Source organism: Esox lucius, chromosome 1, assembly GCF_011004845.1.
Source record: "Esox lucius isolate fEsoLuc1 chromosome 1, fEsoLuc1.pri, whole genome shotgun sequence".
Taxonomy (NCBI): domain Eukaryota; kingdom Metazoa; phylum Chordata; class Actinopteri; order Esociformes; family Esocidae; genus Esox; species Esox lucius.
The window spans coordinates 22,396,741-22,540,919 of NC_047569.1; the positions used below are offsets into that span (position 1 = coordinate 22,396,741).

At 42.9% G+C, this 144,179-nt stretch overlaps 6 protein-coding genes across 8 annotated transcripts; 4 read left to right on the forward strand and 2 right to left on the reverse strand.

Moving 5' to 3' along the window:
- Nucleotides 1–18,814: 18,814 nt before the first annotated feature.
- Nucleotides 18,815–70,679, reverse strand: rpa1 (replication protein A1). The gene is made up of 17 exons (XM_010891754.5): nt 70,427–70,679; nt 70,206–70,256; nt 69,820–69,898; nt 67,569–67,677; nt 64,172–64,260; nt 63,945–64,016; nt 62,363–62,492; nt 61,460–61,562; nt 61,289–61,357; nt 60,855–61,047; nt 59,650–59,786; nt 56,770–56,918; nt 42,598–42,727; nt 32,743–32,919; nt 29,305–29,412; nt 28,924–29,010; nt 18,815–19,738 (listed from the first exon to the last, which is right to left on the reverse strand). The coding sequence occupies exons 1-17, from the start codon at nt 70,457–70,459 to the stop codon at nt 19,631–19,633; spliced, it is 1,824 nt and encodes a 607-aa protein (XP_010890056.3). The 5' UTR covers nt 70,460–70,679; the 3' UTR covers nt 18,815–19,630.
- Nucleotides 70,680–75,170: 4,491 nt separating this feature from the next.
- Nucleotides 75,171–88,275, forward strand: wdr81 (WD repeat domain 81). The gene is made up of 11 exons (XM_034291183.1): nt 75,171–75,563; nt 75,763–79,325; nt 79,411–79,518; nt 79,679–79,881; nt 80,020–80,201; nt 82,378–82,543; nt 82,697–82,862; nt 82,971–83,822; nt 85,374–85,519; nt 85,843–86,025; nt 87,363–88,275. The coding sequence occupies exons 1-11, from the start codon at nt 75,211–75,213 to the stop codon at nt 87,687–87,689; spliced, it is 6,249 nt and encodes a 2,082-aa protein (XP_034147074.1). The 5' UTR covers nt 75,171–75,210; the 3' UTR covers nt 87,690–88,275.
- A 2,331-nt stretch (nt 88,276–90,606) lies between these two features.
- Nucleotides 90,607–96,380, forward strand: serpinf2b (serpin peptidase inhibitor, clade F (alpha-2 antiplasmin, pigment epithelium derived factor), member 2b). The gene is made up of 9 exons (XM_010892003.4): nt 90,607–90,719; nt 91,395–91,466; nt 91,563–91,628; nt 91,721–92,027; nt 93,808–93,951; nt 94,153–94,341; nt 94,435–94,577; nt 95,375–95,579; nt 95,757–96,380. The coding sequence occupies exons 2-9, from the start codon at nt 91,410–91,412 to the stop codon at nt 96,092–96,094; spliced, it is 1,449 nt and encodes a 482-aa protein (XP_010890305.1). The 5' UTR covers nt 90,607–90,719; nt 91,395–91,409; the 3' UTR covers nt 96,095–96,380.
- Nucleotides 96,381–107,925: 11,545 nt separating this feature from the next.
- slc13a5b (solute carrier family 13 member 5b) lies at nt 107,926–116,740 on the forward strand. 2 transcript variants are annotated; one of them, XM_013138614.4, is made up of 12 exons: nt 107,926–108,140; nt 110,827–110,955; nt 111,178–111,314; nt 111,931–112,148; nt 112,312–112,486; nt 112,602–112,724; nt 112,815–113,027; nt 113,270–113,376; nt 113,499–113,620; nt 113,828–113,989; nt 115,152–115,289; nt 115,697–116,740. In XM_013138614.4, the coding sequence occupies exons 1-12, from the start codon at nt 108,039–108,041 to the stop codon at nt 115,820–115,822; spliced, it is 1,752 nt and encodes a 583-aa protein (XP_012994068.3). In that variant the 5' UTR covers nt 107,926–108,038; the 3' UTR covers nt 115,823–116,740. The 2 variants fall into 2 exon arrangements, with proteins under 2 accessions (XP_012994068.3, XP_028978578.2); XM_029122745.2 differs by having other exon boundaries at nt 108,032–108,140; nt 110,811–110,955.
- A 4,917-nt stretch (nt 116,741–121,657) lies between these two features.
- slc47a3 (solute carrier family 47 member 3) lies at nt 121,658–127,067 on the forward strand. Of its 2 annotated transcripts, XM_010892387.3 has the most exons (17): nt 121,658–121,911; nt 122,218–122,319; nt 122,543–122,611; nt 122,777–122,925; nt 123,144–123,186; nt 123,415–123,459; nt 124,120–124,217; nt 124,357–124,454; nt 124,611–124,724; nt 124,908–124,975; nt 125,127–125,235; nt 125,435–125,510; nt 125,796–125,865; nt 125,976–126,108; nt 126,434–126,528; nt 126,624–126,666; nt 126,818–127,067. In XM_010892387.3, the coding sequence occupies exons 1-17, from the start codon at nt 121,741–121,743 to the stop codon at nt 127,060–127,062; spliced, it is 1,728 nt and encodes a 575-aa protein (XP_010890689.1). In that variant the 5' UTR covers nt 121,658–121,740; the 3' UTR covers nt 127,063–127,067. The 2 variants fall into 2 exon arrangements, with proteins under 2 accessions (XP_010890689.1, XP_034147767.1); XM_034291876.1 differs by lacking the exons at nt 124,908–124,975; nt 125,127–125,235.
- On the reverse strand, nt 126,552–141,299 carry slc47a4 (solute carrier family 47 member 4). The gene is made up of 17 exons (XM_010892257.2): nt 141,066–141,299; nt 140,625–140,726; nt 140,422–140,490; nt 140,073–140,221; nt 136,461–136,503; nt 136,238–136,282; nt 135,343–135,440; nt 135,115–135,212; nt 134,883–134,996; nt 134,669–134,736; nt 134,196–134,304; nt 130,419–130,494; nt 130,265–130,334; nt 128,406–128,538; nt 128,065–128,159; nt 127,868–127,951; nt 126,552–127,780 (listed from the first exon to the last, which is right to left on the reverse strand). Exons 1-17 carry the CDS (start codon nt 141,231–141,233, stop codon nt 127,481–127,483), a joined length of 1,821 nt encoding a protein of 606 aa, XP_010890559.1. The 5' UTR covers nt 141,234–141,299; the 3' UTR covers nt 126,552–127,480.
- Between the last annotated feature and the right edge of the window lie 2,880 nt (nt 141,300–144,179).

Sequence of the window (144,179 nt, forward strand, 5' to 3'; positions counted from 1 at the left end):
GTAGTTTACTGTGGTGTGCCGGCCGGCTATCGGCTAAGCTAGTTAGCGACGTGTTCCTTTTTAGTGTAGTATTAGGCAGGACAATAGAACGCATAAAAATTGACCCTAGCCTCAAAAACGGCAAAAGAACGATGGCTGAGCTGGAACGCTAGCGCGTCCCCATAGCAAGTGAATTGAAACGAACCTTCGTTCAGCCTCTTCTAACCTGACAAAAGCGGAAGTTCCTCACTACGCTGGTGCACAGAGCCTATATGCCGCAAAATATTTCGTTCTATCCCTGAGCAAGGCAATTCATGGTAATTGCTCAAGAGGTTTGCAGTAGACCTACCTAGTTAAAATGGAGAAAAAACATATTAAGCATACTTCTGGAATTTATGGCTCAAATGTGGATAAAGGTTTCAATAAAATAAAAGAGAGTCTCACTCCCTGCAGTGGTCTTTTCATCAGGCATTACAAGTCTGATATGCCACCTGATTATCTTATTCAGAGCAACATATAGTTTCTGCTTGCATTTTAAGTTAGTTGGACAACCAAGCAACTCAGTAGTACTTGTGTGAGTATGGCCTACTTTGTTAAGTAGAAATTAGAAAAGTCAGTGGAAGAAGAGAAAAGTAAATTGCCAGTGTTTGTTTGTGAAGGGAATTTTTAAGGGAAAAGGGAGTGGTGATGGCAGAGTTATTTTACATCCCTTATTTAAAGGTTTCAGGAGTTTTCAACAACAAAAAAAAATTATGGATGGAGAATCTGCTGTGCTAGCTTCAATGAAAAACTGGTTCCACCATTTGGGTGTCAGGAATGAGAAGAGCTTTGACTGGACTGAGCTGGTATTGCCGTCCCATGGGGTGTGTTGGCCAAAACTCTGGAGGTCGCAGAACAAGGAGCAAGAGCTTTGTCAAGTCAGACATTTATGAGTTTCGTAGTTCCAACCAGTATGTGAACATGGCACAAATAACCACTTCATAAACTTTTAACTTCCTCATGGCACTGCGCATTTTGTGGAAGTGTGTCAGTCTGCCTTGAGTTTGTTCTTTAATACCAGACTAGAAAGAGTTTGAGAGGAGAGGAAAGAGAGGAGGATGAAGTCCATAGAGGAAACAAAGATGACTTTAAGGTGCTTGTGACAATTATTCAGACCTGAACATAAGTCATGATTACTTCACTCCGTCATTCCCTTGTATGCCCTTAGCCTGAACCCAGAGTTGACTAAGGTGTACACATATGACTACAGAGGGCTGCAAGCTGCCTCCAAGGACCAGAATACAACAGTCCTGTGCTGAACTACTTGTTGGTCCAGACACTGTCCCTCTGTGGCACAGCAGATGTCATCACTCTTTCTAGATGTGAGTCTTCCAACCCGCCTTTGTAAAATATTCATAACATACATGATGAAGAGGGGAGAAAATATGTAATCCTTCCGCTTGCACTGCCTTTCTGACCTCTTTCTCTCCATATCTTCCTCTCTGTCTTTCTTCCTCCTATCTTTCTCTTTTTCACTCCCTTGTCACCCCCCTCAACTCTCTTCCTTCCTCTCTCCCATCATCTGCCCTCTCTAGCCCTAACCAAGTCAATTAAATTCAGGCTTGTCAGATCAAACAGACTTACTCTCCCTTTCACACACTCAAAATAAGGGGAAGGGCTGCTCTGGCTTTCATTTACACACTCATAACAACCCCCTCCAGAGTGAAGGGGAAGGGCTGCTCTGGCTTTCATTTACCCACTCATAACAACCCCCTCCAGAGTGAAGGGGAAGGGCTGCTCTGGCTTTCATTTACACATTCATAACAACCCCCTCCAGAGTGAAGGGGAAGGGCTGCTCTGGCTTTCATTTACACATTCATAACAACCCCCTCCAGAGTGAAGGGCAAGGGCTGCTCTGGCTTTCATTTACACATTCATAACAACCCCCTCCAGAGTGAAGGAGAAGGGCTGCTCTGGCTTTCATTTACACATTCATAACAACCCCCTCCAGAGTGAAGGGGAAGGGCTGCTCTGGCTTTCATTTACCCACTCAGAACAACCCCCTCCAGAGTGAAAGGGAAGGGCTGCTCTGGCTTTCATTTACCCACTCATAACAACCCCCTCCAGAGTGAAGGGGAAGGGCTGCTCTGGCTTTCATTTACCCACTCAGAACAACCCCCTCCAGAGTGAAGGGGAAGGGCTGCTCTGGCTTTCATTTGTGGCGAGGAGTGGATCAGGAGAAGAATGATGACATTTGCGGACAGACCAAGCTGCCCAAAGATTTCATGGCCACACACACACACACACACACATGCATGTACACACACACATTGCTGCCCAGGACTCAATTAGGAGTGCACTCTGTGAAAGTGTTTGATCCACCTTGAGAAGCATACACTACCCTGCATACTCAAGCATGTACACATGAAATCATCAGCACACACTAGTGTCACCATTGCGGATATTTGTATTGCTTGGTTTATAATAGAAATATTGTAATGGGAGTTGAGTTTCTATTAGAATGATACTATGTGTTTCTCAGATTTTACTGTATCAACAGTTTTAAAAGCCATGGAAAATGTTATAAAACTACAGGAATTTGATAGCAATATAAATAATGCCAACCATATACAGATTGCAACTTCAGGTTACTAAAAGGCTTTGGTTTTGGAAAAAGGAAAATGCCCACTTTAACCATCTACTTAACTTCAACTGAATTGTCAAGGAGAGGCTACGTGGAATGCATTAAATTAACTGCATTTTCAAACCAATAGGAATGGATGGGACCTTAGCATTCAATCAATCCTGCTTTTCAGCCAAGGGCCAAAGCCAGTCTGGAGGACAGGAAGGCAACCAGATTTTACAAAGCTGTCCAAAGACATTTCAGCACAATGTAATTACACCAGATAAAGTTTGAACCAAGCAATTAGAAAATGTAAGATTGACTGGACTGATTAGTGTCATGATATCCCAATGTGCAGCTGTGTCAGTTGGCTACTTCTAGGGCTCTGTGGTCTGTTGTCGCCTGGCCGAGGGATTATAGATTGTCCATCCAGCTCTAAGATGAAACCCAGACATTTTCTCCCAGTTAATCAAGTTGAGTCAATTCAATGATGTTAAGACTGAAACAAAGAGAAGACTGGGCGCTGTGGCTTGGGGCACAGGGTGTTACGTAACTTTTTTCATTTAACACATTATATGAGTAAACACATTTTGAGTTATTTGTTTACTCAATTACGATTTGGTGGAAAGTGTAATAACAAAATAACACTCTGTGACACAAATACTTTCCCGAAAAAATAAAAGGCATATCATAAACAGGTCAGATATTTCCTTCACTGCAGTGCCCTGGATGACTCACAACCAAACAGTGAAGCCTATCATGGCAAGCAGGCAAATGCCCTGTAACCTTGTCAAGGCTAACTCTCAGCCTCATTTCAGCTTTGGTCTCACCGCACAGTTGAAAAGTTGTGGGTGTAAATAACAATTCCTTTTGGGGGCAGGTGAAATGTTTGAAGTGCTACAGGGATTCGCATTAGTTTGTGCCAAGAGAGGAGGGGCAACAGCATCACCGTCTTTCCCTTAAACCCTCCCATGAGATGAAACTAGATTTTGCAAGAAGCCTCTACATTACAAATTTAAATGGAGTTAAACCATGAGGGGCAAAACAAAGAGCTAGATTTACGACTAAAACTCCAAAATATATTACTTTTGCAAAACAACTGTCAGCATGAAGACCTGAATTGTTTCACTTTAGCTGAGCCTTTTACACTACTGAATATCTTATTTTTTCTTCACACTGTCAGTATGTCGTGACCAGTACTCACTTTGCCCCAGTGATGCATTTGTACTGTGAGGCCGAGACTAGGGACCTTCAGGGCACAGGACATCAAGGATAGAGCCACATAGTCTTTAAATAGTTATATGAGCCATTTCTGGATTAAAGAGCATTTGAGTAGCATTTGAAAAGTTGTCAAAGACCTACTTTTCCCATATATGTAAACCATTGCCAGGAAACATCTCTCTAAGAGTCTTTCACATAAAACTCCACAAACTGAATGCATAGATGCATCTGATGGCTACAAACCAAGGTAATAGAGCTTGGCTGCATGTGTGTGTGTGTGTGCTTGCGCGTGCGAGCGTGCGTGCGTGTGTGTGTGTGTGTGTGTGTGCGTGCATGTGTGCGTGCGCGCGTGTACACTCATCTCTATTCTTTCCCTCGCCCTCCTACATGGGACATGAGGTCCTTGCCATGATGACACATGAGGAGGACATTTAAAGGCCTAATCACCCTGTGGCTGTCAGGGATCAGGTCAAATGTCTCTCCCTTCCTCTCCTGTTCTCCTTTTCCCCTCTTTTCTCTCCATTTCACTCCCTCTCCCTCCACACACCTGCCCGGCCGGTTTAGCTCTTAGTCGGTGCGTGTCAGGCCCACACACATTCCACATGACAGAAGGTGGACACTTACACCGCGCCCCGGTCAACGCACTCATACGCTACCTTGGTCCCGGGGGTGAGAGCTTCTGTCCTGCCACTCGCCTCAACCCACATGAGGCTTTGACTGTCTGTCTGCCCCTCCAGCAGGGGAAAGGCTCCAAGGGTCAGCAGGGACATGGTGGTGCCTTGACACAGCAGGCCAGGCCTAATCAGAGAGTGACTGAGCCTCGCCTTGTACTGACAGAGCATGGCTTGCAGGAAAATGGAGGTCCACACACAAAGACTGCCTGTGATAAGACTATTGAGCCATCACATCCTTATTCATTCATGGCCGTATAAGACTGTATAGAATGGCAAGATGAGCAGGGTCAAGGGGCTTGTTCACTCATCTCTGTGTATCCATGTGTCTGTCATTATGGATTCTGAGGATAGATAAACCTCTTAACCTTCCAGGCTTTTCAAAGATGAGAGCATGAACACCGTACAAGATTTACAATGACTCCAGCTCTCTTTCTCCTGTCCTCCACATCTTATTTCATGCTCTAGGTTTCTCTAGCATTCTCCACAAGTTCCACTCCATTTTACTGCTTTCTTTTTGGTTTTGTTTCCAAAAGGTGGAAGTGTTGTTAAACTGCAGTCGCATCTGGAAAACATAAAGGGGGGATCCATGGCAGTTCGAATATGTAGAAAACGTCTTCTTTTATCCCATTTCCATTTTCTGTTAAGTTTAGAGCTCTTGATTTTAATACGGTATTTCAGTTTGTTCTAGGAGGTGTGGCCAAGCAGGGCCAAGCAACACATCTTAAAGAGAGGAGATTCACATCAGATAGCCTCCTCCGCAATTTAACACTTGGCATCAGAGCAGAATAACAATCATGTCTCATTACACAGGTAACTAGCCCATTATTAATCCACTAAACAATTATTTTAATAACTATGGAAACATGTCCTAATGACATTTCTAATGGTACACATTTGGACACATTTGGAGAACAGTTGAGAGACAGTCAGTTTGTACTGTATCTTGGATGTCTGCTCCTGGGAAGCTGAGAAGTGCTCTGGGGCATTGGCCACTTCGGTCATTAGTCTATGTCTTCATTGCTCTGTTGAAAGTAAATAGGCTGAGGAGTACCGGCCCACAGCGTGTACATGATTAAACCATTATGTTAATTATTTGTTAAGACCTTTAAGACCATTCTTGGTACAGTCACAAAGAAATTCTGTTAAGTTCTTAAAGTAATGTGAAACCTAAAATGTGGGAACAATGTACTAAATGTTCTGCAGTTTCTAAATGGCTATTCCAATATGGATGACATTACCTTCAAATAAAACTGAGTGCACTCTGACCCGATCATTATTGTATCACATCGAAGCGCTGGAATACAGAGTAAGATAATAATGAAAATGCCTCACTGTCCAATTACTTTTTGAGTTCACTGTCAATATAATTCAATATATCTATAAAACCAGATTAGTGCTCACAGAGAAATTTAAACAGGAAAGTGGACTACATCAGGGGGGAAAAAATGGGAGCTGAATGAAGCAAGTGGGCCTTCAACAGCAGTTCTGCATGACTGGGCTTGGACTCCTCAGCCTATTTACTTTCAACAGAGCAACGGAGACATAGACTAATGACCGAAGTGGCCAATGCCCCAGAGCACTTCTCAGCTTCCCAGGAGCAGACATTCAGATACAGTACAAACCGACTATCTCTCAACTTTTCTCCAAATGTGTCCAGAAAACCACACAAACACACATGACTACAAACATACTCACACTCACATAACACGAGACAGGCAGGCGCACGTGGACACAGATGCACACACAGCGAAAGTAGCAACGCTAGTTAAAAGCAAATTAGCCAATCAATAGTAACGATAAACAAGCCGAGGTGCTTTGACAGGCCTTTTCTAGTCCAGTCAGTTGAAAGGCCCCGGCTAATGAGAGAGCACTTACAGCATGACGCACAAAGACACACACACACACACACACACACAGACAGGCCTATTCTAATGAATGGCCGCTGCCAATAAACACAGCCAGGGCTAAAGAAGCACATTGATCAGTTGGTTCTGGGCTGGTCACACAGTGTGGGGCCCATCAACACGGGGATTTGACTTCTCCCCTTCAACAACACACAGTAATCAAAGGGCCACGGCGGAGGGGTGAGGAGGCGGGGAAAGGGGATGGATGACGCTGGTGCTGGAGCTCCATTCTCAGAGGATATCATCCAGTCGACAATGTGGAAGGCATCCAATTGGGAAAGCAATTACAGCATTGTAGCAACATGTGAATATACTGTGGTGCTTTTTGTGGTGGGGAGCTGTTCTAAATTAAAACAAACAGGTTGTATAGACAGGATGCCAATTCGCTGGCAGTCTAGTGGTTTTTTATGGTGACGCTGTGTTTGAAATGGCTTTTTATCTTGTTCTTATCTCATCCCTGTCTGCTTTTACGCGGCCCTCATCTTTCAACCTTTCACACCTTTGCTCTATTCGAATAAAACCGCGTCGGCCCACCCACCTTCTCCCCTCCCCTCAGTTCACAGCTAACAACCCATACTTCATACCGCGAACCCAAAGCCAATCACTCCATTTCTACTTAGACCACAGCATCTATTGAAAATGCTTCAAAACACATAATCAATTACACATTGATCAATACTGAAGTGGCAGAGAGAACCACGTGAATTGTCATTCGGACAGGCTGTGCGGCTTTCTAGCTGACAGGTAAATACACTGCTCTGGAACATTAATGGAACACATAATCATCACAGTATAACACCAAGTCAATTAAACTTCAGGGATATCAATCTGTCCATTTAGGAAGCATAAGCAATTGTTAATCAGTGTCACCCTTTTTTGGAGCAAATTAAAGTGCCAACAGGTGCACTGGAGAGGCAACAGCAAGACAACCCTGAAAAAGGGAATCGTTTTGCAGGTGGTGGCCACAGACAATTGCTCTCTCCTTATCCTTCCTGACTGATTCTGCACTAGTTTTTCATTTTGTGTCCTTATCACTACTGGTAGTATGAGGTGGTACCTGCAGCCCATTCAGGCTGCACATGTAGTCCAGCTCCATCCAACATCCATAGGTGCTGTCGCAGGAAGGTTTGTTGTGTCTCCCAGTACAGTCTCAAGAGCATGGAGGAGATACCAGGAGAAGGGGCTGTTACACAAGGAGAGCTGGACAGAGCCATAGAAGGGCATCAACCCAGCAACAGGACCGGTATCTGCTCCTTTGTGCGAGGAGGAACAGGAGGAGCACTGCCAGAGCTCTACAAAATGACCTCCAGCGGGCTACTGGTGTGCATGTTTCTGACCAAACTGTCAGAAACAGACTCCATGATGATGGCATGAGGGCTCGATGTCCTCTAGTGGGACCTGTGCTCACAGACCAGCACCATGCGGCTCGATTGGCATTCACCAGAGAACACCAGAATTGGTAGGTCAGCCACTGGCTCCCCATTCTCTTCACAGATGAGAGCCGGGTTCACACTGAATCTGCATACGCCGTGGTGAACGTTATGCTGCCTGCAACATCATCCAGGATGACCAGTTCGGTGGTTGGTCAGTGATGGTCTGGGGAGGCATATCCTTGGAGGGTCATACAGACCTCCACGTGCTAGCCAACGGTAGCCTGACTGCTGTTAGATACCGGGATGAAATCCTCAGACCCATCGTCAGACCTTATGCTAGTACAGTGGGCCCTGGGTTCCTCCTGGTGCAGGACAAGACCCGGCCTCATGTGGCCAGAGTTTGTAGGCAGTTCCTGGATGATGAAGGTACTGATGCCGTTGACTAGTCCTCACATTCCACAAACCTGAATCTAATTCAGAACCTCTGGGATGTTATATATTGGTGCATTCGACGCCGCAAATTAGCGCCACAGACTGTCCAGGAGCTCACTGATACCCTGATCCAGTTCTGTGAGGAGATCCCCCAGGACACCATCCGCTGTCTCATCAGGAGCATGCCCAGACATTGTTGGGAGTGCATACAGGCACATGAAATTTACACAAGTTGGAACAGCCGGTGATTTCAATTACTTAGATTTTCTGTGTGAGTTTGAATCCAGCCCTCAATCGGTTGGTGATTTTGGTTTCCATTGACCATTGTTACGTCATTTTGTTCTCAACGAATTACATAATGTACAGTAAAGAATTTGATCTTTAATATATTTTGTTCATTGAGACCCGAAGTGTCCCCTTAAATGTTTTGGGCAGTGTATCTATAACCATCAAACTAAGAAGCAAATGCTGTCCACAATGTTACATTCCATTCTTCTCTCTCTCTGGCACACACACACACACAACCATTGGTTTATCTTGAGCTATGAGTTTATTTAGGTGAATTACGTATTTCAAATAATTTCTATTCCAAATACTGATACAAACTTACTTTCCAGCACTGAAGCTGCTCCACTGCACATAAACCTAGGAGCTTTCTAAAGGTTCCTTTCTTATAACATCCACTACATTTATTTTGGATTACTGCATGTTTCCATTTGCTGTCATTTAAAAACAATTCCATGGTGATTACTTTCTTTATGTGTGAAGAGAATGTTACTCAGACTCCTGAATGGTGCAACGGTAAACTCCAGCTGAGTCATTTCGGACAGGAGTTCAAATTCTGGTCATGGCGTGCCTGGGGGCCTCACATGTGGCGGTGCAAATTGGCTCAGCACAGTGTGGGGCTGCTGGGTTTAGTGTCAGACAAGGATTTCTTTGCCACATCGTCCTCTAGCAACTGCCTGTTGTGGGTTTGGGCATCTGTAAGCTTAAAAGTGTCGGTTGGCGTTCTCCAGGTCCTTGTTTTTAAGTTTCTAGTCTTCTGTGTACGTGTGTGTGTGTGTGTGTGTGTGTGTGTATGTGTGTGTGTGCATGTGTGCGGTTTATTGGGAACGGTTGGGGATAGGGTTAGCAGAAAACTGAGCAGTGGTCTACTCTCTGAGTGCTAACTTCAATTATTGCTACTGTCTATCTGTTCAATAAAATGTAAATGCAAAAAAAAAAAAGAAGGTATCAGATGCCCACCTTCCGACCAATCAGAGGAGGGAGTGTGAAGAAATCTGAAGGCCTGCCTACTAGGCCAATCAGATGAGGGAGTGTAATGAAGCCAGAAGCCCAGCCTACTAGACCTATCAGATGGAATTTAGTGAAGGCCAGCTGCTTTGCTGTCAAAGCAAAAACCAAGGCATGAAGCACAAGGACATAGATAGAGTTGTGTCGAGGCATTGATCTATGGAAGGTTATCTAAAAAGTTTATTGCTATAGCCTTTAAAATGAAAACAAACAGGTTATATAGAATATGAAAGTTCCCAGGAGAACAGTGGGCTCCATCAATGGGAAATGGAAGAAGTGTGGAACCTGCAATATTCTTCCTAGAGCTGGCCATCTGGCCAATTATAGTAACCAGGCAAGAAAGGGGTAGATGACCAAGAACACACCCTCCCTTCTCCTTACCACACCCTCCCTTCTCCCCACCACACCCTCCCTTCTCCTTACCACACCCTCCCTTCTCCCCACCACACCCTCCCTTCTCCCCACCACACCCTCCCTTCTCCTTACCACACCCTCCCTTCTCCCCACCACACCCTCCCTTCTCCCCACCACACCCTCCCTTCTCCCCACCACACCCTCCCTTCTCCTTACCACACCCTCCCTTCTCCCCACCACACCCTCCCTTCTCCCCACCACACCCTCCCTTCTCCCCACCACACCCTCCCTTCTCCTTACCACACCCTCCCTTCTCCTTACCACACCCTCCCTTCTCCCCACCACACCCTCCCTTCTCCCCACCACACCCTCCCTTCTCCTTACCACACCCTCCCTTCTCCCCACCACACCCTCCCTTCTCCCCACCACACCCTCCCTTCTCCCCACCACACCCTCCCTTCTCCTTACCACACCCTCCCTTCTCCCCACCACACCCTCCCTTCTCCCCACCACACCCTCCCTTCTCCTTACCACACCCTCCCTTCTCCCCACCACACCCTCCCTTCTCCTCACCACACCCTCCCTTCTCCTCACCAAACCATCCCTTCTCCTCACCACACCCTGACATTCTCTATAAAGATGTAACTCTGGCATCACGTGAAATGATATACTGGAAAAGATCATCACATGACATCTCTGTGTAAAGATGCAATTTTGGCATCACATGACATCCTCTCAATGTAATTATAGCGATTTGGAGTTAAGCTACCTAATTTTTGCTTAGGTCTTTCTGAGTGTTTGTCACAAAAGCTTCCATCCCTTTACTTCTCTTTCTTCCTCGTTATTTGCCCAGAGTTTGTTGATTTTACCCGGCAAACACTCTATAAGACAGACTGGATGGTAAGTAATGATCCAGAATAATGGCTGCAGGGTCAATACCTTCAGCCTCGGAAGAGTAATGGCCGACTTAAATGGGTTTTCTTTGCTGAACCAGTACTTGTTGGTGTCTGTAGTTTCTCTTCCCTCCTCTCTTTGAGTAGCGATAAAATAACAGTCATTTAGAACAGTGGGGATGAATAATTATTTAATGACTGCATACAAGCCTTTGGCATCTCAGTAATAAATTGAAGAAGCTATATCAGCGTGTGGAAGTAGCGTTTCAAAATGGGAGAACATTAGTACATGGAGTAGAATCTTCTAGCTTCTGTAAATACTATGAGGAGGATATGTTTCATTGAACTCTGCCCTTCAGTCTTTACTATCCTGCCAGCTTTCTGGCCTTCCCTTTCAAATACACAGTAAATGACTGCTTGTGTAAAGCTGTAGCTACGCAGGCAGAGGCTCTGTCAGCCAGCCAGACAGTACTTCTCTGAACACCCAGACTGCCATTTTCTTCATCTTTTTCCAGAAAAGGTTTCACTGACAGTGAGTCAATAAGCCAATTGCTCTTTAGCTGGATAAGGAGCCAGCTTAGAGTTTGTGTTGTGTGGTGTGGGTGGGTGTGAAGCAGCAGAAATGACTCCGTCACAGCAATGAATCACCCAAAGGAGCACCAAGAGGCCCAAATCACTAAAGACAGGGCAAGACCTGTGGCTCCCAGAACACACAAGATGGGTCTTAAATAGCACTGCTTTCCATACATAGAACACTAGTTAGGACCCTATAAGCCCTAGTCATTTGGGATGTAGCTAGAGACAGTGCAAGACCCCTTGATTTCCCCAGTTCCCAAATACCGCCCTATTTTGTTCCTCCGTTCCTTTCCCTTTCACTACACGGTCAACAGGTCAGTAGTTTTGAAAGCACACCTGATTAATCTTTGCTACTATGTGAGCATCAGGTCAGCTCCCATAGTAACGTGTAGAGTAGAGAGACGTTGGGACGGAATGAAGACGTCCAATCGGTGCAGACGGAAACCCAAGCCAAGCCAATACATGTTGAGCAAACGTACTATTCTCTCTCCCAAGCCCCATGGCAGCCTTCCCCTCCCAGGCTCCCAGGACCAGCAGCACAACCTTTATCACTAGAATGACATTGCCGGAAAAACATTCAAAGTAAATTACAGGGTGAGGGAGACCGTAAGTGAAGGTGGAGGGGAGGGTGTTGTGAGACAGAGAGACAGAGAGTCAGGTTGGAGGGGAGGGTGTTGTGAGACAGATAGACAGAGAGTCAGGTTGGAGGGGAGGGTGTTGTGAGACAGAGAGACAGAGAGTCAGGTTGGAGGGGAGGGTGTTGTGAGACAGAGAGACAGAGAGTCAGGTTGGAGGGGAGGGTGTTGTGAGACTGATGGCTTGTTTACATTACCTTTGAGCATTGATACGCTAGATAATGTTGTTGCGTAAACGTGTAGATATCGACAGCTCGAGTCGCCACCTTCTGAGGTAGCGTGCGCCACATTTAGATCGAAAATAACTTGAAACGAAGGACGCGGCTGCACTTTCCTAAAGGGCTACGCCTTCCTAAATGTTTGTGTCCAGCAAAGCGGCGTGCACTGCACGGAAATACCACTGAGTCGCAGCTCACGTTGAAAGATTTTAACGTTCAGTCCTGAAGACGCACAACCAATCTGCTTCCAATGTGTGTTCCAATCGTTCCATGAATAAAACGATGGAGAAACTGATTTGGTTTGTAGCCGAGTTCCAAAAAACACATCACTACACTGAAGGCCCACTGGGATCTTGAAAAGGCACGTCCATGGGGAAATTAGCACTCAGATGGTACTGGGTAAATAAATGTATAGCACCGATCGACTTTCAGGTTATCAATTTGCAGTTCATTTATACCTAGCCAACTAAAGTAGCTTGCTGTAAACATCTTTTGATGTTGTAACTGCAGTAGTATTTGCGCTCTACCGTGTGTTGGACACAGCCCATACCAACAGTCATGTGAATGCCTTATCACATGCTCTCTGCCCAGGAGGACAACCCAGCAGCCTCAACAAACTATTAAAGGCCTCCCACATGGACGCGGTAAGAGGGGAGAGAGTCGAAATAAGGAGTAGAGGGGAAGGGTGGGAGGGAGGAGTTGGAGGGGAGAGAGAGAGGGGACAGGGGGGTTAAAGGAGGAGAGGGTGGCCAGCCACAGAGCCAGCTGGAGAGCACGCCCCCGTTATACAACCAAACAGCCTGTCCTAACCTCACCAGAGGGACCTGCTAAAAAGGCCTTTTTTTAGACTGAGTGAGAGCAAGGGGAGTTGAGAACAGAATGGTGCAAACTCTGAAGCAGTCAGGGAGGGGGTGGGGTAGTGGTGCTGGTGCTGGTGTGAGTGAAAAATCGCAAATATAAGTCATCTGTGCTGGTGCAGTCTTCCATATGATTTAACGTAAACGGCCTTAGAACAGTAGGTGATAATAGATGCACAGCAGGTGGGACCACTCGTTGTACTTGATCCTCCCTGTTACGTCAGGGAAGAAAAAGGAGTTTCAGAGGAAACAGGGAGACAACCAGTGAGTATATGTCTAAGACTTCTCTACATGTCAATGAGCTCTGACACACCAAAGCAATATTCATAGCATGCCTCTTTCTACTGTCTAATCATTTGTAATCTTGACACTTCAATGAACTCTGAGATGATATCACCGCTCAGTATACATTGATTAACAACCCTTATGCAAAGCTATGGGTCATCCAATTAAAAGAAGCCCAGACAAGGTCAGCTCCACCTGTACATACGAAAATACACCACAGTGGCTTTCAAAGGACCCTGTGTGAGATACTTTGTCAGATTCATGAAACTTCAGTTATTCTGAAATGAGAAACCTCATCTGGTGAAGCGTTTTCAATGACGTGCCAGACCTTTGATGTTCTACCCTTTGTTTTGGATTTTTTTCTTTACATGAATGATGCATTGTGCATCTCAAAACGTGCATGCACTCACACACGCACCAGCACGATCAGGAACGCACACACACCTTCTGGTGTTTTTATCTATATACCGGGATGATCATCTAGTCTTTTAAAAAAATATATATACCAATATATGGATATTAAGTATGGTCATTTTTTTTTCATGTTTTACCATGTAGCAATTTACAAATGAGTTACCAAAATTTGTACGGGTATAATTGTCAATTTCACGTCTTAAACCCAAATCAAAGAGTGGGAGGAGCTTGTGAACTCTTTTTAATTGTCATATGAATGATTTTGATGCAGCTCAACACTGGAACAAATAGTTTTAGGCCGCTGCAGCAGTTTCAATGGAAAATTGAGCCCTCACACTCACACGCTCCACCACTTACCTTTATTGAAAACAAATAGTCAACGTTTTGATCCTGCAGGGATTTTCTCAGGTCTTTTCTTGATGCTGCAGTTGGCAAATTATATTGTGCTACTGTAGTCACCCTCATGACTCATGGCAATCAGGCAGCTGAAAAGTGCAGTCAGCTACATAGAAATAAATGGCTTAAGGTCCCCATGTGGTCTTTTTCATTTGGATTTTTAAATCATTACTTTGTCTAATAAATCACTGTGTGTGTTCATTTAATTTTCAATAGAACTCCTAAATACATATGTTTCTTATAATGTATATCCCTGAGCCTCATTTGGCCATTGTAAATGCAGTCTTATTCTGTGGGTGTCTTAGAATTGGATTCTTTACTACACATACACTGAAGTTCCATTTTCTTTATAACAGCTCCTTCACTAAAAGGGCATTATGGTAATTTTAACCATTTTAGATTGTTATTTTGACCTTTTAGAGTGGAAATATAATACCCAAAAAAGGAAAATCATTTTTGATTACATAAACCAGACAGAAAGGGAAGGTGGGGTGTTTTGCTTAAATTCTGTGGTAATACGTACTACCTCAAACATTTAGTACATTTTCTTTTACATTTAGGGTCTGTCTGTATGGTTATCACTGAGAAACTGCTATTTATTCTGCTACAGCAGTACAGGCAGCTGTGTGCGAAAACAAGCTAGCCATACAATGGTGTTTCAGGGGATGTCGATGAATATCTTTGTGAATGTAATATGTACCAGGTGTTAGTAGAGGAGTTAATACACAGATGTAAGGAAGAAACACTGGGATTTAATCTAAAGGAAGTATCTGTTTGTCAACAGAAAAACAAGACCAGTAAAAAACAAGAGTTACAAGAAGCATAGAAAATAACAGCAGCTCTCATCGTCAGTGGCAGAGTTTTTTTTTCTGTCATTCAAAAACACATGTCCTTATAATCAGTGCAGGAGAAAAGCAAACAAAAGCCCCTATCTATAACCAAATCCAATTAAAGTGGAAACAGGATAGGAGCCTGAGACACATTTGTATCTCCAGACTCAATCTGCACCACTTTTGAGAAGTAACAACAATTTATTTGATCACAACAATTATTGTTACTATCGGCTTTCCACCTGCCAGACGTTTGATTGTCTGAGCAATTTTCTGCACTCACTTAAGGGAGAAAGGCAGGCAGAATCTCTGCTGAGCCTATTTTCCCTCTGTGAACGCAGGTCCGCTGGGCAGCTGCTGAAGCGTGGTGTTGGAGTCACGTTAGCGGAGTGTGTGGACAACAGGTGACAGCACTGGACCTGGATGATTCACTGCAGACACACACACTCAGCGACCGCCCAGGGATACCTCATTTAAATATGTTAGCCCGCAACTCAAAAGAACAATTGAAAAAAGGAATTCAGACTTTTTGTGTCTGTGTACATGTATGGGCAGTGATGGCACCCGTGACTGGTGTAGGCCTGAGAACGTGGCCCAGGCTCCCGAATATCAGTACCGTGAGTTTGCACTGATTACTGGGGCGGTTCAGGCGTGACAGGGCCTGGTACTTAAACAGCTTGTCAACAAAGGCCTGCACCATGTAGCGGTCAAATGAACAGCCCACTTCCAGAACGAGTTACTCCCTGTAGCTTCCCACCACATCAGGGTTATTTGAGACACGTGAGAACTTAACTTGAAGCCAACTTCCTGGTACACAGTAATGCTTGTGGATGTGCACTGGAAGTGATAGTTCTCTCAGCTCAGTGGCTGTCAGATGGAGTTCCTCAGGTCTACAGTTGTACTTGCCCTTGTAAGAACCAAAACCAGCCCAGGAAGTTGTTCACAGTGTTTGGGGCCAATGGGATCTATCTCCTTGTCCAATATTGCTCCCTAATAGCATTGCCACTGTTAATAATAATAGGTATTAACGCATTTTTCACAAATATGTATAAACCAGAAGTACATTAAATGAAAATCTCCAGTGTAAATCCACCACACATTCAGGACACCCACATCCCCCTCTACTCGACTCAAGAAAATAACACCATGTGGAGTGTGTGTTTAAGCTACCTTCTCACAATATAAAACAGTTTTTGTGGTAAATTATGTTATTTGCCAAGTTATGTCACTTGGTCAACAGGTGTTGAAACTTCCATCTTCATGAACCCAGGCAGAGAGGAAATGTCCATTATGTCAAGCCTGGTTGAATACTCATTGCCAAGCGCTTTAATGTCCTCCACCAGCACTCGACAGTAACATTAAGCTCGAAGTCATGACGAGAGTACACTGCGTTTATTGGTGTAAATGTTAAGGGCTTGTCAGTTTCTCGACTTAAACCAGTGGTAGCCTCCACTGTGTCACCCAGAGTACACTGCACATTTTCTTTAACTTCTCATCCAGACATTTCAAAAAATCATCTGTGCGAAAAAGCACGTCTCACACACACACACACACACACACACACACACACACACACACACACACACACACACACACACACACACACACACACACACACACACACACAGTGACGGGGCACCAGCCGGGACCATGAATCTTGAGATACACCGACTCTCCATCCATTCCAATTATAGCAGCACCCCAGCGGGCCTACTGCCCATCTGTCTCCATGGTGTCAGGGCCAGGCAGGGCCTTAACGCTCCGCTCCCTCAGCTCAGCATGCAGCACCAAGTCACTAGAGCTCATCAGCACAGGCTGAAGAAGAAAGGGGCTCTGGTCAAAAGTAGACAACTAGGAAATAGGGTCATATTTGGGACGCAAATTAAAACTTTACAGAGCGCATTTTGAGTCATAGAAATGGCAGCCGATAGTTGACCCAGGCTCACACACAGCTGTGGAAAAAAAAGTTAGATTAGACCATTATTAGGTTACGCAGTTTCCTTATTTCAGGGACACAATTATGTGGGACACATTTTAGGAGGAGACCAATAGATGATCTGATTATTTATATTGGGGTCATATAGTGCAGTGAGGAGTAGACTGTCAGTCACAGAGCAGATTGTATTACTCTAATGGCTCCTTCTATTAATATATATAATTGAGTTAACCATTTCTTACCCAGCATTTATGAAGTTCTTGTCTCAGTCAGTCAGACAATACTTTTTCCCCCTCACACAGAAACATGCTAACATAAATGCGGACGCATACACATTCAACTCTGCATGTGTAAAACTGTCAACACATGGAGTCCCTAAGAGCCGGTTACTTCTTCGCTCATCCAAGATGTAAATGATCAACACCTTCCTAAGGAACCAGACTGACAGAAGCACGACACGATTCACTTGGGTTCTGCTCCAGCTACCAGGTAATGAACAGCGATCCAACATGCAGAAACGGTAGCTTCATGCATCAGGTTACCGGATACTTTATTTTTTACACTGCAAAATCAGCTAATCAAAATCACTCCAGTATACTTGTGGTCTACTGCTAGGAAACACACAGGGCATATTTCTAATTCATCTTAGAAAACCAAACAGCCGTGCTCCACGGAGCTGCCCACCCGTAATACTGAGTTTAGTCAGGTTCAGACTACTGCAAACCCTACGCACTGTTTCCACAGCAGTCTTACCCTGGCCAAAGGAGCCAGAAGAAATGTTGGGGCTACATAAATCTACTGTACTATTCCTACTTTAAAATCAGAGGTCATCAACTGTACTATTCCTACTTTAAAATCAGAGGTAGTCTACTGTACAATTCATACTTTAAAATCAAAGGTCATCTACTGTACTAATACTTCCCCTGAGGGGAAATGTCTTCTAGTCCCATATCCCTGGTAATTCCCTGCCTGTACTCACCCTGGTTGTCTAAAACCAGCAACAATAAGCTCCCGTTAGGCGAACGACAGGCTGCAGTGAGGACATCTCAGGTTAAGCTTGAATGAAGGGATGTTTTTTTAAGTTTTGAATTAGCCTGTGCAAGATGTAAGGTCTATTAACAGAGTTAGATTCGACATCAAGCATCTGACAAAATGGTCCTTGGTTAGCTGGAGTCTCCGCCCATCCATCTCAGTGACTTTGCGTTACCAAATTGTCAGAGCTCAGCAACGATCACCTGCTCATCCCTAATAGAGTTTGTGTCCACGGATACACACCTGACAGACAGGTCGGCCGACAAGTGGACAAGAACAGGCCTCGGAATTCAGAGACGGTCTCCCCTTTGACACAAGTCATCTTCAGCCAAAAGACACCAGACAGCCCATCCAACAAGACAAATACAGAAGACCAACAAAGAAACACTTACAGGGTGTCAAAAAAAAAAAAGAGAAAAGGAATCGATATCCTGAGGGACTGCTAAAAAAGACCCCTTTTTAACAGTGAGGAGACCGCTTTAATCCATCCAAGCTACACACAATGGTCCGAAGATGCAGCGTTCAGCGGAAACGCGATGGTTATCAGAAGAAAAATGGTGAAGCAGAGCTTTACTGATGTTCTGCTTTAATATAACATGGAAGTCACGACTGCAGGAGGGAATCTGTGGCACATCTGAGCCCCACCTCTGGAGATACTATGCCTAACAAATAAAACCTCATGTTCTATTATGGGCACTACTTTTGGCCAACCCCTGGTGAAGGGAATGCACTGTGAAGGCAATACCATTTGGGACACATCTAGAGAGCACGGGAAGCCAGTTACTGAATAAATCCTTTATATTCCACATAAAACCCAGGCTACAGACAGACCATAGACCCACGGACTTGTCTTTAATGGGCTGAGACCTGGGTACCCCCAATCCCGAACAGCATATTGAACAGAACAAAGTGAAAAACACAGAAAAATCTTTATTTTATGCAGTATTACAATGACATGCATTGTGTCCAAAACACTCCCAACTTAGAGGTACTGAAATAATGACATAACCATATATCTACAAAAATACAGCACAGTGCATATCCCACAAGCCTACTGTGTGAGGCTGAAATAGTGAGGTGGGGGGGCAGGGGGGTGGGGTGGGTAGCTGGTCTTATCAGGGATGTGCAGATCCAGGCCAGGCATAGCGATGGTGGGAGCGACAGAATTAAAGAAAGCGCTAGCTACAGCACTGACAGCCTCCGCTGAAGACAGCCAATACAGCAACACATGCATGCAGTAACAGCTGGCTGGCTTAAGACAGCCACACATCGGTGGTTTCGGTGGTTAACACTGTCCCACCCAGTCTCCATCCCTCCTGACCTCTTAAAAATCCCTCTGTCGCTTCATTTTATCATCCACCCAAAGATGTCACTCACTGAATACTAAAAGGACTAAACTGCCCCAACAGCACTAAGGCTCAGAAATGACTGGTTGGTCCAAGAAGACAAAAACAAAACTACAGAGAGCATTAAAGGAAAAAAAATCTTAGGCGCAAACGTAAATGGACAAAGCTAAATACAAACATTGAGCAAAGCACAGAACAGCAAAACCCGTGGGCTGTTGTGAATTAGACAGTGCCCTATGGGCTCCGGTCAAAAGTAACATCCTATACAGGGGATAATTTCAGACAACTGTCAGTCTGGGTGTTGGGAAAGGCTGCATCAGCAGATGGGATGAGGGAGAGAGGGGAGCTTGATTGTAGCTGAGGGGGCAAAGGGAGCGTTCTTATTGGGCGGCCGCCATCTTCCTGATGTTTATGATGAGTCTCTTGCTGTACTCCTTATGGTCCACAGGTTTCACATCCATCACCGTTGCCTTGATGCGAGACTCATCCTTTAGGAACGGGAACAAAAGGAATACATGTTACAAGATGTCACACTGTTTCCTTTGACAACCTGTCTACAGCCCACCCGACTGCCCTCGAAACCCAGACCCCTATTTTACTGTTCATTATAAAACCACATCCCTCATTTCATTGTGAATGCAATGTGCGCAGTGAATTAATGTAACCAATTAATTTAATATCTAAAGAGAATTACAGCCACAGTACAAGATAAAAGGTCTCCGGAGATTCAAGATGCTTGCAAGAGCAAAGATGGAGGCAGAAGGTAGGAAAACGCAAAAGAGCTTCCCTGAACCCCACTCTGGTTTATATCCCAAAGCTAAAGGCATGGGGGTTGGTTTACTGACCAAAGGATAGTGAACTAGCCCTGGAGAATAGACCCTTTTATCAATTAGGGACACATTCCAATCTGTACTGGGGCCACCTCATAAAATAGAGTGGCGTTATCACCTCGAGAAGCAAGCTCGTTAGGCAATGACAAGCAAACCTTCTGGTCCCTGCATTCACAGCTTACAGAAACATCTCTAAACCAATAACATTCCAATGATGGCCGACCAGGACAGAAATGAAGTACATAATGAAGAATCAATGATTATGTAAGTGTTTTCGGTTCCTTCAGCTGTAGCCTTGTACTGGGCAGGGAGGTGCGATTTTGGCTGTCAGTGGCACAGTGAAGCAGCCGTAGAACAGTGGAAAGTGATCTGCTCAGTTTACAGGTGGAATATAGCGTGAGGTAACAGCTTTTAACATTATATGAAATGCCATTTGTAATCATGCCGTGAAACAAGCGGGTATAATAGCTTTTCCCCTGCCCCCTGACAAAGGTAAATGCTACAGGCAGCAGCTGTTATTGTTACAAACATTTGTTTCTTTGTTAAACATTTTGAGTGTAATTCATTTGCCAAAAAAAGATTTAAAAAATGACAGCATTTTTTTCCTTCAAATTTTCTATAGATACCGCAATATCGTTACAAAGAATTATTTCGGCCACGATAATCGAGTAGTGAAAATCTAATATTGTGAAGGAGCTATTTCCTGTACACTAAAACTCCACCAGTTAGCAACTGAGTTCCATCCACGGTCTACAGCGCTGGTGATCAGACTTGGGGGTCATCTGATCAGAATATCAGCCAAAGACAGTCCATATATGGGCCACATGTTCAGCCAAAGACAGCAGACAGTCTGGTAACAGAGAGCATAGCCAACATTTATGTTAAAGTCAACAGTTTGATAACCTGTACTAAAGATCAAGTTAAACTTGTGTTGACAGATGGATCACAAGGTCACTTCCCTGACATGGCGTGGTCATGGGCTTTAGGGATGCAGGCACAGGGGGCCATTCACACTGTCGCCATTCAACCAGAGGTAACATGGAAACCAGCAGGTCTTCTGTTGACCCCCCCCTCCTCCCTGTACATAGCAGACAAAATGCTAAATCTCTGGAATCAACTGGCCAATATATTCACCATAACAGTCCCTGTGGTGCAGAGAGACATGGGAAGGTGTATTGGGCTGTATGAGGACCAGGGGAGTAAATGGGACTAGTTACGCCCCGCACCCGGCCAGACAGGCAGCCCCGCACCCGGCCAGACAGGCAGCCCCGCACCCGGCCAGACAGGCAGCCCCGCACCCGGCCAGACAGGCAGCCCCGCACCCGGCCAGACAGGCAGCCCCGCACCCGGCCAGACAGGCAGCCCCGCACCCGGCCAGACAGGCAGCCCCGCACCCGGCCAGACAGGCAGCCCCGCACCCGGCCAGACAGGCAGCCCCGCACCCGGCCAGACAGGCAGCCCCGCACCTGGCCAGACAGCCATGAAAAAAGGGAGCACAGCCCACAGGCTGAGCTGCCTGGCCTAGTAGTGCCTGGCCATGCATGGCTAACTGTGCTGTTAGAGTAAAGTAGCTACAGCAGTCAGCCCCACAGCACTGTGATTTGCATCTAGTTAACACTTAAGATATGTACTGCTGCTTGGGGCTTGGCAGGGTCTGAGGAACGGCTAACAAACTGATGACTGACTGTGGTGTTACCCGCACCCTGTGGTGTTACCCGCCCTGTACTCCTCACTATCAGGTTGAGTTTAAAAGTTAATGCTGCAGTCTGGATGCTCCCATCAACCTTCCTTAAACAGCACCTGGTACAACACTGGGGTTAGGGTTAAGGCTACATATATAGAAACCTTATGGTTCAGTGTACTACTTAAATGGGGGATTAACATCAAGGGACAGAGTGTCAGGGACCGAGTGTATTGGGCATGTAACAGGACCGTGCCAGGGACAGACTGAGTTGGGCATGTAACAGGACTGTGCCAGGGACAGACTGCGTTGGGCATGTAACAGGACCGTGCCAGGGACAGAAACAGGGAGTTTGCAGTGGGTGAGCTGGTGAACACAGGTTGATACCACAATACTAGAGATGATTAACATAAAACATTTAATTTTGTTGCCCGCAGTCGCTCTACTTTTGTCCCCCCAACTCATCCTCCGCCGCCCCCCTACTCCGAACACACACGGCTCTCAGCGTTGCACATGGCTCACACACACACACAAACCACACACACGCGAGTCAACTGCACTGCAGTCCCACAAGCAAGTGTGACAGAGTTCGTCAAGCGATTAGTGTTGGTCACATCTTGCCAGAAAGGCAGGATTTATATGGGCAAAGCATGGAGAATCAGCCTGCCGTTTGCTATGCAAATCCACATCACTTCTCTGCAGCTACTGCATTGGCTTGGGTCGGGCATGAGATGGGATGGAAGGCAGACTTCCAGTTGAGAGCTTGACATGCTTTTATGTCTGATGTGGCCTGATTTCCAGCGTTGCCCAGAGTCCCAAACAACCACGTGAGACAGATTAAACCAGTTACAGGGACTACACTACAGCGGCTATGTGGAGAATAACAGCACTTTGTGACGTTCCATCTGGGTAACTTACAATCACTTACAGGTAAACTGGAAATCACTTAAGAGGATCCTGAATTCTGAATGTTCCCACACCCCCCGACTCCTCACAACGATCATGTGTTTTAAGAGGCGAGTTTATTATTGCGGTGGCCAAAGGGGCCTGGTTGTGGAAGGTGCTGTGTTCTGGCACGGTGGCACCACCTGCAGGTGGCCGGAGGAAGCAGCAGCTCAACAGTGCACACCTGCTGCCACACAAGGATGCTAGAGGAATCTCTCCAAAAAAGGTGGAGAGATCACCCCAACCTATGGCCTTATATTACTTGATGTAGGTATGAGTGAACACTAAGTTCACACTCCAAGTGGGTGTGGAGATTTTTTTCATATGGCATTGACAGAATATTTGTATGTAACCTTGTATAAACGCCCTGGCGAAACCGATGCTCTCGCCCTCCAGTGTCTTCACATTGAAGGAGCCCTTGACCAGCATAGACACCCCTAAGACGATACAATTACATACCCCTCCACTTTAACGAAAATTGACCGTTCCTACAGACTGTGACATGATAGTGCTCGGCTTTATGAGGCAGAAGGGTTGTTCAAAGTGACACGCAGAACGGCATCTCTAGACACCCAATTCGTCAGTACTTGCATTTGGCATGAAGACTGTCACACTGGGTTCCACTTTCAATAGAAGGAACAGCATGAATGTACCGCAGTCCAATCTGCAACTGAGTGACGCCACATGAGCATGTACCAATTTCCCTGAGGAATGTTTCTGAAAGCTCTAGAATCCATGCTCTAAAGCAGTGTTTCCCAAACCCTGTTCCTCAGGACCCAAAGGCTACACATTTTTAGATTTTGCCCAATCACTCAAACACCGGATTCATATTAAAGACTTGATGGTGGGTAGATCAAGTCAATCAGGTGTGTGAGTGGTACGGGTGACCATTTGAATCAGGTGTGTGAGTGGTACGGGTGACCATTTGAATCAGGTGTGTGAGTGGTACGGGTGACCATTTGAATCAGGTGTGTGAGTGGTACGGGTGACCATTTGAATCAGGTGTGTGAGTGGTACGGGTGACCATTTGAATCAGGTGTGTGAGTGGTACGGGTGACCATTTGAATCAGGTGTGTGAGTGGTACGGGTGACCATTTGAATCAGGTATGTGAGTGGTACGGGTGACCATTTGAATCAGGTGTGTGAGTGGTACGGGTGACCATTTGAATCAGGTGTGTGAGTGGTACGGGTGACCATTTGAATCAGGTGTGTGAGTGGTACGGGTGACCATTTGAATCAGGTGTGTGAGTGGTACGGGTGACCATTTGAATCAGGTGTGTGAGTGGTACGGGTGACCATTTGAATCAGGTGTGTGAGTGGTACGGGTGACCATTTGAATCAGGTGTGTGAGTGGTACGGGTGACCATTTGAATCAGGTGTGTGAGTGGTACGGGTGACCATTTGAATCAGGTGTGTGAGTGGTACGGGTGACCATTTGAATCAGGTGTGTGAGTGGTACGGGTGACCATTTGAATCAGGTGTGTGAGTGGTACGGGTGACCATTTGAATCAGGTGTGTGAGTGGTACGGGTGACCATTTGAATCAGGTGTGTGAGTGGTACGGGTGACCATTTGAATCAGGTGTGTGAGTGGTACGGGTGACCATTTGAATCAGGTGTGTGAGTGGTACGGGTGACCATTTGAATCAGGTGTGTGAGTGGTACGGGTGACCATTTGAATCAGGTGTGTGAGTGGTACGGGTGACCATTTGAATCAGGTGTGTGAGTGGTACGGGTGACCATTTGAATCAGGTGTGTGAGTGGTACGGGTGACCATTTGAATCAGGTGTGTGAGTGGTACGGGTGACCATTTGAATCAGGTGTGTGAGTGGTACGGGTGACCATTTGAATCAGGTGTGTGAGTGGTACGGGTGAACATTTGAATCAGGTGTGTGAGTGGTATGGGTGAACATTTGAATCAGGTGTGTGAGTGCTGGGGCAAAAACAAAAACATGCACCCTGAAGAGCAGGACTGGGAAACACTGCAAAAAGAATTCAGGATGTTCTGGAGGCAAAGGGATATGAGTGGGCTATGGATGGGTGTACCTGACACAGGCCACTAGGTATATATTGTCAGAAAACATTGTTAAGCTGCATATCTCTTCAGCATAATTGATTGTCTCTGCTAGTCTGTCTGTTTAGCGCAAGCAGGTACATAGCTAACAAGGTCACCTGTGTATTCACATCTAATTATACAGGATAATCTCCAATGAATGATGCAAACTTCTGCTAGAGTCACCTAAAAATGCAGGTCATAATCTCCAGAAAAGAATGTTAAGCCAAACATTATTATAGACCCACGCTCATGTCGATTCCATGGCACTCATGCTACAGCCCTGTCAGGAACCGTAAACCATGGCAACCATGTCAAAACAATAAGACGGGTTATTACCATGCCAACATGACTCAATTACACAGTAATTGATTCTGCTGAAAGCATAGCAGAGCAACAGAAAAACACTAAACTGAAAATGAGTTTGCAGAAGAACGTGTTTCAACAGGAATTTGGGTTGAGGCATGACCCGGATACCCTTGAAACAGAAGGGTACTTTAAGCTGCAGAGCTGACTGGTTCTTCATCCTCACAAGGACGCATAAACAGACGCACTCGGGCGGACAGACACGGTTGGACAGACTGACAAGGACAAATGCAGACACACGGACACAAAGTGGTCACTTCCTGACAGCCACATCATCTGGGCGCCTGGATGCATCTCAACACAAGGCAGCCTTAAGGAAGTGACCAGCCAAACCTCTCAGATAAGGTGACCACTGACTTTAACGAGCAGGCCCATTTTTCTACCACCGCCTTAAGATGTGGGATTATGTAAACCATGTAACCTTATTTTGTACAAATCAACCTATGCTCTTCAGTAGTATTATATCTGACTATCATATTACTACACACACGCGCATAAACAAAGAGGTATTGTAAGTAGTAATCTTGTCAGCATACTGTTGAGTCACACAAGAAGCTTAAGAAATGTAAACTGCACTAACAGTCATGTATATGCGGACAATCCACATACACTCAAAAAGCACAAGGGTCTTGGATTTGTGGAAATGTACAGTGTTTAAGATTTTGGTATCTCAATCTAACCTAAACTTCATCTGAAACTTACCTAAGAACACAAATGATGCAGATATTGCACACGGTGGTTACAATGTATTTAGAACAGATGGGTTGGGAAAAGCTGGAGGCGTGGACATTTTTACAGAAAAATCCCCTTTGAGTCTCTTGTGTCTATCTGCATTCATAAGGAATTTGAATTACTAGCCTGAAGTATTCAATTTGGGAACATTTGTACAGTTGTTGGGAGTATTTCCACCACCATCTGCCAAGAAAGGTATACAAAATCACCCAATGGACTAGATGGCCACATTCATATCAAATGAAGTAATAATGCAGGTACACTTATTTTAAGAGTCAAGGGGTTTAAACATGTTCAAAAGGAAAAATAACCAATTTGCATAGTTAAGACTGGCTAGGGGTCTACTGCTGTAGTAGGTGGTGACACACATTCTTGTCTTACTCTATAGTTGTTTAGTACCATACTGTGGAGGACCAATACACTAAGTACTTCCCAATAGCCTAGTTCAACTGACCTGCTGACAATGCACACCTCGCTGCTGGCTGATTGTTGACAGACCAACTAAGATTAAGGAGGAGGGCAATTACTGCAGCAAAGGAGCAGGATTGTGCCCCAAAACAAAGACCATCATTAAATAAAAGGCAGTTCTGCTGAGTTGTTCTGCAGAGGTTTTCACAGAAGGCAGGCAAGGAAGACTGTTATTAAATCAAAGGCAGTTCTGCTGAGTTGTTCTGCAGAGGTTTTCACAGAAGGCAGGCAAGAAAGACCGTCATTAAATCAAAGGCAGTTCTGCTGCGTTGTTCTGCAGACGTTTTCACAGAAGGCAGGCAAGGAAGACAGTCATTAAATCAAAGGCAGTTCTGCTGAATTGTCCTGCAGAGGTTTTCACAGAAGGCAGGCAAGGAAGACCGTCATTAAATCAAAGGCAGTTCTGCTGAATTGTTCTGCAGAGGTTTTCACAGAAGGCAGGCAAGGAAGACAGCACGCCAGTCCTGCACTTCAGTCTCATGGCTTATTAAGAAAATGTTATTTTATAAAAAAGGTTCTCTCATTTTGCACTTCGGCTGCTCTGTCAACTGTGTTTTTTCCTATCACTGTTTGCTCCTGTCTTTGTAGTTATTACAGAGTTCCCAATTCGGCAACTACACCCCTTCTAATCTAGTACCCCCTGCTCACACAACCATCTGTAATACCAGGTCTCCAGCAGCGTTTGGAACTGTCAGGCTGCTGTCAACAAGACCAAGTTCATCTCTTTTTCTCTCATATTTTGTAAATCCAATATAACAATCTTCCCATTTATATATAGTGCCTTCGGAAAGAATGAATCCCCCTTCACTTTCTCCAAATGTCGTAGTGGTCTAGACTGCTACATTCCCAATGTATGACTTGTTTCAACCTATACGCAACAGCCCAGAACGACAAGGCAAAAACAAGCGTTTAGACATTTGCACCAAATTACAGAAAATAATATACTGAAAAGTATTCAACCACTTTTTTCATCAAGCCAGAGACCAATAGCTTGTGATCTTTAATAAGTAGTAACATTTCAGTTTCTCTGGATATGGCAGCAGTAACATTTGGTTCAAGCTGCAGAAATAATGCGGAGCAACGTGAGTTTCTCATCAGGGGTCCCTTTATTAAGTTCTCAAAGAGGAACAGAGAGTTTAGGGATAGACAGACCACTGAAACATCAGTCCAGTATATAGGAGTACAATAGAACATAGTCCAAAAATGTTCTAGTCACTGACACTGACTTCTTAAACATTGTGAGGCCACACTAAAAGCCGTAACAGCAACCAGCTGTTAGCTATTTACCTTGTGTGCTGCCAGTCGTGGGACCACCTACCTGACCCAACTAGTGAATGTGATAAAACAAAATCACCAGCATTAAACATTATAAATATAAAATTGCTCCTAGGTTTCTAGACCATTTAACTGCAAAATCAGCTGGCTAGTAGCAAAGAAAGTACAGCCCTGATTCAATCCATTATTGCTCACTGGTTCCCGCCAATTTGTGATCATTTACGAGTTTACCAGTTTCGCCCCATTAAAGACAAAATTCTTAATGTACAGAAGTGTGTATTTTGAACCTTTTTTCATACAACTGAATTCAGCTATACATAAAATGCTATACAAAACAGTATGGACTAATCCTGCTTATAAACAATCTAAACAGCCACACTATCTATCAGTTACCAACAGTAAAATTTGATTATGTAGAGCCAGTTGCACACTCCCCAAATTCTAGCAGATCAAATCAAGCAAACAAAAATATTCTGGTCGGAAATGTCTCTCATTCATTGGGCAGATATTTGGCGCTAAAATGGAAACACAATAGAAGGACAATAACTCCATGCGCGAAGCCCCGGATTCAGGTATTATGGGAATCCTCAGTGTCTGATTGTGACAAATGACAAATTTCATCAAGGTCATCATGTCATACAAAGCTAGATCTGACACAGGGGCAATCGTGGCACTTATCCACTGGTCACTGAAATCCCTTCTTAGTTAACCGCTAAAAAGTTTGAACACCTCAGAGTTGTTGACCAGTTAGCGTGCCTTTGTACTGTAGGTAGCAGGCAAAATGTAGACGTGTAGAGTGCCCAACTTACACAATAATACATAATCAATTCAAACCACAACAGACTCCACTTGCTTGATTACTTCCAATATACATGGGTCAGACCGGAACAGGACCGCAGCAAGGATAAGTTGGATGGGGCCCAATATCACATTGTTTAAGTGGACCGGAGTGTGATTTGTGCGTTCTCACATCCCGTAAAGAAGCGGACTAAGGAGTCAAAACAATCCAGGTTACGATTCAACTGGACCAAACAAGCTAGGTTTGAAAGCAACCTAATCTAGCTGTCTTTATACAACCGATATTATTGACAAATCAGAAACAATTAAAAAATTATACTAACATAAATGTATCCTTGGTTTCATAATGTAAGAAATCCCATTCAATTCTGTAAAGAGCTATTTCTCATCTGGAGCTTAATTTGAGCACAACATTTTTTGTATGTCTGAAAAACTAGGCATTAATGAATGGATGGCATCAGTGTAGCCTATTCTCCCTCCCGAAATGAAGCACAGGAACACACCCCATTTCAGAAGACTTTACTTACATTATAAGTCTCTAGCTTCACTCGGCTTCGGAACACATATGTGTGGAAGTTAGCCTGCTGAAAGATCTCTTCGAAGGCAGCTTCATTCTGCATAAAAATTTACAAAATATGCAATCAATTTAAAACATTTAATAAGCATTAAATCACTGTTTTAATCAAGACGGTGGGTTCTAAATCAAGGCATGAATCCCATCTACTTACAAAAGAAAATTGTTACATAAGAAGTGCTAAATAAATCCCACTGATTATTTCAACAGAAAACCTTGAGTTACAGAGGCGGTGTCAGGCCAACTGAGACTACACTGCACAGCCACCTTCTCCAATCATGGCAGAAGTAGCAGGCAGTGCCTGGGGTTTGAAGAACCATGAGCAGAGGCTTACCGAGTCCTTAAGTTGACCCAGGTAGGCAGCATTCTGTCCCAGTATGGCTTCGGCACTTTCCTGGAAGCAGGTCACCCACTGGTTGTCCCCATAGTCTGCTATGTTGGCCTGCAAGGCAAGACAAGGCACAAATAAGTGTTGTTATGATCCACATGGCAGGCACGGAGACAAAAACAATCAAATATTTTACCATTACAAATGAGAACATGAGATTAAGAGAAATCCAGGACATTTGGTACATCTAATTAGGGCGGTTCTAGATGAAAAACTGGATCTGCCCATCGGGGGCTTTCACATGATCATGTGACCGGATTGCACGTTGAAATTCAATCAGCAACAGCACACCTGATTTCTACTTAATATGGAGTGGATTAGCTGAACCAGGTGTGCTGGTGGAGACATTTACCAGATGCAAACACCAGAGCCAGTATGTGTAATGCAAGCTAAACAGAGGAAACATACTCACTGTTTATGCTATCAATCAGTAAAAAATAGCAATATGCTGACTGGCAGAGTTACAAAACAAAAGCTGCTTATTTCAGATGTCTGGATGCAAGAGCTTGCTTCCTGACTAAATTATTGTTATTTTAACGCTGCTATTTTTATTTAAAAGCCTGAATGAAAAGGCCTCAGTTGTTGATTGTTTCCTTGGATTGCTGTAGATGAGTGACAGCACGGAGGAGTGAACGCTATAGCAGTTAACACAACATAATTCAGCTTGAAACCCAACAGAACCCAACAATACAATTTATAACTGCTGGCCAATATTTTATGCTTGTAGCAAAGCCAAAATGATAACATGACTGTAAGGAAAGAAAGAAAGAAAAACTACAGTGGCTGTCAAACGTATTGACCCCCTTGGACATTTTCCACATTTTAGTACAATAACATGAAACCAAATTAGGGGTTTATTGCCACTAACCAAAACACACAAAATTTCCATAAAGTCAAAGTAAAAAAAATGAAATCAACAAACTGCTGTAAATGAATTACAAATACAAAACAAACTGATTTATCACAAATATTAACACCCTTCAAAAATTTGGTAGAGGCAACTTTGGCAGCATTTTAGCCATGCGTCTATTTGGAAAGGTCTTTAACAGCTTTGCACAACTGGACAATACAACTTTTGACTTTCTTCTTTGCAAAATGGCTGAAAATCGGTCACATAGGATGAGGACTTGGAAGGAGTGTACAGCAATTTTAAACCCTCCACATCATCTCAATTGACGAGGTCCTGGCTCTGACCGGGCCCTTCCAGGACATTTACCTTTTTGTTTTTAAGCCACTCCAGTGATGGGTTGGCTATACGTTTGGGGTAACTGTCCTGCTGCAAGGTCAATCTTCTCCCAAGTCCCAGGTCTTTTTCAGACCAAAAGGTTTTAATCCAGGACTTGGAGGTACTTTGCTGCATACCTTCCAAAACTTTCCAGTTCCTAACACAGAGTAGCATCCCCTTAGCATGGTGCTGCCGCCACAGTGCTTCAGGGTATGGATGGTGTTTTCAGGATGATGTTTGGTGTTAAGACTTCTGCTAAACATAGCAAGCAGCATTGAGTATAAAAATATCTATTTTGGTGTCAACAGACCAGATCTTCTTTTTACACTTTGCATATTCCATATGCCTTCAGGCAAACTGTAGCCAAGATGTCCCATTCAGGCCTCTTGTGTAGCAACCCAGGACGTAGGCAGTCTCTCAGCTTAGCCATGGAAGACCATAATTGGCATAGACCTCTTGACAGCCTCTCTGACTAGCGTCCTCCGCACCCAGACAGTTTGAGGTCGGCCGGTTCTTGACAGATTCACAGTTCTGCTACATACTCTATTTCTTGATATTGGACTTTCCTGTGCTCCGGGGTTTATTCAATGATTTGGAAACTTTCTTACATCCTTTTCCTGACCGGTGCTTTTGAAGTATCTTGTCCCAGATTTGCTTTGAAAATTCCTTGGTCTTCATGATGTAGTTCTGTTAGGAATTATACTATCCAAGTGGGATGCCTAAAAGCCAGAGGGGTAGTTAACCTGAAATCAAACACCTTAACTGCACACAAGCGGACACTACTCATCTAATTGACTTCTAAAAACAGTTGCATCACAGATCAGACAGGTTTGTCATAGAAAAGCGGGCAAATAATTAGGCAAACAATTCTTCTCAATTTTATATAGGTAATTACTTCAGATTTTCTTTCTCACTTTGACAGTATGGACTTGTGTTGATCAGTCATGTGGTAACAATAATATTTAGAAAATTCCACACGTATTTAATACTTCTGAGAAACACTTTATGGAAAAATTCAGTTCTTTTAAACTAAACAGCAGAACAGAAAGGAAAATGCTCAGGTATGTCACCATGAGGCCTTTAGGTGATCTTAAAACAGCTATAAACAAGGCATAAGATCAGAAATACATAAAGAAATCCTGTATGCAACAAGCAACTGAAGGAACTGAGCAACAAAACAACAAACATTTAACCAGGCCTAAAGCATTATATTTGGGACAAATCCAACTAAACATGGTTGAGTAACTGCCTTCTGATTTTCAGGCATGGCGGTGGATGCATAATGGTATAAGTACACATCACATTAGCAAAGACGTTTTGGTCAATTGAAAAGAAATGGGATATAGATAAGAACAAATAAGAGTTAATCATTACTGCATTTGCTTGTGGAACTAGAATTATCAGATTTTTTCTTTTCTACTGGATAATGCGAGTTCATGCTGAATTATGTTTGCAACTCCTGGAAGCTGTGGCATATACTACTGCTATGAATGCTGGACCTTATACATGGGGAAGGATGCTTCTGGACACTACTGGTAAATTCAAATTTGCTCCTTCCAGATTATTTTGAGAAGCTGTTGTACTTTTATGACAGTTGTGTCACAGCCAACAATTGAGTCTGCAGCTACGGTGAAATTCCCCTTAAAAGAATAATTGGCAAATTTTGCACAGTCCGGTTGCGTAAAGCTCAGAGGATTCACAGGTATAACCGCTGTCAAAAAGGATGTCTAACGTATTGACACAAAGGGGTAAAAACTTCTCTAAATCAAGGTGCATCTATGTTGTTCTGTATATGTTTGATTTAGGAATATAACTTCCACATTAGAGAATTTTTCAGGAGCACATTTTCTTTTAAATAATACAATTCCATTTCAATTGAGTTTGTACCACAACTGGAATGATCCAAGGGGGGTGATGACATACGGAAAACAGCCAGCAGGAACAGCTGCCTGGTCATGTGAGGATAAGACTGATTGAATAGGGACCTGGGGGCTGGGTCAGTAGAGGGCAGATGCTGTGTGTGTGTGTTAGAAACTGAAAGTAAGTTCAAACAAGCATACCAGGGTGCAGTGCGAGTCTTCTTAGTAACTGTGTGCGTGCACTGCATTCAGCCATCCGGACAGACGGCAGATTTAGACAGAAAGAGCTGAGCAACTCACAGAGAGAATAAGTCGGTACTTGAAGTTGGGGAACTCTTTGTCACATTTCTCACAGCGGAACATCCCGTTCTGCTGGTCCACCACCTTCTTGTTGCAGTCCTGGCTGGGGCAAGCCTGGTACAGGCAGTTCTCCTTACGGATGAACACTATGGTGGCAATGCAGCTGAAGTAGTCCGCCTGGAAGGACAAACAAGACAACATTAAAAAAATAATCCCTGTTCTGTGAAAGGCGATATCATATGCCTTAAATGCAGACCGAGTCGTCTAGACACAAAAACAAAAAACATACAACTTTCCTGAAAATACTCCTTAGCAGTTTTGAAATGCACACGCTAAATATGTGTTGCAGAACACCATATACTCAATACATGCAGATGAAGTAGTCTGAAACGGAAATAAAAGAACTAAATCTGTTCAATAAAGAATAAGACAGACATTCAGATATTCTGTGCTGTAGGAGCAGCAGTTTTAAAGATCATGACCATGCTGTCTGCATCATAGTGGAACACCAACACTCCCCCCCCCCCTTCCCTCTGTGTGCCAGTCCCCCTTCTTTCTCTCCTCTACCCCTGCATGTAGCAATGGGGTCAGAGGCCAAGCTGGGTCACACCCACAAGCTCCCATTGGTGGAGGGAGAAGAGCAGACTCCTCCCCACCACTCTGTCCCAGATAGCACCCAAACTACTTCTGACCAGAAAACATGAGACACCAAATTGCATCTCATTATGGAAAGGCCCCGAGGAAAGGTTGAGGCTGTCGCTACAAATAATTCACAGGACAAAAACGGATGGGCTCTTAAAAAAAAGCATAACACTTCAATACACAACTAATACCTACAGTAAAACTCTGGTTTTCATAAACTAGATGTCCTGCATGAATTAATAGAAAGGAACATTGCCTGGTGCACGGAAAGGAAAGCAGGGGACAGGAAATAGACAACATATCTGCTTAATATGCACTTGCGAATACTGCATGCACAAAATGCGTCCTTCCTCTATGTTTCACAGTCTAGATGAAGGCCCAGGGCAAAATCACAACATCCAGTTTTCTAAGAAAATGAATAGGAAAAACCAAAAGGGAACATTTCCCTGCACATTGTATAATGGATTGTTCTCCACTTACTCCATACTGCTAAGTGCTGACCACTTGGTTAGTATGCTTAATGAATTCAACCCCAATTAACTTCCACAGAAGGACAATTAATATTCTGTGTCACATCAGACAAATAAAAAAGCTTTTGGGAAGCAGCCAATTAAAAGAAAATCTCCCTTTTAACACATGGGCCTATCCCTTAAAAACAAGAGCTGATTTACCCAACCTCATCTTTCACAAAGAGCACCAATTAATCAAGTTAATGCCTCCGCAATTAAAGCAACGCTTCCTCTGATACCCACCAGGGGAGACAGCTGAGGCCTCGTCTCCCCGCCTCCCGTCCCCTTCACAGGCCGTGTCAAGCCATAGTGAGGAGGCGCGCTGTGGACGGGGTTGGTTGTTCGCTGTCCAGAGGGCAAGCCGCTGCTCTGGAAATTTCAGATTGTGACACTGACTTTGTGACAGGTACAATTAATTGCGTCTGACTTGCGAGAGGCCTGGAGAGGCCTGACCTCACGACCTTCATGTCTGGAAGTCTCCGCAGAGCAGAAGCAGCGCCAGGAGGACAGGCTGAGCTAGAGTCAGCTCCTCTGTCAGCCTCAACCCCCCCATCACACACACAGACACTGCGGGCAGAACTTGTCCCGGGTCGCACCGACTTCTTCCTCTACAACCACAGCTTCATAATCTAACTCAAACGTCAGCCATCACACCTGCTTCGCGTAAGGAAAGGCGTCGACTAAAGACGAAATGCTTACTAACGCAGACAAGTTAAAACTCCCTGAACAGAGACCTAACGGGTTTCAAGACCACATGTAGGCGGGGATACATTTTTACAGTCCTGACTGTCTTTCTCCACCAGAACACTGATGTAAATAAACTCTGAAAACTCATCAATATCAGCCCCCATTCAGTCAGTTTATATCCCTGCTTTGAACCACCATCTATCCACATGCCTTCCATGGTACATGAATACTGTATGCACCTATTGAAACCTGGGTTTCATTGTTTACATAACATTCAATTCCTTTATATCTTCAAAAAGTATATCCTCAAACTTGTATCACTCGTTGGTATTTTTTTGCTCTGCTAGTAGGGGAAATTGTTTGAAAGTTGCTAGCATGGGAGAGTAGAGGAATACGTGATATTTAGTCTTTTTATCTATTATTTAGAGATCCACTTGGGTTAGGGAGTATTTGTAAAATGTCTCTACATTTCCCCTTCAGAAGGAATTGTTTTACCATCCTGAAAGTCTGAAAAACCCAAACATTGTTCTGAAATAGAAACACAAAAAGAATGTATCTGCTTTAACATAAACTAGAGACATAAGCATTTTGCTTCAGCATGACACTGGCCTTTAATCAATCCAAAAGTGACCACTCTGAACTGACCATGGTCAACACAGCAGTAGAGCTGGCAGGACCAGATGAATTGTTGTCTGCTCTGCCCCCTATCACTGTAGAGGGCACGGCTCACTGGCAAGTGGACACCCTGTTCCTCTTCACAAATATCAGAAGAAATTCTCCAAAACACTCATCCCGCGAATGAAGGCTGTGTAGTAACTACAGACAGCGGACATCTTGAATACGATTCACAGCGTACCATTTCAGTTACTAGTTATATTATGTTGGTATTATTTTATCAAACTGGAACGCATCGCTCAAATATTCCAGCCTTGTTTAGCCACTATTGTCTTAAAAGCTAAACCTAAACATCTGGCAAATTGATTTTCAACATGCTTCACCCTGGTTCACCTTTGGTGTGCACGTTTGATCATCAGCTGATAGGAGCTACTGGGCTTGTCTGTGGACAAGCCATAAACATTACCTCAGCGCAGCATTCCTAACTGCTACATTGAAAACTTAAAAACAGAGTTAGAACATCATTTGGATCTATTTGTAATTTGTTTAGCAGGATACATTACCAAAGACCACACGTTCCTCTTTTCCAAGAATAGCAATGAAAGGGTTAGATTCACTATTAAAGGAAAATGAAAGTAAGAAAAATCTTATTTTCCTGCCCTTCAATTTTAATTCTGATGTGATTGAATTACTTGAAATGGACTGCTGTTATGTATTTGTAATATTAGTAGATCCTAAAAACAATAAACCTTAGAAAAATACAACTGAGAAAACTAAAATCTGGGAAAATGTAAAATCCAAAAAAGGCACAAATTGACTGCAAAAGACTTGAGAATAATTAAATGCGAAACTACCAGGATCCCATAATCCTCCAGAACCACCGGATTCCAGAACTGCAACCTACCTGGAGTGTCCAGAAGTATAAGGAGTCAGAGACACGGCCGAGGCCAAGAAGGCAGAAACACGATCACCACGGAATAAGATTCACAAGTTGAAGTGTCAAGATTGGTCAAGAAATACCTGAAGACAGATTATTCAAAGGTTTTATGGACAGATTAAATTAGAGTGACTCTTGATGGGCCAGACAGAAGGGCCCATGGCTGAATCACTAATGGACACAGGGCACCACTTCGAGTCAGGCGCCAGGAAGGTGGAGGAGGGGTACTGGTAAGGGCTACTATCATTAAGGATGGATGGAAAACTTCATACCTACAGCCAGTTTCCGGAAGATACTTTCTTCAAGCAGTGGTACAGCAAGAAGTGCTCAGTATTCAAGAAGGCCACGTATAAAGGCCAGAATAATGACCTGCCCCCTTTGTCACCTGACTTAAATACTATGGAGAACATTTGGGCCCTTCTCAAATGTGAGGTTTACAGTCAGGGAAGACAATACACCTCTATGAACAGCATTTGGGAGGCTGTGGTTGCTGCTTCAGTGAAAGTTGATTGTGAACAGATCAAGAAACTGACAGACTGCATGGATGGAAGGCTCATTGCACGTATTGAAAAGAAAGGAGGCTGTATTGGTCACGGAATCATTTTGAAAGGACAGAAATGTTATTTAATGGAAAAATGTCTCAACACTTTAAGTAGCTCTCACATCTGGAAATGTTGAGACCCAGCGAAAGATAGTTACGTATAGTACGTTTTCAGCTGTGTTACTGTCCATTACTGTTGCAGTTAAATGTCAGCAATTGAGATCATTAATCCTCAACAATTTACATGTGCCTGCATCTTTCTGCTTAGGAGCCCATGTGCTTTGTATAGAAAATATCTACAGACGTGACACATGCTGTGTGAAGGGCCAATATTTTGATTAAGGCATTCAGCAACTGTACAAATATTAGCGTGTACAAAACAGATGCAAATGACCAAGATGTGTTGTTACCAAGGTTCTATGAAAGAGATGCCCTGCTGGGCTTTTCACACACAACAATGCCAATGGTTCAACAAAAAATGTGCGATAAAGAAAAAACATTGTGTAATTGAAGTCCTGTGGGCGACAAACAGGGGTTGCTGATGAGAGGCTGAAGGAGAGTGGCAAGAACTGTGCAAGCTGACAGACAGACAACAATAACAGCCCAGTAGAACAATGCTGCACAGAAAGGCAACACAGAACACACCTCATATGCCCTTGTCATGGATGCCTACTGCACATGTATCAGCCTTCCTTCCTTCCTTCCTCACTCAGCATCGGCCGGCCTTCCTTCCTTCCTTCCTTCCTCACTCAGCATCGGCCGGCCTTCCTTCCTTCCTTCCTCAGCATCGGCCGGCCTTCCTTCCTTCCTTCCTCACTCAGCATCGGCCTTCCTTCCTTCCTCACTCAGCATCGGCCTTCCTTCCTTCCTTCCTTCCTCACTCAGCATCGGCCGGCCTTCCTTCCTTCCTTCCTTCCTCACTCAGCATCGGCCGGCCTTCCTTCCTTCCTTCCTTCCTCACTCAGCATCGGCCGGCCTTCCTTCCTTCCTTCCTCACTCAGCATCGGCCGGCCTTCCTTCCTTCCTTCCTCACTCAGCATCGGCCGGCCTTCCTTCCTTCCTTCCTCACTCAGCATCGGCCTTCCTTCCTTCCTCACTCAGCATCGGCCTTCCTTCCTTACTCAGCATTGGCCTTCCTTCCTTTCCCTCTGTGTATCAGTTACTACATATTGTGACACCATATATGGTTTCCAATACCAGTAAGGTTGAAACATTTAATGTTTAAAACATAACTTTTGGTCAGCAAATATTGTAAAGGTCATGTTGTGGGTGTTATAATAACACAAAATTCACTTAAAAGTGAAATATGTAAGATATTTTAATATATATAAACGGCCATAATGAAGTTGCAAGGATCAGAGAAAAAAATGCTTTGAAGATTACACGAAAACCTCAGACTCCAGGATGTCCTCTCTGGAATTACACTGCCTGGGTACGATTTGCTGGGCAAATTAGACTTGCACCCTCGCATAAAAGGTGTGACCACTTGCCTCTCCAAGGACCTCAGCATGACACAGCCACAACAACAAATGACAGGGAGCGGACAGGAAAAAGCATGGCCATGCTGTCAGGACGAACTGTGTTAGCATTCAACAATAGAGAGACGGCAACCTGCTTGGAAATCAGCTTTCAAAAAAATTACAGAAAAATATATTACAATAATTGGACGGTGTTATTGCAGAAACAATGGAACCAGGTCATCAGGCAACCCCACCTTAGAGGGATCAGCTAATGAATTCTACAGAAACAGACGGCTCAGACAGAGACGGCCTTAAAGGCTCTAACAATCGTGGAACAATTGCTAATAATGGCACAGATTTACAGTTCCATGCGTTGTACCTTCAATCACTGTCAGCTAGCCATTTACATTTGAATCCCTTAGCACAGTAGGTGCATATACTTTCAAATGACTGAGTGAGAAGCCCTCAAAACACTTTGACCAGTGAAGTAGCAAGGCCAGTGCTAGCAAACCTTGCTAGGACAAACCCAATTAACTTCAACGGTTAAGTATCTCCAAACCTTTGACTGGAATGGAACATATACAGTCGATCTGGCCACATCACAATGACAACAAAAGATACAAAACAACACCTTTGGCTGATTTCAACGTTCAATCTGCAAAAAGAACATTTAAAAAAAGTTTAGCAATATATGTAAATGCAACCCACAAGTGTCACTGTCAGATGAAGAGGTCATCTCTAATGTGGAGTAGATTACATTTTTAAAATTTATTTCGGAATCGTATAGTCAAGTTGGCATTTTTGCCTTCTATTCTCAGGTGCGCATGTCTAGGGCCTTTATTGCAGTGTTAAATAACCACCACAGATCAGCCATGCAGAACTAAAAATGAAATAAGTCTTCTGAAGTCTCCCAAACAGGACATGAATCGAATATTATCCAAACGCTATGCAACAAAACTATTGCTGGTTAAAAGCAGAATTTCAGTGGAAACCATGGCTGTAACGAAGATATTGACTTTCTCCAGACTCAATTAATAGTAGATCAAATATGGTTTCTCTTTATTAAAATGGTCTGTATTGTAGAATGAGGGTGTAATATAAGGATCTCCATAATATGCTTTAAATATAGTAATAGTGAAATTATCATGTTTCCCAAGATTTAAACAACAGAAATTATTTAGAGTTCACCCAAAAGTTCATCCTAAAAAATATATATATTGGGCCAAGAAAATCAGACCCTCACACTCCTCCACAAGCCCCACTAAGAGACATGATCTTCTCTTCAAGCCCATCAAAGAAAAACGGCAGACAGGGCAAGCAAATTCCCTAGACCATTTCCTAGTTGATGAAATTCAACAGAGTTCTACACAGGCAAGAGATTTAACTGAGAAAACAAGCACAGGATAGTGTAGGGAATCTAAATAGCAATGACATGTCTTTCAATTATCAAAATATGAACATTAACGTCAGTGCAAGGTAACATTTGTTTTATTAAGGACATCCTGTGAACATTCAATTGCCATATGCAGATAGAATATCCACCAAAGGCCCATTCTACTGAAGGTCCATTATAAAACTAAATTTACTTAGCTGGATTGGGGAAGTGTTGGTTTGAATGCAAACTGCTGCTGTGCCACATGGAAAATAAATCCTCTACACAGCCCCGACAAGCCCATAAAACAAAGAGTCTATGCAACTAACAACAACATCCACATCCCAGACTTCCTAAAGGACCAGGAGATGGCATCTCTATTATAGAACTCAGCAATGTCATACTTCCCCTTGGAGTTACTGAAGTGGATATGTGAAGCATGCTAACCAGAGGTAATGTTTACAGGCAGAGCAAATCACATGTATTTTGTAGATGCTAGCAATTTAGATGCACAACTCCCAAGACGGCGGGTCCATGCAATTCTGAGTAGGCCCTTCACCAGGCAGCCCTCAAGTCTCTGCTATGTCAGCGCTAAGTCTGTGCAAGTTGGACCTGACTGTACGTCACACAGACCTGTCAGTCCAGCATGCTTGTATGGTGTGCTGCACGAGATAAAGCACCTCCCAGTCTAACTCATGGTCAAAAAAATTACAAACAGTTCACATCTCAGACAAACTGGCTTAGGTCAAATTTTACTCCCTTGAAAATATTTCATTTGAAACCAGCTTCCTTTAGGGTGTGCCAAGTTCAAATTGAATCAAAATCATTGTTTGAATTTCATTCAATTCAGTCCAAATAGACCCCAACCTTGTCAGCCTCCCTCTCCCTCCACTGCCATCTCAACCCAAGTAGTCTTATGTTGCCATCAGTCACATAAACCTTATTAAAAAGCTCTCAGCTCTCCTCCCTGGTCCGATACTGAGGTTAATAACCAAGACCAATAACCAAATAACGTAGTTTTCCATTACACATTTCATAGAACGTATCAGCTTACATAACCATAGGGGATTGATACACCTTGCCAGCATTCCGCCACTGTCTTAAGATGTAAGCTGAAACTAGAGTACACACATTACTTTGTGAGTCCAATCATTTCATTAACAAGCTGAATGAACTGAGCCCTTCTTATCTTCTCATTACGGGCGATAAATGTGCCTTCACCTAGAGCATGAATCCTCCCTGGATAGGAAGAGGACAACCACCCTGTCCGTGATTAATGGAAGGGAGGACATCAGAAAGTAGGGCGCGCCCCAAACGGCACCCTTTTCTAAACGTCTGACCCGGTCCCATTAGAACCGGGCCAATAGCAGTGGCCTGTGTAGAGAACTACGTCGCATTCGGGAAACATGCAGGGACTCTGCTTTAAAACAAGCTTGGGGACCCAGCCACACAGTCATGCAATATGAGGGGCTCCGACAACAAAGATTCATCATGACTGTCAGCCAAGAGGACCTCAGGACGAAGTGATAAGGTGACACGCTTCTGTAACTGCCTGAGCCGGAGATCCTGCCTGCTGGATGTTATTCTGCCTGCTGGATGTTGGAGCTACAACACACAGGGGTCAATGGAGGATTGCTTACATTGAAATAGAGTTTCAGTTGGTACTTGAATAGTATGGCTCTGAATTATGCCAACCCATAAGGCACGTAGTATCATATTACATAAAGCCCATGAGAATTGGGACAGACACGTTTTGGGATTTGGACTCTGTACTCCAGCACATAGGATTTGAAATTAAACAAAGACTAAATGGGCAGTACAGACTGTCAGAAGTACTTTGAGTGTATTTATATCCATAAACTGTATAGGAATTACAGCCCTTTGACATAGTACATTTTAGGGGAATACATTTTTACCAGGCCCATCTGTTTTTAGGCCCGGTGCGTGTCATTCAATCATTAGTTCATGTACTAGAGAGCTAACAAAAGGTCTAGAGATGATTCTAGGCGTTGTTTGAAGTCTGTTGTTTTAGACTGTTGTCTCAGCATGAGGAGCAGTGTCAATGCCAGTAAAACAGGCCATCATGAGGATCAACAACGTCAATCAGAGACATAGCCAAAACATTAGAGGTATCAAAATGAACAGTTTGATACATTGTTCAGAAGCAAGAATGAAGAGAATGACAGGCTGGCTTGAGTATTTCAGAAAGTGCTAATCTAGTGGGATTTTCTCACCCAACCATCTCTAGGGTTTACACAGAATGGTCCATAATAGAGCAAATATCCAGTGAGCAACAGGTCTCTGGGCAAAAATGCCTTGTTGATGGCAGACGTCAGAAGAGAATGGCCAAACTGGTTTGAGCTGATAGAAAGGCAACATTCTTTTTTAAAAACACTTGTTCTAACCAAGGTATGCAGAAGAGCATCTCTGAACGCACAAAACGTCAAACTTTGAAGCAGATGGACGACAGCAGCAGCAGACCACACCAGGCGCTACTTATGTCAGCTAAGAACAGGAAACTGAGGCTACAATTTGCACGGGCCTACCAAAATTGGAAAATAGAAAACAAGAAATATGTTGCCTGGTCTGATGAGTCTAAATTTCTGCTGCGACATGCAGATGGTAGGGTCCGAATTTGGTTCAAACAGCATGAAAGCATGGCTCCATCCTGCTTTGTATACACAGTATAGGCAGGTGGTGGTGTAATGGTGTGGGGGATATTATCTTGGCACACTTTGGGTCCCTAGGTACCAACCGAGCATTGTTCAAAACACCACAGCCTACCCCGAGTATCGTTTCTGACCACGTCCATCCTCTTTATGACCACAGTGTACCCATCATGTAATGGCAACTTCCAGCAGAATAACATGCCGTGCCACAAAGCTCACACCATCTTGAACATGACAATGAGTTCACTGTACTCAAATGGCCTCCACAGTCACAGGATCCTTTGAGATTCGCATCATGATGTGCAGCCGACCTGAAGGCTGAAGTGGGTCCCACCGGGTTCTAACATGCGTACCTAATGAAGTGACCAGTGAGTGTATATCCTTTTGTCCATAAAAGTAAATGACTGCGCGTGCAGGACAAACCTTGTCTCCGTGTCCGAGGTGCTCGGTCTTGATGTCACCCAAGGTCTTCCAGTTGGTGTTCCCTCCTCCACCACCTGTTCTGGCCTCCGTCAGGGACTGGCCCTCCATAGAGTGGCCATCCTTGTCGTACCTGGAAACACAGACACACTTAAGTCATCACATCACCGTGGCCCACTGGCTTGTCTCTGTGGACAACTGAAGGAATAAAACCCATTCTACCCAACACAATCATCCCTGTTTGACAAAGCGTACTAGTAGATGCGTCTCAAATGGCACCGTATACTCTACAGCGCACTACGTTTAAACAGAGCCCGGTGGGCTGTAACCAAGGGCAGTGTGGATGTGAAGGGAGCGGAGCATCATTTTGGACACATCGATAGTCTCTGCTGAGTGGCAGAAATAAATCAGCAGTGTTGGGACAGTTGAGCTGGCCTGGGTCATGGATGAGATGGGCGAATTAGAAAGCCATTTTCACTTAGCGTTACCTCCAGGTGATTCACACAGGAAGCGGGGGGGGGGGGGGTAGGAAGGCGATCGAGGGGGCCGAGAGGAGAAGCAGCAGATGAGGAAACAAAGGGATCGTGGAAACTCAAGTAAAGAGGGAAAAACGAAAAAACACTCAGGTAGGAATGGTGCAAGAGATCAATAGAGCCTTGCAATTTATTGGTTAGGAGGCACTGTGTTTCTTGCTGGGGAGGGAAGGAACTAAGGCATGTAATTACAGAGAATGTGCCCTGCTCTTAGATGCACAACTAATTGAAAATATCCCCACTAACGGTCTGTGACCGCAAGGCCTGGGCAGCAGTATTGCCCCCTCCCACCCCTCTACTGAAAAATGTGCTATTCATTCTTATTGTACCTATTCCTTCAACTCCAGCCAATCTAGCAGCCCTGCTTTGTCTTAACTGGTTGCAGTAGGAAGGCTGCAAATGAACCGCAGGCGGATGATGCACTGAAAACACAGACCTGTAATTAAGCCGCGGACCATGACAAACATGACAGAGTAGGCTACCAAAGTCAGATACCTACGCATTTCTGAATCCAAAATTCTGTCCAGGCCCCCCTCTCCACTGTTTAAAACAAATACTACATGAATACAATCTAACTCAACCCACACTATTTTATATAGCCTAACTCCAACATCCATGTCACAATACCCATTTGTATTTGATGAACAAGTCCTTTTATGAGGCTGCTAGTGTTTTGCCAAGAGAGATCGACTGAGATAGAATTAAAGGAATTGAATTAAACTTTGATGCCATTTTCAGATCCAACAAGGCTGACTACTGGTAGGTAAGCACACCACTGATTTCTCAAGACATTCTTTTTGACAGAGCTACAAATGATTAACAAAATGCTAAACAAGATAGCCAGCAGAAGTTGTGAAGTCTACAGTGGAGGCAGACAGGGAGGAACGTTATGTAGGAAACATCTACAACAAGCAGGATTCAATACACTAGTGGGCTTCATAGAGGAAATAAAAGGAGGACAAACTGGAGCTGCCAGGAGATGTGCAACAGTGGACAGACAGGCAGGCGGGCAGACACAGAATGGCAGCCACTGTCACGTCACAATGAGCCATATGTCCAGAGACAGGACAGCAGTGTGACATGATAGGACAGAACATGACAGGAGGGCAACATGACAGAGAAGGTGACAGAGGGAAAGAGGAAGAGCAGTTAAGCATGATTGGAAACCTACTGTAAGCAGGGTTCCTGCACAGCTCTAATGTCCCCCTCCCTCCCGGTCTCCAGATTCTGTTCCTGCAGGGCTCCAATGTCCCCCTCCCTCCCGGTCTCCAGATTCTGTTCCTGCAGGGCTCCAATGTCCCCCTCCCTCCCGGTCTCCAGATTCTGTTCCTGCAGGGCTCCAATGTCCCCATCCTTCCCGGCCTCCAGATTCTGTTCCTGCAGGGCTCTAATGTCCCCCTCCCTCCCTGTCTCCAGATTCTCTTCCTGCAGGGCTCTAATGTCCCCCTCCCTCCCGGTCTCCAGATTCTCTTCCTGCAGGGCTCCAATGTCCCCCTCCCTCCCGGTCTCCAGATTCTCTTCCTGCAGGGCTCCAATGTCCCCCTCCCTCCCGGTCTCCAGATTCTGTTCCTGCAGGGCTCTAATGTCCCCCTCCCTCCCGGTCTCCAGAGTCTCTTCCTGCAGGGCTCCAATGTCCCCCTCCCTCCCGGTCTCCAGATTCTCTTCCTGCAGGGCTCCAATGTCCCCCTCCCTCCCGGTCTCCAGATTCTGTTCCTGCAGGGCTCTAATGTCCCCCTCCCTCCCGGTCTCCAGATTCTCTTCCTGCAGGGCTCCAATGTCCCCCTCCCTCCCGGTCTCCAGATTCTGTTCCTGCAGGGCTCTAATGTCCCTCTCCCTCCCGGTCTCCAGATTCTCTTCCTGCAGGGCTCTAATGTCCCCCTCCCTCCCGGTCTCCAGATTCTCTTCCTGCAGGACCTCAACAGCTTCAGAGCAATTAAAACTAGAAAATAGGAAGTCTACTTTCTCGCGTCTACGTGTGCATATCTTTCGCAAATGTGCTATATAACTCAGAAACATACTCAGCCCGCCCTGCCAAGTAAGGACATTTCTTCCATATTACGCGAGTCATCTCTTGAGAATTTACTTTCGGTTGCATATGAATTTAGTAAATTCAAGCTAGCTCGTGTGCATGCATCAGCTAGCATGCTAGCACTAGCCATTTAAAGTATAATATATAGATGTGTAAATCCAATCAGGACAATAGGCTGTGGTCGAGCTGTTAAATTAATAAATGAAGACAATTTTGTTAACATTACCCCTGCCAAAAGCTAATTAATCATGAAGTTAAACATGCATTACAAATAGTGGAACACTCGCTTACCCACAGCGCTCAACTTTGGATAAAATAAGTGCAGGAACAGACAAATCGCACATTGGACTATGTTAATGAAAATGCATCTGTTAATACTGCATGCCCTAAAAAAGGAACCGGAACACAGTTTGACCAAAAGTAGAAGGCCCAAGTCAACCACTGCTTCACCATGAGAAACACTTTTCACCAGGAATTCCAACAAGTTCCTAGCACCCCCCCCCCCCCCCATCTCCAGGTTCTGTTCCTGCATGGCTCTAATGCCGCCCCCCCACCCCCATCTCTAGGTTCGGTTCCTACACGGCTCTTATGGTTGGGACTGGCAGACAACATGCAGTAAATACCATTATTGGTTCATAATGCCTACTTAAGCTTTTAATCACAACAGTTGTGTAGTTGACTGATACATGAGGTCATTTTCAATGGAAACAGCAGCTGTAAATGCAAATATTGTATTGTAGTTCTACATCCCAAAGTGGTTGAACCACAATCATTTTCATTTCACAAAGAGATTAAGCAGGCGCCAGACAGGAGCTAAGCCGGGACAAACTACTGGCAACAACAGAAACAGGGATGAGAGAGCCCAAGTAGCATTGCCACTTAGCGTAGTTACTTGTTTAATAAAAACAAATGAAAAACTGTTGTGCTGAAGCACTGAGACAACAGAAGAAAAAAACACAGTAAACAGCACACCTCCAGATTCCAAATGTGAACAGAGCAGAACACTTCTACTTGTGGCTAGTAGCCAAAAAGCCCTCGTTCTGTCTGGGGAATAACAGAGATCTGACTGACTGAGGAAAGCAGTAAACCACTGAACAAAAACAGAACAGTGAGTGACCAAGTATGACTAAGTGGGCAACAGCAAAAAGGACAGAGAAGGACAACGACAAAAAGAGGGAAAGACATGGAGAGAGACTGACAGGTTGGGAAGCCAGTGAAGACGTGCTGGTGAGGCTGTCTGGGATGCCCTCTATTGGACTTGAGTTGCTACTGTATGTACCAAGCGATCAATACAGAACTCTCCACTACAGTATTGCTTATGAAACAAATTAGCATGGCATTAGAGACAAAAACAAGATTTTATTTGATGTGGGTTTTATGTAAATCCTTTAAAATCCTAATCAGTGCAAACAGGCATCCTCTAGGTATGTTACTTGATAATGGTGGTGAGCAGGGTGACTAACTAAGCATTCATTAAAGGGACACTTTAAAATCCAGGAAATAAATGCAGCCATGTTTCATTTGGCGAAATATACATGGCGTACCAATTGTGCTACAAGTCAACTAGATAGAGACATTGGGTGTCTTTCAGTGAGGTTCCTCAGATCAGATTTAGTGGAAAGTCGAAAGCATGAATTCGCTTGCTTGACCAGTCAGCCTGGATGAAATAATTCAGAAGTTATACTAAGAAAACATGAATTAATTCTCAAATTAAAATTGCTATGAAAATAGTTAAGACTGTTAAACATAGTCATGTTGTTTGTTTGTAGGAATGGTACGAGCAGGGATAAACATGAGCCGTTTACCTGTGAGATATAGTGCATTGGTTTCTTGCTGGCAAACGAAATGCTAATGTGTACTTTACTGCGTTTGCTTGTAATTTGTAAGCCAGGCACAGAACACCACATGGGCATGGTCAATGTAGTTGCTGTTTCAAAAGTATATAAAAACAAGAAAAGGCCTTTTTTCGGCCGGCCTACGATTAGAAGGGATGAATGTTGTTGCCCTCGCTGGATTGGAAACCTGAGATTCCTATGTGACAGGCTGTGTCTTTAACCACGACGCCACTAAGACATACATATGCAGCATCGATACAGCGCCTCAACATTAGTTCATTTTGTCACGCATTAACATCGGGCCAAGTTTGAAAATCTATCTAGACACCATTGAGCATTGTGTTGAACCGACTAACACTTTTTATTATGTTTATGTCCACCACAAAGAGAATCTATGAACAGTATGGCCTTTGCCAATGGCTGTTTTAACAGCTCATTAGCCAATAACAGGCCAACAATTCTCTACTTACTACTTGGAATAGTCACAAGATGCCTGAAGATGAACTTTACACTGCCAAAGCTATAACTGTAAACAGTTTTATTTTAGGCTTGCTATAATGCAGCTACTGAAGGATGTAGCCAGAAAAGCTTTTATCCATCTTGAATAAATCCTAATGCGTAATTTGTTTAGTCTATGTAGAGGCACAAACACCGGTCTCCTGCATGACAGTCTGCAAATCTAACCACTACACTATTTAACAAGGGCTAATCAGTCAGTAAGAGACATTAGCTCTTCTTGGCTGGCTCCGCTTACGTGGTCTAGCTAAAAGTGGATTACTTGTCTGCAAAATTTAGCTTGGGAGGTTATATGTATGTTTTCCTTGAACTCTTGAAACTATTGTAATATATGAATAGACCAATACAGAGAAAGTACATTGTACCGCAAAATTCAAATTTGCTGGTTCAAGAGGGTGTTGAGAAAATCTTGAGTTTTTATGACACAAATGTATCATTGCTAAAATTAGTAATTAGAACATTAATTAGTTGTGCTATGGTGAAATGCCCCTTTCAGTAGAGCAGTTTAATGATAAGGTAAATCAATTATAGTGTGGGATCTTTTAAATGGCTAAATAATGAGGGCACTAAATAAGCATGCACCAAAGTTACAGAAGGCCCCCCAAAAAACAGTACCAGTAAGTAAGGAACACTTTAATTAATCTTTCAAAAATATTATTTAAGCATTTAAATTATGCAACACAGAGAGGCAAATACTTTTAAATTACAGCAACACCAAGGGAATCATATTTGATGCTCCCCATAAAGACAAATCCATGTTTCTTTCATGCACAGTAGTTCATATTCCCAATTCTCCCCAAAAAGAACACAGATTTCATGGCAATCTGTAGAAGTCTATTTCAAAGACAAGAAGGGAATCATAATATATATATATATATATATATAATATATATATATATATATAAATATAATGGAGCTCAGCACAGAATCCAGGCTCAAGATAATTGCTGCATAGTGCGGCATTCTCATTTGAGGAAATTAAACACTCTCTCTCCATAAGATTAATTAGTCTGACATTAAAAAGGGAGAGGGACACTTTTCCAGCACACACAGACCGGCTGTAGGCAGAGACACTGACAGGATCGGTCAACAACCTACCGACTGTAACACAAACCCCAGGAGTCTGCAGCAAAGACTGTCAGAAGAACACACCTACACTGGGCAAAACGACGGTTTTCAAGAGCTTTGCTCTAACAAGGCTCAGAGTTTGCCTCCGTTCTTCAGTTCTAAAAATAAGATGAAACATTCAAAAAAGTCTAATTGATTTGCTTCTTCTTTATGTTTGGAAAGTAAGTCTAGGGTTGCAGACGACAGCAGCATAATTAAGGAGGGCTGTTTGTGGACAGACAAGTTTAATCCCAAAAGGACAGCTATTCCCTATAGCAATCGACACTCCACATATGGGTTCTAGTGAAAAGTAGTGCACTACATTAGGAATAGTGAGCCACTTGGGAAGCACGGCTGCCTGCCGGGAATAGTCACTGATAATTAACATCCTCCTCTCCCAGAGCACTGAAACCATTGAACATGCTCTGATGTACTAGGCCCAACTCATTCAGCGGTAAACTAGTTTCACTTGGTAAAAGTACAAAATAGGACAAATCTGTTTATTTTATTCTACCTATAAACTGTAAACCATTATGTACCTCGGTGTTCTCCATAGGGCCAGGTCGCATGCAGAACAAAAGGGTTGTATGGGATGTGGTCCACCAGTGTCCGAGGGGCGTATGGCTGAGGTAAGGACTCCTTCCAACTCTCTGACCTGTTGGCCTTGCCTAATTGATAGATGCCTGCAAACATGGCAGGAGCCCACAAGCCCCTTAAGGACCTGCTGATTGGACGGGGGTGGGGGGGGTCTGCCCCGGAAAACAACACTTAGAGGCTCGTTATCTCTAGCTATCCATGTGAGAAGTTACGTGAGGGCCTGCGCCCCAAACACTACACCTATGTGCGGCCCTACTCCAGAGGCTCCTGGTCAAAATGAGGGCAGCGTGTAGGGGACAGGGTTCCATTTGAGACCAATACGAGAAGGAAAGGAAGCTCACACAGCTCAGATGGCAGGAAGTTGACCACCCGCGTTGTTGAACTGAGCAGGCGGAAACATGGAGGATTCACACTAAGCCTCAAAAACACAATTATCCAATGCAGGGCGTTTCTGCGAGCTGGAGTACATCATAACTCACAGCTAGAGCAGCAGAGAACGGCTGCACAGTAGGCAAGTTGAAAACAAAGTTGGTTTATGAGATTAGATTATCTTAACATTAACTAGCTAGAGGATACCCCGGTCTATGGCAGAGAGCAATCAGAAAAAACTGCCTGTTGTACCGCTGCAAAAGGGGGGGTATTTAGACCAAACCAAACAGTAGACTAGTACCTTGGGAGGATACAGAGGGACAAGGCTGAAACAGAGAAGGGCGATGAACAAGGCCGAGCGAGGTAAGGTTGGCCACAGTTACAATGCATTTCTTTAAGTTAGCCAAGCTAGGGGGCCAGGTTCTAAGAATACATTAAAGAGTCACATACTGTTTAAAGATAACTGGGTCATGGGAGGATGGTCAGTTGGGTACTAGGTATTCATGAGTTAGTGTGTAACTGAAATGAAACTTGTTTTGGTGACAGTATGTATGGTATATGCAGGGCTGTCGCAACGATTGAATAACTGCCTGATCGCACTTATTTTTATATTTTTTGCCCAATATTTTTATCCCACAATGCTGTTTCCAATCTGAATAAGTGTTTTTTACACAAATGTTAGAAAGGTCTCAACAAATACCAGACAAATAATGACCGTTTTCCTTCAGTCAGGATGTCTAGTGCCTGGAAGCAGAAGAGCTATTGACAGTGCTGCAGAAAGTTCGAGGCGCAGATCGTTTACTGAAACATTTGTTTCTTAATTTCAGTATGTTTAAACCAAGTTTAGAACAGTGTAGCACCAACACACATGCGTTCTGGAATTGTGCAACATTATTATTTAATAGATTTGTCACATCAACGCTGACCGACCAAAAAAAAAGAAAAAAAAAAACACTTGTCATTTCCATGCACATTTCTTAATGAGAAAATGCACATTAAAATGCATGGATAGAAATCTGTCCCACTACATATTAACATTAGAAAAAGAACAATCCTTGTATATTTTTAACTGAATTAACAGAGCATTGAAACACGTTTTGCAATGCGAGGAATTTGCAGCAGAGGTGAGAGGTGAAACGCCACGATGCGCATGAACATTTTATCATTGCTTTGCGGTTGCATTTTGTGAAGAGCAGTTAACAACACTGATTTAGTGCTAGTTCCAAAGCCGAACACAACTGCCCCGCCCTGGGAATTTTTCGTTTTTAAGCTAAATGAAAGAGGGGCGCCCAATAATTTAGAGGAGGCAAATTGTCGGATAAGCACCAAAAAGCTGGCGCTCAAAAAAACCACAAATATGAAGAAACATCTCCGGATCCATCATGTGGACTTTTAGGCCTACATTATTATTTGGCTTATGCCAAAATAATCGCATACAATTTACAATACAAACAAGTAAATTGTTATTCGCAATTATTTGTGCAACAATTAATTGCCAACTAAAAAGTCATAACCGTGGCAGCCCTAATGGTGTGTACACAGCCCTAGAATGCAAGGAAAAACTGTGGTGTGGTACAGCGCGTACGAAGCTATTCCACAAACGTCAATATCATTTGACCACCACCCAACTGGTCCAAATCCTGTCAAGTTTAGCCCATTAAGTTCAGTTGTGGGACTGAGTTTTACAACAGTAGAAACATTTCCAAGAAACATTTCAAAGATCCAGTGACCCAACAACAACATTTCAAAAGGGTAGTGGTTAGGGATTAATAGAGCTGTGTTGAGAAATCACCACAGCCCAGACAACCGGCGAAGTGGCAGAGATGAGCATATTTTGTTGACATGCCACCCCTCTCGCTCTCCCGCTGTGTAGTCACATTCCACGGCCTCATTACGCTGATCAGGGTCTTCAGATCTGTTCTAAATAACGACAACTCCTCGTCAAGGTAAGGGGGTTGAGCATGTGTCACATGGAGATGTTATTGCAGTTACTCTGTCCCTTTCATTCCTCAGCCTCCTCTCATCTTATTTCCCTGTGGAGAGTGGGGTCCTTATTGCTATTGGAAAGTTAATAAATAAAGCACCTTCAGGGCCAATCGATTGGATCTCCACTTTCTAAACACACATTTTGCCTTCATGTCTGTGATATTATAGTCATGAAATGGAATCAAAGTAAGCTTAACAATGCATAGGAGTAGTAAGTGAAACCTACTGAGGCTGAAAACAGAGAGAGGCCAGAGTGAGTAGCTCATCTGAGTTAGGAGCAGGACACATGTCATGTGACACCAATCATGTTTTAGGATACAGAGGACACCTCTCAGATGGGTGTGAGGACCTGGCCGCACGCACTAACATCAACAGAAAGTCACATCCTGAATACTCATGTTAACAGTCGCTGTCCCCGGATTTCCGGGTAATGTTTTTGTTTACAAATTATATTATCTAACATGGAACAAGAAGAGCGTGAGTAGAGAAGGGGGGAGTGGGGGAGCGACAGATTAAGGTGCCACAGAGCTTAGATTAATTTATGAATGGCTGTCCCTTTAGTTACACCCTGCCGGCTCACTGAGGGGCTAGTGTTGACTTTAGAAACGATATTAACAAGGCCTTAAAAAATAAACTTTAGAATTTTGGCAGAGTGTGCACAATGAGCAATTATTTACCTTCAAATTTGTATTAGCTTTTTAGACATCCTGAATAATTATTTTAATTTTGACAACATTTGGCATGTCCACGCTTAGCCATAATACATTTGACGATACCGGCATAGCCCGTTTATCAGTGATTGCAATGTATACAGCGCATTTTATACAGTGCAAGTGAAGCCATGCAATAATACTGAACAATGTGGACCGCAAACACGTTCAAGTAAGCTAACAAGCATTAAAAAAAAAAAGACCGGAATTATCTGTATGAAGATCTTGTTAAGACGGGAACTGGAGTCTACTGGGTTTCTGTTCTCCACCATCATTAAAAGCATCCTCCTGGTGTCCCACACCTAATAACTCCCTGGTTAGGAGGTTGCAAGGAAAAAATAGAGTGGAACTGGCTTGGAGGTCCGGAGTAGTACAACCCCCCCCCTCACCCAACATTCATACACCTATACTTACCACCTTAATAATACCAACTGCAGAGAGATTTTGGCATCGGCAGGTAGAATGTTAACGTGACCAAAACACTGCCAGGTGGTCACACAGGGGTCCATACAGTACAAGGTTTCCACTTCACTTTGGGACATAAAAATACTCTGAGCTCACATTTGAGTTCTGAGGCAAGTTGTGATTTATAGCATAAGTCAACCGTCAAGGAGTTCAACATATTTGCAACGTTTAGATTAGCAGCTCTGCTATATCAACTATGAACAGCAATGAACAATGTGCTTCCCGCACACGGAGCGGAGCCCACCAGAGCAGAGCCCACCAGAGCAGAGCCCACCAGAGCAGAGCCCACCAGAGCAGAGCCCACCAGAGCAGAGCCCACCAGAGCAGAGCCCACCAGAGCAGAGCCCACCAGAGCAGAGCCCACCAGAGCAGAGCCCCTGAAGTAACTGTGTCTTGTAGTTATTGATAGAATGTTATATTTACAAACCGCTATTTGTTAAATAACAGTCTAAACTGCATCCAAATAAGGTTTCTAGCTAATTAGCCCAAGAGCTCCCCTCAGATATGTTCAATGAACACTGTTCATAATATCGCATTGTGAGGTCACAGGCAGTTGCAACCCTTAATGAATACACAACAACCATGTTTAGACAAGGTGCCAGTCAGGGGACAAGCCTTGACCGATCAACCTATTTACTCACCACAAACTCAACAAATAATGATTTTGCTATTTGGCAATAGGTTTAGATTGGGCAACACACAGAAAAAAAAAAAAAAAAAAAAATGATTGTTTGGCCAAAATATCTGGATACTGGAGAATTACAACACAATACTTTGACCCGTAAAATTACAACAATAAAACAATATATTACTACCCCGCCATTGACAAGACAGCTTTGATAACAACTAAAAAATAAAACTGCTGCCTAGCTTTCTAACCAGCTATGAGATTGGGGAAAGCAACATATATATTTTGGGATTTTTGGATTAGGTACACAGCAAATAACACTATTTAAGGAGTTGGCAATAGAAGGTATGCGTCATAGTACCTGCTTTCCTATTCCTTCGCTAAAGCAGCCAATAGGGTGGTCCTCAAGGAGTAACCCTTCCTCTGTAATGGTGTCTGCATTTAAACCTGTACACTGGGATGTGATAGCAACATCCTATTCGCCTGAATAATGACTCGCACATACAAACTAAATCTGGGCAAAGAAATCTGTGCATAAACCACGTGTGCAATCTTTTCTACGCAAATTGCAGGATCTATCAAGGATGAAACATTTCCTTAAGAATGTTCATAAATGTATGCAAAGCCATGACCAGGGATATGCACAGTGCCAAGTGGGTGGAATAAAGGAAATGCTTCTCAAATGGAGACTAGTTAATGTGGAAAATAGATTTTTCCAGTGAGTCAATTAAAAACGTCAGTTCATTTGTAATAGGCTTAATAATGCAAGGTACAGCCAGTTGGTGAATTATACACGTTTAAAACCATTGTTGAATTATAATCAGGCTGAGATAATGGGAACTGGAAGATTTGCCATCCGCTGTATTTAAGAGAGAGCATCTTCAGAGACAGAAGGGACTCTTTTTGCAGAAAGCACAGGGGCTCAGCATTTTTTTGGTGTAAAAATATAAACAAGGACAATAAATGCCTCAGGTATATGGAACATGAATTTTCAATAGACCCTTAGAAATCTGTCATCTCACCCAGGACAAAACAGCTGATAAATATCTTCAAAAGAGATTCATACACTATCTATCAATAAGTTTGAATAAAGTGAAATTGATTTATTTTACCTACAGGTTCAGAAATAAAGGCACATAAAGGCCATATGTACGATTCTTACTGTACTACTAGCATAAATACAAGCATAAATGACCAGAAGATATCTGCAGATAATGATTTAAGTTAACATTTCATATTTTACGCTACAATTATGTTCAGAGTGCCCGAGATCTGCGTTATATGCAAGAAAGGCATTATAGTAGTTGGACTACTTTTTAACTGTAATGAGTAGCCTAGCAGGTTAGTTCTTTAATTTAAGCATTCCCTTACTAGTTAATTTTTCTAATAAATAGCACCTTACTCAATTTCCCTCAGTGTAACAAACGTAGCGTTTATTCTCTCCAGGAGCAGGTGGCAAGAAAAAAATGCAAAGATGGCAGCACCAGCACTTCCTGTTAAAGTTCATGTTACACCTACCAAAGCCACTCACCTAGCTCCCATTCATTTCAAATTGATATTGAGCATCGACTAGCAATACGTGCAGCGTAAGGCTGAGCCACGCAATTCAGGCAAGGGAAGCAGTTTACCATTTTGACTACGTCATTATTCTTACATATTAGCAAACACTGAGGTTGCAGTTATGTTTTGCTGGTCGGACAATCAAAGTTCGATCCCAAATCATCCTCTGTTGGACATACCAAAGTTGATCAAAAATGAACATCTAAATACAATTTCTAAACAATTATTATGAATAATTTCAAAACAGATTTAGTAATTATTCACCTCTGAGTAAAGCCATTAAACATTATTGGATTATGCACATTATTGCAAAGAGATTTCAAATTGCAGTGTTTTCTTTTTTGAGAAGGTATGTTTCAGTATACAAGGCCACATCAGTTTTTTTGCTCTTCATTGTTCACTGCAATTGATCTATCTAGTATTCAAGTCTGTATATATAGACTGTTGAATAAGCCTGGCCTGAAAATGTGGAGGCACGTGCAATACAAAATAACTTGAGAGATTAACTTAAGAGATTCTTGATTAAAGTACTAAATGCAAATATTGTTTCTCATTAGGGTATACAATTACTTGGGATAATAGTATTGGTCACACTTACTGTATGATGATTAATAATGTTACATGCTGGTGAATGACACTGACTACACAATACCTGACTACGTAATTATAAAAAATCCCATTAAATGTGTGGCTTGTGGGCATAAGTGACCAACACATGAATATCTTAAAGTAACTTACCACCCTACTTTATACAGAAAGTAAGGTAACTAGTTACTTTTAAAGGTTACGTTCCCCATCACTGCTGACAAAGATAATTTTAGAGATATGTGATGTCTCTCCTTAATAATTGCTGGTGTATGGTACATGTGTTAATTGCATTAATATAGGGCTCCACTGTATGAATAACCGGAAAACAAAGTGTTATAACCACTGAAGCACAACGACACTCCCCCAACGTATTAAAGTTCCAGTGTGTTTCCAGGGGCGGTTGACACTAACATGTCATGTGATGCTCAGATGTTCCCATTTATCTTTTTAGAATAGAAGGTGAAATACACAACTTAGATACAAGCCCCGTTAAGGTAAGTTGCAGACAAAAATGCCATTAAGACACATTTATTGCGTCATATGCAGACATTATAAATCATACGGTTCTTCACATTCGCAATGGAACAATGTGGGGACCGTTCAACAAAGACTACAGATGACATGGGTCAAAAGGTAAAAACACCGTCTTCAACCAGTCACTGACAAAAATGCTAAACAGATATTGTTGCTTCTAATTGCATAATGTTGCGTGAGCCATGAAAGAGACTTGCCATTTATACAAAGGATCTGTTCATGAGATATTCATATTTAAAAGAAATGCATGTTTCACCTGTCAACATGATCAAAACAAATGCTTCAATCACCCCAATGAAACAAATGAGACTATACCAAAAGCTCCCCTGTCATCTCTGGCTTCTTTCAATGGCAGATTAAAAGACGTTTTTTTTAACAGATTAAGAATGATTTGCATTCATATGTAATACTTAACTAAAGCACCCCCCTACATCTCCACTAATGGAGGTAGGCTAATCTTGATGATGAAAGCCAGAGCATGCATGCAGAGTTTGGGGATCTGATATTAAACATTCAAATTCCTTTAAATCCTTAGAATTCCCTCATTGGCAAAGCCAAGAATGTGAGAGAATCGCACTGTGTCAGTTCTTCCAGACAAATGTTCTCTCATAGCAGCTCCAGTCATACCCAAACCTTGCTCTTCTTGTATAACACAGCCACACAGAAGCCTTTAGCATCTGAAGTGATTTGGAATCATCCTAGAGAGACAGACACTTACCAGCCCCGCAGCTTGTAAGCCTCCGGGATGTCGGGGTTGACCATGAGGGTGCTGCTGAACGAGGCAGACAGAGATCTGCCTCCATAGTCAGACAGCTTGGCCCCTTTGATGGCGAGAATGGGCTGCCCAGAGCCATCAAAGTTCTCAGCCTGCAAACACATCAGAGGATGAGAGAGGATTAAGTCACTGGAAAGAGGATACAGGACAGGAACAATATACACATTATGTACAAAACGGTCAGCACTGCGGAAGAAGATAAAGTATGTGTGTATTTACATGTGTGTATTTACATAACACTATTGTTGTTTGTAAACTATACATACTGAGTACCTCAACAGCTCCCCTGGATGTGGGGGGGGGGGGGGGGGGGTTCTACAGTGCAAACAAAGGGAAAACACTACAATAGCTTGTCAGGATGAAGGAAATGATAGCAAACGAAGCATAGTCCCAGTGTGCCATGTGTAAAATCAACTGCAGGAACTGGGTTTCTTCATCACACTGTGACAGGATATTTACTCAGTGACTTCAACCACATCAGGTGCCATTTCACAGAGACACAGACAGACAGACAGTGAGGGAGCGAGCGACCGACAGACAGACAGCGAACGAGCGAGCGACAGACAGACAGCGAACAAGCGAGCGACAGACAGACAGCGAGCGAGCGACAGACAGACAGCGAGCGAGCGACAGACAGCGAGCGAGCGACAGACAGCGAGCGAGCGACAGACAGCGAGCGAGCGAGCGAGCGACAGACAGACAGCGAGCGAGCGACAGACAGACAGCGAGCGAGCGACAGACAGACAGCGAGCGACAGACAGACAGCGAGCGACAGACAGACAGCGAACGAGCGACAGACAGACAGCGAACGAGCGACAGACAGACAGCGAACGAGCGACAGACAGACAGCGAACGAGCGACAGACAGACAGCGAACGAGCGAGCGACAGACAGACAGCGAACGAGCGAGCGACAGACAGACAGCGAACGAGCGAGCGACAGACAGACAGCGAACGAGCGAGCGACAGACAGACAGCGAACGAGCGAGCGACAGACAGACAGCGAACGAGCGAGCGACAGACAGACAGCGAACGAGCGAGCGACAGAGACAGCGAACGAGCGAGCGACAGACAGACAGCGAACGAGCGAGCGACAGACAGACAGCGAACGAGCGAGCGACAGAGACAGCGAACGAGCGAGCGACAGACAGACAGCGAACGAGCGAGCGACAGACAGACAGCGAACGAGCGAGCGACAGACAGACAGCGAACGAGCGAGCGACAGACAGACAGCGAACGAGCGAGCGACAGACAGACAGCGAACGAGCGAGCGACAGACAGACAGCGAACGAGCGAGCGACAGACAGACAGCGAACGAGCGAGCGACAGACAGACAGCGAACGAGCGAGAGACAGACAGACAGCGAACGAGCGAGCGACAGACAGACAGCGAACGAGCGAGCGACAGACAGACAGCGAACGAGCGAGCGACAGACAGACAGCGAACGAGCGAGCGACAGACAGACAGCGAACGAGCGAGCGACAGACAGACAGCGAACGAGCGAGCGACAGACAGACAGCGAACGAGCGAGCGACAGACAGACAGACAGCGAACGAGCGAGCGAGCGACAGACAGACAGCGAACGAGCGAGCGACAGACAGCGAACGAGCGAGCGACAGACAGACAGCGAACGAGCGAGCGAGCGACAGACAGCGAACGAGCGAGCGAGCGACAGACAGCGAACAAGCGAGAGACAGACAGAAAGAGACACACACAGACAGAGAAAGACACACACACACACACACAGATAGAAAGAGAAAGACACACACACACACACACACAAAGACAGAAAGAGAAAGAAAGAGACACACAGACAGAAAGAGAAAGAGACCAAAACACACAGGAAAGATTGAGTGAACGAGCAAATTGCTAAAATCACCTCTCCATTTTCAAAATGCTGACTAAACATCTCCAAACACAAAATGGCACAAGGCTCACAACACCTCAATTAGAACTGCCTGGAGCCTTGGTTTATAGGACTCGCAGGTTAAAAAGACAACACATAATATTGAGCATGAGACGAAGACCATCCTGCCTTTGTCCAGCTATAGCCCCCTTGTGTCCAGACTGGGCAGTAAAAACGGAAAAACAAAGTGTTATTTGCAGGAATTCAATAAAGATCAAAACTGTAACAGCTTGTTACATTCTGTGTTCCCACTATAAAAGCATTCATATAAACCTTAATATAATCGATGTTCGCAATGTATGGGCGTAATTGCATGTCAACACCCAAACAATTCTACAGTGCAGCTCCTTACGACATGACTTCAGTGTTACAGGGACATTACCAATACATAAGGGCTGTGGCTTATAATGACATGCAGTCTTTAGCACAGTGGGAAGGAATGATGTAGACAGCGTGGTATTCCTAGCAGGAAACCTGGAAATTGCCCGTGTGTGTAACAGCTAGTAGGAGTAGTAGGATTGGGACTAAAAGTGTCAAGCATTTATTCATTGCATTTATTTCTACAGCAGCATATTCACATCGATATGCAATTAAGTCATACCATACACACGTTATTTCCGGAGGCTTAAACTTCATTTCCACAGAACAGGCAATCATTTCATGTTCTGTAATTAAAAGACCCACACCGACGGTGCCCTTGGGTCCAGACCCACACCGACGGTGCCCTTGGGTCCAGACCCACACCGACGGTGCCCTTGGGTCCAGACCCACACCGACGGTGCCCTTGGGTCCAGACCCACACCGACGGTGCCCTTGGGTCCAGACCCACACCGACGGTGCCCTTGGGTCCAGACCCACACCGACGGTGCCCTTGGGTCCAGACCCACATACAGCTGTATGGCTGAAGCCCAGTCCTCACCTCCTCTCCCCACAGGGTAACCTCCACCAGTTTTCCAGACTGGTCAATCAAGCTGAGTGTCCTCTTGGACACCTCACGGTTGTTCTTGGTGGTCAGACGCGTCACCTCGGCCACGCTCTTACACACTCCAATCACATCTGAAGAGCGCGCAGACACACACACAGACACACACACATACACACACACACACACATAAATTAGCACAGTAGACAATGAACAGCATTTTGGAGGACAGTATATAACAACTATCCCTTGAAAAAGACCAAAATCCTACAGAATTACCTATGGAATTCATAGGTCACCCATTATAAATCGTACATTTCCCACATATAAATATTAATGTGTTTTATTCTACTGGGTCAATGGAGGTCCCAACAGTCAGGGGAAATCAGACCCTCCTTATTTGGTTCGTATTGAGACAGAGCCTCTTGGGCACATGTAAAAGAACTGTTTATCCTGATGCATGTAGAAAAGGGAAATGAATAAAAGCTTAAAAGCATAGCTGCCAATATAATTTTTTCACAGTAAATTCTATCTGTCCCTAAATGGGACACAGTATTGAGGTATGTAAGCCCTACCTCTAGGGCCCCTACCTCTAGGGCCCCTACCTCTAGGGCCCCTACCTCTAGGGCCCCTACCTCTAGGGCCCACACCTCTAGGGCCCACACCTCTAGGGCCCCTACCTCTAGGGCCCCTACCTCTAGGGCCCACACCTCTAGGGCCCACACCTCTAGGGCCCCTACCTCTAGGGCCCACACCCAAATCCTCTTTCCTCTACCCCCAGCTCCTCACCCAAATCCTCTTTCCCCACCCCCCTGCTCCTCACCCAAATCCTCTTTCCCCTCCCCTCTGCTCCTCACCCAAATCCTCTTTCCCCTCCCCTCTGCTCCTCACCCAAATCCTCTTTCCCCTCCCCTCTGCTCCTCACCCAAATCCTCTTTCCCCTCCCCTCTGCTCCTCACCCAAATCCTCTTTCCCCTCCCCCCTGCTCCTCACCCAAATCCTCTTTCCCCACCCCCCTGCTCCTCACCCAAATCCTCTTTCCCCTCCCCCCTGCTCGTCACCCAAATCCTCTTTCCCCACCCCTCTGCTCCTCACCCAAATCCTCTTTCCCCACCCCTCTGCTCCTCACCCAAATCCTCTTTCCCCACCCCTCTGCTCCTCACCCAAATCCTCTTTCCCCTCCCCCCTGCTCCTCTCCTCACCCACTATGGCGTCCTTGTCTCGGGCCTCCAGGTCACCAATAGAGACAAAGTTGCACTGAACCATGGGTACATCCTGGGTGTCCTCACAGGGGATGATCGTGGACTCTCCGTTCAGGGTCATCTCGTAGTCATTCTTTAGGGACGAGTACTGCTTATTGGCGATTTTCAGGGATCCTTTGGAGATGTAGAATACCTGGACATGGATTAAAGACTCTGCTCAAATCTGAACACCACTGTGATGTTCACCCGAATACTGATGCAGGAACTAAATATGCCTGGCAATGGATCTGGAGTGAATCATGTTGCTGCTGGAGTGTTACACACTTGGGCATGACTCATTTGTAATCTCACCAACGTTGACATCAAGGTAACAACACCAAAGGGAAGTGACACTTGTTCAGTGTTGACCATCAACATTAGACAGTTCATCTAACCTTGCCAGTTTCAATGAGGCTGTAGAACTTGTCCACCTCCTGGGTAAAGGCAGTCACTCTGATCTCCCCCTGCATGGACACACAACACACTCAGCTACAGACTACCAACAGACAACCAAAAAGTGCAGCACGAGACAAGCAGGTGGAATTCAAATGGAAAGGGTTGCTCACACTCTCATCCACAATCTCCATAGAGAAGAGCTTCCCTTCACCGCGAGAGTTGCTCCAGGTACGGATGCCACTCTTATTAGTGACACGGGCGCGGATGGTCCACCTGACAGGCAAACATCTATGATTAGGTTGTTGTTGGGGTGGAGGGGCACTAGGCCTTGGAAAGACTTTGAACCAACCATCCATGGGTAGTTCCGGCCCACGATCCATACCACACACACATATTACGATTTCCCAGGGTCACTCAAGGTCCACTTGGTCTTCCACAACACAGTGACTCAGGGGAAATCAGATCCTCATTACTCCGTTATTTAACTAAAGAAATTGGTCTGACAGAATTATCATGACAAGAGGAAATATTTAGGCTAGAGGCCATGTTTTTTTTATAGATGGTTCCTCTGCTAGGAGGCTGACAAGGGACTGCAAGGGCTATTCCAGAAAGACAATGAGCCTAGGCATAGAGACGCACAAAACAAATGTTAATTCACTACAAAATCCAACATAAGGATCTGCTAAGATTACATATGGAGGAATGGCATAATATCCCTCCCAATGTATTCTCCAGCTGAAGTCAATTCAAACAGTGTTTATTCCAGCATGCTAAAACGCGGAAAGTGAAAGTGAAAACAGTATAATTTTAAAACTAAACTTTGAGTATAATACCTTTGATGCATTAAACACTATCTTCAACTGAAAAACTGAATGTTTTTTTATTAAAAACATAACATAGCCATGACTGACTTTACACAGTCATTACTGTTAATCTCCTTCAGTGGCGACAATCCTTTCATCCCAAAATAGATCTTTGATAGATAAACTAAAAAGACTGTGCAATCTATCAAGAGTGCCAATACAGTTGGACAGTACAAGAAATATCCCTAAATAAGGGAGGAGAAGACTGACTTGGACTGGTAGGGGTTGAGGCTGGCAATGGGCACAACTTTAGAGCTGCCTCCAGGAGTGCTGGGCATGGCAGACGAAGGTGTGGCCTTCTTCATCCCAAACTCTCGGCCGGGACCTTTGTTCATGGAGCCTGATGACAGGGAACGAAGAGAGCAGATAGGAGTTATTTAGGCATACAGACCTGTTATAGAGTGGCAAAAGACTTACCTTATTAATCAGAGCTGATGTACAAAAATCCAATTACTTTGAATCGCAAATCCATGATCACTGTAATTATCTCACTCACATAAGTGTACTGGCATCGTGGAAAGACGTGATAGGAGGGGAATAATAACTGGGCTTGATTTGAAATTAGGAGAGGAGTGCGTAGACCGTAGTAGACAAAAGCCCCCAGAAAAAAACCAAGTCCATGAGATGGTGTTTCATGGGAGAGAGATGATGATGATGATGATTCACCTATCACAGGCTCGAAGGAGTGTGAAACGACAACCCCAAGCTCCCCACGGGAGACTGGTGACTGCTGGCAGCCTGACTGTTGACTTCTGTTCTGACAGAGGCACCAGCAGCACATTTGATGTGTGCACCTCACACTGCGGATCACAATTTAAAATGTCCACTTAAGTCCTTGCACTTTGCCAACCAGTGCATTTGCAGTAATTAAGCCCCCAGATCCAGCACAGCCGCACAACTCGACAACAATAACTCTGCTGGTGATGAGGAGCATGGCGCTCGCCACCACTTCAAATCCCTCACACCAGATTAGTGGGATGAATACCAAGGACACGGACCAAAAGATATAAGCTCCTGAAGCTGCGGATGGGGATAAGAGTTCATCTGTCACGGTTCATGAAACTCCCTACGATATTGTAGGTCAGCAGGAAGAAATCTTTCCTTAAGCCCACCGAAATGTGGATTAAATAACTATGTAGACACTGGCGCTACGTAATGATTAGACATGATTATTTCAGTCATCGGAGATAAGATAAAGATGATTAACATGAATTAGGAACTACATTTAATTGCCTGCAACCTATTTTCTACTTACTGACAATTTGTCAAAAAATAAGCCAATTTAAAGTAGAAATACTGGACTATTTTAATGTTTTACAATAAATGTCAGTATCAAATAATTTTTGATAACTCCCCATCACATACTCATCTTGCATCAAGGCATGATTACTGTTTCGGTACTAATAATAACCAAGCGATTATCTAATGAATAGAGTTGAAACAATATCCTATAATCAGTGTAACATTACAGAAACCCAAGCGGCAAACGTATATTAGCAAAGCGTTATGTCAAAAACAGCGAGGGTTTAATATTTTCAACAGATCTGAGGATTTTAACCAGTCAGATTTGCATAAATACTACCATCTACTGGAAACAAAAAGGAAATCAAGATATACAAATACTGAAGTGTTTTGTAACGTCAAAAACATCTGTACATACCATAAATTTTGTAATGCATATGTTTATTAGCATTTTTGTTTTTCAAACACATTTATCAAAATCTGCAAAACATATTTAAAATGATTTTACACTTGCTGTTGAAGGTGACTTAGCAATTAAAAAGAGGTTTACCATCATTTCCATTCTGGGGAAGCAGTGGACGGACTGTGGGACCGGGGCCTATCGGTGGTACTTTAATCTGACCTACAGGGGAGATAAGGGAAAGGTCAAAACCCATGTAACACACCCAACATGGTTGGTTATATCCACGTCTGGATTGAAAAACCTTTACAACGCCATCCTTACTAAGCATTATGATATAGTGAGGGCTGCAAATGCTGTGTCTGCTTAAGCCTCACCCTCCACATAAGGCGTGGGGTCTCCGATCTTCCCAGCTACCGAATCAGCAGACGTCACCACCTCCATGTCCAATATGACCACCACACGCCTGAATGGAACAGCAATAAACACCACCATCATATGAAAAGTATAGATCAACCACTAAAAGGTAGGGCTGAAATTCAAGAACATCCAGGTGACATAAGTGCAAGTGTGCTCTGCCCGTTGGTTCGTTTAAAGTGGAATAAACAACATTTTACCAACATGAGACATTTTTCAAGCAATTAACACAGCCCATACAACACTGCAGTGTGTAGTGTTCAAATATCGAGCAAATAAATCACCTGAGCAATGGAATAGTTCTCAGGACATTTGGGGAAAGTGTCAGATTTTAAGCAAATTACTGCATTTTCAATTATCTGCATACTAGTAGTGGGCTTAATCCAACGTCACAACAAAGCTTTATTAATGTTTCCCAACAGACCACAATTAGCTGCAAACTTAACACAACTCCTAGAAAAGCTATATTGCACAGTCATTATATTGCCATCGTGGTCAAGCCAGCAGGTTAGATTAACTGTACCTAGTACTGACAAAATGAGGCACAATCTGTTTTAATTGTTTGTTATTTTAGGTTGTTTATTAAGCTTGCCGGGTGTATAACGCATCGCCAATTAAGAGCATTAGTTAACACCAGGGGTTTTCAAAGTGTAAGGCATGAAAGCAATTGGTCGGCAGTAAAGCCCAAATCAAGCTGTTCTCTAACAATGAATACATATCATACCAATGGTTAACATACATTTCAATGTTGTTAGTCACCACAGTGGAATGATGACTTGGCAACGGGCTTGTAACAGTAGCTGTTGACTACTAGATATTACGGGTCTGTCTAGTTTTGTTATTAGCATGGTGACTATAAAAAAAAAGGTAAGAACAGCCTAGTACGTTATTATGTATAGCTTCAATATAGGAACTGTAGCAGTCGTACAGGCAAAGATTCATCAGGAAGCAGGCATACAGGAATGGGTAAAAGGTTGATTCATCAGCTGATAATAAATGCAGCCAACAATGCTTAAATATTTACAAAGTTACTGTACAAATCTTACTCTCTGTATATTAAAAATTTGCTTCAGAAGAAAATGTCTCCAATAGGGCAAAATTGGAGAACGAAATTGAAGAAAAAGATTGTGTAGAAAATGCAGAGAGGAAGTGCGTAGCAGAATCCTGGCTAGAGCCTATTCACCACAGGTTATTGTGTTCTTTTCACTGGCTTGCTACAAAAACTGATAATTTCAATCAAGGATCAATAGCTTATTTTGAAATGCAGTTAATTACATGTTATCACAAAGCATGCGTTAAGTCCGGGAAAACCGCAGCTGAAAGAACCGTGGTAATTATCAAACAACAGATTGTTGTTATGGCTTTTAATGTGGTTGTCAATGAACAGCAGGTGATGCCCCTCGCAATGTTTAAAACGCTGGGACGAGTCATTCCAATTTCTCTCCTATTGAACAATCTGACTCCAGTATTTTCATTGTCATATACAGTGGATATAAAAAGTCTACACACCCCTGTTAAAATGGCAGGTTCTTGTGATGTAAAAGAATGAGACAAAGATAAATGTCAGAACGTTTCCACCTTTTATATGACCTAGAACGTGAACAATTCAATTGAAAAAAATGGATGCATAAGTGCATAAACGAATACTTTGTTGAAGCACCTTTTGATTTTATTACAGCACTCAGTCTTTTTAGGTAGGAGTCTATTAGCATGGCACATCTTGACATGGCAATATTTGCCCACTCTTCTTCACAAAAGCACTCCAAATCTGTCAGATTGTGAGGACATCTCCTCTGCACAGCCCTCTTCAGATCACCCCACAGATGTTCAATTGGATTCAGGTGCGGTCTCTGGCTGGGCTATTCCAAAACATTAATCTTCTTCTGGTGAAGCCATGCTTTTGTGGATTTGGATGTGTGCTTTGCGTCGTTGTCGTGCTGAAAGGTGAACTTCCTCTTCAGCTTTCTAAAGGACGCCTGAAGGTTTTGTGCCAAAATTGCCAGGTATTTGGTACTGTTCATAATTCCCTCCACCATAATTCCCTTTTGAGGGATGTCCAGTTCTTGGTAATGTCTCAGTTGTGCCATATTTTCTCCACCTGATGACTGTCTTCACTGTGTTCCATGGTATATCTAATGCTTTAGAAATTATTTTGTATCCTTCTCCTGACTGATATCTTTCAACAATGAGATCTCTCTGATGCTTTGGAAGCTCTCTGCAGACCATGGCTTTTGCTCTGAGATGCAACTAAGAAAATGTCAGGATAATCCTAGTAGAACAGCTGAACTTTATTTGTGATTAATCAGAGTCACTTTAAATGATGGCAGGTGTGTAATTAATGATATTTAACATGAGTGGTTAATTCTGAACACAGCCACATCCCCAGTTATAAGAAGGTGTGCACACTTGTGCAACCAGGTTATTGTAAAGTTTTTATTTTTCCCCCTCGAAGATATCAGTTTGTTTTTCAATTGAATTTTTCACATTATAGGTCACATTACAGGTGGAAAAAGTTCTGACATTATTTATCTTGGTCTCATTCTTTTACATCACAAAAACCTGGCATTTTAACAGGGGCGTGTAGACTTTTTAAATCCACTGTAGAAGACTTAATGTGTTTCGGGTAATTTGTCGACCAATACATATAAAATATTATAAGGTTATTCAGTCTTGGAAAATGACTACATTGAGGGGGGTTGTCTTGTTCTCTGAAGTTAGGCCCCCTGTCACAGACTTTGAAAACCCCTGGTCTAGACAGTTATTCTGCAAACTATGTTTCTTCTCATCGTCACAAAAACATCTGATAGCGAACTCAAGTTAAGTCGTTGGCACTGTCGCACATGAAAACAAACCAACGCAGGGTTTTGTTTGTTGTGTTAGTACCATGAAGGCTCATTGTTAATGTCGTCTTTGACGCTCTTCTAAACATTTACAACCGAATGTACAACAAATGTGGACACAATTGTTTTTGCAATTTTGACAGAAAATAGAACATGTACATTGCACAGTAACAACTATAGCTAATATGTTATATATCGAACATGTCTTAGTTGTTACAGAGCTGTTCATTGCCGCTTTTCGCAGTACCAGAGCTATAAGTGTGTCATAACAAAGGGGTTAAATACATCAAGCACTACAACCACTTTTCCATTGTTTATTTGTAGTAAATAAATAAATCCAGCTTTGATATTATGCAATACTTAGCATAGATCAGTGACAATCTGTTGTATTTTGTTTGACCCATGTGGTCATTTCATATGCGCTGTCAGTTCCACTTCAGAATGCTTCGGCATGTAAAACAAAAATTCCCGAACGAAACAAATGCAACACCATTTAGCAGAAAGGGAAACATCATACCGTCCATCCTTGAGAACATTAGTCACATGCCTCTTCAGCTGACAGACACAATTTGGCGCCAATCGGTTGTCCTCAGCCATAGGGTTGAGCTGGGTAGACAGCATGAATGCTACAAGAATAGAGAGGAGACATGTTAGACGAGTCCAACAGGAACATCGGCAGGGCACGGTTTACGGCAATATAATTAACTTTTCCCCCAAACTCAAAATCACACCCCAGACAGGATCAAACAGGCGGCCCTAGTTCGCAGTAAAAAAGGAAGAGAGCTACAGCCCTGTTTCATTTGGGATGAGGATAGATTTAGATTTGTATTTATTCAAGACCATGTATGTTTCACAACACTTCTTAAACCCCTGCAAATTAAAAAGGAAGAAATTGATTCTTAATGGGTTTTCACCTCTTTGATGAATTCCAGCTCCCTATTGCTTTCAGAGAATCCTGACTACCTCCTGCTGGTCGCCCCGAGGCAAACAAAAACATGTGGCGCACTCCAGTGCCCTTGGTACTCTGGCCAGCTATTTAACCTAATCTTTTTTTGGGTGAAGCGAGAAACGGTTTCCTTCATCCTGTTGCCTTTGACGTCAACCTACTGGGATGTAGTGAATGTGCATTGTTGGCAGATATGGTAGCAAATAGCCTAAAAAGGAAGGCATCTGACAAGGAACCAAAGTTGTTAGATGAAATCTCAGAGATGACATGGTAAAAGCCCTAGTATTTGAGTAGGACAGTTAACCCTAATACCATCTTTAAGTCCCTCTGGACGGATACATGAATCTGATAAATTACTAGACTAAAATGTTAAAATGTAATCTTATGTCTATCAACTGCTTCCACTAAACACAGCCGTTTTGGCTAACTTAGACAGCACATTAGTCAACAGGTTGAAAGCGTTCCCTTAATGCAAACTGTACACTGGCACAGTCTGCAATGGTCGGTCACAAGTGGCAATAGTGGCACTGTCAAACCAGAAAAGACATGCATACCATGTCACGCATGTGCCGACTTGAGCTCCATGTCAACAAAACCACCTGCGTTCATCCATGTCATTTCATGGATAACTGAGGACGGACAGTCATTCTACTTAGACAGTCACATTCTAAAAAAAATGAGGTAATTGCCGGAAAAGTTTAAAAATGTCAGATAAGAAATCTTCAACAGTATTAATCACTTCAACAGTATTAACAAGAAAAACAAAAAAAAACATAAAAGATATTTTTCTATTGTTTATTCATTCTAAATGATGAGCACAATCTTAAAGTGTAGAAGAAATATATACACCTGTAGACTTTTTTCCATTATGCGTTTATCCACTTTGGATGAAATAACCACATAGCTGTTCTTTGTAACTGCTAAATAGACTATTACAAAGACTGAAGATTTGTAGCCCAGTCTTCTTTATAGCACTTCAATTGTCACATTCACTTTCTTGCAGGCACTGCCTACTTCAAGTTCCACAAAACATTTTGATAGGATAGAGAACTTTGCATTCCATAACCCTCCATTTCTTAATTTCAAGATATTCTGTTGCAGTTTTGCTTGTATGTTCTGGATTATTGTCCTATGCAAGATCCAAGTTCAGCTTTTGACCTTATTTTCCACAATACGTAGAATATGGAATTCATGGTTGACTCAAAGATGGCATGATCATGAAACATGGTATCTGGCAACCATATCATTGTTAAAGGCTTAACAAAAGCATGGTATTTTGTTTTAGGTGAAAACAGCATCAAACTTAAAAATAATATTTTTTTCACTGCCCAACCGTTGACTCACTAACTGCTATTGGTGAGATAAATGACGACATTGACTTAAGGACAATTAAGTGTCTGGTAGAATACAGAATACATGGTTGACTAAATTATAGCATGGTCAGTAAAACATGGCATCCTGTATTGACAGTAAGCAATGCCACCTTTAATCTGTCCTGAGCATATTGTTCCAAGAATTTTGGTCTTCACCCAGGTGTTGTCTGGCAAACGTCAGTCCTATCTTTCACATCTATTACTGATATATCTGCTGGAAATAAACATTTGAAAAACAAACCCAATTGTGATAGTAAACTGTATTATTACTGAGTTTTCCCATTGAAAGAAAACACTAACATACACTGATGCCATGACCCATTACATCTTCAATATGCTGCCAACACAACTTGGAAGAAAAGCTGTCATGTGTTACTGCCTCTTGCCAAAGCACCAAGTGTATTTTCAGAGGTGGCGAAATTGTACTGTGTATTAGAAGTTTTACTCACAGGACATCGAGTACTGTCCATCACTCATCATCAGACGATATCGGGCGGGTCCATTACCTCCATCAATTTTACGGATGTTCTGAAATAATATGAAAACACTGAAATAAAATGCATGTCTTCAAATGTTAGTCGACCAAATCTGCATTACTACTTCGGAGAATATTTTCCAAATCTAATGTGATGTCTATGAAACATAGATACGAATACCTATGTATATACACTATTCTAGTAGTAAGCTAACTTATACATCAAAAGAATATATTCAACGACTAGCCCTGCTTGCAAGTAAGGCAGACAACGAGTTACAGTACTAGTGTAGTGCAGTCAAGTTAGATAGATAGCTACTGTGGTTAGCTAATTACTTCGACACATCTATTCATACTCACAACTAATTGAAGAATGGGGTTGTGTACATCATTAGAGCCTTTGGTTAGAGCCTGTTGAAAGACCACATAGCACCAGTTTGAGACAGATTAAAAAATATCTGAACACCGTGGCTAGATACCTAGCAGCTAGCTCAAAAAAGCCTCCAGCACTACTACAACAACACCAACGCCACCACCACCACAGTTAGAGCTAGTCCTACGCCCAGGACATCTTGTATTACCTCTATCGCTCCCTCTGTCAGTGTTTTAGTCATGTTGAAGACGAACGTAGGGGGATAATTAAGTCGTTTTTTGCGAAGTTGGATGTGCCAATATTACTTTCACAGTCACAGCGTTTCGTCCAGGTTGTTGGGTCTGTGGCGCCAAATACGTCCGGGAACGCGCGAAATGTTCATAATGTTCTCAACGTCATCGCGTAACATTATGCTCCGCTTCCGGGTACTCTCAAAGCGTTCTGCTCTAGAATTAACCACCAAACCCGTTAACATGGTCATGTTGCGTCACACTATTAGTCAGCCAATTATCAGTAAAAGTCAGGGTAATATTTCGAGCAACGGTGGTTTTCTATCTTCCCAAAAGTATCTCTGTCAAAAACCAGCTGTTACGATTAAACCATTTTGGCAACCAAAAAATAACAAAAAATTTGTGGATTCTTTTGATCAAAAGTTTGTGATGCACACAAGCTTCAGATTAACTAAATGTGAACTGAGCGTTTAGAGCTGGCTCACCGAAAAAACTCAAATGTAACGAGGTTCTTGGAATACCTATCACCATCGCACACAACTGTAACGTCACAAAATTGCGATGGTTTCGTGAGTGGAACATGATTGGTCAGTAAACTATGCCGATTAAACCAATTAACACCTTCTGCAAATGTGGACGGAATTGCCTGGAAGTGACATTATCCACCAGTTTCACTTTGGAACATTTGCGAGTATCCTTCCGTGTGTTCATTGTTTGGTGTTTCATGTAAATAAATAATACTTCAATCAACAAATAAGGTTCCAAAAATTAGCTAATGATTTTACACTAAACGTGGACGTCTCAAATGGTTCCAAAGTCTCAAATGTTAATTGACTTTCTAATTCAACAAATTGTATATGTTACATGGGTGTGGAACTCCAACACACTTCAAAAAGTATCACATGAGCGCGTTCGGAAATAGAGAAGGGGTCACGTGAGTCTGGATTAAACAACATGGCTCCTGTCAGAGAATCAAACAGAAACATGTCGTTTCAATGCTTCTTTACTGGCTAGCCAATTCACTCAAGTTGGTTCTGAAAGATTAAAACCATTGGGCACCTGTTCAAATTTAAAATCGTAATTGATTTTGGACGCAGAATGGAGCTCGACGTTCTGTAAACTACTGACTGTTACTGGTATGTAAGGAGCACATACAAGCTATTTTGACTAGCTTGTAGCAGCTAACATTGTTAATGTCTCATTGCGCGTTGTCTTTTTTATGTAGACAACTAGCGAGTGCATCGTTGAATATCTTTCATTGCATTATATGTTTTATGACGTTTCCTCCGACACTCAGATTTATAGAAGATCCACATTTCGGCTAGTTAATTTAATCAATTACAGTATAGTACCAAGCTTAAATACGCTATAACACTTTCTGGGTAATTATATCTATCATCCCAGTTAATCTTCATACTTGAGAGGCCATGTTAACATTCCTTCATGTTGCACTGAGCTTTCATTTGTTGTCGTCTGGTTAATAAGGTGTCTGTATCTATTTCCTTGAAAAGCCCCTGGAGTGGCGGTAACGTTCGGCGAGTCATGTGAGCCAAGTTTAGGCTATATAGACAGTACTGTACAGTTGGAAAAAGACAGTCATGTGTATTTCATAACCGCTCCTAAATGCTTGCTAGCTATTATCACTCATTTCAGATAGAAGTACCACGCCTGTACAAGATCAGTTGATCAAGTTGGTTATGTGCAAAATGGCCGAGTTTTTTTTATAGGCATATTAATTATTTATATATAAAATGTCAGCAATCTATGGTTACGTTTAGGTTCATGTACAGTGACTGGTGTACTGTAAACGTCCTTCCAGGTATTCTGGACATTTCCGCTATGGATCTGATTGTATGCTAACGGTGACGTTATAGTGTGTCACAGTGAAATTCTTCCCAGGTCAATAGAGGTAATCCTCAACAGTAAAGAGGTTTATATAACTCCACTAACACAATGGAAATATCATGGCAACTGTTTGTGTTCTCCTCATTGACTCCCAGCGAAATTTGCCAACATTTAGGCTATTATTTCATACTTGGTCGAGTATAATGTTTGTATGAATGTCAATCCAAATATTTGTTAAAGTCATTGTCAACAATCCACTGCATTACAGCTAAAACAACTTACTATACCCACCAATTTCTTTATACTTGCTTTGCTACCAGCTGATTTGAATGTCTTGTAGCCATTAGCAGTACTCTTCTCAGTTTGAAAATTATTATTTCAACAAGTTATATGGCAAAAACTTTGAAATATCTCAAATTGGACTTCAGTAATTCTATTGTGGGCATGTTTTCATAATTAAATAAAAATGTAATGAATATTAACTTTTTTAGATCAGAGGTTTTGACTGTGAGCCAATTACAACATGTGTTTTCTCCCATGGGCAGTATGGTATTCCGCATTCTATTGTGTTGCAATGACCTCTCTACCTCACCTATAACTGCATTTCTTTTCACATAATTCTGTTCAGAGGTGCAAATGTTTCCTGTAGGTGACGCCCAGCTGTTGTATTGTTCGTTGTTTTGTATAGATTGCTGCTGTCATCTTGAGCAGGTCTCCCTTGAATAATATATTATAAAGGGCTTCTTTATGGTTCTGTAAAGTGTTAATATTATACAAAAAAGGAAGGAAAATAAATCTGACATAGTTTTGAAATATCACTATAGCATAATGTTTGTAATCCAAACATCTGGGTGAGCTGTTGGCGATATAATTTGAAATGGCAAGCTGCATTGTTCTTGTTTTGAACAACCAGTCCTTTGTGTTTGACTTAACAGAAAAGCAAGCAATGTTAATGCGAATCCAACCCCGAGGATGAGGACCTTTAACATGGCAGGGTGTGATATGTACTGAAAGCATATGCTGAGAAAAGAAGTTTGCAAATTATTTTACTTAGTTACAGTTTATTTGTTGAAATCAGTCAATGCTCACTAACAGGGCCTAACAAATCTGCACACAATTTGAGAGGGATATGCTTTTTGTGTGTATTGAAAGTTGTTGGCATCTTTTATTCCAGGTCATGTAACATGGGACCAGCACTTGACATCCTATGTTAATTCTGTATATAAAATGGACATTTGCCTACATGTGCCTGTGATATATTTACATTTTAATTAAGGGGAATTTGATTTGAAATTCTGCATCCCTACATTATCATAGTTTTCCTCCCACAATGGCTGGGCCAAATGTTCAAAACCTTCATTCATACGTTTCTGTTGAAGGCAACCATCAAAACACTATCTTAAAGAGCTTGAACAACCTTTTGCACAGAATCGTGGATACTTTTTAAGCTACCTCCAGAGATTTTCCTGCATATAAAACTCAAAGGCGGCCACCTTCCCAAAATCGAGCGCCGCATCGGTGTGTCCGCATGTATAAAACATAAGTTTGCGCTCATTCGCTAAATTGCCTACCAGCGATATACTTCAGCGAATGTGACCCTAGGAGGAAACTTTTGTCATATTGGCAGTGTTGCCAGGTGAATAGGTTTCCCCAACAATTGGTCTATTTTTTATGGGCTTGGGTGGGTAGATTTACAAATAGGCTTGTATAGAAGATGTAGTGTTTGCGCCGATTTCACAGTTCACCGTCAATCATGTGGCAACATTGCATACGGGACCTTACACGTCCTGATGTCTCGGAGATGAGTAACGTCGGAAAATCAAGTGAAACCTATTTGACACCCAAGCATGTCAAAATATTGTAATAAAACTTAACGCCTAGACTACATTCAGTCCCCATAACATTTGTTAACGTCTCAGATAACGTATAGTAGATTATTTTTCAGTAGAGTTCGCTAGACATACAAAGATGACTGGTGAAAAGACGATTAGATTAGGCTATTGTCCCTATCAACATTTTATATGCATTTTACAGTGTAAAAATATACATTTAAACTATTTAAGTCACTAACAATATACATATTTGAACGTGTAGACGCTGTATGAGCGCGTGTAGCATAGCCAAGTAGCCTACAGTTGAAGGAAGTCGAGAGAGGAGGATAAATGTGGCGTCAAGGCAAGGATGGGGGAAAAACAACGCAACAGGCTGTAATATATAGGCCTACAGCTCTGATTACTTTTTTAATGCAAGTCAAATTAACATGAATATAGTATAACAGCGAAATTGGACAACAATAATAGTGACTGTGATTAATTATAAATCTTGATGAGTGATTTTATATTTTTATGTGGTTCCTAGATCTTCTAATAAACATAGTTTGATGCTCAATGGCAAAATGTTTTCGGGTGGCTCAACACACGAGGGTCAAATCCTACATTATAAGAATAAAAATGTAACCAATTATCAAATATGTAACATGTCAATATGTAAAGAATTTATTTATTGCTTGTTTTTTGGTTGCTATTGTATTAGGGTGAACAATGTAGTGTGCATTTGCTGCTCAAGTGGATGTGGACAACAGGACAAATGTAACATTATAATGTGGGGGAGTTCTTCATAGCCTCTTTTGTAGCTATGAAGAGCTTTCTGCGCTGATTTCTATTATATATTTAAATGTATTTGTAATAAATAAATAAAAGCAAATTACAGGTCACCTATTATACTCCAGTAGCATTTTGTAATTTTGTTGTTTAAATTATTCATCAAAAAAGTGTTTGTCTTCACAGGCAATATTGTTTGAGCCAACCCCACATTCCATGGAACGTTGAGTGAGGGGCTTCCTCTGTGTAAGGAGGGGCCCAGGAGAAGACCGCGTGTCCCTCCTGTCTGTCAGTCGGCCCTGGGTGAGTGAGTGACCATGGAGTGGTTAGTGTCTGCTGTAGAGAAGGACCTCGGGGTGGACCGGCGTCAGATGGGTCCAGGGCCCCGGCCTCAAGAGCTGGTAGCCCTGGTGCCCACCCGCTGGGTGATGGGTCTGAGGGAGAGGAGGGTCACTCTCTGCGCCCGTTTGGAGAGCACTAGCGAGACTGAGATTCGCACCTACCTCCAGCGCTCCCTGGTGAAGCTGCCTCCTGGCTGGACCCGAGTCTGCATCCAAGGCCTGAGGAAGGGCAAACTCAGCTACAGGCTGGCCAGGGAGCCTGGCTGCCAACTAGACCCACACGATTCTTTCATGAAGACCATGCAAGGGGTTTCACAGTGTAATTTCAGGTAATGTTCTAGTCTCTTTCGCGTTTTGTCACCTCTGATTTGGTAACTAAATTATCCAGTATTTTAAGCAAATAGTAGTTAAAATGTAAAACCTCTCATGGATAAGTGTTGTTCTGAAAATGTCATGATTTTGTGAATCTGTGTAATAAAACATGGCTGTGATATGGTGTCGTACTTATCTGTTGTGGTCCTTCCACAGGAACCTGTGGCGCGAGGCTCATCGCAGCCATGTGCAGCCCTATGCAGGGGCTACAGAGCTGATGCATGTGGCTGCCATAGATGCTGTGCGCCAAGCACTGCAGAAGCTCTTCTGCTCCACTCTCGTCTCCATCCCCGTGTCGCCATCAATCTCCCCAGCAAGAGACAAAGAAAAAGACAACCCATTCTCCCCAAGCGGCTCCTTCTCTCATCACCCCACAGACCATCTGTGTCCCAACATCCTCCCTGCTGAATGCCTGCTGGAGTCAGCAGAGATCCTCTACGTGGTTCTCCCGTACACCCAGTACTCACTCCATGACATCGTTACCTACAGCCCAGCCAAGCTGGCCAACAGCCATGCCAAAGTGCTGTTCATCATCTATCAGTTACTGATTGCTTTGAAGGCCTGTCAGGCATCAGGGTTGTCCTGTGGAGAGCTGTCCCTGCAGGACATTGCGGTGGATGAGCAGCTCTGCAGCCGCCTCAAGGTCAGCCTGGCCCACTACGAAGAGCTAGGGGAGGACAGAGAGGCTGCGGAGCAAGTGCCCAGAAGCGTGGCATTGAGGGACAATGGCCCGGGTGTGAACAGTGACTGTGAAGAGAGCCTCTGCAAGAGTTGTTTCCATGAGCTCAAGACTCTGGCCCTGGACTGGGTCCATGGGAGAGTCAGCAACTTCCGCTATCTGATGGAGCTCAACAGGTTGGCTGGTCGGCGAGAGGGAGACCCTAACTATCACCCGGTCCTGCCCTGGGTGGTAGACTTCACTGTGCCGTACGGGAGGTTCCGGGACCTCCGGCGATCCAAGTTCAGACTGAATAAAGGAGACAAGCAGCTGGACTTCACCTATGAGATGACCAAAGAGGCCCTGGCGGCAGCAGTGGCTAATGGCAGTGGAGCGGGCAGTGTCTTTGGGGACTTGGGTCTGGGCGGGTCTGTTGGCGCCGGTGCGTCAGGGCAGTCTGAACACCTGCACGTGCCCCATCACATCTCCGATGTGTTGTCAGACATCACCTACTACGTCTACAGGGCCCGGCAGACCCCTAGATCAGTGCTGTGCAGCCACGTCAGGTCCCAGTGGGAACCCAATGAGTACCCGGCCAGTATGGAGCGCATCCAGAGCTGGACGCCCGATGAGTGCATCCCAGAGTTCTACACGGACCCCTCCATATTCCGCTCCATTCACCCCGACATGCCGGACCTAGAAGTTCCCCCATGGTGCAAAACCTATGAGGATTTTATCGAGGTCCACAGGCGCCTCCTGGAGAGCCGAGAGGTGTCTCAACAGCTGCACTACTGGATCGACCTGACATTCGGATACAAACTGTCCGGTAAAGAAGCCGTCAAGGCCAAGAATGTGTGCCTGCACCTGGTCGACAACCATAGTCACCTGACCAGCTACGGGGTTGTCCAGCTGTTCGACCAGCCACACCCGCCCCGCCTGGCCCCTTACCAGTACCCTCCGCCTGAACCCCCCCTCCTGGTTCCTGCCACACCCGCTGGGCCCTCTCTACACATTCCACCTCTAGACCCAATGGCGAACGCTGTGGACGGAATGGTTCCGGAGGCCACTGGGTGTGAGTCCAGTGGCTGGACCACTGTGGACCGAGATGAGGAGCTAGAACAAGGCATGGAGGCTCTGGACTCACTCAGTGGAGGGACCTCCGCTACCACCGCCACTGCGTCTGTCCCTCTGCCCCTTATTGGCACACCGGGGTCCGGGGGGAAGACTGGGCCAGAACAGCCAGCCATGGTGGTGTCCCAGTCCCCCGGCTCTTTCCCCGGTGAGGGGGCAGCGGGTAATGTCGCCAGCACCCTGGGCTCTGGCGTACGCAGTGCAATGTTACAGAGAGGAGGCACCATGAGCAAGAAGCATGGGGAGGGGAGTTTGAGTGCCCCGTCAGAAGACCTCAAGATCAATCTTCCTGAGGGCTTCTGTCCCCTTCAACCTCTGGAAGAGCTGGAGAAACTGAACAACTTCCTGGTGAAGAGCCTGCATGCACAAGTATGGCACCAGTCAGACTCGAGCAAGGACAAGCAAGGAGCATTGGAATGTCTGCCCTCTTTAACGGACCTCTACCAGAGGGACATGCAGGCTCTGGGTGTACTCATAGCAGAGATCTTCTACTCCTCTAAACTGCGGGGTGTTAAACCAGGCACCCCTCTGAGGGAGCGCTTCCAGGGTGTGATCAAGCTGTGTTCTGCCAACCTGCGTGATGTCCCGCTGCCCCTGCATCACGCTCTGGAGACACTGCTAAACCTACGCCGGCACTCCTCAAAAGCCCATTTTGAAGAAACGATGTGTCCTCGGCCTCTTCTTTTCAAGTATGACCCTGTTTTCGAGGGTCTCCCACCTCCAAACCCCTGTCAGTTACTCAGCCCCATCCTCTCTCCGTTACCTTTCCCCACTTATTTCCCAGCCCTCCATGATTTCATATACTCATACCATTCCAATATGGAAGCCACCTGCACCCTCCAGGGCCGTGATGTGGTCTTTCACCTATGGCAACAGCTGGAGAAACTGTTACAGGGAGTTATCACAGCAGAAGGGCTGGAGATCCTCCTACCCTTTGTGTTGGCACTTATGCTGGAGGAGTCCACTGCTGTGTATGCTGCCTGGTACCTCTTTGAGCCTATTTCTAGGGTGTTGGGGCCAAGAAACGCTGCCAAGTACCTCCTGAAGCCTCTGGTCAGTGTATATGAGAACCCGCGGTGCCTTAGAGGCCGCTTCTACCTATACACAGACTGCTTTGTTCTGCAGCTGATTGTCAGACTGGGCCTGCAGGCTTTCCTATCCAGCCTCCTGCCACACGTGCTACAGATCATCACTGGCTTTGAGAGCTGCAGCTCAGGCTCCGGGCCCCAGTGGGAGGTCAGCAAAGGTCTGAGGGGCGGGGCGTGTGACCTGGGCGAGGAGGAAGAGGAGGACTACCAGGAGGGCAGGCCGTCCTCTGGATCTGTGAGCGGGAAGGTGGGGGCGGGCAGTGGTGGTGCTGGGGGTGTAGGTGTCGGGGGAGACCCGGGGCTGGTGGATTATTCGTCAGGCATCAGCCTCAACGACCAGGTGTTCCTGTCTGAGGGCGAGGACTTCCAGAACGGCTTCTACGTCAACAACGGGGCAGGGGGAGCCTCCGGGGTGAAACAGCCCAGCCAGAACTCCGCCGCGGCCGTGGGCAAAGAACAGGACCAGGAGTCTTTGAGTGTGGGGAAACTGAGCGACAAGAGCAGTGCCAGCGAGGTCTCCATTGGGGACGCCGACTCCACAAGGGACAGAGCCAGCCTGAAGTCCGCTGACAGCAGCCAAGACCTGAAGCAGGCCAGCGAAGAGGAGGGAGGGGAGCTGGAGGAGGAGGAGGAGGAGACTGAGACTGAGGAGAGGGCGGCGGGAGACGACGGGCCCGGCCTGGGGATGACTCTGTCTGGGAGCACTGAGGAGACTGTGGCCACCCTGGAGGGGGACTTTGTGAACGGTGTGGAGCTGGAAGACACAGGGCGGAAAGACATGGGGGAGGAGGAGGATGACCCATCAGAGGACTCGGGGCAGAAAGAGCACAAGATCCTTCTAGGTGACGTTCTCCTCGTCTCACATGTCTGTAGTCACTCTTTCTCGTTCATTCGTGTTTACTGTGGATCACTGGTTTCTCCCTACAGACACGGTCTGCAAGACCGTTAGATGGCTGTCTGCCAAGCTTGGACCGACGGTGACCTCTCGATATTTGGCCAGAAATCTGTTGCGGCTGCTCACCACCTGCTACATTGGTGAGTAATGGGCTGTTGGCAACAAAAGGACAGTGCTTTCAAATACTACTTTTACTATCATTCCATTGTCTTGGTGGGACGTCTTACGTTTGGAAAGGGAAGCCGTTATGCCCAAGTGTTACTGAGTTGGTGCGTACTCTGGTTCCCCTTGTTTCACCAGGCCCTGAGAAACACCAGTTTGTGGCTCTTGTGGTGTCTGAGGAGAACGGCCTGGAGAGTGTTGGCCTGGGCAGTGTGTATGAAAGGAAGCCTGTGGTCGGAGACCAGACTGCAGGGCCGGTTCTGGACTGTCTCATCTACATTGCACACCTTTACGGAGAGCCTGTACTCACCTACCAATACCTCCCCTACATCGGATACTTGGTACTACCTTTTATTTCCGTCCCTGTTGACTCCCATTTTCCTACATATTCTACTGCTTATGACCAGGGTTGATTGCCTATAGTTGATTGGTCCGTTCTCCTTCTGAGGGTTGTAACCCTGAGTGGTCTTCCCCTCCAGGTGTCTCCGCCGGTGTCGTGTCGTCTGAACACCCGGAAGGAGGCAGGTCTGCTGGGAGCCGTGGTTCTGACCCAGAAGATTATAGTGTTCTTGTCTGACTCCACCTTAATGGACATGCTAATGAAAATCAACCAGGATGTCCTGCTGCCTCTTTTAGACCTGCTCACCTCACCCAGGATGGGGTAAACCTAACAACTCAAAAAACACACACTGTTAACTTAAACATATGTTGGGCCCTATCATTTCTGCTTCAAGGACGGAATCCAGACACACAATTCAACTAAATAATTTAATACTAAATTAAGTATTCAGTAGCTATCAAGTATATTTTTTTAAAATAAAAATATGATTCTAATATAGACCTGTAATATTAGTGATAATTCCAATGCGTTTTGCCTACGCGATGCGCTGTTCCCTTGACTCTACGTTAACAGCAGAGTTTGTTTGAGTTGCTGATTTTGCTGCGGTGTGGGCAGAGGCTGATATTCCAAACAAATGCTCACGTATTGCAGGCACAGGAGCTCCTCCGTCAGGTCTGTCTGCCTGGTGATGCGCTGGTGGTCTCATCATAACCCCAGTCCACACCGTGCACCGCGGAGCAGGAGGGTTTAGGGTCGTCAAATATTGTTTGGATTAACAGTTGGGTGGGCTTGCGGATGGGGGCCGCGGATGGGGGCCGCGGATGGGGGCCGCGGATGGGGGCCGCGGATGGGGCTGCGTAAGGAGTCGGCCGTGAAGAGCCAATGTCTCATACTGACTGAGTGACTGACTGACCCTTATTTAATAGTGTACTGGTTAGAGACATGGACTGCCAGGAGAGTGTCTGGTGTTCGATCCTCGCCATGGACAGAACTAAATATGCATTACGATTTGTTCGGGATAGACTTCACTGGCTGCAAGCTTCAGTAGCTGCTTTATAGTAAGCCTAAAATAAAATTGTCCACGGTTATATTGCGACTCTTTCTGGTAAATTTTTCAAGTACGCGTCCATGCATGCTTTTTGGGGTATTATGGACCACAACCCCTTGTGCAGTAAAAGTGGTGGGGCTTCCACGATTCTCTTGTCTTTTCGCTTGACGAAGAAGTCAGTTATCATCACCTATATTGATAGTTATTGTATCAATGTTGTTCACGAATGAAAGAAACTAATGTTGTTGTACCATGAAATGGCTTTGGCAGTGTAAAGTTAATCTTCAGTCTCGCTAGTAATTGCTCAATTCTTATGACTCTTCCAAGTAGTAAGTAGATACTAGTAAGCCTATTACTGGCTACTAAAAGCCATACAGTTCATAGATGCTCTTTGAGGTGGAAGTAAACTTAATAAGAAACGTTAGTCAGTTTAACACAATGATTAATGATGTTACGATAAATATTCCAACTTGATGTGATGTTAATGCGTGAAAAAATGTCGAGACGCGTACTATATACAAAACAGTACTTCACCATCATCCGCGAAATACGTATATGTAGTACATTGTATGTAGTATGCGATTTGAGATAAAGCCAATGCTTTCAATTTCCTGATAGTTCACATAGCGTGGTGATTAGCTATTCAACTGTTATTGTGTGGACAAATGTCTGCAGTAATAGAGTAAAAGTACACTTGAGTTCCATTAATGAACATTCTGTTGCCCATGTTATTTCAGGAAAAATGTAATGGCTGGGGTAGATGTTACATTTCGAGACGATACAGCGTGTGGTTTTGTGGGAACATCCCTAACCTTCAATATTTTGAACCCAGTTCAATTCCCCTCTCAGATGTTCTTATTTTTGTCTCTCAGAAAAATGTCAACAACGTTCATCCTTTCTAATCATGGGCTGGCTTAACTAGGCTTGCCTGGTTCCTTTTCTGGTTTTTCAATAATCTGTGAGAACTGGAAAACTCAGTCATATTAGGCCTCTCAAAATAAGCTGACTGGCTTCACATTTTCTGGTCTGGCTGTTGCCAGTGTATATAAATAATTGTATCTAGTTCAACTATATAGATCTCTTTATATATATATATATGTATTGACTGTTGCCGATGGCTTATTTTAAATCACGGTCCTGTGTGGGTGGAAAACCAGCTGACCTGTGCACTACTACAGCCTGGGGTGTTTATACGGAGGTGTGATACTAAAAACGGAATCCCCAAAAAATCACATGTATATCATGAAATTTGGGGGGGGGGAATAAAACTGAATATTTCATCAGATTTTATAGAGCTCTTCAAATGCAGTGAACGTTAATTCCCCCCAAATTTTAACCCAGTGTTATCTGCAAGACATCAAATCACATTGAGCTCCACCGAAACATTGTGTATAATGTGGAAGGCGTTGTATTGATGAAAGGTGCTGCCGCTGTCTGTTCTGTTCTCAGGTTCCCCAGCGGAGTGCAAACACGTTCAGCTGTGTGTCTGAAGACCCTCAGTCTCATGGCTCTCATCTGTCTGCGTATCGGCAGGGAGATGGTGCTGCAACACATGGCTGACACCCTGCAACGCTTCTTCGCTGTCTTCTCTCTGCTGCACTGCCTACAGGGACAGGTAAACACTGGACTCCAGACACTTCAGCTCAAATGTATGGTTGTATGATGTTACTACATTACCGTGTCTGTTATTGTGTGAATGTGTAGTTGGTGTTTGTGTGTTGAAGTTATTTTGGTCTTGTATGCTGTGTCACTGTCCTGGTTGGTGCAGATGGAGACTGCCCCCCGCAGGGAAGTGGGAGAATGCACCTTGATGGATGTGTGTATGCCAGAGGGGTCGGCGGTGACGTGTGAGCTGGGGGTTCTGGAGGAGCTGCAAGCCGTCTTTAACGCTGAGATGGCCTACGCCTCATATATTCCCTTCTACTGCCTTGTAGGTAAGGGAGAACGACACACCCACATCATTCTCAAAATCTGAAATCCTACATGACCTAGTCATGACACTTGAGCTATGTCAAAGCATTGTGGTCCTGTTGTCCTCCCAGGTGATGTGGCGATACGTAAGCTGGTTACCAACCACGAGCTGGTTTGGAGGTTGGCCCAGACCTACCACTCTAAGGTGAGCCCTGGCAGTCCCGATGCCAACCCCCCAGCAGGCTCCAAGGAAAGGGTAGAGATGCCCCCCACAACCATGGCCCCCTCCCCTGGCATGGGACGCCATGTGGGCCGCAGCCCCTTCCCTGCCCCCTACAACACTTCCACCCCCCTGGGGTCGGACACCCTCCCCGAGTCGGGTACCTTTGGCAGCCACCTGGTGGGCAACCGCATCCAGGTGGCCCGGGACTCTGAGCCGGGGGCTGGGAGCCCCAACCTGGGCTCGTTAGACAACTGGGGCCATCCCCGGCCCGGTCACGCCCAGTCTGTCATCCCGGCTGCCTCCACCTTCACTGCTCCCTCCCTGGGCCCGTCCTCCTTCTCCTCCTCCTCCTGGGTGGTGGGTCCTACCCCTGAGGACAGCGCTCTCAAACAGGAGCTCCCTCGCAGCGGTCGATCTCTGCAGGGCAACTGGCTGGCCTACTGGCAATACGAGATCGGCCTCAACCAGCAGGACCCCCACTTCCACTTCCACCAGATCCGCCTGCAGAGCTTCCTGGGTCACTCGGGGACCGCCAAGTGTTTAGCGCCGCTGGCTGGGGAGGACTACTTCCTGTCTGGCAGTAAGGACAAGACGGTGAAGCTTTGGCCCCTCTATAACCACGGCGACGGGACGCAGGAGGTGGAGCCCCGGCTGACCTACACGGAACACAAGAAGTCTGTGTTTTACGTTGGCCAGCTGGAGGCTCTGCAGGAGGTGGTCAGCTGTGATGGCACGGTTCACCTCTGGGACCAGTTCACAGGTCAGTGGGAATTGACACTTGTTCCATTCAGTTGCATTCCTGCATTTGCTGTAGGGCTGACCCCATTCAGTCCATTAGGCTGTAGTCTTTTGCTGGATTCAGCTTTCTTTTGTTGTTGTTGTTGAGCAGTCTCATGGCCCCGCAACACCTGTCTGATTCCTTTCTGTCTCTGTTGAATGCTCCATTGCTGAGCTCTCTTGGCTGTGTACTCACGTGGTCGCGTCACGACAGATGGCTTAGTCCATCACTCCCAAAACAAATGTGCTAGTGACATTTTATGAGGTTATATTATGTTAGCCCAGTGGTGTAAAACTAATGACAGTGTTCATGACATGTTTTTTGAATGGGTGTTTTTATTTAGGCCTGTCATCCTCTTTCTATATCCGCTTTTTAGTTTTGCAGACATGAACTTGAGTGCTATTTCAGAAACATTTTGCCTACTTACTAATGTAAATGTACTATTTTATTCTAATTTGACCTACTTCAGACTAAATGTCTAAGAAATCTGTAGTATGGAAGCATTCCATTACATTAGCGAGCGATGCAGAAAATGTTTATTGCAAACTCTGTAGAAAGCAGTTTGCTTACGACTTGAAAACAGTAAGTTAGCCTGCTTTCTTTTTCATTACCGAGGCCTGGTAAATGCAGTCTCTTGTGTTAGATACAAAACAAATAGATGACAATGGATATAGATTTGGAAAAGTTAGCGAATAACATACGCTAGGATGTAAGTTTGTTGGTCGGGTATGCAGGGTTTTGTTAATGAGGCAAGAGGAAGTATGAGGGGACGTGAATCACAGTCAGATGTGCTGGTATATAATTCTGCCATATTTGCCTGGACAAGACTCTATTTACACTTCAGTGTTAAGAATAGCTTTATTTTTCTGTTCAATGTCGATTTGAATCAAATGCAGTGTCTTGTAGCTGTATAGGCAATGTTATGGTGGCTTTTTTAATTTTTAATTATGCACCATTTGTCTTGATGAAAAGTCTAACATTTATTTGCTTTTTATTTTATACCTTATGGAATTTGTACATTTTTGCAATAGGCCTTTCTGAGAGACAGTCTTTATGTGTGAAGCTTAGGCTTTGGCTGTGCTAGGTCTTGTTTAGAATTTTTATGAGAATAAATCCAATAGAAATGCCTTCCCTTGTTGTTGCAATCAAATAAAAGTAGAGTCCTTTGTTATAGAAAGAGAATTTAAGAAACATTCCTGTCTCTGTAGAACACTGATGTGGTACAGGTGTGTTCTCCAACATGCTGACCTTGGTCATCTCCAAAAGGGCATTTTCCCACAGTCACTGTCAGCAGGTCTCAGACTATAGACTAGTCTCCAGCTTGAGTGATTTAAACGACGCCCTCTGCTGGTCATCACGAGAAACACCAGGAGTTACATGGTGGAACATGCATTTATGAAAAAAGGATGTTTTAAGTCAGTCAAGTCCAACGGATTGTTTTGTCTTACTCGTGTGTGTGTGTGTGTGTGTGTATGTGTGTGTTTGTGTGTGATATCGGGTAAATAAATGCTGAGGAATCTCTCCTCTCTCCAGGTAAACCGATCCGCTCTTATGAGGCTCTGGATGGGAAAAACCCGATCACGGCGGTGACCACTATGCCCGCCCCTCACTGTAGCGTGGTGTTTGGGAGTGCGGACTCTGTCCTCCGCTTCATAGACCCACGCAAACCAGGCCTGCAGGTACCTATCAAACCAGAGAGTAACGGGCCTGTTACTCCCCCCTTCAGTTCCTCTGTCCTTTATGTTGCCCTGGTCAGTTTGTCCTATGGAGGGGATAGTTGTGTAGGTCACTTGGTAAGAGCGTGGTGCTTTATATACCAGGGTTCTGGATTCACTTCCAAAGGGGGCCATTATGAAAAATGGATGCACTAGCTGTAAGTTGCTCCGGATAAGAGCATCTGCTAACTGACTTAAATGGTAATGGATACTGTCCAAAAAAAAACGTTTTTGCATATTTTTAGCCTCTGATTGACTGCTTTCACCCGCTTGTGTCCAAAACGCAGCATGAGTTCCGGCTGGCATACAACAATGTGAGCGCGGGCCTCATTCGTTATCTGGCGGTCAGCCCTGGGGGCCGCACTGTGGCGGCAGGCTTCTCCTCCGGCCTCATCGTCCTTCTGGATGCCCGGACAGGCCTCGTGCTGAGGGGCTGGCCCGCTCACGAGGGAGATATCCTGCAAATGAAGGTGGGTGTGTGTGCTGGTGTTTTCATAGTTACTGATGCTAGGGCAGAAATCCAGACTAATTTCCCCCTTGGATAATAATGTTTTTATTTTACTGTGGGTAGTTATTGCGTTTTACCACTGGCGTAAACAAAGACCATAGAGGTGTAAAGTGAACCTTGTCTCATAGCCCTGACTCCCCCCCCCTCCCTACTCTCCCACACAGTCAGCTATTGGCCAGCGGGCTTTTGGTTGCGTAATGGGCCTTCTCCCATCATGGTTCTGACCTCTACACATGCTGGCTGTATCTGAAAGGACTCTATTCTCTATAAAGTACAGTGGTTTTGACCACAGCTCAGTAATTGGATGATCCAGATTGCACTCATGCCCTTTAGGGCCTTTTCAGATATGGGATTCACTTCTCTGCCTCAGGTTCCTGGAGCATTTGAGGAAATTCTTCAAAATAAGTGGTACTTTCAAAAGACCTGAAAGTAAGAGTTTTGGTTTCTGAGCACACTGCTTTAGGGAGCCAGATAGCTGACACCTGGAAAACGGGCGACTTGACGGCCCTGTCTCATTACCGAGTCCTGGATCTCTGCCGGACCAGGATTAGCTTCAGTCAGGGTTGCCTTTCCATTATGCTTCGAGGTGCGGATCACATTACTTTCCCCAGTGTCTGGATCATGCGTCAGTGTGTGAAAGCTCCATGAATTCACTATGTAGGGAATATGATGCAATTTCAGACCCAGACACTTTCTCTGGCCAGTCAGTCCACATGTTTCTCTCTCAGGGGAGTATGTGGAACTGTTGAATGTTCAGCAGTCAGTCGGGTGATTAAAAACAGCGTTGAGGCAGTTTTGCAGCCAAGTCTTTTATTCTGCTGTTCTATATTGGTGGTTGTGGCTGGGTAGAATGTAATGTGAGAACAGTGGGAGTTGTACCCTGAGGGGTTGTAGTTTGTTCAGAAGCAGTCAACAAAGAACTAGAGCTGAGCAAACTTTATTTAACCCTGATTGATGGGGTCAAGGATTGTATCTCTGGCTTGAGGCACAAGTTCAGGTAAATATGGACATGAGTTACTCATTAGAAAGGCTTCAGTGAGTCTCACTGGTCCATCCAGATATGACCCAGACTCCCCGTTGCTGTAATACAGTATGTATGGATTTGTCTGTACACTCATGTTTGACATGCTGTTTTGGCGGGAAATGGTGCCACTCAAATGGTTGCATCGTGACTTCCAATACCACAGATGGTAGTAATGTCCTGACAGAGAATACGAAACGGTGTTCTCTGCCGACCAGTTTCGATCGGGTTAGCGTTGGTGCGTTTGTTCTGACTTGGTTCTCTGGTGGGTTTTGCAGGCAGCTGAGGGAAATCTGGTCATCAGTTCGTCCACTGACCACACCCTGACTGTGTGGAAGGACTTGGAGCACAAGCCTCTCCAGCAGTACAAGTCTCCATCAGACCCCGTCCACGCCTTCGACCTGTATGGGGCAGAGATCGTGGCGGGCACCGTGGCCAACAAAATCGGGGTGTACTCCATGATGGACATCTCTGCTGGCCCCGCCAGCAGCACCAAGCTAAGCTCTGAGAACTTCCGTGGGACCCTCACCAGCCTGGCTGTGCTTCCCACCAAGAGACTCCTGCTGCTGGGTTCAGAGAATGGGGCCATCAGGCTCCTAGCTTAGGCATAACATATAACACACTGGCTCGGCTAGGTGTAGAACCTGTCTGTATTCTGAGCCTCTTTCAGCTTCTTGTGTGGGTCCAAGGCAAGTTGCAGGGTCCTTAAAACAGTGTTTTATATTGGAGAGAGCACTACTACAGTAATAAGGAGCCTCAAACTCAGAGGACTTTAGACTTCTGATCTGCTGTAGTCAACTAGGTGAAGTTAAGACGCTTTGTTATATGACTCATTTTTGGATAGATCTACCATGAGTGGCAATGAAAAGAAGTTTTAGCATTCATCTATAAATCCTGTATTGCAAAATAATACATTCCTTGTCTAGGTCAATATTACATTTGAAAGAATTGTGTAGAAGAACTGCTCAACAAGGTGGAGCCTAATGTGTTTCTGATGTAGTGTTTGCACTTTCCAAATAGATGCATACCTGTCATACCAACCAATACCAAAAATATTTTCATCTCATGTTCCCACACCTAGAATCATCATCATTATATTAGATTGGACTTTGCTTTTGATGCACTGAATAACTATGCAGTATTTGTGTGCGTGCGTGCGTGCGTGCGTGCGTGTGTGTGTGTGTGTGTGTGTGTGTGTGTGTGTGTGTGTGTGTGGGGGGGGGGGGGGGGGGCACTTTTTAAAAAGTCTGTTTGCCATGTCTTTCTAAAGAAATGTTTTCTGTAGCCTTTCTAAATGTAACATTTAATGTATGGTCACAATGGACACCCTTAAAGGCCCCATCAGGTCTTTGTATACTTATTTGAACGATACTAGTGTCTGATTTATCACTTCTGTGAAAATGACATCTTTTGGTCCTTTTTCTCTTGATGCATAATCTGACGGTGTAGGCGTTAGGGGAAAACCAAGGCACTGACATGCACAGATCTGATTGGCTTGTGGCGTAGTGGTTGGTTTAGGACACGACAACAAACCTGTTGGGACCTTGAGTAGTGCCCATTTAGGTCTGTGGATGGGTGAGTCTGCTAAATGATGAAAATGTACATTTGGGGCTAAAATGGAGTCAATGTAGGGCCCAGATACTGAATAGAGAGAGTTTGTACAATGAGAATGATGATCCTGTAAGCGTCACATTCTCCTCCATACCGGTTTCCAAGTAGTCATTCACACTTCCTGGTTGTATAAACCCATTAAAATGTCCAGAAATGCTTTTTGACACCACAGAATGGTTCCTGAATGTGTGTTAGTTTGGCTCTGTTTTGCTTGTTTGTAGCGCATCTTTTCCTAATGTAGTGTTGGAGGCTCTCCTGAACACAGGGTCTTCATACATTTCTCTTGCCTATTGAAATCAGTTCACTAGGAATGGCTATGGAGGAGAATATGTTGCTACTGAGTTTCAGACCAACACTGCCCTGGCTCAGCTCTAAACGGTACTGTATATGATTGAACTCTATACACTGTACCATTTATGGCTGTTCCCAGTCTATATAATGTACAATATGATTGGTCAAATCCTACTATAAAACCAGGACCTATATAATCAAGCTACTCTCAGCATTCACATTTAGGATGATTGTAAGTAATGTAATGTCAAATCTGTTGAATTTCTGTTGTCCAAACCATGGTTGCCAAAATATTGACATATATATTTAACTAATATGCCAGTTTGTGATTTCCAGGTAGCATGGAATGAAACCATCAAAGCCAAAACAAAGTTGACCTCTCTATTGTAATGTCTTTGCCATATATGGGATCACAAATTGGCTCGAAAATGACAATTTATTAAAAACATTTTTGGAAATCAACTATATGTATTCTAAGTTTGTAAGGGGAGGCATATGCTACCTTTATCCCATACCTTTAGCCCTACATGTACCTTATCCTAAATGGGTAGCGCATCATATTTCGTAATACCTGTTACCAGTGTTTCCACAGCTGTTCATCATCCTTAAGACAGTCTACTTAAAATTGTGTCCGTGCTTTTCTCCAATTTCTGTTACCAATTTACTATCAGCCAAGAATTCTGAGTTTCTGGGAGGGAAATGCTGACCTGGGCACCTCCGGTTGTGTAACAGGCCACACAGGTTACCATGTTCCCACCAGGCTTGCTCCTCGCTTGTTTTATTCCTGTGAAACCTGTAACCAACAGTAAAATCTAATAATCAAGAATGTACTTGGTTTTTAAAATGCATTAAGTAACACCTTGATAATCAGAAATGGTCAAACTGAACGTTTTGAAGTACACAAATCAAGTGCTTATTTTATTAAAAGGTTTAGTAAAAGTATCTGCACAATGTGATTGTTTCAGGTTTCTATATTGATCAGAAATGTCTTTTTATTTCAGTGTCACTCCTCACCAAAAGCCACTCAGGGTTGGCCTTTAGTGAGAAACAGACCAAAAGGAACATTCAGGGTTCTTATTGGACAAAGTCCCCTCTTGATGTTTGTCTATTCTGCAGTCATGTGTTATGATAGTTACCACCTACCGTTTCTGTTAAGAGTCGAGATGTTGCTCCTGAACCGATTCATTACTGTTCCTTTCTTGTCGTCCAGCCTAGACACATTCCGTCTGTATTGTCCTACACATCCGACCGTTGCAATACCACGTTGGTCTTGTTAAGAGTCACTGTGTATCAGTTGACTGCCGCTTACTAAGAGTGGCTTATGGAAAACTGATAATGACTGGTTCCTGTGGTCTCTCTTTATTTATTGTTCCACTTAAACACTGACCACAGCTGCCACTCAAACACTGACCCCAGTGTGTTGCTTCACACTACTGCCGTGAAGTCACACACCCTTTCCCACTGCCGCCCGCCGAGTCCACTTGGATTAGCAATGATGCGTCAGGCTCTGTGAGGCTCCCTGTTTGACCCTGGATCCATCTCAATATTTACATTTACAAAGAAGTAGTGACTTATATGAAGCGCGGATCAATGGAAGTTGATGTTTAACAGGCTTCCGTGCCCCTGACAGTACTTTGCAGAGGATGATTCAACCATTGCACGTTCAGTGTGTGTGTGCACATCGCTCTCTCTTTTAGACAGAATAGCAGGTTTCCTATCTTAATTTTGTCAAGGTAAGATCGAAAAAGTGGGTGTCTATGATTTTATGTGAGTGAAATGTCTAGCTGCATGTTTATCTCGGACTAGCATTTAAAACTTGTGCGTTAGTGTTCTAGTCGTTGGCCCAGCGGTTTTAATCTTTGTAATTATATATCACTTACAGTTGATAATGTGTGTTCATTTGAAGGCAAATCTTCATGTTTCCTTCGAAATTTCTGTTTTCTGTTTTGAAGTAATGTAGTAAATGTACTTGAATTTTTGCATTAATTCCATGTGTTATAAATGAGGACTGTATAACTGCAGTAACTAGTCCCCATTTTCAGGCGTTCTCTGTGGTGTTTCGGCCACTAGATTTGAAACTAATGTTAATGAGTCATACTGGGTCCCTGTAAATTAGGCCATGTACAATTGTTTTCTATGGCATCCGTTTCATATTATATATTACATCTAGCCATTTTTACTCATTTTTCAGGTGAGAATATTTTCTATGATATACTTGAGTCACGTTTTCTTCTAAGAATTTATTTTTCCGAAATATGATTGACTGCTGTATTATAAATTGTTTGTCATTGCAAAATACCAGACTATCTGGCATACAGTTTGCTGTTGTCCTTCCACAGCATTTCTTTGGCAGGAATTGAGTGGGCCAGCGTCGTGTGGTAATGGCTTGTCGCCCTCTGTTGTTTTAGGCCGGCTGTTCAGACATGGATCTTCATCTACTATCACTCCTGTTGTTCTGTGTCTGCAGACAAGGACTCACTGTAAAGCTCTGACATTTCTCATCAATCATGACTACTTTCTCTGAATGATCCAGTTCTAATGTGCAACAATCTCATTATGTTTTTCCCTTGACGCAGAATGATGAGGTGTTAAATGATTCTCCAATCCCTCTTATCCCATTGATGCCCAGCCATCCCAAAGAGGTCAGTTGCCACAGCAGAATGCACAGCTCTCATACCCTCTACGTGCCTTTTTACTCTACATTGTCTTAAACCAACACAATCCACTCGTCCAGGAATCAGGGAATTCTGCCCCAAGTACACAGGAGCCTTCAAAAACAGGTCACCCCTCAGCGGCCACTGTCCCCCCTCTTCTGGTGCCGACCAGTGGCTCCAATGGGGACTCATCTGAGGAGGACAATCAGAAGCAGGATGAGGGATGTAGGGCCCAGGCCCGCAGGCCAAAATCCAGGAAGGCCTTAGCCTATGCTATCCAGAAACTGGGCATGAAGATGTTGGGCCAGATGAAGACAGGACCTGAGCAGCCCAATGTCATCATATCCCCCCTCAGCATATCCCTGATCCTCTCCCAGCTGGCTCTGGGTATGACATTCTGTTTGATGTGTGAGTGGTTAAAAGCTGTGAATGTAGAACTACTGTATTCTCTTTCAGTTTCATCACATCTTCAATGATGTGCAGGCGCCTGGCCATAGGTTGGACAGACAGTGTGGAAAAATTATATTGGCTGAAAAACAGAGGTCTGGGTTCAAATCCCTGCGGTAGCAATACACATGCACTGGAGTCTGCGGTTTAGACTGCTTGACCATCCTTTTTAGCTTAATTCCTTGTGACTTTACTATATCTTTCAGCATGGAGAATGTCTGTTCCAGACTGCCGTCTAGCCTATTTAGATCTCCACTATAAATCGTTGTTGATATGAGGAATGCACTTTCTGAATTTTCCCAGTCTCTTCCAGTTTTAAACTTTAGGAGGTCCTGGTCCACACCTGCGGAGTACCTGGTTTGGGGGACCCGTTGCTGTCCCTGTCCTTGTCCATCTGGTCATACTTCTGACTTAGTCTAAATTTAAATAGACTCTGGATTTAGCCCTGATAAATGTATTAATTATTCCAATTGGACTCTTAATATCTTACCCGGCACAGCCAGAAGAGGACTTGTCACTCCCCTAGGGAGTTTTTCCTAGCCACTGAAATTCAACACTGCTGTTGTTTGCTCCTTGGGGTTTAAGGCCGGGTGTCTCTGTAAAAGCACTTTGTGACAACTGCTGTTGTAAAAAGGGCTTTATAAATACATTTTATTGATCAATAGTCATGAAAACAATTTCATTTAAATAACAGGTTGCTCATTTTTTTTAGTCCCAATTTCCATCTGTAGATGTTCTATAGATAGCAATACTATCAACAAACTTTCAGCAAACTATCGGTTGATAAAAAAACTGCTTGTTAAGGTTAGGGTTAGGTTTTAGAATAAGGTTTAGGGTATAGGTTAAGGTTAGGGATTGAATAAAGATAAGGGTTAGGTTATAGGTTAGGGTTAGTTAAAATGTTACAGATAGTCAGTAGACAATCTGTAGGGAATCTATAGGCAAACATTTGGGACTCTCAAAATAGTGTTACCTAATAACGTGAATATAATTTTCAGTTCACTCTAACAACAAGAAGGTCTTGTTTCTAGACACTAGCTCACAACACTTTCCCAGTCCACCGGCAATGTTGTTTACCTGGTAACATCTCCATCAAACTAGTGATGTTGCTGGTGGTAGTACAATTGTTTCATTGCCAGCGTGAGTTGTTTTTAGTTGGTTCCCAATGACAAATGTATTTTCTGATTCAGTTTATGGAGCTGGAAGGACTTGTTACATCACTCATTCTACTCCAATAAACAGAGAGAGATATTAGACCTCTGTAGCTGAAGAGTATCTGTTGGAAAAGTGTCTCAAGTTAGCTCAGAAAGTGACATGCAACAATTGACATTTTCACCCATTTACACAAAGAAAATGTGTCTCCGACACACATCTGGCAACAGGTCCGTCAAACTATTGTAGTGTTAAAATGTTCAGTCTCAAATGGCATCCCAGTGTGTACTGAATAGGTCTCTGGTTAAAAGTACTGCGTGGAACAAAATAAATAGGTCATCATTTGGAACACAGTCTTGTAGTCAGCATAACAATAATGAAAGGGTACTGTTTTAAATGTTGAACGACAACATGTGGCCGTCTCATTGTGTGTCCGTATGTATCTCATTGTGTGTCCGTATGTGTGTCTCGTTGTGTGTCCGTATGTGTGTCTCGTCGTGTGTCCGTATGTGTGTCTCGTCGTGTGTCCGTATGTGTGTCTCGTCGTGTGTCCGTATATATGTCTCAGGAGCCTTGAATGAGACAGAGGAGCTACTGATGAGGCATCTCCATGCTAACACTCTGCCCTGCTACCATATGTCCATACAAAACTTCCTGGAACGCCTCCGCAAGAGCGACCTCCAAGTAGCCACACGAATCTACCTGCAGAAAGGTTAGTGTTCACCGCTCCAGGGTTGGGGTCCGTTCCTGTTATTTTCCTGTAAATTCTGGAAGGATACCGAAATTCTTTAAACGCTTAAAAATGTAAGACATTACGTTAGAAATAAAAGGAAGAGATTACGTGTGTCTAGCTCGTACATTATTTCATTGTGATTACATTATGTTTATGCCTGAAAGAGTCTGTCTGTTTCAGGGTTTGAGCCCAAACCAGAGTTTGTTAATCAGTCTCAGTATTTATACGACTCGGAGCCAGTGACCTTTAAAGGGGTGGCTGAGGTCAATGAGTGGGTAGAGAAGGCCACCAATGGAAAGGTGTCTGACTTCCTGACCAGTCTACCGCCCAATCTGCTCCTCATGCTAATCAATGCTGTCCACTTTAAAGGTTTGTCATAGAATCTGTCCACTCAGTTTACAAGTCTCTTCTATTTCTAGTTTTCTAACATTATCTCCGTAATTCCCCATATTGTCTAAACAGGAGAATGGAAGGCTCGCTTTGACCCGCGATTCACTTCCAAAGATGTATTCTACATTGATGACAAGCATTTGGTCAATGTTGATATGATGATGGGGCCCAAATACCCCTTGAGTCTGCTCATTGATGCTGATCTGGATGCTCAGGTAAGCTTTGCGCTCCTTCCTGCTTGACCGGCTATATATCTACTGTTAATATATTCATGTCAGATAACACTCCAGAATGAATTTTATTTTTGTCTTGCTTTTGTCATTTCGCAACTTCATGTTGTCTACTCCCGTCACAGCACTGCTGAATCCTGTAAACTGTCCCACACCATACTGCCCTCACTTCTGTAAACTGTCCCACACCATACTGCCCTCACTTCTGTAAACTGTCCCACACCATACTGCCCTCACTTCTGTAAACTGTCCCACACCATACTGCCCTCACTTCTGTAAACTGTCCCACACCATACTGCCCTCACTTTGGTAAACTGTCCCACACCATACTGCCCTCACTTCTGTAAACTGTCCCACACCATACTGCCCTCACTTTGGTAAACTGTCCCACACCATACTGCCCTCACTTTGGTAAACTGTCCCACACCATACTGCCCTCACTTTGGTAAACTGTCCCACACCATACTGCCCTCACTTCTGTAAACTGTCCCACACCATACTGCCCTCACTTTTGTAAACTGTCCCACACCATACTGCCCTCACTTTTGTAAACTGTCCCACACCATACTGCCCTCACTTTTGTAAACTGTCCCACACCATACTGCCCTCACTTCTGCAAACTGTCCCACACCAAACTGCCCTCACTTCTGCAAACTGTCCCACACCAAACTGCCCTCACTTCTGCAAACTGTCCCACACCATACTGCCCTCACTTCTGCAAACTGTCCCACACCATACTGCCCTCACTTCTGTTTCTCCTCATTCTTTGTCTTCCTGTGCAGGTAGCTTGGTTCCCCTTCAAGAATCACATGAGCATGCTGGTCGTGATGCCCATGAATGGCCAGGTGAACATATCAGACCTGGCAACAAAGCTAAACATATCTGACCTGTACGACCGTCTGCCTGAAGAGAGGTCCATGCAGGTCAAACTGCCCAAATTCAAACTGGACTACAGCCAGGAACTGTGTGAAGCTCTCACCAATATTGGTAAGGGAGAACACATCGGAAGCCTAGGAAAATACAGGAAATTAAATTAGGCTTTTAGATAAACCTTTCACTGAGAAGTGAAAGCCACATTAACATATTAAAATGACTTGCTGGAGCTGTAAGTGTTTTGATATGGAAGACCTGCTTCCATTTCTCCTGTGTATTTACTGTGCTCAGGTATGGGGGAGTTGTTCACCTCCCCTAACCTGGCAGCCATAGCGGAGGGCCCTCTGCTGGTGTCCAGCGTGCAGCACAAGTCCAGTATGGAGATCACTGAAGAGGGAGCAGAGGCAGCAGCAGCCACCACCGTGGTCATCTCCCGGTCCAACCCCTCGTTTAGCCTCAACCAGCCCTTCTTCTTTGCCCTCATGGACGATAAGACTCAAGCACCCATCTTCCTCGGCGTCATCACTAACCCCAATCCTGGAGCCCCTGCTGTGCAGAGTAGTGGCGGGTCTGGCGGTGACAAGAATGACAAGCATTTTGATAAGTCTTTTGGAGAGCCACCTAAGTAAGCATGAACCTCATTTAGTCAATTACTGTAGGGTGACTGTCTATAGACTATGAACTGCACTGCTGTCTGTCTCAGAAAATGAAAGTCCCAGCAACTCAGATGCACGACAAAAGCCCAAGTCAGCCAAATGCTAAACTGGATTAAAATGCGACAGTGTGACAAAAAAATGAAAAATTTACAATTATTTTGCTTTTTTCTTTTATTTTAAATATACAAAACAATGACGTGCCCCAGATTTTCCAATTAAGTTTATTGCTGATTTAAAAAATAAAAGTATTTTTATCCGATGTTTTGCATTAAATGTGTCTTAAAAATGCAGGAAAGTGTCCAAATTTGTACTAATAATGTGTTATCTGTTAATGAGGGTGTGATTGGAGGGTGATGGTGGCAGAATGTATACATTTCCTCTCTGTGTAATAATTTGGCATAATTTATCAATGACAACATTGTACTAGAAATTCTGAGGAAAATCTGTGGTGCTTTTTCAAGTCTACCAACAAGTTGTCAAGCTGGTCTCATTTTCTTCTGTTGCAGTAGTAATTCAGAATTTTATTGAATGGGCCATGTGACTATACTGGTAATCAAGTTGGGAAGACTGAGTTTTCATGTCACAATCTGCATGTGAATGCAGTTTAGCTTATGTGGCTTAAGTAGGGAAACATCAATGTCACCGCGCCCTGTTACATACCAGAATTGAAACTACATCCCAGTTGTCACTGCATTCCCTCAAGCTTATTCAGGTTTATTCATATATTGTGTGTGGGTGTGTGGGTGTGTGTTTTTTCTGGGATTTTCAGAATCCATATAATGCCACACAGTTCCAGGTAGTTGAACAAATGACCAAAGCTTTGAACTGCTTTTATCCAGAAGATCCACATGGTGGCGATAAAAACCTTTGGGTTTCCTTCCACAAAGTTGCTAGACTCCATCCACAAAATGTACAGTCTCTAAGCACTTGCCCAAGCCACTTTCCCTGTGGCGAATCCCCATCAAAATCAGTATCTGTTTGTCATCTGAAAGGGATATTTTGGTTGATAAAATGTTACACCTAATTTTCCTCTTTTATCCAAGAGTTTTTTTTGTCAGTGCCCTTTTTATTTGGTTTTGTAGTTGCATGCACCAGCCATTTACTACAGTCACTGGACAGCGAAAATATATGCCTCGGAACATTCCCACAATATACTACATTACCATCATGTATTTGAGGTCCGTAAATGCTCGTCATTGCAAAAACAGTTAACCATTTTTACTATTGTGATCATTAATGTGTATCATTCAGACTGTTGATTTCCTGCTTTGTCTCAATTTCTATGTCTGCACACTGCTAGTCTTGTGTAGCCACGTGTATCTACACAATTCCCAAGCCTGGTTCTCCATCTCTTTCCAGCACTACACTGTTTCATCTGTGTTTCAGTGTAGCCGCGCAGCCAGTGTCCACAAGCAAGAGATGACATGCCTTTCGTGTGAGGGGACCAACAGTGAACGTGCCATGGCTGAAGTAGTCAGTCTGTTTTCTTCAAATGCATGATTAGTGAGGTTTGTTTTACAGGACAAATATATTTGTCTTTAGAGTTTTATGTAGAGGCTGTTTTTTGCAGAGTGGCTTTTGTTTGCAACCAGACAGCCAAATACGTCTCAGAAACCGAACTTGCAAAGTGTCCAGCGGTTGCAAAGTGTCACATTTCTGTCAGACTCGATACTCACTGGTCAGACTTGTGAGCTGCATAGCTGGTTGGTGAATTCCATAGTGAGTTGGCTAACTCTGATCAGCACTCTTCCTTGCTTGGGCGAGTGTACCTGCAAGTGCACTCAGATTTGATAACAAAATAAAATGAAACGGCTCAACCACAAGTGCATAGGTTTTATGGCATAGGGGTGCATTTGGGACTGGGTTTTTGTGTTTGTTCCAAGGACTGTTAGTAAGTTCCCTGGGTCCTCTGTGTTTCAGTATATGAGGGTGTGTTTGTTGGAGTAAATTAGAGGCCAAAATATAATTTCTTGCTGATTGAGCATTCACTATAATATACATTATAAGTACTCTACAAAGCCTATACAAATATCTCATTATATTTTTTTACATATCTAGTTCCCTCTAAAATAGCATCCTCAGAATCTCATGTCAGGCATCATGTTCACCATCTGAATGAATGAGCTAGCCTACTCCAAAAATAAAGAAGGTAGGCAAACTTGAAAATGGCATTCATAGCAAACTCTGCACGCCGGTCTTAGATTAAAGAATTAAGCTAAATAACTCCAGTGAGCTTGACTTCTCAGTCCTAGACTTGGCTTAATCTGTGTCCATAAGATCAGACCCATATAGTTCAGTTCTTTAAGGGATTGAACTAATAACTGAGCAACAAAAATGTGAATTGTGTCCAAATAGCATTTTCTGTAATGTTGAATAAGAATTGGCTTCTACAGAAATCTGACTGGGCATGAATGTGGAAACCACATATTCTGGGTTGTAACCCACAGAGCTTTGAAGATTTCAAATGACAGGGACACTACTCAAAATGTGTTCATCTAACCACCAATTGAACATAAAAATAAAAAAGGGAATTGAACAGTCACTCATTACTAAGGCTTTTATTGATCATGGGAATCAGGTGATGACAGGTTCAAACCCCTGGTCTCCGGCAGGGAGCTGCATATGTGCATAGAGCTAGATGAGTTACTACTGGACCATGGCTCTGTGTATTACTGGGAACATTATCATTATATTGTGCAAGCTAAGAGAACTATACAAGAAAAGGGCAAAGACCATTATGACACTGCATTGCTAATCCTGTAGAAATCCTGGGGAAACCTGTGTGCGTGCGTGTGTGTGTGTGTGTGTGTATATATATATATCTCATTCAAAAGTTTAGGGTAACTTCAAAATGTCCATTAAAATAATTGCTCTAAATATTAAATTAGTCTAAAGAAGGCCAGTTTTATTGCTTCTTCAGTCAGCACAACAGTTTCAGCATTTTGAAATGATAAACTTGGATTAGCAAACACAACATGCCATTGGAGCACATGAGTGATGGCTGCTGATAATGGGCCTCTGTAACCCTATGCAGATATTACATAAAAAGTCTGCCGATTCCAGCTGCAATAGTCGTTTATAACATTAACAATGTGTATTTCTGATCAGTTTAATGTTAAGAAATGTAGCATTTCTTTCAAAAATTGAGTCTCTTTGTTTCCGCATCAGCAGGCTCAGGAACAGTTTTTTTCCCCAACTACTGTAACCCTGCTGAACTGCACTACTCCCTTTGTACTACTGGACTCTTCCTTTGCACTACTACCTTGAAATACTGGACTCGGACAATGCTTTGCAAAGTCTGATAAGAAAATCTTCAGTTGTTACATGTACGTGTCTACCTCAGGAACCTCATTGGTGCCATCCCTGTATTTCAGTTGCACATGCTACCTTCTACCTTCAAATGCACATTTAGAATTGCCATTTGTACTTGCATTTGCCTCAACTATTCAGCCCACTTGTAACATACATTATACTTAATACTTGTACATTTTCTGCCCTCTATTTCCCTTCATTGCACATCTATACATTCCACTTGTAACATACTCTATACTTGTACATTTTCTGCCCTCTTCTATTTGCACTGATTAGACACTAACTGCATTTCATTGTATAGTACTTCTACTTGTTCAATGACAAAGTTGAATCTAAATCTAAAATGTCCAAGTGACCCCAAACTTTTGTACGGTAGTGTGAATATACATATATACAGTGGTTATAAAAAGTCTACACACCCCTGTTAAAATGCCAGGTTCTTGTGATGTAAAAGAATGAGACAAAGATAAATCATGTCAGAACTTTTTCCACCTTTAATGTGACCATAATCTTTTGAGGGGGAATAATAAAAAATAAACTCACAATAACCTGGTTGCATAAGTGTGCAACCCCTTAAACTAATACTTTTTGAAGCACCTTTTGATTTTATTACAGCACTCTGTCTTTTTGGGTAGGAGTCCATTAGCATGACACATCTTGACATGGCAATATTTTCCCACTCTTCTTTACAAAAGCGCTCCAAATCTGTCAGTTTGCAAGGACATGTCCTGTGCACAGCCCTCTTCAGATCACCCCACAGATGTTCAATTGGATTCAGGTCTGGGCTCTGGCTGGGCCATTCCAAATTGTTAATCTTCTTCTGGTGAAGCCATGCTTTTTTGGATTTGGATGTGTGCTATGGGTCGTTGTCATGCTGAAAGGTGAACTTTCTCTTCATCTTCAGCTTTCTAATGGACACCTGGAGGTTTTGTGCCTGAAGGTTTTTGCCTGGTATTTGGAACTGTTCATGAGTCCCTCCACCCTGACTAAGGCCCTGGTTCCAGCTGAAGAAGAACTGCCCCAAAGCATGATGTTGCCACCACCATGCTTCACTGTGGGTAGGATGTTCTTTGGGTGATGTGCAGTGTTGTTTTTGCGCCAAACATACCTTTTGGAATTATGGCCAAAAAGTTCAACCTTGGTTTCATCAGACCATAACACATTTTCCCACATGCTTTTGGGGGACTTGATGTTTGTTTTTGCAAACTTCAGCCGGGCTTGGATGTTTTTCTTTGTAAGAAAAGGCTTCTGTCTTGCCACCTTACCCCATAGCCCATTCAAATGAAGAATACGGGAGATTGTTATCACATGTAGCACATAGCCAGTACTTGCAAGAAATTCGTGCAGTTCCTTTAATGTTGCTATAGGCGTCTTAGAAGCCTTCCTGACCAGTTTTCTTCTTGTCTTTTCATAAATTTTGGAGGGACATCCAGTTATTGGTAATATCTCTGTTGTGCCATATTTTCTCCACTTGATAAGAACTTTCGTCACTGTGTTCCATGGTATATCTAATGCTTTGGAATTTATTTTGTACCCTTCTACTGACTGATATCTTTCAACAATGAGATCCCACTGATGCATTGGAAGCTCTCTGTGGACCATGGCTTTTGCTCTGAGATCCAACTAAGAAAATGTCAGGAAAATCCTAATAGAACAGCTGAACTTTATTTGTGATTAATCAGAGTCACTTTAAATGATGGCAGGTGTGTAATGACTTCTATTTAACATTAATTTTAATGTGATTGGTTAATTCTGAATACAGCCACATCCCCAGTTATAAGAGGGTGTGCACACTTATGCAACCAGGTTATTGAAAGTTTATATTCTTTTCATTTTTCCCCTCAAAGATTTTAGTTTGCTTTTCAATTGTTCACATTATAGGTCACATTAAAAGTGGAAAACATTCTGACATGATCTTTGTCTCATTCTTTTACATCACAAAAACCTGGCATTTTAACAGGGGTGTGTATACTTTTAATATCCACTGTATATATATATATATATATATATATATATATGCACACACACACATATATCTATATACACTCACCTAAAGGATTATTAGGAACACCTGTTAAATTTCTCATTAATGCAATTATCTAATCAACCAATCATATGGCAGTTGCTTCAATGCATTTAGGGGTGTGGTCCTGGTCAAGACAATCTCCTGAACTCCAAACTGAATGTCAGAATGGGAAAGAAAGGTGATTTAAGCAATTTTGAGAGTGGCATGGTTGTTGGTGCCAGATGGGTCGGTCTGAGTATTTCACAATCTGCTCAGTTACTGGGATTTTAACGCACAACCATTTCTAGGGTTTACAAAGAATGGTGTGAAAAGGGAAAAACATCCAGTATGCGGCAGTCCTGTGGGCGAAAATGCCTTGTTGATGCTAGAGGTCAGAGGAGAATGGGCCGACTGATTCAAGCTGATAGAAGAGCAACTTTGACTGAAATAACCACTCGTTACAACCGAGGTATGCAGCAAAGCATTTGTGAAGCCACAACACGCACAACCTTGAGGCGGATGGGCTACAACAGCAGAAGACCCCACCGGGTACCACTCATCTCCACTACAAATAGGAAAAAAAGGCTACAATTTGCACGAGCTCACCAAAATTGGACAGTTGAAGACTGGAAGAATGTTGCCTGGTCTGATGAGTCTCGATATCTGTTGAGACATTCAGAGTCAGAATTTGGCGTAAACAGAATGAGAACATGGATCCATCATGACTTGTTACCACTGTGCAGGCTGGTAGTGGTGGTGTAATGGTGTGGGGGATGATTTCTGGGCACACTTTAGGCCCCTTAGTGCCAATTGGGCATCGTTTAAATGCCACGGCCTACCTGAGCATTGTTTCTGACCATGTCCATCCCTTTATGACCACCATGTACCCATCCTCTGATGGCTACTTCCAGCAGGATAATGCACCATGTAGCAAAGCTCAAATCATTTCAAATTGGTTTCTTGAACATGACAATGAGTTCACTGTACTGAAATGGCCCCCACAGTCACCAGATCTCAACCAGTGCATCCCACAAATCTCCATCAACTGCAAGACGCTATCCTATCAATATGGGCCAACATTTCTAAAGAATGCTTTCAGCACCTTGTTGAAACAATGCCACGTAGAATTAAGGTAGTTCTGAAGGCGAAAGGGGGTCAAACACAGTATTAGTATGGAGTTCCTAATAATCCTTTAGGTGAGTGTATAATATATGTACAGTGGGGAGAACAAGTATTTGATACACTGCCAATTTTGCAGGTTTTCCTACTTACCAAGCATGTAGAGGTCTGTAATTTTTATCATAGGTACACTTCATCTGTGAGAGACGGAATCTAAAAATCCAGAAAATCACATTGTATGACTTTTAAGTAATTCATTTGCATTTTATTGCATGACATAAGTATTTGATCACCTACCAACCAGTAAGAATTCCGGCTCTCACAGACCTGTTAGTTTTTCTTTAAGAAGCCCTCCTGTTCTCCACTCATTACCTGTATTAACTGCACCTGTTTGAACTCGTTACCTGTATAAAAGACACCTGTCCACACTCAATCAATCTCCCTCGGTCTGGGGCTCCATGCAAGATCTCACCTCGCGGGGCATCAATGATCATGAGGAAGGTGAGGGATCAGCCCAGAACTACACAGCAGGACCTGGTCAATGATCTGAAGAGAGCTGGACCACAGTCTCAAAGAAAACCATTAGTAACACACTACGCCGTCATGGATTAAAATCCTGCAATGAACGCAAGGTCCCCCTGCTCAAGCCAGCGCATGTCCAGGCCCATCTGAAGTTTGCCAATGACTATCTGGGTGATCCAAAGGAGGAATGGGAGAAGGTCATGTGGTCTGATGAGACAAAAATAGAGCTTTTTGGTCTGAACTCCACTTGCCGTGTTTGGAGGAAGAAGAAGGATGAGTACAACCCCAAGAACACCATCCCACCCATGAAGCATGAAGGTGGAAACATCATTCTTTGGGGATGCTTTTCTGCAAAGGGGACAGGATGACTGCACCGTATTGAGTGGAGGATGGATAGGGCCATGTATCGTGAGATCTTGGCCAACAACCTCCTTCCCTCAGTAAGAGCATTGAAGATGAGTCATGGCTGGGTCTTCCAGCATGACAACGACCCGAAACACACAGCCAGGGCAACTAAGGACTGGCTCCGTAAGAAGAAAATATAGAGTTCTTCATCAAAAATTTTAAGAAATACATTTTCATAATGCAAACACCTACCTTCAATAGCTGGTGGTGCCCCATTTTGCTGAAATGTTACGTAGTACAGATGTCAAAATGTTCCTATTACTATTTTTGAATAATTTATCCATACAAATTATTATTTAGAATATTATTCAAATATCTACAATAAAATATGTGTGTAAATGTAATTTCTGCATTCAGTGTTGTGCCGATTGTGCCCAGATGAGGGCAATGTTACCCAAAACTGTTAAAAGTCCGGTTAACAACCATAAACACAGGTTAGTTCTAACATGTGGCACCTAATAGGCAAATACTGTGTATCCTAAGCTAAGCGCTTAAATAAAATTTAGGCTTGCGTGATGTCCTTCTGCCATTCTGTGCGTCTTTTAAAGGATAGGCTATACAAGAAAGAAAAATGGAATCGAAACATACCAACAAGTGGAATTCCGTTAGTGGAATTCAATCACTGTCCCAAACAATCTACGAAATTCGCTTTCTATATTCGTTGGTTGACTGAAATACTAAAATATCTATTTGTTAAATAGTAGGCCCTCAGCTTTTCTCCCATTTACAATGTGACAGGCTGTGGAAAACTATTGTTAGACAGGGATGTTTGTCAACAGACTCAAACTCTTTTGGCAATTTAATATGCATTTTGCTCCGGTGTTGGGTTAGCTACTCTTAAAACTATCTTCCACATCACATAGTTTTCAATAACCAATGTTGCTTTATTTTCTATGACTCCAGCTGCTGCCCATAGACCAAATATTTTATGTTACCAAACTTGCTAAGGTGCTGCGTCCGTGTTTTTGCCTAGTGTAATTCAAGCAGGGCTTGCACTATTGAAACACAGACCAACGTAAATCTCACGTTTTCTGGTATTTGAAAATGAATTTGACAGCGCAATTGTATAGCTCTTTCATGTAAGTGTTTAGCAGTCTCTTACATGAACTGGAAGGATTTCTGCATTACAGCTTCTATTCTGTCATGTTAGAGGTCTTTTTTGCATGCATGGCCACTTCAAGTCCCACCACATCATTTCAATATGATTGAGATCTGGGCTTATACTTGCCATTCCATAATCCTTCATTTCTAATTTTTGAGATCCATGTTCAGTTCAGTTTTTGGACAGATGGCCTCATGTCCTCCTCAAAAATTATCTGGTACAATATGAAATGTATTGATGACTCCATGATGGCTAGTTCGTCAGGCCCTGAGGCAGCAAAGCAACCCCGAACCATAATGCTAGCACCTCCATGCTTTACATTTGATATGAGGTTCTTCTGTTCAAAGGCAGCATTTCATTTCTGCCAAACATTGTGTCAGGCATTGTGAATAGACAACTCCACCTTTGACTTATCTGTTCAGAGGCTTCGTCTTTCCTGACCTCCTTTGTAGGCCAAAGTTGTGCCATCTTTTTCTGACAGTTGACTCATGCACTTCCAAATGTATCATAGTAAGGGAGCCTTGCAGGGTCTATTGATGTTACCCTGGGGGTCTTCAAGACTTCTATGAATATGTTTCAACCAGCTCTTGACCCAAGTTTGGTGGTGTGACTTGTCCTATGTAGATTGCTGTGGTCAAGAACTTTCTCCGTTTGTAGATGGTCCGGGAAACAGAGTGGTGATGTATTTTGCAATGCTTTGTAAACCCTCCCAGACTCACAGGCATCAACAATCGTTCCTTTTCATCCAGATCTTGGCATGATGTATTACCACACACCCATATGGTTGAGACCAAAACCGACCAAGTTTCAAATCTTTATAGAAAGCAGGACCCTCCCAAGTTATTCTCTAATGATTTTCTAATACTTTGCACCTGTTTTGGCAAACCTGATTCTAATTTTAGACATTTTATGTGATGAAAAAGTGTACGAACAAGACAAATTCATTTTTTTATTGAAATTGCATAAATTGTTTCAAAGTCATTTTGTAATTTGTTGAATTGGATTACCTTTATCACTGAATTTGTTTGGAAATTAGCTCAAAAATCCAAATGTACAAGAATGTAAAAAGAAATATGTAAAAAAGACAACTTTCCAGAGGATGTCGTTTTTCATTAGACTTGATATATATAAAACATTTTTATCAACACAAAGGAAATTGTGTTATTTAGATGACTTGGGTGCATTAACAAAGATAATATTTAAAATGTTTATCTTTCCAGTCTCCATTAACTTGTGCTGGATTTGCTTGTACTTTATATACTACCTGTATGTGTGTAATTATATATTTAATCAATAAGGAACAAGGAGGTGTGATATACTGCATTGCCAATGTACCGCCAATGATATACTGTACGTTCTCATATATCACAGCTGTCAGTCAATCAGTATTCAGTATTCGAACCACTAGGTTTACATACATGTCATGATATGAAAGAAAGTTAAAAGAAAAGTTAAAAATAAATTCATTGAAAACCATTGTAGTTCTGTGACACATGAAAGCCTATATGTCAATAATATTAGCTGATTCATATAAATGTTATTTAGTTATCTACTGGACGCATAATTCTCAGAATAATGATAGGCAATAGGCCTACCTGGTGTTATATCTTTTCAAGTTTTAAGGTTTATTGGTCAAATGCACCGAACACAGCCAGGACCAGTTGCCCCTAATAACTTTTACAGGAATTGTTTAACAGATTAGGCAACTATTTGTTAGATAGCTGTAACATGGCGCTGCCTTCACGATAAAACATTATATGGAATTTACCACAACATTTGGGGAGAAAAGGTGTGTTGGGAAGCACTCTGCCAAAGGATGATAATTTACATTTGATGCTGCAACATCAACTCTGTCCATGCAGGTAGGCCATGTGATTCTGCTTGTTTTTAATCTCTGAAAATTGTGTTCATTGGTTATCATTGGCTGCTGTCTTCATTTACTTTAAGCTAAGAGTGCAGTTTATAATCACAGTTTATTTCTTTCATTTGCGTTTTGAAAATCCATCACTGTTAGCCATAATAATCGCAGGTTACGTTCACGCAGGATAAATCGTATTTCTATGCGGGTGTTCACAATTGCAAACGTGCATTCGCGTGCCGGGGGTTACTGTAACATTGTGACAATGTTGGTTGTGGAGCAAATCATCAGACTACTGCAGATTTAGTTTATGCACGAAAAGCTACGGATATCTTAATTTTTGTATACAACAATGTCAATACCCTTTTTGTTTAATTGCCATCTATTTTTCAACAATATTTTGAGGCAATTAAAAACATGAATAAAACACAAATAACAGAACAGGCTTATGTTTCATTAGATTTTGGGTTATGTTCAAATAAATAGTCAGATTCTGGAAGATCGAGGTTTATTGGATTAATTGGAATGACTGAATATCTGACAGACCTTTAGCGTGTAATGTAGAGATGTAGCCCAACCATACTGAATTAAAAAGCAATGGTTTAGAAACCCATTTCCAAAGGCACTGTAGCCTACAAAACCCATAAGGTAAAATGCTACATCCATTATTGGCCAGCTTGTAAACTTTAACATTGATTGATCCCGCAAAAGGTGTACAGTTGGTTATAGGCTATTCCTATTGGTTTTCCAATGCCTCTTAATATGAAATTAATCAGATTACATTACTGAGTTTGAGTAAACAAAAAGTTATGCAACTGATTACAAATGAGGACAGGTAACTTGTAACTTTAATGGATTACATTTAAAAAGTAACCTGCCCAACCCTGTATATATATATATATATATATATATATATATATATATATATATATATATATATATATATATATATATATATATATATATATATATATGTATGTATATATATATGTATGTGTGTGTATGTATATATATATAAATGTATATGTATGTATGTATGTGTGTGTGTGTATAACAACAAATGCTGAATATCTATTTCAAAAAACTATTTGATAATTAATAGAAAACAAATTCAAAAATAATTTGTGAAATTGACAATGCAGAAGTGAATCAAGACCCTTTCATAACGGTTAGCTTGGGGGAAAAAGGTTAATTGTTGACCACTATGCACAAGAAGAATACAAAAAGTCACCGATGCGTAACGGCTACAACAGGGCAGTTCATAAGTGCACCTCGTGGCGCACATCGATATGTAATCAAAGAAGCGCTTCTCGCCTTGTCTTGTTCTTAATCACGCGAGATGCAAATAAATTAGTCTAATAATATTATATTGAAACGTTGTAGGTATTCATAATCCCACTATATCAGTAAACACAGCCTGCACTCTCTCTCTCTCTCTGTCATCATACTGAATGTCAATAGTATTCCCCTCACTTATCTGCAGTGGGACACCCTTGTCCTCCCACTTTCCCTTCCCTCCCCCGACCCGCTCGAAGTAAAAAGACCAACCCTGGTGCTTAACTTTCTTTACCTCCGTTTCGCCTCAAGTCAGAGAATGGCTGCATTTTTTAAATCCCTGCGCAATGTTAAGAATGAGATCGTTCTGTTTTCTACGCCGTTTCTTCTTCTCCCGCTGCCCTTGGTCATTGGAACAAAGGTATGTAAATTGTCACACAGACCACACATAATTTTTATATTTAAATTATATTTGATTAGTCTTGTAAGTTTTAATATTGTTGTTTAATTAAATTGTTTTAATTATATTTGATGCGCATTAGAATGTTTAATATTGTTGTTGTTGTTTTTTTTTTAAATAAATTTGATAAATGCAAACGGAGACTACCTTTTATAAGACCGTTTTTATGATTCAGTTAATCATATTCTTTCAGTTTGATTTAGAAAAATGTAGGGTGAAGCAGATATAACTCCATTCTGTGATTGGAGAGAAATGTAGCTGTGGCATAGGTTTAATTCAGCATTGCACCTGTTGGTGAATAGTTCAGACAGCGGCAGCATGCTACACCTAACCTGTCAGATGCACACAACACATACACACACCCACAGACAATCTGTAGAGAGAAAGTTGCCATGTAACAACAGACAAAAACTGTATTGAGCTGCAAAGAAAAACATGCTAGAGGTGTCAGCACAACACCATATAAAGAGGACTGCTGAGTTAGGTTAGTGTGGTCATTAGTGCATGGTGAAGTCCTCCATGGAGGTTAACAAAGACTGATCTTTAACCCCAATTAACATTTCTCAGGACCAACCAACTATTGTATGATTACAATCAGGCTTATAGAATGCCACATTTTTACCATATCATGTTGCTCTCCCTGTATTTTGAAGTAATGTGGAGGTCTATGATTTTCAAAGTCTGGGTTGTCAGGATCCAAATGAATTTGAAAAGATTAAAGCTCAGGTAAATAGCTGAACCACAACCTGCCTCAGACTTCAAAAAATATAACCCAGGAATATTTCAGTTTTTTTTATGGGTCAGTTACACAACACAAAGACACACCAGAATGTATTTCCAAGATTTTGAGTATTAGGTTCAGTCCAGTTGGGGTCCATTTTCTGTACAGACTTTATGTTGCTAGAAAACCAGAGAAAATGTTTGTATGTTTATGCCATCAATGATTCCCAACTAAATGTATTGAGCAAACAATAGATACACCGTAAAGTCCTAAAGTATTCAGACAGTGAATTCTACCAAAACATTTTGGTTGTGTGTCAAATTATTTTGTGCCCTATAGAAATTAATGTAAAACAATGTATTGTGTTGTCATGGAGTCACTTTTAGCTGTGGTCTGTAACCTGCAATTCTTTAATATACAAGGCAATGTTTACACCACGCCTTCGGAAACAGACCCTTATTAAGGACTTACCAGCAGGTATCCTGTTTTTAAACATACAGTGACAAACATGGGGCCTGTTAGCAGTTGAAATTATGAACGTTACGAAACATTAAGTTAAAATCTAAGCCCCTTTCAGTCCAAGCTTGAAAGGTGGCAATTTGACCATATGGTAAATTATATGTATGAAAGGTAGCCGAACGGAATGGAGCAACCAAGCCGATAGATTTATTTTTGGCGATGGCTCCGGCTTTGGCTCTGGCTTAGTATGAATGGAACAGTAATCCAGCGGCTGCATTTTTTACGCACTATGCTCTAAACGTGCTGTGACTTCAAGTTCCTGGCACAGGATGCCCACAAGGGTGAAACGTCATAAAGTTTCAAAGAGATGATGCACATTAATCTAGTTTTTTTTTTTAAACTAATTTAGCTGTATTAGAAAAAGCATAGTTAACACCAACAGGAGTCAAAACAACGTTTTTTTTTTGCAATGGCAAAAGGTGATCTTATGCTGGCCAGCTATTTAAGTTAATAATTTATGGACTGGAAAGGGATTTCTGTGCAATTTCTACGGCTACCTGTAATTCAGCATTCAGGAGTCTATCCACACAGTATATAATAATATGATAACATGCATGTTATCAACAAGCCAACAAATGTTTCCAAACACCACACCCATAACATTCAAGTAAACATTTATATTTATAAATGGTGACCATAAATCTTAACAAATTATTTTCAGAAACATTACAACAATATCTCAAAGGGTTATCATAGACCTGAAACCTGTAAATGCAAGAATCATAACTAGACATGAGGGAGTAGTTTGAACGCAGTGATCCCAGCTGACGATGCCTCCCAACTTATCAGGTGATGCTGTTGAATTTGCATTCAGCGTACAGCTTCATCGGCTGGCTGCACAGTCAAGGCTCGAACCCAGACTGCGGTGGTCAGCTTGCTGTTGGTGTGCATGTTTGTTTCATCGTCATTATCTTTTCAAAGCCAAAGTGCTGGAATCAGTGCCAAACAAAAAACGATCTATAAAAAATCTGATGATACCCTAAGATAGGGCAGATAATGTGCAGATAGTATCTTCTTGAAAAGGATTTACAGCTGTAATGACTGCCCAAAGTGCATCCACCAAGCATTAACTCTAGGCTGTGAAGACATCCACAGTCATTTAATATTTGTTTTGGGAAAAAATTCTTAATTTCTTCAAATATTTTCTTCATTTTTTCTGTCACAAAAATGTGGAGCAGGTCTTATAAACCTGTGCAATCTAATGTTATCTGTTTTTTGGGATGTTATTCTAAGGTATCACTGTTAAAACTGTGCAAGGGTCACACAGACTTTGTCTAGGCACTGTAACAACACTATGACTCAGTTGGATTCATTCCCAGCTGTTGTGGGGATGTCCTGTTCTGACCTGTTGGTGACCTCTTGGTGATTGGTTGGGGACCTGTTGAATCCAGTGTGTGTGTTATACAGGAGGCAGGATGTGCCTATGTGATCATCCTGATGGCAGTTTATTGGTGCACAGAGGCCCTACCCCTGGCTGTCACTGCCCTGCTCCCTGCAGTCCTCTTCCCCATGTTTGGCATCATGCAGTCCAAAGACGTGAGAAAACATTTTGATATCATCAACCTAACAGTAGAAATGAAACTCGACAAAACTAATGCAACCCTACGGACGTCCTGATGTCCAATGTATTTGACTATGTTGTCTGATATGATTTTGTGTGAACGGTTGGCTGGCGGAGGAAGCAATTCTGTTCCATTTGCTTGTACATAAACAAATACAATTTGAACCAATGACTCACTGTCTGTGTTTGTGTTTCAGGTGTGTATGCAATACCTGAAGGACACAAACATGTTGTTTGTGGGTGGACTGATGGTGGCTGTAGCAGTGGAACACTGGAACCTGCACAAGCGCATTGCCCTCCGAGTGTTGCTCTTAGTAGGGGTGCGCCCTGCTCTGTGAGTGACCCTCAGCTGGAAATCTCCTGCTAGCTTTAGGTTGAAATCTCCTGCTAGCTTTAGGACTCTGTCTTCTTAAGTGATGGAGTTTTCGATAGGCATGTACTGTGCATATATCTCTAGATAAGGCAATGGGTTAATCATTATGACTTAATTTATTGTTTTTTCCTACCCATCATAATGATATGTAACATTGTAGGCACGAGGAAGGTCACAGGCGCAAGGAGGAAACGGAGGCCTTTTAATTAAAATAACTAAGACTCGGGAACACGAAAACACGAGAACAATGTTACCAAAAATGTAATCAAACAATGGCCGACAAGACACAAGAGGGTAGAACAAACTTAAATAGGGACAGTGATAAGGAACACAGGTGAGGATAACAAGAAAAAACCGGTGTGCGTGCTTTAAATGACTGCTGGATGTCACTGGCACAGCAGGCATGATGTAATATTCCTAACCATTTACTCTGTGTGTTCTGGCATTTATCCATCTCAGTAAAGCCCATTGAAAAACTTCAACAATTTGACGCATGACTATGTGTTGTAAACCTGTGTTCCCTCCATAAGGATCCTGTAGCGTCCGTGTGTCATCCTCTGGTCGCCTCTCTCTCCAGGCTGATGCTGGGTTTCATGGGGGTGACAGCGTTCCTGTCCATGTGGATCAGTAACACAGCCACCACAGCCATGATGGTGCCCATCGTCCAGGCTGTTCTGAAGCAGCTCAACAGCTACCCAGAGTCTGAGGTCCCCGTGATCCGAAGTACCGAGGAGAACTCCCCGCCTCAGGAGACCACTGAGTCCAAACAGACTGAGAAACACACGGAGGGAACCGGTGAGCATTATGCCCAGTCGTGATTGGTTCATTTTTTAGGGTTTAACTAAACTGGTTTCCAGCTGAATGATATCAGCCACCATAGTGTGTGCACTGCGCATTCATTTTGTTTGCTTTGGGACTCTTTGGACTTAACCTTCCTACGTGGACTGTGTTTGCCTAGTGGTGATAACCTGTTTAGACCCGTCCACGGAGGCTATCAGGCGTAAGGAGGCTGCAGAGAAGAAGAAGATGTGTAAGGGCATGACGCTGTGTGTTTGCTATGCGGCCAGCATCGGGGGCACTGCCACCCTCACAGGAACCGGGCCCAACCTGGTGCTCACAGGCCAGATGAACCAGTGGGTAGTCCTAACTATGGATTCAAATCATCACAGGTCATTCAAATACAATCCTCTTTTATGTGCTAAAACAATATGGTTCGTGCCCCCCGCCCCCCCCCCCCCCCCCCCCCAGGCTGTTTCCTAACAATGGAGATGTCATCAATTTTGCCTCCTGGTTCGGCTTTGCTTTTCCCAACATGATCTTAATGCTCACACTGGCTTGGCTCTGGCTGCAGTTTGTCTTCATGGGATTCAAGTGAGTTTCAATATGTACTTCAAGTCATCTTCAAACAATACATCAAGGCAAATGCGTCACCTTGACCCCTGTCTCCCCGTACCTCCACAGCTTTAAGAAGACGTGGGGCTGTGGAGTGGTGAAGACGGAGAAGGAGATCGCTGCGTATAATGTGATCAAGGAGCAGCACGGTCAGCTGGGAACCATGTCATTTGGAGAGCTCAGTGTCCTGGGTCTGTTCAGCAGTCTGGTCGTGCTGTGGTTCACCAGAGATCCTGGCTTCATGGCGGGCTGGGCCACACACGTCTTCAACACCGATGCAGAGTAAGCCCTCTACTGTTCATGAACACCGTACCGTGTAGGACACAAGATTTCGCATGTCGCTTCATTCCATTTTTGTGGCCTTTTTGGGATCCTGGCAGTGTGGCCAGGATCAAAAGAATTCCACCATAAAAGGAATAGAAAGCAGTTTGTGATGCAGCCCTAATTCGTTTAGACCTGAAACCTGTATTATGTGTGTGAATGCTAGTAGATTGTCAACCTGTCTTTATCCATCCTTCCTGCAGGTACGTAACTGACGCCACGGTGGCAGTGTTCATTGCTGTTCTTCTCTTTGTCCTGCCTTCCAAGCCCCCACGCTTCTTCTGCAGGAGATCATATAGCTATGACACAGGTAAACCTGGTTTTAAAACCCACACATAAAGTATTGCTATAGGTATATAGGTATTGCTATGTGAAATGCTTGAAGACCATTGCCACGGCATGTCTCTAACTATGATTTGATTACTCCTGCAGAGTCCCAGCCCTTAGCTGGCCAAACCCCAGCTCTTCTCACCTGGAAGGTTGCACAAAAGAAGTTACCCTGGAGCATTGTTCTTCTCCTGGGGGGAGGGTTCGCCCTGGCTAAGGGCAGTGAGGTGAGGGAGGGCCTGGATGCTGAAATTCCACACAAACCTCTGAACCAAAAACATTCTGATCCCTACTGAGAACTTAATCATCCCACATCTTGTTAGAATCTTAGTCAACATGGCTTTACTCCGCCTGTGGTTATTTCTCCAGCGCCATTGCGAGTTCCCGTGTTGTTCTGATTGTCTGTCTGGTTCTGGTTGTATGTGTCACGGCAGGAGTCAGGTCTGTCTCGATGGATGGGAGATCAGATGACTCCACTTCACACCATCCCACCCTGGGCCATCGCTATCATCCTGTGCCTGCTCATTGCCACCTTCACAGAGTGCACCAGTAATGTGGCCACAGCCACTCTCTTCCTACCCGTCCTCGCCTCAATGGTAAGTCTCAGCACAATACAACATGAATCAATACTACGCTATTACACAACGGGGAGCAGCGTTACAATGGCTCTCCAGACTGGTAACTACTGCAGCAGCAGTAATTGACTGAAGCACTGTAGCTCCTTGATGTGAAGCACTCCCCGTTCAGAAATCTCCCCAATGGGATTGGAGCATTGAAGCTACTCCCAGCCGAGGCCAGCCTACATGTCCTTGTTTGGTTGCCCTGGCCTTCAGTTGTTGGCCATTTGGGATGAATACATCCGTCCGCTTCCCTGGGCCCCTCATTCTATTAGCCACACTGCCAAACACTCATTCATCTCCATGGCTAGTCCTGGTGCCAACCCCCATCCACACCAAAGAATGGTATCACTGTGCCCAATACTCGAGCCCTCAGAGGACCCAAGTTAGGCCATGTCTGAATGTACCACATAAGCTATAAAGAGAGGGATTTACTGAGGCCGAAGCCAAGAGTCTGCCCGGCAGACATTACTAGTGTAGAGACAGGGAGAGCGGAAGAAAGAAAGGGGGGAAGCAAACAACTACGGGAAAGTCTGGGAAAGAGAGGCTGCCAGGACCTGTGCTTTTGTGTCTTGCTATTTATTTTTGGTTTGTAATGTCTTCCCAGCCTGCCTTGAATATAAATCAAGCCAAATGATTCAACATTTGTTATGATTGTGTTTAGACAGAGTGTGACAGAGGAGGAATGAGTAATTCATTTGCAGTATTCATTTTCTTACTAATTACTGTAGCTTTTGTGGACTAAACAACTTTTCAGAGGCTCACATTTGAATCTGTCTCCTTCAGAATGTTTCAGCACCATTCTGAAATTGGCTGTAATGTGTTTCCCTTTTGCCTGTTATGAGTCAGAGACTAACAACATAGCATGCATTAGAATTACATTACGACACACATGAGGGAGTTTTTCAAAACCCCGGAATTACAACACTAAAACACAGAGTTATGAGTCAGTGATTATGATGCAGCAAAGACTACAGTGTTATCATGTCCTAAATGGCAGTCTATATTCCCTAGTTAATATATTACTAGGGGCCTTAAAGCTCTGGTCAAAAGTAGTGTTTTATATAATAGGGGGTCATTATGGACTGACACTAGGCGTGTCCTCAGACAGCTGATGATGTCTCTGTGTTTATTTTATTAGTCCCAGTCCATTGGAATGAATCCTCTATATGTCATGGTGCCATGCACTCTCAGTGCCTCCTTTGCCTTCATGCTACCTGTGGCCACTCCGCCCAATGCTATCGTCTTCTCATATGGCTACCTCAAGGTTTCTGACATGGTGAGTGTAATGTACTAGGTCATACTACAGTTTTTATGTTTAAACTGTGATTTTTCTCAGTTTACAAATTGAATATGTTCAGTGTATTTAATTGTTAATATATCTAATCGCCATTAAGGTTGATAAGATATTTGCAGTAAATGAACGTTTTTGTAGACCCATTCTTATAGACGAACACATTTTCCAGACACTTATCCAGAACATCTTTCCGGAGTGAGTCCGTGCATGTTAATACTTGTTTTGTACTGGTCCCCTGCGGGAATCAAACTCTCAACCATGGTGTTGTAGGTGCCATGCTGTACCAAAGGAGATATGCAACTGTCTAACGCTATCGATCATTTGATTGCCCTCCTCAGTATGAATGATAGCCAACCGACTTTGAAATACTGTGTAACTGTCTCTCCCAGGCGAGGACGGGTCTGGTGATGAACATCATTGGCATCCTGTGCATCACACTGGCCATCAACAGCTGGGGCAGGGCCATGTTCCACTTGGACACCTTCCCTATCTGGGCCAATACTACCGGAGTGTGAGGGGCTGGACACAGACCATGATGAACACACACTGTCTTTCCCAGTCACATTCATCAAGAGTACTTGATAAGCTGGTGTTGGGAGAATCTCCTAAGGACACTTGAATCACCCAGTAAACTGAATGGATGGATATTATTCAAGAGAAGAGTGATGGAGGGTGAAAAGTAGCACTACTGTATGTTGTTTTTTTTGCTGTAATGTGTTATTCAGATAATGGACAGTTCCGTGTGTAATGACCAAGTATTTACTCCATCAAATGAAGCATTTTTAACTCCTTAGAGGTGGCCTGGGTTCTGTCTTACACCTTAGTTTGTTATATCTTAAGACCCAGAGACGCTTAGAAACAATTTGGGGATTGAAGTTAAAGCTAAACATTTAATTTGCACAGAATAGCGTCTGATCTGTATTTCCCTGACCAAGGGTAATGCATGTCATCTCCTCTGGCTTATCAGACTTACAGAAGAAAGTTATTTTTGCAAGCACTCAGTGGTGAAACCTGGAGCAGTGTACTTCTAATGTTGCTTTCAATACTGTATGACTGGACAATCTGAGATCCCTATGTACAGACTGTCCTTATCTATAATCATTGGAGCTCAAAATGAATTTATGAACATACTGTACAATTTTTATCTTCTGACATTTTGTAACATAAATGTTATAGTAATATATTTTGATCAAAGGTTGTATTTATTAGATGTAATATAATGTAGTTAGTTCATTTTTATATGGTATTTGCAACTGCATAGGCAAAATTATCTAAAATGTCAAAGGAAATGTCTGGGCTGCTTACAGTTACAATGTATGTTAGGTTCCTACAATCATGTCGACAGTACAGTAGAATAAGATGTCACTGGTTTCACACATTGTTAAAACCTGGTTGTTTGAAATAAAATAAAAAAATGATGGTGGTTATGTGTATGTACGTGCAACAATATCAAATGTGTTTCACCAAAAATAACAGTTTTTTTGTTTTAACTGGGAAGGATAATGTTAGTATTATCCTGTAAATGACACCCAACAAGGTTCCATGAGTAGCATGAGTAACTTTCATAAGGGAAGTCATCAGGTTATCATTGCTAAGCACAATCAATAATTAGATGAAAAGGTATACATTAAAATAGAACGAATCATGTCCAGGGAGAACAATGTTTACAGTTCCCTCTAGAACCCTTGGAAAAGATAAGCATTAAAGGCTAGGAAAAATTTCATTATATCTTTTAAGCTTGATCATACACAGAATTTACACGTTCTTCAAATAAAAAAAAGTTACTTACCATTGATATATATAGTTCATCTGAGTCATTACGAACTCTTCAGTGGTCACCCATGACCATCAGTTTCACTGGTATAAATAGGTGGTATAAATATCATGTGACACACATGCCAATACTCCCTCAGTAAACAAATTCAATCAAAGTCAGAGAACACCAAAAAAAAGTTATACCAACAGCTGTTGATTTCATGAACTAGGGAAGGCTATAAAAATATTTCTACAGGCCTGAAAATACACATCTCTACTACTAGGGCAAACTTTTTAAGCCAAATGTCAAAAGAGTCAAAGAGTACCCAAGGGCGCCAGTTGGAGTTTTGCAGAAATTGGTAGAATCCAAGACTCCAAAAATACAGTTAGATGCCCTCTCAATTCCAAAAAGCTATTTGAGCATCTTGCAAGAAGAAAGGCCCTACTGTAATAATAATATCCACTGCCTGAGGTTTGCTAAATCTGATTGAAACGTTGATTGGAATCAAATTTTATGGTCAGAGACAAAAATAGAGTTTTCTGGCCGCAAACACTGGATGTGGGTTTGGCGTAGAAAGAGAGATGGCCATCCAGAAAAAAACGTGTCCCCACTGAAGTATGGATTTGTGATGTTGCTGGGCTGTTTTGCTTCCAAATGCTCTGGAAACCTGGTTAGCAAACATGGCATACATAGGTTTAGGAGTTAAAGGTTTTTGGGTTAGGCTTAGTTTTAAATATGTAATGTGTGTTTATGTCTATAAAGTAGCATGGGAGTAGCATAGGTGTGTGTGTAACAAGATACAGCTCCGGAGAAAATGAAGAGACCACTGCACGTTTTTTTCTATCCTTTCCAAAAAAGTTGAAGCGGAAGGTTTTGAGTGAGGAACAGAAGGGTTAAAATTAAGAGACCACGTCCCCATTTAAGCATAGCCAGAATCATTGTTTAATGCAGCTAAGGACATGGCGTACTCTTCTTTATAAAGGACTGACCTATACATATAGAAATAGATTAATGACATTGATTCTCTCTATAGAATATGACTTTCACTTTTAAATATACAGAGAAAGGGTCATTTAGTGGCTATCTTTATTTTTAACTAAATGGAGGAGACTTGGACCGATCATGGACATTCTGGTGAGAACATATTTGAACACTACTATCTATACAGAAAGTAAGAGGTCATAGTCATTCATGACTCCATTTATTTCTTCACATATTACTAACAAAAATGTCCAGACTTTCACAGCTGACTCTGGAAAATGTTTTCGTCCACTCCTTTTTCCTTAATGTTTGTGGTTTTGTACATAGACACACATGATCCAATAAGCAAAGGTCGCAGTGCACCCACACAGCCCAGGCCATGCGTCACTCTCGTTACTAGGAGATTGCATGAACTTGTCAAGGTTCGAAGATTAGGAACTCTTTCTTGTTGAGTCTGCTTTTCAAAATCCTATCAATACTGTCCAGAAATATAACTTCATATCAACCTGCAAAAGGCCACTCACTAACAGGACAGAGTTGTTTACATGATGACATTTTTCAGCTTCAATGACACACTACATTTTGATCTTTGAATTGGACAATATTACATGGCCATTGACCGCTTAAACATCCCAAAACTGTACTTTATTGACAGACTGACAGTGGATCATGGACAGACATGTGTTACCATCCCTCAGAAAGAACAGAAATAAAAGTTAAGATGGAAAAAGAAAAGCATATGTAAGGCAAGCCCTGACCTTGACCACAAAGTCTCGTGCAATTAAAATGTTAGATGCTTAATGACTAGTTAAAAAACAGTTGGGTGTATAGTACAGCCCAGATCACTATGATCAAACATTGCAGGGGTAAAAAAGCACATATAATTACAGTGCTTTTCTCTCTCCGTGCTGCCTTTCCAACACCCACTCATTATCCAAGTCCTCATGTCTCATAGGTTCTATTATTGGCTTTAAATACATTTAAGTGTTTGGTAAGAAAGGGAGAGCAGCGGCTATTCTCTTTGCTGAGGTTGCATAAAAACAATTCCCGGACAAGAAAATGCCTTGGGTTAACACAAAACATGACACAGGCACTTGTGTTAACCCTCCATGTGCAATTGTACAAAGAATTTTGAACTGGACAATAAGAGAAATGTTATAGTTGTTCAATGGGTGTTCTTGGTATCTGCAAAGTCCTATCTATTTCCTCAGCTCAGACCCAGCATAGTTCAATGACAACACTAAGGTCTGTGAGGAAAAGTAAAAGCAGGGTTTTGTGTTCTGAGTACCTGATACACCTGAGTTGTATCAACTGAGCAATGCCGATTTAGACATGAGACCTAAGCTTCATTTGAGCCTCTACTTAGTCACTGTATCAGTTACCAAAGCAGACAATATGTGGCTTGTCTGATAGCATCAAACCTTGCCTTCATCATATTCAGAAGATAGTGTTTGAAAATGCACAGGCCAGATTACTCTAATTAAGTATGCCAAGCTGGACCAAGCTATGGAAGATCAAGCCAAAATTGTCAGACAAAGAACCTTTTGTTGAAAAGTTTTAATACACTACTGGTGTATTAAATGATAGGTATAAGGTATTTCTTATACACTCATTTATTCATTTCCATTTCAGTCCATGAGTGTTGCAAAATAACTTCGATCTTGACACTCAACATAACATTAAAAAACAAACAAAACGCTGCTATTAATTCGACGCACCTGCTGATGTTTGGCTGCGCCATACCAGAGGTCTGGTCTTGGATACTGTGGAATTCCACTGCTTGTCTCTCTACAACACATTTACTGATTCGATCTAGCATAGTTAGAACAACAACACATCCTGTTGTTTCAAACACACTGAAAACGTTGATGTATTATTATATAGTCCAAATAAATATGTCGAAACCTGTGCGCAAAGCCGCGGGTAGTATGGATGCCGGGGTACTCTGCATCCCCCGCAACCAAGAAATTCAGAAATTTACTTTCCGTTAGAGACGCGCGTCAATACTGCAAATGAGCAAGCGTCATCCATCCGTTCCACATCTATTGTATACGGTATACGCACGGCCATTACCCGCACCCGGGATCAAAATATCTTACCGCGTCCAAGCCTGTGCGTCATTTGCGGTGGTTGGGATTTTTTCAGCGCAACATTCCGGGAATACTTGCACAGCTGCGATCACACAGGTCAGAGGTAACATTACCTGTACGTCACTCTTCATGATAGTGTGGGATGACTACAATGTAAACACAGGGTTTGTAGAATATTGAGGAATAAATGTACACATTATTCTGAAACAAGAACAAGTATAAATGCTAGTATATATTTATCAATATGTTGAGGTTCCGGAAATTATTCCCTTCATTTCCTCCACATTTAGTTTTGATATAGATTTTATAGGACGGTTAAGCAGACACGGATTAAGCCTAGTCTGGGATTAAAATATCAAGTTTAATACAAAACTCCATTGAGCTTGTTGTTTTAGTCCTAGACTGGTATTAGACTTTGTCCTGTGTCTGCCAACCGGCCTATAATGTGATATTGTTTTTATTGCCATGAATCTTAACACAGTAGCAATAACGTCAAAGCATGAATATGGTTTTAGATTTTATTGCCAATGTATTTTCTTTTAGATATTTGTGCCAATACATAAAACTGGAATGCACTCAAACCTTTTATTCTGTAATTTGTAAAAGTGCCTTTGGCAGCGACCACAGCAATGTGTCTTTTTAGTTTTGTCTCTACCAGCTTTGCACACCAGGATTTGGGGAGATTCTCACATTCTTCCTTATAAATCCCCTCAAGTGCTTACAGATTAGATGAGGAGCCTCGAAAAACTGCAATCTTCAGGACTGCCCAGAGAAGTTCAATTTGGTTTGGGCCACTCAACGTCATTCAAAGACTTGCCCTGAAGCCACTCCAGAGCTGTCTTAGCTGTGTGCTTTGGATCAGGTCTTCTACAAGTGCCTCTTTATTTTACTCATATTTCATATTTCCGTAATCCTGATTAGTCTACCAGATCCTGCAGCTGAGAAGCATCCCCATGGCATGATGCTTCAACCACCATGCTTCACTAGAGGGATTGTATCGTATTAGTGGAGGTCTCAGAGTTTCCTTGAGCTTAATCTTTTTTTTTTCTCTCTGCCATGCACTGTGGGGTGTGAAACGCTATATGTGTGCATTTCTAAATCATGTCCAATCAATAAAATGTACCACATGTCGATTCCAGTTAAGTTCTAGAGACATCTTGCTTTATTTTTGGTTATTGTCTATAGATGAATTCCCCAAAATATATATTTAATCAATTATTAATTAAATCTATAACTCAAAAAATGTAGAGAAAGTGAAGGGGTCATACTGTACTGTATGCTTGTTATGTTTAGATAACAAAAGACCATCTGTTCATCCGTACACAGGAAGTCAGGTACATACAATATATTCCAAAAGTACTGTGCGCACCAGAGATGGAGGTAAGACCTCTTGACCACATGTATGCAAATTCCCAAGGAAATAGCTCCACCACCTGGTGCACTGGCAAAATTGACAAACTTTTTGAACTTTGTCCAGTAATAAATTAACAATTATAACCATGGTAGTTAAGATTACTGGTGTACAGTTGCGTCTTGAGACAGCGGGTGTCATTAGAAGTCATATTTTGACTTGTTCTTACCTAAACAGACAGACAATTTTGATGAAATGTGTTTAGAAATGGCCACTAATGGAACTGTGGAGAGAAGGACAAATGAGAATGAAAGTTATTCATGTTCATCGACAATATGTGGGAACTGTTTAATGCATATTCACCGGTTGATTCCTGTTGACTTCAAAAAAGAAATAGTTCAATTATCAACAATGGCTGCACCTGTGGTAAGATATGTATTTTTTTATCAGAATTTTACAACAGTGTCAGTGATTAGAAACCTTAAAATATATTCACTAAAATACAGCTGGCACACCAACTGTATATAGGCTATGGCAGTCTGGGTCACAATGTATTTCTTAAATTGATTTATTCATTGTCTGGCCACTTTGAATAAACTGAAACTGTGAATGTGATGCATGTATACAACTTTTTTGTTTCTTTTTTAATGCATTGATATTTCTGGTAGTATGTAGATCTGTATCAAGATGTGGTGTAGCTCATTATCAAACAAACACTTTTATCCTATCAAGATTATGGCTCAGATCATGGTCTTTCTACTGAGTTTTATCAGTACAGTTTTCTGTGGCCATTTGGGGAAGACAGAACTGGCTGCTGTGGCACTCGCTGTAGCTGTAAGTATTTATGTACTTATTTATATTTATTTATTCTTTTTTTAAATATGACCCCACAACAACTGTGTTTATATTAGCGCCTGTGTACATTTCTGGTGCCCTCATCCCACTTTCTTTCATAGCCAACATTATGGCATAAATGCACAGGTACCTATGAGTACAGTTGAAAGTAATTAACTAAAATGTTCTAGAAATTCTCCTGGCGTCTGTTGTGGTCTTCCAGGTGACTAACATCACTGGTGTCTCCATTGGATCCGGGTTATCATCAGCATGTGACACACTTATATCTCAGGTAGGTTTGAAACCTAATCACACAGCAATGTCTCCAAGATGCTCCAAAAAGGACCGTTATCTAAACTTTGGTCCAGGACATTACGTGCAGTATCAACATACAGAGTACTTGTTACATTATCCTGCCCCGTCACTTGAAAAGAAACATCCTTGTTCCTCCTTGCAGACGTTTGGAAGCCGCAACCTCCTGAAAGTTGGGGTCATTCTACAGAGAGCTCTCCTCATTCAACTTCTAGCCTGTTTCCCATGCTGGGCTATCCTCATCAACACAGAACCCCTCCTTCTGGCTGTCAGACAGAGCCCAGAGCTCGCCAGGTCAGTCGCCAGGTCAGACGCTAGGTCAGTTGCCAGGTCAGACGCCAGGTCAGTCGCCAGGTCAGTCGCCAGGTCAGACCAAGATCAAGCAGATGAATGCGTCACAATGGAATCTCTGAATGTTCTTTGTTTTTCTGTAATTCACGACAAGGTTGTTTTCTATATGTGGTTTTTGGTTTGGGTGATTCTAATATTTCAGTTGTCTTATTTCATATTAGGCTGGCTCAAACATATGTGAAGATTCTGATGCCAGCGCTCCCAGTGAGTACATTCTATCTATCTATCTATCTATCTATCTATCGATAGTTTACATAAAACCCTTGAGATTCTCAATTTCTGCTAATTTACATACGCACTCAAAAAGTTTCCAGTAACATTAATTCCCTTTATAACTGTAATTCTGAAACATGTGAAACAGTAGAGTAATATAATCACAATTTCCACTGTCAATAATTGACTTTACTTGTTTGTCTTTTTTTTTTTTTACAGGCCACATTCATTTACCAGCTGGAAGTCCGCTATCTACGGAATCAGGTAAAAAGAAAAGCAACTAACATTCAAGATAATCCCATGAACCATAGATATGCTCCAAAAGATATATCACTTGGGTCTCTCCTAAAGCCTACACTACTTTTTGTCATCATTCGTTTCAGTTTGCTGTAAATAAAATGTTGACAACACCCCTAAAGCATGACACGTTCACTTCACTCCTTCAAAAATGAATAAAACAAGCTGCTATCTGATCAGTGTACCTGTTGGATATGCTACTTGTGTGTGTCTCACTGTATTTAATGTCATTTAATCTGTGTTGTCCATTTGCTCTAAGTCGTGTTCTTTGCTTACAAAGCTCCAGACATTTTTTTGAGACCACTGCACCTTTTTCTTTCCTTTTCAAAAAAGTCAAAAAGGAAGATTTCGAGTGAGGAACAGATTGTTTCAAATTAAGAGACCACTGCAAATTGAATGCTTCTGTTCCTCACTCAAAACTTTCCTTTTCAACTATTTTGGAAAGGAAAGAAAAATGTGCAGTGGTCTCTTACTTTTTTCCGGAGCTGTATGTTGTTTTGTCATCTTGCAGTGAAATGCCTTTGGCCAGGTCGTCACTGAAAATGAGAAATGATTCTGAATTTACTTATCTGGTTAAATAATGGTAAAATTAAAATACATAAAAACAAATGGAAATACATTTTCCAGGGAATAATATGGCCCCAGGTCATCACAGGTGTGGTGGCTAACTTACTGAATGCCTTAATCAACTACATCTACCTCTATGCTCTGAACCTGGGTGTAATGTGAGTATCACCCTGCCCGACACCATTTATCTCAGCACTAGCAATTAGAGTAGTGGGTTTGTCTCCAGGTACCCTGAGGGAAACCCGTTTTACGGCTATAGACATACATGTGAATTGTAGTGCTCTATTCAATTGACAGAGGGTCTGCATGGGCCAACACCATCTCACAGTTTTCTCTGGCTCTCATGCTCTATGCTTACATCCTGTGGAAGGGATTACACAAAGCCACATGGGGAGGTAAGACATAAAAATAAATAATGCCCATTTCACAAAGGAAGGTATATGTTTTTGGCTTCCTAATGAATGAACCCAGTAGGGCAGCCAGCTACTGTGAGACTTTATTGACATCTTTGGAGGGAACAATGAGGGCTTTGTCTTGGTATTCTCCTGCAGGCTGGTCCTGGGAGTGCCTGGAGGAATGGGGCACCTACATTTACCTGGCCATCCCTAGTATGGTCATGCTGTGTGTGGAATGGTGGACCTATGAGATTGGAAGCTTTCTGGCAGGTAACACAACAGATGCATTTTATCATTGATGTCTGTAAATATTATTGGTCTTCATTTTAAATGTGCTAATGTGAAATGGTCTAGGTTTTACCCTTTGTCTTTGGTTCTTCTAAATCATGGAAACTGTTATGACGCTACAGTGTTTCTAGTTTGACTGTGTTTCTTACTACTTCTCAATGGCAGGCCTGATAAGTGAGGTGGAGCTCGGAGCACAATCAGTCGTCTACGAACTGTCAAACATTTGCTACGTGGTATAGATATATATATACTGTATATAGTTTGAATATTCTTTTGGTCTAATATTCATCTATCAAATTGAACTTTGAATCCAGTCAGAAATATTTGGAGCCTTCTGTGTGCGGCCCCATAGATTGCTCATGGTCTCTGTGTGTGTGTGGTCAGTTCCCCCTAGGTATTAGTCTGGCAGGCAGTGTAAGAGTGGGCAATGCCCTGGGTGCTGGAGAGACAGAGCAGGCCAAGCTTTCTGCCAAACTGACCATGTTTTGTGCTGGTATGTGTCAAACACCTCAAATATATGTCAGGATTAAAAGCTACAAAAAAACATGAATACGAATGAAATAATTGGCAGTCAGCAACTCCATACCTTTCCCACTTGACATAGGTTGTAGTTGTTGACATGTTTATGAAACGTTTTATTCAAGAAAAGTGTTCCTGTCCACTGTACAGCACAATGTGTCTGTTGAATCTAGGTTCACTTTCTGTGTGCTTTTCGGTTCTTGTTGGGATACTGAAGGACCATATCTCCTATGTCTTCACATATGATGAGTGAGTATTGTCCTCCATGGTCATTAACCTCTCCTGCTTTTTCTCTGTTCATTGTCACCGTTACTGTGTGTTGTTATGTTTAACTACATTCATGGTGTGTGTTTTAGATCTGTCAGTGAACCTTGATAACCTTTCTCTAGGACATGGGTCAGTCGCTGTAATATAGACCTACTCTGTCATGAAGTTGGCTTGCATATTCCTTTACACATTAACTAGTAGAAGATGTCACATTCATTCTACATTGCCATCTGAATTTCATTACTGATCCTGAATTCATTCCAACAGGCAGATCAGAGAAAGGGTTGCTCAAGTTATGGCTTTTTATTCTCCTTTCCTGATATTAGATGCAATGACAGTAAGGAGTCATCAATTCCACTACTGAAACAGAGCTCCATTTACACCTTACAATACTAATGTGTTGGTAGTATAACCACAACCTGAGCTCTGTACCTTCTGGTCCCCCAGGCAGCTTCAGGCAGTATTATAAGGGGGGTAGGGAAGCAGAAGGTCGGGGCGATATGCAGCATCCTGGGTTTCTATGGGATTGGCTTTCCTATTGGAATACCCCTGATGTTTGCTGCTAAACTAGGAATCATGGGTAAGAACATCAATAAATGTGCGCCAAACCTTGACTCATGGATGTTTTAGTCCTTTTTCTTTCATTTAATGCTCTTTAATGCTTCTGGCCACCTGACTGTTTCATCATTTAGCAACATTTCTGCTTAATACAAGATGACTAATGCAACAACAAACTGGCACCAATCAATCACTTAATGATCTAATGTGTTTTACAAAGCCCTTTCACATCATACAGATACCTAGCCTAAAACCCAAACAGCAAGCAACATCAAGAACTTGATGCAAAGCAATAGTGTCTGAGATAGTGTTATAATAGTGTTGCCTCGTGTCCTGTGGTCCTCCAGGTCTGTGGACCGGTCTGTTCAGCTGTGCGTTCCTACAGTCCTCAGTCCTCATCGTCTACTTATCCAAAATGAGCTGGAAGAAAGCTACAGTAGAGGTGAGTAAACACAGGCACCACTCTCAAGTCCCCATTGCATTTATTGTGAATGCCTTGAAGAGGATCTTAACAGGGATGACCTGGATTTTGGGCAGGCCCAGATCAGAGCTGGTGTGCAAAGCAACTCAACAGACATGAGTAAGAATGACTCCATTAACCTTCCACCTCCGCCTTCTCCCCTTCCTCCTCCTCATCATAACCTTCTCTGTGGCTTTACAAAGATGTACTATGTTATCGGGGTTATGAAAAAACGAATGCTACGTCTAACGAATGTTTTTGTATGTGACAGATATGGCCCCAAATACCCATTCAGATGATTCACCTCCCCGTGGGGGCCACATGGACCAAACTGCCCAGGCTAAAGATGGTGCTGAGGTTGATGGTGAGACCAGTGATGGGGTGGCTCCCAGCACGGTGGGGGTCCTCCTGTCACGAAGGGCCCTGCTGTTGAGGAGGGGCTTGGCCCTGTGTTTCATGCTCTTCATCCTGGCCCTGGGGATCGTTGTCAACCTGCTGCTCACCAATGTAATTTAAGGAACAGAGTAAGTTCAGATAGAATGAACGTCAGAACCAACAGGCCCCAGAGACCTGCTCAGCCAGAGTGGTCAGAGGACCACTTAACTGATGATGGAAGCAGGAGATGAGCTGATCAAACTGTGGTCCCAAAAACCACTATAAGGAGCCACAGGATAGTTATTTCTGTTTTTTTTTTAAATCTAAATTAATTTGTAACCCAATGTTTTAGCTGATGACACAAATCAATCAAACAATGTAATCTCATTATTGTTAAGACATACTGCAAAACAAAAAGGCAGACTTCCAGTGTACATTCCCAAATGTTTTGTATTCTATTCTGCTAATTCATAATGACGTGTCAAAGATCCCCCTGGCACAGCAAGTCTATGATTTCTCTTGGTACCGGGGTCTTCTCTCAGTCCCCTGGGTATGACTCCTAGAGGAGTAGAGTTGTCTGGACCAAATCAGGGCGGTAGGTAGTGTTGTAGGTAATGTTGCTCCAGTCTGCAGTCATATTGCTCCATGAGCTGATTGGTAGAGGCAGGAGAACATGGAGACTGGTCCCCACAGTCAGAATGGCAATGGCAGCCAGTACAGTGATACCTCTCCTCAGAACCAGCTGGGCGGTGGAGAGACGCGCTGTGGGACTCCCATTGCCCCTTTGCACCTCCGGGGTCCCATTGCTTCCCCTTAGGTCATACTGGTCCTCAGCATTTACTGGGGTGTAGTTCAGTGTCTAAATGGGGAAGCAGGCCCAATATCAATTTCCAAGTATAGAATGAATAATATAAAAGCAGTGACTGAGCAACATGTTTCTACTCACCGCCTCATTGTTTTCTGTGTGATCAGGTGCAACTATGCTTCTCATTGACACCATATGTCTAGCCTTTCCAGCTCGTTTCACAGCCTGTCAGAAACAGATCAAATGTCAACTGACAAGAAGTGAAATAAAGATTTCTGGAAAACCAGTCTCTGAGTCCCTGCATGTTCCAGACAAATTAAAAGCCACCGACAATGTACCTTCTCTGTCATTTTCTCCCAGTTGAGCCTAAATATCACAGTGATGAAGAAGATAGACAACAGACTGACAGCGATCAGCAGGCCTAGCCAGAACCCTGTGTAGGGGGAGATGAGGAGTGAGACGTCAGACTGCCTTTGAAAAAGGGCACCGCACGTTGTCAGCTTCAATACCAGAACACCTGCTATTCATGATTCTTATTGTCACTGAATGCCAAATCCCCATTTCTAATTAAATGTTTCTCTTGCATGCATGTGACAAGGCATTGGCCATGATTGAAGAGTTCTGGTCTTGAAAAGGAAATGTATAATGCATTTCATAGAAGTCAGAAATAAGTCCTTACCCAGGACCCTGAGGCCAGCTGCAAACATTAATGAGGTGCCCATTGGAAGGCCGACACAGTAGTAGGTGATGAGATTAGCTATCGCTGCTATCTTCTGTCTGCCTGTCCCAAGGATGATGCCCATAGACACACACTGGGACAGACACACCTCAGATTAATGGATGACTCACTGGGACAGACCGATCTCTGATTAATGGGTGACACACTGGGACAGACACACCTCAGATTAATGGATGACTCACTGGGACAGACCGATCTCTGATTAATGGGTGACACATTGGGACAGACACATCTCAGATTAGTGGATGACACACTGGGACAGACACTTTTCAGATTTGTGGATGACACACTGGGACAGACACACCTCAGATTAATGGATGACACACTGGGACAGACACATCTCAGATTAATGGATGACACACTGGGACAGACACACCTCAGATTAATGGGTGACACACTGGGACAGACACATCTCAGATTAGTGGATGACACACTGGGACAGACACTTTTCAGATTAGTGGATGACACACTGGGACAGACACACCTCAGATTAATGGATGACACACTGGGACAGACACACCTCAGATTAATGGATGACACACTGGGACAGACACATCTCAGATTAATGGATGACACACTGGGACAGACACACCTCAGATTAATGGATGACACACTGGAACAGACACATCTCAGATTAATGGATGACACACTGGGATGGACACATCTCAGATTAGTGGATGACACTGAGAGAGACACACCTCAGATTAGTGGATGACACACTGGGACAGACACACCTCAGATTAATGGATGACACACTGGGACAGACCCATCTCAGATTAATGGATGACACACTGGGACAGACACTTCTCAGATTAGTGGATGACACACTGGGACAGACACTTTTCAGATTAGTGGATGACACTGGGACAGACACACCTCAGATTAATGGATGACACACTGGGACAGACACATCTCAGATTAGTGGATGACACACTGGGACAGACACATCTCAGATTAGTGGATGACACTGAGAGAGACACTTCTCAGATTCGTGGATGACACTGGGGCAGACACATCTCAGATTAGTGGATGACACACTGGGACAGACACTTTACAGATTATTGGATGACACTGGGAGAGACACATCTCAGATTAGTGGATGACACACTGGGACAGACACATCTCAGATTAGTGGATGACACACTGGGACAGACACATCTCAGATTAGTGGATGACACTGGGGCAGACACTTCTCAGATTCGTGGATGACACACTGGGACAGACACATCTCAGATTAGTGGATGACACACTGGGACAGACACATCTCAGATTAGTGGATGACACTGGGGCAGACACATCTCAGATTAGTGGATGACACACTGGGGCAGACACTTCTCAGATTAGTGAATGACACACTGGGACAGACACTTTTCAGATTAGTGGATGAAACTGGGGCAGACACATCTCAGATTAGTGGATGACACACTGGGACAGACACATCTCAGATTAGTGGATGACACTGGGGCAGACACTTCTCAGATTAGTGGATGAAACTGGGGCAGACACTTCTCAGATTAGTGAATGACACACTGGGACAGACACTTTTCAGATTAGTGGATGAAACTGGGACAGACACTTCTCATATTAGTGGGTTTTCAAAGGCAGAGAGCAACACTGTTGGCTGGCAGACTCCAGGCATAAGTGGCATAAACGGTTTCTTAGGGCCCCTGAAAGCTAGGGGGCCTTCAACTGCTAGGGAGCCCCATCCAGGAATGAAATTTTGCTTAGGGCCCCCAAAAGGCTAGAGATGGCATTGATCGCCATAGTATATTCACTTGAGAACTTTTGAGTGTACTTACCACTAGCCCATCAAAGAATTGAAGGACACTGTACACAGTGAGAACCTGTGAGACCAGCTCTATTATCTGCCTGAAAAGGGACAAAATAAATGTTACTGAGATGATCTGTTTCTTTATTGAACCATTATGTTGATGATATGTACATTCTACTTACTCATCAGAAGTAAACATGAAAGCAATCACTGTTTTAGTAGACATCAGCGCAATTCCCTGAATTACTGCCATTACACCTAGAGCATAGGACGAAGGAAAAATTCATACCACTGCAAAAGAACTACCAGTTCATCAAACATTTGACTTGTCATTTGGTGTGTCGTTTTTGTGATTCTCCTATCCAGAGAGAAAGACTTACAGACATTCAATTATTTTGCATACATTCAGTACATATACAGTGCATTCAGAAAGTATTCAGACCTCTACACCTTTCCATATTTTATTACGTTACAGCCTAATTCTCCAATTGATTAAATTAATTGCTTAAAAAAACTAACAGAAACCTCCCTCAGTTTGGCCGAGTGAACAGGCTCTATGAAGAGTGGTGGTGGTTCCAAACTTCTTCCAATTAAGAATGATGGAGGCCATTGTGTTATTAGGGACCTTCAATGCTGCAGAAATGTTTTGGTACACTTCACTGGAAGTGTGCCTCAACATAATCCTGTCAACAGAAACCACAGACCTGTCCTGATATAGACAGGTGTGTAGTTTTCCAAAGGTTAAGGCCAAATAATGGCTCCTGTATAGAACTACTTACATGTCACCCAATAGGGAGCTCAGTAAATAGAAGGACATTTGGATGACATATGAACTGGCACATAGGGTTGCCATGGCAGCTTGTTTAGCATTCTATTGTACTCTCCTCTTATATTTCCTGCATTTTTATCATGTTTAGTTCAAGTTGGAATGATTTGCTCTCCTTATTTACAGTGGGTAGAACAAGTATTTGATACACTGCCGATTTTGCAGGTTTTCCCACTTACAAAGCATGTAGAGGTCTGTAATTTTTATCATAGGTACACTATAGGAATCTAAAAAAAAGATACCCGAAAATCACATTTTATGATTTTTAAGTAACTAATTTGCATTTTAATTTGCATGACATAAGTATTTGATACATCAGAAAAGCAGAACTTAATATTTGGTACAGAAAACTTTGTTTGCAATCACAGAGATCCTACGTTTCCTGTAGTTCTTGACCAGGTTTGCACACACTGCAGCACTCCTCCATACAGACCTTCTCCAGATCCTTCAGGTTTCGGGGCTGTCACTGGGCAATATGGACTTTCAGCTCCCTCCAAAGATTTTCTATTGGGTTCATGTCTGGAGACTGGCTAGGCCACTCCAGGACCTTGAGATGCTTCTTACGGAGCCAGTCCTTAGTTGTCCTGGCTGTGTGTTTCAGGTCAGTGTCATGCTGGAAGACCCAGCCACGACCAATCTTCAATGCTCTTACTGAGGGAAGGAGGTTGTTGGCCAAGATCTTGCGATACATGGCCCCATCCATCCTTCCCTTCAATATGGTGCAGTCGTTCTGTCACCTTTGCAGAAAAGCATCCCCAAAGAACGATGTTTCCACCTCCATGCTTCACTGTTGGGATGGTGTTCTTGGGGTGGTACTCATCCTTCTTCTTCCTCCAAACATGGCGAGTGGAGTTTAGACCAAAAACCTCTACTTTTGTCTCATCAGACCACATGACCTTCTCCCATTCCTCCTCTGGATCATCCAGATGGTCATTGGCAAACTTCAGACGGGCCTGGACATGCGCTGGCTTGAGCAGGGGGACCTTGTGTGCGCTGCAGGATTTTAATCCATGACAGCGTAATGTGTTACTAATGGTTTTCTTTGAGACTGTGGTCCCAGCTCTCTTTCAGTCATTGACCAGGTCCTGCCGTGTAGTTCTGGGCTGATCCCTCACCTTCCTCATGATCATTTATGCCCCACGAGGTGAGCTCTTGCATGGGACCCCAGACCGAGGGAGATTGACCGTCATCTTGAACTTCTTCCATTTTCTAATGATTGCGCCAACAGTTGTTGCCTTCTCACCAAACTGCTTGCCTATTGTCCTGTAGCCCATCCCGGCCTTGTGCAGGTCTACAATTTTATCCCTGATGTCCTTACACAGTTCTCTGGTCTTGGCCATTGTGGAGAGGTTGCAGTCTGTTTGATTGAGTGTGTGGACAGGTGTCTTTTATACAGGTAACGAGTTCAAACAGGTGCAGTTAAAACAGTTAGTGAGTGGAGAACAGGAGGGCTTCTTAAAGAAAAACTAACAGGTCTGTGGGAGCCGGAATTCTTACTGGTTGGTAGGTGATCAAATACTTATGTCATGCAATAAAATGCTAATTAATTATTTAAAAATCATACAATGTGATTTTCAGGATTTTTGTTTTTGATTCCGTCTATCACAGTAAGTGTACCTACAATAGAAATTACAGACCTCTACATGCTTGGTAAGTAGGAAAACCTGCAAAATCGGCAGTGTATCAAATACTTGTTCTACCCACTGTATACATTGAGCAAATCCCAATGAGTCAGACAGAACAACATTCATAAATTTCATACAAATAAATTGACGTAACCAACTGTTATACAGGTTTGAAGAAATGTATTTCAAATAAATATTTGTATATTGAGGAGGAAAACACTGACTATTCTATTTAATCCATTTTAGAATATGGTTGTCATGTACAACCCCACTTCCAAAAAGTAAAATGTAAAGAAAAACTGAATGATATCGAATGATGATAACGAATTATGTGAAAATAATTTAACCCTATATTCAATAGAAAATACAGTAGTACAAAGACAACATATCAAATGTTGAAACTGAGACATTTCATTGTTTCTTAAATATAATATTTGCACACTTTGAATTTGATGCCAGCAACATGGTTAAAAAGATTGGGACAGAGGGAACAAAAGACTGGAAGTTTTGTGTAATGCAAAAAAAATGGGTGGAATATCACACAACTAATTAGGTCAATTGGCAACAGGTCAGTAACATGATTGGGTATTAAAAACTAATTCTAGAGAGGATGGGCCTGTCAGAAGTGAGTATAGGTGGGGTTCACCACTCTGTGAAAGACGGCACAGGCAAATAGTGCAACAATTTAAGAATACGATTTATCAACATAAAATTGCAAAGAGATTGGAGATCTCATCATCTACGGTACATAAAATCATTAAAAGATTCAGAGAATCCGGAGAAATCTCTGTATGCAACGGGACAAGGCCAAAAACCAATATTGGATGGCTGTGATCTTCAGGCCCTCAGGCTGCACTGCATTAAAAACAGACATGATTCTGTAGTGGAAATCACTGCATGGGCTCAGGAACACTTCTGAAAACTATTGTCTTTGAACACAGTATGTTGCTGCATCCACAAATGCAAGTTAAATTTCTATCATGCAAAGAAGAAACCATATATAAACAAGATCCAGAAATGCTGCCACTTTCCCTGGGTCTGAGTTAATTTAAGATGGACTGAGGTAAAGTGGAAAACTGTCCTGTGGTCTGACAAATCAAAATGTGAAATTATTTTTGGGAATCATAGATGCCGCGTCCTTCGGGCTAAGGGGGAGTGGGACCGTACGGCTGATTATCAGTGCACAGTTCAAAAGCCAACATCTGCGATGGTATGGGGGTGCATTAGAGTACATGGCATGGGTGACTTGCACATATCTGACGGTACCACTAATGCGGAACAATATATACAGGTTTTTGAGCAACATATGCTGCCATCCAGATTATGTCTTTTTCAGGGAAGGACTTCATTATTTCAACAGGACAATGTCAAACCACATTCTGCACGTATTACAACAACATGGCTTCGTAGTAAAAGTGTCCGGGTGCTAAATTGGACCTGTCACCCATTGAAAACATTTGGCGCATTACAAAAAATACAACAAAGGTGGGTGTATGTGTGTGACTAACCTGAGAGGGTGAGGGACACCTTGCTGGTGAGGATGGCCCCAGCTCTGTCTCCAGCTCCTAAGGCATTCCCCACACGAACACATGCTGCTGCTTGGATCCCCAGGGGGAACTTTAACATGTTAACAACATGTTAACTAGATGCATCATGAACCGTAGAAAATGCTGGTACAGTGGTGGTTCAAAACCACCTCCTGACAAGTTTTGGTGACGGGATTTGAAAAGCCAGATTGTGCCCTTACAGATACACAACTGTGCCGTAACCAAAGCACTCCAGAGGCACCACAGACCCCATGTCTGAAAAGGGTATCAGTCTAATCATGCCTCAAAGTTAGTTAGATTTACATTATCAGTTACACTTCAGTCTATTCAGTCTTCAGACTACTTGGACTGGATAAGCAGGGCACTGGGTTTAGTTTAGTTCCCATGATAAGACTACGTGTTTGAATGAGTGTGTAAAGTCGTCTGTACAGTACCATGTAGTTAATGAAAGCCAGCATTATAACCACATGTTGCGCAGCCAGATCCACTTCGCTTAGCATGCCTGAGGAAGAGGGAAGAAAGAGAAAGGGGGTAGAATAAAGGTAACAGCCAAAATAATGATGAGGAACAAAGGCCTTTCCTTTATTTGGTATATACCGAAGTGAGAGGCTTTTGAAAGTGACCATTTATGGAAGTTATAGAATATACCTGCAAGGAATCCTCCCAGCTCATATATCCACCATTCAAAACACAACATCAGTGTACTCGGGATTGCCAGTTTCATGTAGGAGCCCCAATCCTGAAGTGCTTCTGTGGTCCAACCTGTAGAGGGAGGCAAAGTCCTTTTCATCCCAAACCAAACAGGTCAATTACAATATCCGAAACCAGGGTCCCACCCATCAGGCCCAATCAGGTCAAGTCACCCCGGCTCTTCTCTTACCTCCCCACGTTTTCATGTGTAGCTTCTTCCAAACAATGTAAGCAAACAGGAATGAACATATGTAGAGCTGGGAAAGTGCGTTGGCAGCAGCAGACCCTCTGTGAAACAAACACACACGCACAAACAAAGGAAAATTCAAATCCCAGGTGATACTGAGTCTCCTGATCCAATATGTTTCCTGTTGAGGATGGGGCAGGTTATGGATGTCTCCTGTGTGAGCACACCTACATAACTCCCAGGTCCATCCAGTAGAGCAGGATGTAGTTCGTCAGCACATTGGCAAGGTTTGCCGCTGCCGCCGTGTACATCTGAGGCAGAATTATCCCCTGAGAAAAGAAACACAACGGTTCCCATCTGCAGATCTCCTGCCCTCGACAGGCCCCCTCGCTCAGACAGCGGATTTTATAGAGCAGAAGAAATGTTTTAATAGAGCGTGCTAAACGTATTTTTCCGACAACTTTCTAGCTGTAAAATGTATGCAAAATGCTTTTTGTTGAAAGGAAATTTTACAGGCAGTTAGAAGTTGACAGCCACAATAATTTGTTCTGTGAAAGAGTTGACAAACAATACAAAATATTGCTACCCTGAAAACATCTGTACAAATGGAATATAATCAATATTTCCAATACTATCTCCTTTGTTTAATACAAATAATTAAACTATATTTTATACTAATACATCACACTTTTTCATTCACTTTGCTTCACTGGATCAAGAGATCTACAAAGCATGTGATGATCACAATTTTCTCTTGAAGACAAAGCCCACTTGGCCAAATGCACAGGAAAGCAATGCTACTGTTTCTTAACACCATCTGTAAAGATGCAGTCATCGATTTTGGGCACATGTTGTAGGTGTTTATGTCGTCAAAACATGTCATCAAAATGAATTGTTTTCGTGGAATTACTGAGGTACAATTGTGATTCTACTTACTGATTATGCACATATAAACAAAACATTACACATCCAGCCCTAATGGGAGATTTAAACAATTATTTTGTTAATCACAAAAGTCCCTGACTGCATCTTTGACTGAAACAACACAGAAGATTGGATTAGGATGCAGTGAGGTGTGAGGAGCTAATAACAACAATCATAGCATGGCAGTGCAGTCAGTGTATACCTGGTTCTGTAGATAAGAAGCCTGAAGTTGATGCAGGAACATAGCCTGGAAGACAGAGATAGAGTGAAGGATAGAGAAATGTCCAAGATGTCTAATGTATTAAAATTAGAAAACAGTACATTGTTATTCTACTGATAACAACGGATTCATAGAGCCAATCTGTGGGAAAACTCACTTACAGCCACTTAAAACAAGTAGGTGAATGATAAAACTGATAACTCACTGGCACAGCCGGTAAATAGCTGATGACATACAGCTGGGCTATTCTGAAATGCAGAAACGATATTCACTGTCAAGTCTCACACAATCAGTGCATCTATTTCCATGTATATAGCATATACACACACACATACCAGTTATGACCATTTAAAAAGTCTGGCTGTAAAATCACTTTCCCGGGCAGTGTTGTCAACATGTTACATCTCATCTGTACATCTGACTGGGCAAGTAAATTAACTGTGAAAACATTTCTACTGAATGAATCCATGAGCCGTGGGGGCATTCAGGCTAACTTGGACAGACAACGTCTCAGAGTTTGTTTTCAAGGTCCATGTCCCTAGAGTTGTACGTGTGCAGTAGCAGTGCAGCAGTAGCAGGGTTCTGTTTGTTATCAGTCTTTCATTCATTCGCCTATCCCATTCATTTCTCCTGTGGGGATTTTTCTTTGTTAGAAGCCTTTGGAAAAGCCTTTAAAATAACAATGATGCATCAGACCCTTTTTTTTTACTTTCATGTCAGCAGAACTTTTTTTCATTATTGTCTTTAATTTATCCACTGTAGAGTTTTTCTGTGGCCTAACAGGCTATTTGTGTTTCCTGAGCTCACCAGAGATGCATTTTTAATGATGTTCCAAACTGTTGGTTTTGATAAGCCTAAAGTTTTGGCTTTGTTTCTGATTTCCCTCACGCACCAATACCAATACCATACTCCAAAGGCAATTGCCAAGTGAGTCATTCCTATGTGGTGTCATTTGGACATCAAGATTTTTGGAAAAAACTATGTCATGTTTTAAAAGTACATTTTCTTAAACGCTATTAGAAAACAATCATGTTTGACTGTCAGAAAAACATATTAGTCAAACTCAGACACTAAAATCCTAATAAATGCATGTGGAATGTTATAAAAGTTTTTCCTAACCCTAACCTAACTCTAACCCTGGTAAAAGGAGAAAAAAAGATCTCAGGCTTTCCCTAGTCACAATCTCTTTGGAAAACCTTTAATATTATTTTCAAACAAAAAGCTAGGAAATTAAAGTAATTTTCTTCTTTTAGGAAACAACAGTAGAATTTGTTCAACATTTTAATATGTTTAGTTGAACTATTCAATCTCTACAAGTTAAAGCTAAAATATGCGTAACATACTGTATGATTGTATTGTTAAATTATAACAGGATAGAATGAAGCATAACAGGGTGAAAAGCAAAAAAAATTTACATTAACAAAAAATATGAGTCTAAACCTTAAACAATATATTACAGTGCCTTGCGAAAGTATTCTGCCCCCTTGAACTTTTCGACCTTTTGCCACATTTCAGGCCTCAAACATAAAGATATAAAACTGTATTTTTTTGTGAAGAATCAACAACAAGTGGGACACAATTATGAAGTGGAACGAAATTCATTGGATATTTCAAACCTTTTTAACAAATAAAAAACTGAATAATTGGGCGTGCTAAATTATTCAGCCCTTTACTTTCAGTGCAGCAAACTCTCTCCAGAAGTTCAGTGATGATCTCTGAATGATCCAATGTTGACCTAAATGACTAATGATGATAAATAGAATCCACCTGTGTGTGATCAAGTCTCCGTATAAATGCACCTGCTCTGTGATAGTCTCAGAGGTCCGTTTAAAACGCAGAGAGCATCATGAAGAACAGGGAACACACCAGGCAGGTCCGAGATACTGATGTCGAGAAGTTTAAACCCGGATTTGGATACAAAAAGATTTCCCAAGCCTTAAACATCCCAAGGAGCACTGTGCAAGCGATAATATTGAAATGGAAGGGGTATCAGACCACTGCAAATCTACGAAGACCCGGCCGTCCCTCTAAACTTTCAGCTCATACAAGGAGAAGACTGATCAGAGATGCAGCCAAGAGGCTCATGATCACTCTGGATGAACTGCAGAGATCTACAGCTGAGGTGGGAGACTCTGTCCATAGGACAACATTCAGTCGTATACTGCACAAATCTGGCCTTTATGGAAGAGTGGCAAGAAGAAAGCCATTTCTTAAAGATATCCATAAAAAGTGTCGTTTAAAGTTTGCCATAAGCCACCTGGGAGACACACCAAACATGTGGAAGAAGGTGCTCTGGTCAGATGAAACCAAAATCGAACTTTTTGGCAACAATGCAAACTGTTATGTTTGGCGTACAAGCAACACAGCTCATAACCCTGAACACACCATCCCCACTGTCAAACATGGTGGTGGCAGCATCATGGTTTGGGCCTGCTTTTCTTCAGCAGGGACAGGGAAGATGGTTAAAATTGATGGGAAGATGGATGGAGCTAAATACAGGACCATTCTGGAAGAAAACCTGATGGAGCCTGCAAAAGACCTGAGACTGGGTCGGAGATTTGTCTTCCAACAAGACAATGATCCAAAACATAAAGTAAAATCTACAATGGAATGGTTCACAAATAAACATATCCAGGTGTTAGAATGGCCAAGTGTAAGTCCAGACCTGAATCCAATCGAGAATCTGTGGAAAGAACTGAAAACGGCTGTTCACAAACGCTCTCCATCCAACCTCACTGAGCTTGAGCTGTTTTGCAAGGAGTAATGGGCAAAGATTTCAGTCTCTCGATGTGCAAAACTGATAGAGACATACCCCAAGCGACTTACAGTTGTAATCGCAGCAAAAGGTGACGCTACAAAGTATTAACTTAAGGGGCTGAATAATTTTGCACGCCCAATTATTCAGTTTTTTATTTGTTAAAAAGTTTGAAATATCCAATACATTTCGTTCCACTTCATGATTGTGTCCCACTTGTTGTTGATTCTTCACAAAAAATTACAGTTTTATATCTTTATGTTTGAAGCCTGAAATGTGGCAAAAGGTCGAAAAGTTCAAGGGGGCCGAATACTTTCGCAAGGCACTGTATGTATAAATAATAATTCATTTACTATATAACATTTCCATGCTAGTGCTAAAATCCCAACAGGGTGGATACTTTAGGTTAGCCACAGCCTTTTGAGTAAACAAGATTATAACGATTATGAACACCAAGATTTCAACTTACAATTCAACTTTTTTTAATTATGAAACTTCAAACATTTTCTCTATAATTTTGCCTCACCTGCTAGGCATTAATGAGTGAGACATGCAGACTAATATTATAAAACACAAAAAATTTAAGATAAAATGAACTAAGAAGTATTTAGCTTTGAGCTGCGTTCCCACCCCAAATTATGACAATACTCCTATACTCCTATATATTGTCGGCCCAGGTGAATCTGACGGCCCAAATGTGGGGCTTTGGCTTGTGCGCTAAATGGAGTGTCATGTAGAATTGCCAAGGGCCACATTTGATGCTGAGAGACAATTGATATGGCGTTTTGCGGCTAATATGATGAGGGATTCCGTTTTCCTCAATTAACATACAAAAAAGCGCATTATCTTTATCCAGCTAGCATTTGTATCAAGAGCACAAGTCTTTCCCGACCAGAGAAAACTCTGGGCCATGGTAATATCTGACTGACAAATTTCCAGAGTATTTCCTGCTTAGGTCGCATGTCTCTGACTCAGACATGAAAACATCACAGATATTGCACAGTCAGTTCATAATGCTTCCCCACACTGTGTCCTTTTGTGAAAGTCAGACAGGGAAGTTACCTGGCCACTTCAGGCTCCTGGCCCAGAGCCAGCAGGACAGTCTGGGTGTTAATGAGCATGGCCCAGCAGGGCAGACAGAAGAGGAGCAGAATCAATACACTCCTCTGAAGGATCACCCCAACGCGGTGCAGGTTCCTACCACCAAACGTCTGCTCATCCACACACACACACACACACCATGAGCAGGAATTAAATGAGCCATCATCGTGACAGTAAATGTGTCTGTTTATTTATTTATATTCCACCATGATATAACCAGAGAACCCGAACCCCTTGCATATCTTTTAACGGAACGTGACCATACATGCTGTGTGGTTCAACCACTGCACGTTTCCAGAGACTTCCGTACCTGAGACACTAAAGTGTCGCATGCTAATGCAAGTCCGCCTCCTGTTGCCGCAGTCGTGATATTAATTGTCTGGGGAGGGGGGGGTGAAAAAGAAAATCAAACACCAACAGCACCTGACAACATCATTTTCCACAGAAACCATGTTCTTTTATGTAAGCTGACCGAGCCCATCAGAGTACACCGTGATTCGAGGATTGACTCACTGCGCAGGCGAGGCCATAACCAGCTAACACTGCATTCCCCAGGCGACCACAGAACATTGTGATGACAAACGGAAGCAGGTAGTTTAAAATTCGAGACAGCAGCTGGTAGGATGATACAAGCATAAACAATGATATTGCATTCAAGCATCACTTCTGTGTCAATCAACAGAGAATATATTGTAAATACAAGCACTGATGAATCACTGAAAGGAACCACAGAGCCATTAACACGCCATAAACAGTTTATCCTGAAGACAAGTATCTCACATTGGCAGACAACAAAGCCATTCCATTCTATACAGGGCCACACAACTACTGTGTCCCAAATGGGACCCTATCCTCTAAGTACTTTAGTGTGATGACCTGAATGAATGCGATGCTCTCTACGTACATTTCAACCAATAACACACATCAAGCTAGGCAGGCAGTACCGGTCCTTACCAGGGGTCCAGTCATTCTTAGAATCTGGTAGAGCTCCTCTCTGTGTGCCAAGGGTATTCTGAGTCTTACCCAGCGGCAGCAGAACAGCTTGCTGCTAGGCTCCTCCATAATAGGTGAATTAGAATGAGAACTGGGCCCAGATGCCAGTGTAGGCCCAGAGTCTTCCATTCCAACCTGTGTGTCTGTCTCAATCCAGTGTAATGCTGTGGTTGGTACAGTGATGTAACACCAGTGTCACTGTCAGAGACGGACAGACTTCTCCGCGGCAGCTGTGTAAGCATGGCTCTGGTCAATAGGTCACCAATACAAAGTTTCGACACCACAAAAGGCTTACTCATTAAACACAAGTGTAAGGCATCTCAAGTACCTCGGCTTGCATAATGGAATGGCAGAGAAACAGATAAATGGAACCCAAATACAACCCAAAATCCATCAACAAGGACCAGCTGTAATAGCCAAAGAACAATAAATACAAGTAGTATTTCTTCATACAAGTCATGTGAAAGGTCTTTTGGCTGGATGGTCATTGCTTGTTGTGCAATTACACTTGGATGCACCTCCAAGATTGCAGTGGGCTGAGTGAATCATTGTATGTCCAAGGAGAGAAATGTATGTGACAAGATGTACTTAAGATAAATTGAAAAGAGATACGTGATTGAGAGCATACAAAGGTTGAAAATCTTTTAATGGAAAAAAGTATGCTTCTCATTGAAGAATCAACCCCGACCCTAAAATCAATACCTGACTATCTACAGTAGATATAAAAAGTCTACACACCCCTGTAAAAATGCTAGGTTTTTGTGATGTAAAAGAATCATTTCAGAACTTCCACCTGTGACCTATAACGTGAACAATTCAATTGAAAAACAAAATTAAATCTTTGAGGGGGAAATATAAAAAACTCACAATAACCTGGTTGCATAAGTGTGTACACCCTTAAACTAATACTTTTTGAAGTAACTTTTGATTTTATTACAGCACTCAGTCTTTTTGGGTAAGAATCTATTAGCATGGCACATCTTCACGTGGCAATATTTGCGCACTCTTCTTTGCAAAGGTGCTCCAAATCAGTCAGACTGCGAGGACATCTCCTGTGCACAGCCCTCTTCAGATCACCTCACAGATGTTCAATTGGATTCAGTTCTGGGCTCTGGCCGGGCCATTCCAAAATGTTAATCTTCTTCTGGTGAAGCCATGCTTTTGTGGATTTGTTTGTCTGCTTTGGGTTGTTGTGGTGCTGAAAGGTGAACTTTCTCTTCATCTTCAGCTTTCTATCGGACACCTGAAGGTTTTGTGCCAAAATTGCCTGGTATTTGGAACTGTTCATAATTCCCTCCACCCTGACTAAGGCCCCGTTCCAGCTGAAGAAAAACACCCCTTAAGCATGATGCTGTCACCACCATGCTTCGCTGTGGGTATGATGTTCTTTGGGTGATGTGCAGTGCACATGCTTTTGGATGTTTTTCTTTGTAAGAAAAGGCTTCCATCTTGCCACCCTACCCCATAGCCCATTCATATGAAGAATACGGGAGATTGTTGTCACATGTAGCACACAGCCACTGATATCTTTCAACAATGAGATCCCACTGATGCATTGGAAGCTCTCTGCGGACCGTGGCCTTTGTTATGAGATGCAACTAAGAAAATGTCAGTAAAATCCTACTAGAACAGCTGAACTTTATTTGTGATTAATCAGAGTCACTTTAAATGATGGCAGGTGTGTAATGACCTCTATTTAACATGAGTTTGAATGTGATTGGTTAATTCTGAACACAGCCACATTCCCAGTTATAAGAGGGTGTGCACACTTATTCAAACAGGTTATTGTAAGGTTTTTATTTTTCAGTTTGTGTTTCAATTGATTTGATCACGTTATAGGTCACATTAAAAGTGGAAAATGTTCTGAACATGATTTATCTCTGTCTCATTCTTTTACATCACAAAAACCTGGCATTTTCACAGGGGTGTGTAGACTTTTTATATCTACTGTAACTAGCTGTGTGTTTATAACTTAGGAAGGATGTAGCTTCAGACACTAGCAATGTCAGACACTGACATTCTCCCTCAACAGAGCGGCAAAGGTTAGCCAGTCAGCACACAGGTATAGAGACACAGAAGGCACAGTGGAATAGGCAGGGACAGCTTCATTCATCTGGACTTGTAAAAAGCAGACAGTCATGTAAATATTCATAGTACAGCGCATCTTGTAGGTGGAGCAGAGTACTTCTACATACTTTTTTAAGTATTCAAATTTTACTGTAGACTGAAGTTAATTGATGGACCACAATTACAAACCAGAACCAGTCATCACACACATTATATAGGCACCAATCAGGTAAGGAACTTATGATAGTGAGTGGGATATCTGGTCTTTCTGCACTCCCACTGTCAGCAATGGAGAGGCCAACAGTGCTGTGGACATACCTGAAGAGATGAAAGCTGTCTAAAATCTCTACATGTTTTCTACAACCTTACTGCCAGAGGTAAAGCGCATTGCTAACACACCTTTTCACAGTTCTGACACTCGATCAGAGTATGACACAGATAACCTAAACTGATTTAAAAAAAATGTGAAATGGCCCAGGGTCATATAGAAGAAGAATGTGCAAACCTCTATGAAAACTAGTGAAGTTGATTTAATAGGAGCGTAGGAATTGATGGATGAGTGGTACGAGTGAGTGGAAAACATCATGCTATAGTCAGTGAACAGTATTCATCTCTTGATCATTAATCAAATCTTATTTTATTTGTGAGATTTCTACACATTATATAATTGATGAATGAAAACTGAATTGTATTGTTTAATAAATAGCATATATACAATAACGCATTTTCATAGTATCATTCAGTACCATTCATCAATTTTCCAGTACCATTCATCAAATTCTATGGACAGACAAACAAATCAATCTCAAACCCCACTGTGTTTGGGATTTATTTGTTTATCTGTCTACAGTTGATGTATTTAGACATTTGCATCAACTCACCATGCTTACCTCATGAGACCTGGAGTCTTAAGAAATTAGATATCTCTTTACATGGAACATTTCTTTGCCAAATTGACCCATACAGTCCGCAGTATTGGAAATTCCACCATTTTGGATTTTGTGTAAC

Excerpts from the sequence above, each read along its gene's own strand:
- rpa1 (XM_010891754.5), bottom strand. The coding sequence starts at position 70,459 with ATGACTAAAACACTGACAGAGGGAGCGATAGAG. Across the intron at positions 64,017-64,171 it reads CCCCACGCCTTATGTGGAGG|GTCAGATTAAAGTACCACCG; the intron begins GTGAGGCTTAAG and ends TCTCCCCTGTAG. Across the intron at positions 56,919-59,649 it reads TTACCCTGTGGGGAGAGGAG|GCTGAGAACTTTGATGGCTC; the intron begins GTGAGGACTGGG and ends ATGTGTTTGCAG.
- wdr81 (XM_034291183.1), top strand. The coding sequence starts at position 75,211 with ATGGAGTGGTTAGTGTCTGCTGTAGAGAAGGACCTCGGGGTGGACCGG. Across the intron at positions 79,882-80,019 it reads TCCCCTACATCGGATACTTG|GTGTCTCCGCCGGTGTCGTG; the intron begins GTACTACCTTTT and ends CTTCCCCTCCAG. Across the intron at positions 82,863-82,970 it reads TCCCTTCTACTGCCTTGTAG|GTGATGTGGCGATACGTAAG; the intron begins GTAAGGGAGAAC and ends TTGTCCTCCCAG.
- serpinf2b (XM_010892003.4), top strand. The coding sequence starts at position 91,410 with ATGGATCTTCATCTACTATCACTCCTGTTGTTCTGTGTCTGCAGACAA. Across the intron at positions 91,629-91,720 it reads TGCCCAGCCATCCCAAAGAG|GAATCAGGGAATTCTGCCCC; the intron begins GTCAGTTGCCAC and ends CCACTCGTCCAG. Across the intron at positions 94,342-94,434 it reads CAATGCTGTCCACTTTAAAG|GAGAATGGAAGGCTCGCTTT; the intron begins GTTTGTCATAGA and ends TTGTCTAAACAG.
- slc13a5b (XM_013138614.4), top strand. The coding sequence starts at position 108,039 with ATGGCTGCATTTTTTAAATCCCTGCGCAATGTTAAGAATGAGATCGTT. Across the intron at positions 110,956-111,177 it reads GCATCATGCAGTCCAAAGAC|GTGTGTATGCAATACCTGAA; the intron begins GTGAGAAAACAT and ends TTTGTGTTTCAG. Across the intron at positions 112,487-112,601 it reads CTCACAGGCCAGATGAACCA|GCTGTTTCCTAACAATGGAG; the intron begins GTGGGTAGTCCT and ends CCCCCCCCCCAG.
- slc47a3 (XM_010892387.3), top strand. The coding sequence starts at position 121,741 with ATGTGTTTAGAAATGGCCACTAATGGAACTGTGGAGAGAAGGACAAAT. Across the intron at positions 125,236-125,434 it reads ACTGACCATGTTTTGTGCTG|GTTCACTTTCTGTGTGCTTT; the intron begins GTATGTGTCAAA and ends TGTTGAATCTAG. Across the intron at positions 126,667-126,817 it reads AAGCAACTCAACAGACATGA|ATATGGCCCCAAATACCCAT; the intron begins GTAAGAATGACT and ends TGTATGTGACAG.
- slc47a4 (XM_010892257.2), bottom strand. The coding sequence starts at position 141,233 with ATGGAAGACTCTGGGCCTACACTGGCATCTGGGCCCAGTTCTCATTCT. Across the intron at positions 135,213-135,342 it reads TGGATGGACCTGGGAGTTAT|AGGGTCTGCTGCTGCCAACG; the intron begins GTAGGTGTGCTC and ends TTTGTTTCACAG. Across the intron at positions 127,781-127,867 it reads ACACAGAAAACAATGAGGCG|ACACTGAACTACACCCCAGT; the intron begins GTGAGTAGAAAC and ends TTCCCCATTTAG.